The following is a 144179-nucleotide window of genomic DNA, read 5'->3' on the forward strand; positions in this document are numbered from 1 at the left end:
TGTGTGAGTGTATATAGTGTGTGTGTGTATATGTATATATATATATGTATATATATATGTGTGTGTTTATATATATATATATATATATATATATATATATATCTATATATGTGTGTGTGTCAGATAGAACATTGATGACAGACTCAGTGAACCTCATATAACCCCCCCCAGGTGCAAATATATTGGGTTTAATGTGATTGTCAGCTCTATGGGCAAGTGAGTGGATCCCAGAGGGGAGTGAGTGGCTGATATAAGACTCACAGCTGATGGGCAGAAGGAGAAGGAGAATAAAAGTGATGAAGGACAGAGAGGGAGGGACTGACACAGAATAAAGGGAACAGGAGGCGGAGCCGGGGTCGGGGGGACAGGGGCAGCAGGTACAGGAGTCGGTGCAGCGGGGAGAGGAGGCGGGGCGAGAGGGCGGGGCTAGAGAAGGAGAGGGCGGGGCGAGAAGAAGCAGACGAAAATGAGATGAAAGAGTCGCTGCCGCTCGCGGATCTCCGGGGCGAAATGATGAGAGAAGAACAAGAAGCGACGCGACTTCAGCCTGGGGGTGGGGGGGTCGCGGACTTGGTGCCCCGGACTGAGCTCTGATGCCCCCGGGACCAACATGCCCGTCATGAAAGGGTTACTCGCCCCCCAGAACACTTTCCTGGACACAATCGCCACCAGATTCGACGGGACCCGTAAGTCATCGGCCGATCCCCTCTGTCGTCTCCTCCTTTTACTTCTTTTACTCTTATTAGTCTCCTCATTATTAGTCTCCCCTTTATTAGTCTCCTCATTATTAGTCTCCTCATTAATTACCTCTTTATTAGTCTCCTCATTATTAGTCTCCCCTTTATTAGTCTCCTCATTATTAGTCTCCCCTTTATTAGTCTCCTCATTAATTACCTCTTTATTAGTCTCCTGGGAGTCAATATCGGGGGCAGTTGCCTGGGGGGGGGGGGACTTTCCCTCATTGGCTCCTGTCACTTTGTGTCACATTATTATTATTATTATTATTATTATTATTATTATTATTATCTCATATACTGGGGGGCAGTTGTCTTTATAAAGTGACAGTTTACAGGAGGCTCCTTTATCTCTGTGTCTCATATATAATATATCTCTCTCTCTATATATATACTGTGTGACTATATATAAATCTATACACTGTGTGACTATATATAAATCTCTATACACGGTGTCTTGTACAACTATACGTTTTACTTGGAAACAGTTTGTTCATTTTGTCAGTCTGTGAAGCAGAGACAATAAGATTTACATTGAAAATAAAGTCACTGCCCATCAACTGCCAAGTTTCCCCCTGAGTTTTTAGGACCCAGTGGTAACCCAACAACTGCAGCACAACTTCTCATTCCATTTGGAATATTTGGCTTTAAGACACCCGTCCTGCCCTGCTAACAGGCTGCTTGAAGTGTAAGGGTTAATAAAGGACTGGCGGTTGGTATGTGGCAGTCAGTATAGTGTTGGATCATTTTGTCTGGCAGATGATATATGTTCCTCTAACTGCCATATTCTTACTCCGTGTGAGTTTTATCCGCTCCCTACTCACGGTCACAAATCAAAGAATCCCACAAAAACCTGGAGACAAATAAAGGACATCAAATTTGTCTAGAATTTTGTTTAGTTCTACATTGAGCTTTAATGTGACCTCTCACTAACGACTCGCCCAATCCACATCCAGCAAAATGGGCCCAGATTAGTCCCAATCCCCAACTGAACCAGAACCAGTAAATGCCACAGATCAATGTTCTCAACTGATTCGTCCCATTCATTGCGAGTTTGTCCATTGAGCTGTGTTATAAATACGATTATAAAGAATAATCTGCCCTCGCTTGTGTGTGACAGTTACACTGATATACTCGTTGCCTTATAACTAAATCATTGTGCAGACTTGTGATCAATCTGGGTTCCCATGTGCAATATGACATCACATTTATTACATCACAGATATGACATCACAGATATGGCATCACAGATATTGCATCACAAATATGACATCACAGATATGACATCACATACTGTATACTACATCATTGATGTGAAGCAATGGGGTGCATTTGTGGTTGTTTTACGAAATGTCTAAACCACCTGAATAATGTTTCTATTTTTTATTGCACTTGGTCATTTCCCTGCACAATTTTGGTAAAACTTGACCTTGGAACTAGTCCCGCTTTCTGTATGATGACATCACTGACCTTGTCTTCAAGATGAAACACTAGAACTGAACCCCTGAATTCTGTCTCTTGATGTCTGTGTAATGATATAGAGATTCTAGAGATTTCTATATGTGCGGATAAAGACACTACCCATCATACTCATAGTTATAACGTCTTATTTCTGGGAGCAGCCTCCTCTGTCCCCCAACACTTGTCTAATGGGGCCCATTAATGGACACGTGGGAGAGGCAGCCGCTGGTAATAAAGGGGGAGACAAAATAAGCTACATTTTAATTGTAAGTCTTTGGTTGCCCTTTAGAAAGCCCTTAAACCCCACCATAGAGGGGACATTAGAAAGCAATGATGCAGCAAATCAATGGAGCCTGGTAAAAGTGTCACAGTTGTGATGACAGTTGTGAACATTCCCTTTGTATATTATTATTATTATTATTATTATTATTATTATTATTATAATAAAGAGAATCTCCAGCAGGAGAGAGATTGTGATTGTGCCGGAGCTTCTCATACTCTGCCTTTGTTTTCCTCGTCTCCTGGAGCTGCTGCTGCTGCCGCTGCCTTGTTTGTGTCCCAGTCAGATGGGAACACTCCGGGTCGGTACCTGGGGAATTCTCCACTTCTAATCATTCAGCTTCAGTTCTGGGCAAACATGTGAATGAGCCAAAACACATTATGTGCCACGGCCAGTGCCCGACTCGCAGCCGCCACACATGTGCTGAGCACAAAAGCAATGGGACCACATTGTCTATTTATTACGAGATCACAAGGCCTAGCAGAACTGCAGCCCAAATTGTCTGATCTGACCCACTGGCACCCCATGTCATTATAATTAGGTATGTCGCGGACTGTTCGCCCGCGAACTAATTCGCGCGAACATCGACTATTCGCGTTCGGCGAATGTTCGCGAACGTCGCGCGATGTTCGCCAATTTGGGTTCGCCTTAGCTGGCGCTTATTTTTGCCCTCTCACCCCAGACCAGCAGATACATGGCAGCCAATCAGGAAGCTCTCCCTCCTGGACCACCCCCACACCCCCTGGACCACTCCCCTTCCATATAGAAACTGAAGCCCTGCAGCGTTTTTTCATTCTGCCTGTGTGTGCTTGGAAGAGCTAGTGTAGGGAGAGAGCTGTTTAGTGATTTGAGGGACAGTTGATAGTAAGTTTGCTGGCTAGTAATCTACTTGATACTGCTCTGTATTGTAGGGACAGAACTCTGCAGGGATTTGAGGGACATTTTAGGTTAGGTAGCTTTGCTGGCTAGTAATCTACCTTCTACTGCAGTGCTCTGTATGTAGCTGCTGTGGGCAGCTGTCTGTCCTGCTGCTGATCTCTCATCTGCATCTGTTCTTCAAACAACTGCCACCTAGCTGTCTAAATATCAATAATAATACCGTCTCCAGAAACACCACCCGAGTGACGTTTTTCAAGCAGCAATAATATATTCCGTATCCAACGGCTGTAGTGTATACGTTGACCTTGCAGGCATTATTTGCCCAGTCTTTAACCAAGTGCCACCTAGCTGTGTGAGCTTTTTCACATTCCGTGTCCAGAAACATCACCTGAGTGACGTAGTGTGATTTCTGCCCTTTACAGCACAAAACGCAGCGCTGTGTCAACAATGGATTTTTCAGATACATTTTTGCCCTTGATCCCCTCTGGCATGCCACTGTCCAGGTCGTTGCACCCTTTAAACAACTTTAAAATCATTTTTCTGGCCAGAAATGTCTTTTCTAGCTTTTAAAATTCGCCTTCCCATTGAAGTCTATGGGGTTCGCGACGTTCGCGAACTATTCGCATGTTTTGTCGCAAGTTCGCGAATATGTTCGCGAACATTTTTTCCGCCGTTCGCTACATCCCTAATTATAATCACTTCACTGAGAAGCCACGCCGACGCTCCTGTTCCCTGAAAACTGCACTTGCCTTGGGCTACTACTGTAGGAGCAACATACAGCGACTTCTCCGGCTTCTTGAATCCTCTCTGGGTCACATACGCAGTAAAGAGGCACATTTTTTACTTTTGGCTTCAGAATTTCCCTCTACTGCAAATGAGCAACCAGACTGGGTCTTAGTGAGGATCCAGTACCAACAGTACCATCTGGACCAGTGCAGTTATCAGGGAATAGAAGCACCAGCCTGGGTTTCATTATAATCACTGGGGGCCTAACATTTTGGCTGCATAACTTATATATAGAAAATGTGTATATATTATATATATATATATATATATAGTAAAGAATGGACCCGCACTCCAATGTTCTTAGTGAAAAAAATTTTGTGTTTTATTCACAATGCATATCCAACGTTTCGGTCCACGTTGGGACCTTTCTCAAGGATTGAGATTGAGAAAGGTCCCAACGTGGACCGAAACGTTGGATATGCATTGTGAATAAAACACAAAATTTTTTTCACTAAGAACATTGGAGTGCGGGTCCATTCTTTACTACATATGCAAAAAACTTGACCAACGCACCCATCATCTAAGAAATCCGGTAAGAGTGCGCTCACCACAATTGACTTTATATATATATATATATATATATATATATATATCAATGGATAATCTTTTTCTTCATGTGTTTAAAGCTCTCCTTTATTTATGTATCACAATACAGTACGAGATACAGCACAAGCTATGGTAAGAACTACATTTCAGGGATGGGATTGGTTATCTGGAAGCCCATTATCCAGAAAGCTCCGAATTACAGAAAGACCGTCTCCCATAGAATCCATTTAACCAAATAATTCAAACTTTTAAAAAAAAGTATTTCCTTTTTCCGTGTAATAATAAACCAGTCGCCTGTACTTGATCCCAACTAAGATATAGTTAATCCTTATTGGAGGCAAAACCAGCCTATTGGCTTTATTTAATGTTTATATGATTTTCTAGTAGATTTAAGGTATGAAGATCCAAATTACAGAAAGATCTATAATCCGGGAAACCCCAGGTCGCAAGCATTCTGGATAACAGGTCCCATACCTGCACTTGACCTCAAATAAGATATAATTAATCCTTATTGGAGGCAAAACCAGCCTATTGGCTTTATTTCATGTTTATATGATTTTCTAGTAGACTTAAGGTATGAAGACCCAAATTATAGAATGATCTATTATCTGGAAACCCTAAGGTCCCAAGTATTCTGGATAACAGGTCCCATACCTGTACCTTGTACTTGATCCCAACTAAGATATAATTAATCCTTATTGGAGGCAAAACCAGCCTGTTGGCTTTATTTCATGTTTATATGATTTTCTAGTAGACTTAAGGTATGAAGATCCAAATTATGGAACGATTAGTTGCCCAGAAAGACCTAGGTCTCGAACATTCTGGATAACAGATCCCATACCTGTACCTTATACTTGATCCCAACTAAGATCTAATTAATCCTTATTGGAGGCCGGTACTTTACTAATGAGAGGTGCACCTTTAGCAGTGTTGTCCCATGATGATCTACATCCACAAAACCACGGTTATCATTCTCTTCCATGGAAAATATCACTTACATATTCTATTCTACTGATTTAATACATTCTAATTATTTAACAACTATTCCTTGTGTAACTTTAACCTAATAAATATCAGAATGAAACCCATGAACAGGAGGGAGATCTAGACGAGCCGTTTGTTGAGATCTACTGATCCCCAGCTAAAGATCTACCGCTAGATCCCCATGTAACTTTTGGACACCCCTGATTTCATGTTTACATGGTTTTCTAGTAGCCTTAAGGTATGAAGACCCAAATTATGGAAAGATCCCTTATCCAGAAACCCCCAGGTCTTGGGCATTCTGGATAACAGGTCCTATACCTGTACAAGATACAGTGGGAGATACATTAGGAGCTACAGTAGGAGATACAATAGGAGATACAGTCATGGTTTGTGACCGAATTGATGAGCGGTTGTTCTTTACAATAAACCAAATAAACCTCAATAAACGAACCTTTTGCTTGAGTGCAGTGCTAGGTCCCTCTATCTTGATATAGTGTATATATATATATATATATATATATATATATATATATATATATATATATAACACACACACACACAGTATATGACAATATAAGCACAGTGGTATTTCCCTGCTTGTGTCTATTATTATTATTATTATTTCATGAGAATAGTTTGAAGCAATAGCAGCTGTGCACTAATGTCAGTGTATAAATGAGAAGTGAAGTGGTAGCAGTGATTTGGGTTTATTGCAGTGATTTGGGTTTATTGCAGTGATTTGGGTTTATTGCAGTGATTTGGGTTTATTGCAGTGATTTGGGTTTATTGCAGTGATTTGGGTTTATTGCAGTGATTTGGGTTTGGTGCTTGTCCGTTACACTGAGCAGGAGTCACACTAAAGTGCTGCACGTGGGATAAAGCCACAAGGAGTCCCATGAAACAGGCGTTTGGCTAAATAAAGTGCCATATTGCGGCATCCAGGATTTTTTTGGTAAGAGGATTATCCTGGAGGTCAGAGCTCAGGGAGGTAAATTGGGATGTGGAACCCACCTCTCTTTTTCCTGCCCTCCCATTAATCCGGAATATTCTTCTAGTTACTCGGCCTGTTTACCCAGCGCCTTCATTTACTTTCATTTAACCTCTCGGTGATGATCCTGTTTGACCTCCCACTACAGAACTTCAGCTTATTCCTTAGAAATTCAGCTTTCAGTTCAGCACCACGGACGGCTCCCACCAATTCTCCCATGTGCTCTTGCATTCTGGGAAAGCAGCGCTGCAGCAGCAGGGACACCCATTACCCCATAACGTTACGGGACACGTTTATACAGGTTTGGGATCCGTTAACTGGAAAGCTCCAAATTACAGAAAGGCCATAGACTCCAGTTTATCAAAATAAGCCATTTAATTACATTTTTCTCTGTAATAATAAACCAGTACCTTCAGATGATCCAACCATGGGTTGAATTAATCCTTATCAGAAGCAGAACCAGCCGTTTGGGTTTATTTCATACTTTGATTTTCTAGTAGACTTAAAGTATGAAGATCCAAATTACAGAAAGACAATGTCGCTTTGAGTCAGGACATGGAAGCAAAATAGTGACTGCGCAATACTCTGTAATCAGCGAACGCTTCTTCATTTAGACTTTTTTTTAATATACCAATTTTCAATTGTATCAATTAATAACTAGTGTTATTAAAGGAATGTAACCCTAAAATGTAAATAGCTGCTACATGTAACTTGCATTCTTTTTTGTTCCCCTTTAAATTTACGGTTAGTATGATGTACAGAGGGATATTCTGAGTCAATTTGCAGTTGGTTTTCATTTTTCTATTATTTGTAGCTTTTTATTCAGCAGCTCTTCAGTTTGGAATATCAGCCACCTGGTTGCTAGGGTCCAAATGACCTCAGCAACCAGTACCTGGTTTGAATAAGAGACTGGAATATGAATAGGGGAAGCCTGAATAGACAGAAAAGTAACAATAACAATACATTTGTAGCCTTACAGAGCCTTTGTTTTTAGATGGGGTCAGTGACCCCCATTTGAAAGCTGGAGAGATTGAGGAGAAAAAGGCAAATACTGTAAAAACTATAAAAAATTAATTATGACAACCAATTAAAAAGTTGCTTAGAATTCCCCATTCTATAACAAACAAATGTAACTTATTTTTCGGCGAATTTCCACGATTCGCTGCGGCGAATAAATTGACGTAACCGAAAATCGCCGGTGTCAAAAAAATGGATGGCAGTGTCTGTTTTTTTAGAAGCCGGCACATTTTCGCCAGCGGTTGCGCACATTTATCTCGTCAAAAACGAGATGTTGGTGCCATTTCGCTAATTCTTAATTCTTCGGCAAAGCAAAACGCTCCAAATTCACCCATCACTACTTGTTCATTCCTGGTACGGAGTAAAGTTCTAAGGGGGATAAAAGTGCACCCCTTGGGGCCCATAGACCGTACCAATAGCAGTTGCATCACACAGGTTGTTCATTATGCTCCCTAGTTTCCAGTTTCTCAAGGGCATGTAAAAGTGGGGTGTTTGAGGATATGCCCACATGCACCCCTCTTAATGAGCCCTTGTGTTTGTTTATAGCACGTTTCTGTCCAGATCAATAAGAGCAGTTGCAGTGTGTCCGTGTGGGGGTGCGGTGTGTCAGTTTGGGGGGTGCAGTCTCCTAATAACATGTCAGTGCTGATAGTAATGAATTGGCTTTTGCACAAATGTTCTTTCTGCTCCACAAATGGAAAGTTCTGTTACTGGGCCTCGTTGTGACATTGGAGGCTTTGCACTGAATGAACACTATATATTTATTTTATATCTATTTATTTCCTTGTACCAGTCGCTTTCATGTTAATGGCGTTAGTGGAATAGGATTTGGGGAAGGAGAGGGGTCGGCAGCTGCTCAGGTCGGTGAGGCCTCAGTGTATGATATAAATGTACGATGATATAAATGATATAAATGATATTAATGTATGATATAAATGATATAAATGTATGATATCAATGATATAAATGTAGGATATAAATGATATAAATGTAGGATGATATAAATGCAGTTGAGCTCCATGGTTCCATGACTGCGAGTGGATTGTGAAGGTCTCCAGGCAACTATTGAGAGGATTTCTATGTGACTCAAGTGCTGAGGAAAATGCTCTGCCCTGGAACGTTACAGACTCATGACTATATCTTTCCTTTCCTTTACTAAAGGACCACCATGGGGGGATGGGGCAGGCAACACGGGGAACAAATCTCTCCCAATTTGGGTCTGTGGAAGGTCTACAAGATTATTGCATTTATAGTTGCTACAACATTTCATATTTGAACCCCCACTCCCTGCCTGTTGTGTATTGGACTGTAGAAATATAGTGTAATTGACTTAATACTGTGACAGGAGCTCAGTATCAACTGCCTGTTACTTGTGTCCCCCCAAAACCTGTTACAAAGGGGGGCTAGCCAACCCGCATCCCTAGAATGTTTAGGGATTTACAGATGACAAACCAAGGGATATGGGTTGGAAGTTGCAGGGTGGTGGGGGGATACTTGCTATTAGGGTGCAAGGTATGGGTGACCACAAAGTCTGAAAGCATAGTAAGAAATAGTAATATACTAAAGACATACCAGGAAGCCAATCAAACTTTTAAGGAGAAATAAAACCAGAGCCAACTATGCCTATTAACATAATTATATCTATTGTAACTGTTCATATGCCGCCAGCTTAGAGTTACCTGGTACATGAGAACATAAAGGATCCTTTACACCAGGACATTATATTGTAAATACTCAGAAGAGAAGAAAGGCTACAAAAGCCCTAAGGCTAGTAGCCAAGGTTAAATAGAACTTAATTGGGCTGTTGTCTACAAGAGGCAGCACAAACACATTGATACCAGAATACTAATAAAATAAAAGACTCTTTTGATGGCACATTATGTGCTTTTAATATGTGCAGCGTTGATGAGAGACGGTAGGAAGGTTGAGGGATAGGCACAAATAGAAAGTGAATTCCAACAACAATAGAATTAACATTGCAGAAGGGAAAACTCAAGAGCTGGATTACATTTCAGAAAAGCACCAGGTTTATGGCACAACCTTCCTCAGGGAGTAGTAATGAACACTGATCAAAAAGCAACAGATACAAAGCAAACGTATTGTCTTAAAGGAGAAGGAAAGGCTAAAAGTAAGTAAGATTTATCAGAAAGGTCTATATAAATACACCAGTAAACCCTCAAAGCAATGCTGCTCTGAGTCCTCTGTCAAACAGCACATTTCTTTCCTTCTATTGTGTACTCATGGGCTTCTGTATCAGACTAACTGTTTTCAGCTTAAACCTCCAGGGCTAGGGCTTGAGCATGCTCAGTTTGCTCCTCTCCCCCTCCCTCCTCCCATCCCTGCTGTAATCTGAGCTCAGAGCTGTAAATTAGCAGGGAGAGATTCAGGCAGGAAGTGATGTCACACCAAGGTTACATGGCAGCTTCTATCCTAAACAAACAGAGACAGTGTCTAGAGCTGTTACTCAGGTATGGTAAAGCATTCTGCAGAATAAATGTAGTGTTCTAGCTTGCACGACTGTGGCTATTTTATTTGCAATAAACTGTCTTTCCTTCTCCTTTAAGTCATCAAACATCCATTGGCAGACTACACAGCAATGTTTCCCTCACTGCTCTCATATAGTAACATTTTGTTTATCCAAGAATTGACATTGCTTTCTGTCTTCTGGGCCACTTGCCAATGTAACCCAGCGAAACTTGCAGCTAAATAAGATGCCCCCTAATGTCAGTGGGTAGAACAGATGGTGCTAATTATACATGGGGGTGATTGCAAGCTCCGAGACGTGTGTGTGTTTGGGAGCTGAGCTAGAGAGGGGTCTCCCAGGGAGACTGATGAATATCCTCCACGTTTATTCTGCTGCCAGTTCTGCTCATATATCTTCCAGAATGGGCCTGTCAGGAGCTGCTGGTGTGAAGCCGCAGGACATTGAGGAATATAGAGAAGGGTGTCCAGATGTACACATTCAGGCCATCAGCTCTATCACGTGCACATGTTTCTATATATATATATATATGTGTGTGTGTGTTTGTATTCTGTGGTCAGGTTACTTGTCATAACCTTGCTTGGTTGAAATATCAAGGGAAAAGTAGACATTCGCCAGGACAAAGCAAATTTACTAAAATCCGAAGTTGCATCGAGGGCGTCGGAAGCTGGCGAAGTTGCGCTAGAGTTACTGCGCCAATCGAAGCGAAGTTGCGCTAGCGTTGCCAAATTTGCATACAGCTGGAAGTTAAAGTTGAAAGGACCTATTAAGAAACTTTAATAAAATAAAATAGAGTTGTTATATTGCCCTACACATGAGCCCGCAGTATAGTTTATGTTCCATATGTTAGGAACTGTAGGGGGGAAGCCGGTGATCCCAAAAAAAAATTACGCTATTTTTCAGCCTATTACCCTGAAAAAGTAAAAGACGCCAGCGTTTTTGGAGACTTGAAAAAATTTTCAACTATTTTTTTTAGGAAGTCCTATCTACTCTATTGCAAATCGCCTGGTCTGAGGTGGCGAAGGCAAGTCTGGCGCGAGAGGTAACGTTCATTAAAATCCGCATCTTAGTGAATTTGCGTAGTTACGTCCATCCGCCAGTGGCAACTGGCTTCGCTAGAGTCTATCTCCTTCGCTAGCGAATTTACGTCTGCGCCATTAGTAAATCAGCGAAGTACCGAAATTACGTCATTGACGTCGATTTTTCGCCCACATTAGACACTTCGCCCAAACCTCTTGGGATGTGTAAGCCTCTATCACAGTCGCTATACGTTTGCTGTAGAGGTACAATCCATTGGGGAGAATCTTTTGCTTTTGCATACATTACAAATAACCTGTTCTGTTCACTGACTTCTTAAATCAACTATTCTGCCTTGTTTAATCAAACGTCATAACTCAGTACAATAAACAACAAATTGTAAAATGAATGGTTGTGAAGCCGACAACAGAAGTCAAATATCCTGATGTAAATGAAAGGAAAACGTTAATACAAAGGAAGGAGGATTCATGAAGAATGGTGCCACTGCGGTACCCACTGCCAATAATAAACGTCAGCAATCCTATAATATCAGAGACACAGGGCACAATAAACTAACAATTCACTGTATATATAAGAGAAGAGCCTTTTTGTTTTATATGGGGCTGACGCAAGCACATTTATTCCATGGCAGCCTCCTCCATATTTTCTCCATGAATCTTTCAGGTGTGAGGCTTTTTCCTTTCTACATGTGCCTGGAGGTTATGATCAATGAGACAAAGAGCCTCAAGACAAAGTTGATCCAAAACACAATTGGCTTTTCCTGGGGGGATTAGTCTTGTCTTGTCGCTGTGAACCTTGAGGCGAGAGAGGGATAGACATGAGTAATCGCTGCTGAGAAACTCTTCCTCCTTAGTGTCACCTCCTTGTGTCACACTATTATCAATCAGTTCTTTCAGCTCAGTCGGAAGCTCAATGCGTTCAGGCTTAAAATGCCCACAGGGGTATCAAACCAGTGTTGCGCTCCTTGTATATTTTTTTTAATCTCTGTCTGCCTGTAACTTGGAGCAAATCTATTTCCCAGTTCTGAAATGAACAGATATAAGCCAAGTTCTTATTCAGTACAGTAGGCCCAACAGATTATAAACCTCCTTTATGTAGTTACACCTGTGCCGGTGGGCCCCGCAACCGAGACCCCCTCCTAGGACTATGGTTTCATTTCTGGAGATTGTTTTAGTCAAAAGTTATAAAAAATAGTGGGTCCTCCTGTACTGATGGGCAAATGCCCCTTGTTCTTATAGCGGCGCTGTTTGTAAGAATTCCTTTGTGGCTACGGCAGAAAAGTATCTTTGGGTTCCACTTCTTATTTCACATTTGCCTGTTTAGAAGGGGTACCTGGTTCCTTTAGGTCCAGGGCTGTTGGGCAGAAAGCACAAGGCCCCACTAGATTGATGGTTTCAGATGCTCATCTAACTAGGTCAGTACCTGGATTCTCTTCCCGGGAAATCCGCAGCTGCCTGAATCCTGAGAGAATCTGTTTCGGGTCCTGGCACACTCTTTGGTGGACCTTTTTATTTTTAGCTCTTTATCAAGCTTGGGGGGGGGGAGCTGAATAAATTATTTCTAGGTGAAATGAGCTGCATATGATCTAGGTTAGGGTTTCTGTTGGAATATTTCTCCATAGACACTGGAGGCTAGAGCTCCATTTATATAGCAGGGTATAAGCATTATGGGCACTTTGGGATGCGCTGATGGAATAATGATAAAGATGGAAAAGCAACACTGGGAGCGCTCATGGATAAAAGCTCCTAAATGCAATCAAGCCAAGAGCAATAATCTGCCTCCAAATTGTCAGAAGTAAATTGTGCTGATTGTTATCTTTTAGCTTCTCCTTTGCAGCCGGTGCAGTTGCTGATAATAAGCCTTGTCTCGTGGAGACTTCTTTGTGTGCCTTGTCTGTACAATTTGTCGAGTTTATATTGTAATCCAGACAGAAGACAAAAATCTATAATTGTGTCCTTTGAAAGAGCCTCTTCTATACTAAAAGGCCCACCACGGGCTGCCAGCTGCTGCACCAACCCTATAAATCTGAGGGGGGCTGGATTCTTAATTACCTAAAAACACTAGAAAGACAACTTTCTATTCATGAAGAAGATGAATACATTGATACAAAGCATATGCAAAAACATGTGGTGTAAAGTGATTTTGATTTTCTGGACCCTACATGGCATGGGTTGTTCCATTCAATGGGTGCTTGTAATTTGTAATCAAGCTTATATTATCCTGAGGGCTACCTAGGTGGTCATTTGGGGACCCTTCAAAGAGCCTTGTGCAATAGAGAAGGAGTGGAGCTGAGGTCTCTTTTTAGGGACTTCAGGCCTACCTAAGCCTTTATTATGTTTTACCTGTGGCCATATCAAATGAACGAGTTTAGGAGGCTCAAGCATTAATATCAGCCCATAAGTGATAAAAACCAGAGGAAAGTGGATATTTGTCAGCATTACTTTGTAACTGGTGCAAGTGGAAGACATTTTATAGTAATGGAACAGGGAAGAGTTAACAATGGATGAGCAGAAGAACTGATTGAGAAGTCTTTATTGATCAGACCTACAGCTTAAACTGTTTTATCCCCATGGACTCAATGGCAGGGGGAATCATGGGAGCCTGTAATTAAGGAACCGCTCATTAAAGTTCTTGTAGAGAAAACTCGCCAGGCTGTGGGTCCAGTAATAATGTGATTACTGGGTGTTTTATGTTGCAGGTTTGGCCTGACACTTGGACCTCTACTTGTTATCTAGTCAGCGCCATATTCTACATGTTATCTAATGAGCGCCATATTTGCTTCTTTTAGCCCTATGAAAGACAACGTTTTAATTTGAGGAAAGTATAGCAAAAAAAAACCACTGGTGAGATAGGTTAGATAGGGAGCCGGGTATAATATTGGGGTGAAATTAGCTCTGATGAGAAGAACTAGAGGTCAGGGGCTAAGATTGTTGGATTGGTGTTTGCAAATCATCTATGAATTGGTCATTAGATTAAATGTGTATTTACTAATGTAAGAAGAAGAACCAGACAGTGTAGGGTGAGGAGGCTAAAAGAAGAAGTTTGTGTTAAAAACAGTGAAAATCTTAAAAACAAAAAGGTGCTGTACCCCAGGAATAAGTGAACTTACATGGGTCCCAGGCCTGGGAGTGAGGACTAGGAGAAAGCAACTCGGTGGGAGACCAAGGTCATGTCTGTGGGAGGTCAGTGTGCCAGGGGCAGTTGTCAAAACTCAAATATCAGGCTGAGGGCAGGTAAGGAATATTCAAAATGAGAGACTCAGGTCAAAAGAGACATCATTTAGGGTGTCTGGCCTAGATATTCTTGGGAACTATGGCTAAATGACAATATTTCCCTATATCTGTAAGTCATGAACTGGGGGTTCTGACCAAAGCCCCTAAAAAATACCTGTACATTGGCATAAAGAAATACAAGAGAAGTTAGAAAAGCCTTCAAGCTATGGAGAGACAAGAGAAATGAAGAGAAATGAAAATGGATATTGAAAGTTTTGTTCAGAAATCAATGTCTGTCCTTGGTGTTTGAGTGAAAGTTTAGGGATTGAGTTTAGAGCAATGTTATTTAACTAGAAGGCAGAATAGAGGTTCAGAAAGAGCAAACAAAGGGAACGGAGAGCTTTGGCAGCAGGAGGTGACTCCAATAGAAATCATTCCTGACAGTATCAGCTCTCGGATCCACATGAAGCTGCTTTAGAAGTAGCCAACAAAGCCTGGTCATGAGTGGTGCACGGGGGTGACACTCTACAATACAGCAATACAGAGAACATTCACACATGGGAAAAAAAGGCAAATGTGTATTTGCTTTGTGCTTGTCAATAGTACTCAGTATTATATATAGATACTGTATATTATTCTTTTCTTCTACACAAATCAGAAAGGAACATTTTTATAGAGGTGGGAACCCGAGTGGCTACAAGATTTGCTAGCGGTGCCTTGAGCACAGAGCGTGGGTGTGTTGGTGCCTGATAATAGTGGAGCAGCTAAATGGCAAAGCTTTTGTATCTTGACTAAAAATGACATTTTGAACATTCTAGCGGCATTTCAGGGTGAGTGTGGGGCCGGAAGGAGACAACTTAGAGAAGTATAGGAGCAACTCATAATGTAGTGGAAGGGTTTCTACAAAATGAATGGAACATAGGGCTCATATCCCAAATCCCCAAGTCTCCCTTGTTGTACAGTTAGAACTCCCAGAATCCAACAACTGGGTGGTCTCATGAATCTCCCAAAGCTACGACCCCACGAGGCTTTGCTTTAGCTTTCTTTGCAAGGATAGTTCTTCATCCACAATACAGGTCCCCCCCAGAATCCCAAAATAATTGTGGGGGCATGCTTAGTCCCATCCACCACAGTTTCCATGCAATATCCATGCAATATGGACTAGTGATGCAAAGCTGTGTCCAATTCCCATGAGTCATTGGAAGTCAGGGGCATTGCTGTTGCAGGTTTAGGAAGGTGGCAGTTGCAGGTACATTATTATTACTAGACCTGTACAAAGTGGCAGTTGCATTATTATTACTAGACCTGTACAAAGTGTCAGTTGCATTATTATTGCTAGACCTGTACAAAGTGGCAGTTGCATTATTATTGCTAGACCTGTACAAAGTGGCAGTTGCATTATTATTACTAGACCTGTACAAAGTGGCAGTTGCATTATTATTGCTAGACCTGTACAAAGTGGCAGTTGCATTATTATTACTAGACCTGTACAAAGTGGCAGGTGCATTATTATTGCTAGACCTGTACAAAGTGGCAGTTGCATTATTATTGCTAGACCTGTACAAAGTGGCAGTTGCATTATTATTGTAGACCTATACAAAGTGGCAGTTGCATTATTATTGCTAGACCTGTACAAAGTGGCAGTTGCATTATTATTACTAGACCTGTACAAAGTGGCAGTTGCATTATTATTGTAGACCTATACAAAGTGGCAGTTGTATTATTGCTAGACCTGTACAAAGTGGCAGTTGCATTATTATTGCTAGACCTGTACAAAGTGGCAGTTGCATTATTATTGGTAGATCTGTACAAAGTGGCAGTTGCAGGTGCATTATTATTGCTAGACCTGTACAAAATGGCAGTTGCACTATTATTGCTAGACCTGTACAAAGTGGCAGTTGCATTATTATTACTAGACCTGTACAAAGTGGCAGTTGCATTATTATTGTAGACCTATACAAAGTGGCAGTTGTATTATTATTGCTAGACCTATACAAAGTGGCAGTTGTATTATTATTGCTAGACCTGTACAAAGTGGCAGTTGCATTATTATTGCTAGACCTGTACAAAGTGGCAGTTGCAGGTGCATTATTATTGCTAGACCTGTACAAAATGGCAGTTGCACTATTATTGCTAGACCTGTACAAAGTGGTAGTTGCAGGTGAATTATTATTGCTAGACCTGTACAAAGTGGCAGTTGTAGATGCATTATTATTGCTCGACCTGTACAAAATATGGCCCGCCCCCTTGTGTTGCAGATTGGTCAATGATCTATCCTTTTAGCCCAAACAGACACAGTTACCAGTGCAAATCTAAACAAGGAGTGACCTGTCCATATTAGCGACATGACCAGTTATTTCCCTTCTTTAGTCACATTGTGGCTCAGCGGCTGGTGACCTACTGCTGTTCTAGAACTACAACTTGCAGCTGCAAACAGGGAATGCTGGGATTTGTAGTTCAAACGTAGCTGTCAGCCTGTGAATATTGTACAGGACTTTTGACTGGAAGTGATTAGGTTTTCTCCTGCAGTCACTCTGCCTTTAATCCAGTTTGTCTAAAGGCCAATATTACCTAAATGGCTTCCGATATATTTTTCTGATCCCCCCTGCGTGTAGAATGGTATAAATCCACCAGCAGAATCCCACAACACCAAAGCTCTATAGCTGAATCATCATCATCTTTGTGCTACAGCAGCTGCTCTACTTATTGCCAATGGCTTGTGGATCACACTCAGCTCAGCTCCACTGTTCCCTGCTGCAGTCCTGCTCCTTTTATTTAACCCTAACCATTCCGCTCTGCTCCTTCTCTTTAACCCTAAACATTCAGCTCTGCTGCAGTCCTGCTCCTTTTATTTAACCCTAACCATTCAGCTCTGCTGCAGTCCTGCTCCTTTTATTTAACCCTAACCATTCAGCTCTGCTGCAGTCCTGCTCCTTTTATTTAACCCTAACCATTCCGCTCTGCTCCTTTTATTTAACCCTAACCATTCAGCTCTGCTGCAGTCCTGCTCCTTTTATTTAACCCTAACCATTCCGCTCTGCTCCTTTTATTTAACCCTAACCATTCAGCTCTGCTGCAGTCCTGCTCCTTTTATTTAACCCTAACCATTCCGCTCTGCTCCTTCTCTTTAAACCTAACCATTCAGCTCTGCTGCAGTCCTGCTCCTTTTATTTAACCCTAACCATTCCGCTCTGCTGCAGTCCTGCTCCTTTTATTTAACCCTAACCATTCCGCTCTGCTGCAGTCCTGCTCCTTTTATTTAACCCTAACCATTCCGCTCTGCTGCAGTCCTGCTCCTTTTATTTAACCCTAACCATTCAGCTCTGCTGCAGTCCTGCTCCTTTTATTTAACCCTAATCATTCAGCTCTGCTGCAGTCCTGCTCCTTTTATTTAACCCTAACCATTTAGCTTGGCTGTTCAGCTACTTTCATTTAAAATCTGCAGTGGGGATTGAACGTTGGAAACCCTACAACAAACAGTAAAGCTCCTGCACCTCGGCTGCTTTCGAATACATTACAAGTGCAGGTTTGTGTGTAGTTTCCTGCACTTTTCTACTTAATAACATCATAGAAATGCTCCACGTTGTGTGTTGGGTTCTGCTACATTTTGCTCTGTGGTTCTGCTTTGTGGAAAGGCCACCAAGGCCCGGGCCTAGGGCAGCAGAATTTAGGGGGCGGCATGCTGCCCAATCACACCCACATTGGTTCAGAAACATTAGGGATATGCAGGAGATATAAGACATTTAAAAAAATGTTTGTGTGCCAATCCCCATTTCTCTGGTCCAGATGATGAGAATTTGGTGAAATAAAGGGGAGGTTACGGGGTGACAAACGGCAGCAGACCCAGGGGCGCCCGCTATGTAAATCTGACCCTGCTCCCCAACTGGCCCTTTATGGATGTGGCTCTGTCTGACACCAGCTGAGATCTGTTACTGAGGGGTGATCAGGTCTTTGTGTATTCTGGGGTGCAGAAAAGAAAGGGACAGGGTGCAACTTGCATGGCATGTGCATTTCACTTTGTATATTAAATATAAGTAAGCCTGAATAAGGGAGCACCACCCCTAAATCAAAGAGAAACAGACAAATGGTGTGCAGGGTTATATGGATAAATAGTCGCACAAAAGAGAAAAAGATTAACCCTTGAAATTGCACCACCCCATCTTTAAATCCGAGGACTCAAGGAACAATAAAACTTAACTTTTAATAAATAAATTAAAACCGTAAGTCCAGAGGAGCGTTTAAAATAAGGTTAGGGACAGGGAGGCAAAGAACCCGAATTCAAATGGGCAAAAAAAGTACACAGCATACAGTGGGTGTTTGGGATGTCAAAGAGTAACCCACGAGCCTACAAATGTAAATACTGGTAAGTCACATACAATCATTTAACAGCCATAAGTCGGGGTAAACCTTGTATGATGGCTTTTAGGCCTTAAAATATCCACCACCCCTTCACCCTCAAGCACACCCTCCCATAGCCAAAGAGAGAGAAGCCAGTGTATTATGGCTGTATGTCGATTAACCCTGAATTAAATCAGGTAAATTAAATACATAAACTGCCAACCCTGGCATGCGAGTGCTGGTAGGCAGCAGAGTTCAGTTAATAAGCCATAGACTGAGATAGGGATTAACACAAAGCGCAATCAGGTCTGGTGCACCACCCCTTCACCCTCAAGCGCCCCCTCCCCTTTTCCAAAGTAAACAACCAAAGTAGCCGTATTCAATTAGTTTTAGATTTAAACGGAGGTAACGATTCTATCCCAGCCACAAAATCACCGTCGAGAACCCACCCCTTCACCCACAGAGCTTCCCACCCGTTTCTGCTGTAAAGCGGTAGCCCAAAGATTCTTTGTAGATTCAGCCCCCCCGCCTAACAATTCTAAAATGCGCCTGACGCGCGTTTCACCTGCATATCACAGGCTTTGTCAAAGGCATCTCGCTGCTGCCGGTTCACCCCTCTAAATAGACACCCAAACAGCCGTTAGTATTCAAACCGGCCAATGACGTGATGACACGTCAGAAAGGGGGCGGGTCCAAAGTGTCAGATATTCAGTACATACTCAGCAATAGATTCTGCAGTTATCCAAAACTACCTGTAATACCCTTCTCATATTAAGTGAGCGATCGCGTTACCACATCTCCTTACTTGGTGCGGCTGTCAAAATTAGCATGTCATCAGCGCCGCTTAGTCGTTATAATGCGGGATCAAATTGTCACAGCTCCTTGCACCATACAATCAAGGATAGGTGCGGTGATGAGTTTAGCAAGAATGATAATGCTGAGTGATATATAAGACATATGGAACCCCCCTTAATCAAAAATAAAATGAAATAGTGTCTAATCTTTAACAAGTTCGCCGCTTGTCTGGTGAACCTTATATAGACGTATGCGTAGATGTAATCCTAAAAAGATATTGGAAAATAAGCAGTTCGAAACAAAGTTATAGATTAGACCAGAAACGAGGTATCACTTCAGATCCTTTCAATAGCTAATGGCAGCAGTCATAGTAAGTACTGCAACATGGTAGCCATATCAGATAGGGCTGATTGACACAAAGGAATAGTTGATACTTTATATCACCCCATCGCAAATAGGGTAGGATTATTACACGAAGGAATTGGTTGTATATAATTCTCTTTTCCCTAGGGAAATAGCAAATCAGATGAAAATATTCATCGTGACGCTTTCATTGAGCCCCATTGGACCCAATGCATTCATTCTAAAAATCCATTCGCTTTCCTTAGATAATAGTGCCGTCTCAATATCGCCTCCTCTAATCCCAAGAGAAACTCTCTGCAGACCCATAACTCTAAGATTTTTACTGGAGTTATTATGGCGTTCCAGGAAGTGGCGGCTAACCGGTGGCAATTTCCTATGACACTTTAGCCAATCTGGTGCATTTTCAATGCTAGCCACATGTTCCAAAATGCGTTTTTTGAAAGGCCTATTGGTTTTGCCGATATAGATCTTGTTACATGGGCAGATTAACATGTAGATAACATTCTCCGTAGTACAGGTAAATGTCTGTGTGATCCTCGATATCTTGCCAAACCTATCAGTCACCCTATTCTGATTGTGCATAAAGGCACAAGCCCTGCACTTACCGCAGGCAAATGTACCTACCCGTATGGGTTTGCTTACTGGTCTGTTGAAATGACTTTTAACTAATCGATCTGTTAGATTGGGTGCCCTGCGGCAGCAGGTCAAGGGCCTCGGACCTAGTATTTTGTCTAGTACGGGATCGGTGTGTAGGATGTGCCAATGTTTCTGTAATATATTATCAATGGTGGACCATTGTTTACAGTAAGTACTGATAAAACGGACAGGCTGGTCCACATTAGTTGTTGATCTTTTACGACTCTCAAGTAGAGAATTTCTGGGAGTTTTTATGGCAGAGTATGCCCTTCTGATGACTGATGAGGAATAACCCCTTTCTTTTAAGCGCTCAGTCAATTCAGATGCCCTTAGTTTAAAGTTTGATATATCTGAGCAGTTACGTCTAAGACGCAAAAACTCACCAACAGGAATACCCCTTTTAGTGGCTACATAGACGATCTGGTATTTCTGTGGACGGGTGACACAACAACCCTAACTGAATTTTTGAATCTCCTTAACTGTAATAATTTGAATATCAGACTTACCCATACAATTAGTGACAGAAGTTTGGATTTTCTGGACGTAACATTGAATATCCATGAAGATGGAACTATCAATACAGATCTATTCCGCAAAGCTACTGCGACTAATTCAATTCTACACTTTGATAGCCATCACCCAATTTCCACTAAAAGGGGTATTCCTGTTGGTGAGTTTTTGTGTCTTAGACGTAACTGCTCAGATATATCAAACTTTAAACTAAGGGCATCTGAATTGACTGAGCGCTTAAAAGAAAGGGGTTATTCCTCATCAGTCATCAGAAGGGCATACTCTGCCATAAAAACTCCCAGAAATTCTCTACTTGAGAGTCGTAAAAGATCAACAACTAATGTGGACCAGCCTGTCCGTTTTATCAGTACTTACTGTAAACAATGGTCCACCATTGATAATATATTACAGAAACATTGGCACATCCTACACACCGATCCCGTACTAGACAAAATACTAGGTCCGAGGCCCTTGACCTGCTGCCGCAGGGCACCCAATCTAACAGATCGATTAGTTAAAAGTCATTTCAACAGACCAGTAAGCAAACCCATACGGGTAGGTACATTTGCCTGCGGTAAGTGCAGGGCTTGTGCCTTTATGCACAATCAGAATACGGTGACTGATAGGTTTGGCAAGATATCGAGGATCACACAGACATTTACCTGTACTACGGAGAATGTTATCTACATGTTAATCTGCCCATGTAACAAGATCTATATCGGCAAAACCAATAGGCCTTTCAAAAAACGCATTTTGGAACATGTGGCTAGCATTGAAAATGCACCAGATTGGCTAAAGTGTCATAGGAAATTGCCACCGGTTAGCCGCCACTTCCTGGAACGCCATAATAACTCCAGTAAAAATCTTAGAGTTATGGGTCTGCAGAGAGTTTCTCTTGGGATTAGAGGAGGCGATATTGAGACGGCACTATTATCTAAGGAAAGCGAATGTATTTTTAGAATGAATGCATTGGGTCCAATGGGGCTCAATGAAAGCATCACGATGAATATTTTCATCTGATTTGCTATTTCCCTAGGGAAAAGAGAATTCTATACAACCAATTCCTTCGTGTAATAATCCTACCCTATTTGCGATGGGGTGATATAAAGTATCAACTATTCCTTTGTGTCAATCAGCCCTATCTGATATGGGTACCATGTTGCAGTACTTACTATGACTGCTGCCATTAGCTATTGAAAGGATCTGAAGGGATACCTCGTTTCTGGTCTAATCTATAACTTTGTTTCGAACTGCTTATTTTCCAATATCTTTTTAGGATTACATCTACACATACGTCTATATAAGGTTCACCAGACAAGCGGCTAACTTGTTAAAGATTAGACACTATTTCATTTTATTTTTGATTAAGGGGGGTTCCATATGTCTTATATATCACTCAGCATTATCATTCTTGCTAAACTCATCACCGCACCTATCCTTGATTGTATGGTGCAAGGAGCTGTGACAATTTGATCCCGCATTATAACGACTAAGCGGCGCTGATGACATGCTAATTTTGACAGCCGCACCAAGTAAGGAGATGTGGTAACGCGATCGCTCACTTAATATGAGAAGGGTATTACAGGTAGTTTTGGATAACTGCAGAATCTATTGCTGAGTATGTACTGAATATCTGACACTTTGGACCCGCCCCTTTCTGACGTGTCATCACGTCATTGGCCGGTTTGAATACTAACGGCTGTTTGTGTGTCTATTTAGAGGGGTGAACCGGCAGCAGCGAGATGCCTTTGACAAAGCCTGTGATATGCAGGTGAAACGCGCGTCAGGCGCATTTTAGAATTGTTAGGCGGGGGGGCTGAATCTACAAAGAATCTTTGGGCTACCGCTTTACAGCAGAAACGGGTGGGAAGCTCTGTGGGTGAAGGGGTGGGTTCTCGACGGTGATTTTGTGGCTGGGATAGAATCTTTACCTCCATTTAAATCTAAAACTAATTGAATACGGCTACTTTGGTTGTTTACTTTGGAAAAGGGGAGGGGGCGCTTGAGGGTGAAGGGGTGGTGCACCAGACCTGATTGCACTTTGTGTTAATCCCTATCTCAGTCTATGGCTTATTAACTGAACTCTGCTGCCTACCAGCACTCGCATGCCAGGGTTGGCAGTTTATGTATTTAATTTACCTGGTTTAATTCAGGGTTAATCGACATACAGCCATAATACACTGGCTTCTCTCTCTTTGGCTATGGGAGGGTGTGCTTGAGGGTGAAGGGGTGGTGGATATTTTAAGGCCTAAAAGCCATCATACAAGGTTTACCCCGACTTATGGCTGTTAAATGATTGTATGTGACTTACCAGTATTTACATTTGTAGGCTCGTGGGTTACTCTTTGACATCCCAAACACCCACTGTATGCTGTGTACTTTTTTGCCCATTTGAATTCGGGTTCTTTGCCTCCCTGTCCCTAACCTTATTTTAAACGCTCCTCTGGACTTACGGTTTTAATTTATTTATTAAAAGTTAAGTTTTATTGTTCCTTGAGTCCTCGGATTTAAAGATGGGGTGGTGCAATTTCAAGGGTTAATCTTTTTCTCTTTTGTGCTACTGTATATTAAATATATTGTATATCTGGCAGAATTAGCACTAGGACAAGTCCATCATTAGTCATGGGCGAATTTCCATGTTTCGCTGCCAAATTTGTGAAACTGCCGCGAAGATTCGCGTGTGACAAATTCGCCCATCACTATCCATCACATTCCAGTACAAGAGGTAAATACGGCATTTTATATCAAGAATCCTTTGTACCCTTTTCCCATAATCCTGACAAATCCATTTATAATTCCTCCATTTGTCACCTATATCTTTCTATTGATCTCCTCTTATTGCTTTGTATAACATTCCCATTGTTTCTATACGTCCCTATTGTTTCATAAAAATCGCCCCCTAGGGCTTCTCTTATTACTTCATATCAATCTCCTTTCCAGTTCCCTCATATTCTGGCCTGTCCGTAATGCTGCCATTGCTCCACATAAAGCCTCCCAAGAAACATGAATATCAGAATTATTTCATTCCACTTTGGGAAAACATCGAGTGGCTGCAGATCTGCAGGAGAAGCTCAGCCAGGCCCAGGCCTATTCTGTGTCACTTTGTAGAATTAGGGAGGGAATTTGCGGCTGCCAGAAGGAAAAGCAGATTAAAGAGTCACAAAGAGTCACAAAGGCATTTTAGGAATTTAGAGACAGAAGTGTGAGGATTTAAGGAGGATTACGTACAAGAGATTTTTCATTAAGGTACAATATTGAACCATGGAATTCTAGGGAAAGAAGTCTTGTTACCCCACAGTATTGGTAACCCACCCCCTGCAGTATTGTTATTTCCCCCCCAGTTTATGGGCCGTACCCATTAGTCGTATGAATGAGAAATACTTCTCCTGAATAGTTTGCAGAGACAGTGACGATATATAGAACCACTGGAAGATGTTTTACATGATTTGCAGAGCCAGGCCAAGTGATATTGGGTCTAAGACCCCAGAACCCTCACTTAAATTATTGCTCTGTTCCCACACTCCCCCCTGTGTCAGCCAATTGCTCCCCTCCAATTGTGCCCCCCTACCATCCCCAAACAGTTTCCCACAGAATCTCTGTAGGCAGCGACACTTGTGTGGTTTAATCATAGTTACTTTAGGTCAGTGAAGAAATGAAGGAAATTAAATCTTCCATTGCAGTGTTATTAGGCAGAGATTATTGCTGCTATAAGTCCCACTAAGTCACATGTTTTATGCAGCATTATTAAGCCTCTTGCTACTCATTTGAAGATACAAATAGCAATATTGGTGTGTTATTGGGAGACACATTCTGGAGTGCTCTACACTACTGACCTATCCAAGGAGATTTGCCATTGTCACCTTCCACTGTAAACAGTTGACTTTGTGAAGCTTCAAGTCCTCCACAATGTTAATTTTGCGTGTAGACACACAAGTGCCCATCAGAAGCATCTAGACCTCCATGATTGTTTTTTAGGTTGAGGAAAACATCAGGTCCCCCATGATCCATCCAACTTGCTCATTTCACTGGATGAGATGAACAGGAATATGATTCTTCTTGTTAGGATGGTGGGTCCAGGCTGGTCTTAGGACTTTGATATAAATCCCAGTTTGTCAAGATATCCACATAACTAAGATCTTCCATACCTATTAGCTTAAATCAGGGGTCCCCACCAGTGAGCCACATTTCAATGTAAAAAATGTTACAGAGCAACGTAATTATGCAAAAAGTTCCTAGGGGCTTAAAATATGGGATGTGATTGACTTCTGGTAGTCCCTATGTGGATTGGCAGCCTACAGGAGGCTCTGTTTGGCAGAACACCTGGTTTCTATGCAATTTAATTTTGCCTTTAAGCCTGGAATTCCAAAATAAGCCCCTACTTTGAGGCCACTGGGAGCAACATCCAAGGGGTCAGAGAGCAACATGTTACTCACGAGCTACTGGTTGGGGATCACTGGCTTAGATGTTCAATTTCTTCAATAATGTCCATTTTGAGTGCTGGAGACCAAAATTACACCAGTGCTTTGTAAAGGGGAGTATCAGAAACATGGCATTAAAGGATATATATATATATATTAATATACACACACACACATCTATTCAGAAGCTGTTCTTGGGAAATGTTCTGACCCATTGACGCAAACAGACGTATAGAATATTTTACAGGTTTCAGCAAGACCTACATTGACACGGACACTATCAAACTGTATCAGACTTGTGAGAAATAAAAATGACCCCATGAGGGGCTAGAAAGCTGTTTAGATGTGAAAATATATCTCTATATCACTGAAATAGTGGCCAGGACTAGGGCACGGGATACTACTCTGGACATTGGCTTGATTACAGATGTAAGGCTATTTTGAAAACTTGCAACTATCAATCCACTTGATGATATCAAACACATGAACTGTACCTGTAACGCCGTCACTTGATGATGTGGGGTAATAACATTCCTGCTCTTCTTTCTGGAGCCTTTGCTCGCTCAACTAACAAGCCTGACCAGTGGTGTAACTAGATATTACTGGGCCCCAAAGCAAATTATTTTTCAGGCCCCCAAAATGTTTAGAGGTTGACTTGTTTCTCCAATATTTATTGAAATTGTATATGAATTAGGGCCTCATGGGGCCCCTATACCTCCTGGGCCCCCCTGCAGCCGCAGGGTCTGCTTCCTCTATAGTTACGCCCCTGATCCTGACCTTCTCCCTCCTAGAGGAACCAACGATTCTCCCTCTTTCTTACTGAGACCTACCTCTGCCTCAGGTTCTCCCACCAAGAAGTGGGGTCCAGAACACATGGTCACTTCCCTTTTTAAAAACTAGGGAAACCCAACACCCCCGCCATAAGTAAGTTCATAAATACATTTCTCCAAGAGTCATTGGGTTCTTTTGGAAAAGCCACTCACACTTGCCCGAGAATAACTAAAATTGACTGCAGGTCAGTGATTATTGAGTAATAAAGAGCAGGCAACTCCAGTAGTGATATGGAAACTCTTATTGGCAGTTTTATGGCACAGAGTGAAACATTACATTATATGTTCATAGAATATCACCTTTAGTGATCCTTATTTCTGCCTTTCTAAGACAAGCCCTTTTTTTTGCTGATCTGCCATGAATGAAATTTTCCATTTTGCAGCTTTCTCTTTCTTCTTGTAAATCTCTTGATTTCTACAGTAAAAGTGCTTGTCCTGTTGTCAGCATGGAGCAGCTCCTAGATGTCTGACTGTCAGATGGCACCAGAGTGTTGCTTTAAAGAGACAGCCATAAATGAGCAGCGGCGGCGGCAGAACGGTGGAGAACATCAGAGATGCTCATGAGTGTAGTATCTTCTGTACATTGCCTGCTGGTTAGAAGAACCTCCCATACATTTATTAAATGAACTGCGGCTTCTGCTCTTTACAGATGAGTCAATTAAGCTCCAATCCAGTTTGCCATGTTTCTAGCTTCACAGTTAGGAATAAATGGTGAGGGAGCTTCAGTTATTTCAGCCAAGAATCATTTGAGGACTCTCGCAGTGGTAGGGAACATTCTTCTTCTGTGACATCCACATTCCTTCTCCCCACGGGAGCTTCGTTTTTGCTATGGGAATGATATTTATTTCAGTGAGAGGCAGTAATAATTAGCTGATCATCTTGATCCAAGTAAATGGATGGCGAGGTTAGCCAGGCAAAATGTCTCAGGGTAACAGCGTGAAATGCAAAATTAAAGAGATGAAACAGTGATGCCGACATCAGCAAACATGAAAACTTTGAGAACAAGGCTGTTCAGTAGAACATGAATACTGATGGGTTGTATAAAAGTGGAATCATTACAATATAAGGTAGATACGCCTTCCCAAAAGAGTTCAACTGCTATAGATTCTTCTATAATTAGGGTTAGGGTTATATACCAACATGGATCCTTCTTTATTATGGATCTGCCCAATGCAGTCCCATTAAGGCTAGAAGTGCTATCAGCATTGTCTCAATACAACGAGGGGTTATTAGCAAATAATTCCAATAAAAATAATATCCTTGGTTTTTATAAAAGGGCAGGTTGGAAAAAGAACCTATAAGCCATGACTAGTGTGCTGCTAAATGATGTCACAATAAACATTGTGATAATGAGAAATCATTGTTCGCCGCGTACGAAATGACCAATTCAAGCAGAAGAATCCAGGATTCCGCTATTGTCTATTGGACAAATCCTTGGATTGCAAAATTAGGATTTGATTAATGTTGTCCATGAATAGTTCTACTAATATAATCAATCATTTATTGTTGGGGACAACTGCACTCAAACCCTATGGTCATATTTAGCCTTGTATTTGCTTATCAGCTAGAACCTTTGTGGTACAGTCTGAATCTGAGTAAATCGTGGACTTTAGTGAAAATCAATAGAAAAGATGAAGTTGACTCTATAGTCACCTTGGCGCCTCTCTATATGTTTAGGTGTTTGGGGACACTTATAAGGCGTGATAGCAATAAAACTTGTTCTCTTTGTTCCATTGCAACACTGCCCTCTCCTGGATTGGCAGAGTGGATGGGAGGTTACCCCTCTTTCCTAAATTGCCATATGGGTCACACAACTGCCCCTGGAATGTGCCAATCACCATACGGAGGGTGGGCAGGAGTCTGATTCATAGGTCAGCACTGGACCCAAATTCTGCTCTACAAGTAAAAGGATAAAGCCTAACAATAGTGCACCTTTCAATGGTCCTGTTTTTTGTGGGATAGTCCCACCTTGTAGACCCATAAGGGGTAGGCTGAGCAGCATTTGGAAATTATTTGAAAATATCCAATGGTTCTAAATGTATATATAAACCAAATTGCAACAGAACAACTATTTGTTCTATACTGCTTATAATATCCTCCATTATGAATAAAAACAGGTAGAACCCTATGCAGGTGTAAGATAGTTATTTGCACCAAGACCTATGGTTTAAATGAAATCTAAGGAGGTTTAGGACAGATCTCTACCTGGAACATTTTTTTTGCATAATGGATTGGAAGAGATTATTATTCTAAGCAACTTCTAATGCACAACAACATTAGACATTTAGACTGACACGTTTCATTATTGATAGGGTGTAATGAAAAAAAGGAGATATATAAGGGGTGAAGCACCCGTATGTGAGATGAAAGGGACACCGCTTGCCAATCATTACTTGTGAGGAACAAACCCTTTCCAGCTACTCGAGTGACTATTTCTTTTTCCTTTAGATCCCAGTCGCTGTCCCGCAAGACAAATTAGGATCAATTACCCTTTATGTGAAAGGCTCATTAACATTTAAAACGCCGCTGTCTGGAGATAATAAAGGAGCTGCTTGTTAATAACAGAGGTACATGGGCATCTTTTTCCCCATTGCCTTTTCCGACTCAGCTCTCAGATCTCAGGTTAATTTGAGAGCGAAGTCACAGAGTAAAGTCTAAATAGCAGCAACATGTAAAGCAAAATCTCTGTGCTTATCAAATCATGACTCTCTGGGGGGTTGTAGAGTTTATATATGTATATATATATATAAATAGTGTTTTGTTGGATGCGGCCCACGTCAGGCCAGACAGAGATAAGTGTTCCTTTGCTTCTTGTCTGGAACGGTGTCTGAAAATTGGGTCAAGATCAAATGTTCTTCACTCCTCACAGTGTTTGTCTGTCTCTTCGCATTCCCCAAATTGTGTATATATTTAAATTCTTAAAAAAACCCTCATGGGGATCTCACTAAATCATGAGCACTAATGGGGGATGAAGACAAGATTTTGAAAGCTTTACTATATCCCCCTGTTGTTAATGTGTCCTCTACCTGACCCACCATTATCTCACATAGCTCTTACCTTTAATCCCACCTATTAGCTTTATTATTCACTCATTTCCACCCCCACTGCTTTATATAAATCATATCTCTCTCTTACTGCTCCCTAGAACTATCACCAGTGGCATAACTAGAACACCCCACAGCAGAATCATTTCAGAACCCCACCCAATACCCAAGATACTTTTCATAAACCCATTTTCAACATATGAGATGGTTCTGGGTCTACTTGCCTTTACTTACACTCAGAATACAACCATTTCTTTATGTAGCTCCCTAGAACCCTCCACAAGCTCTATATACCATACCTAGTTAAATTGGGTTGAAAAAAGACAAAGTCCATCAAGTTCAACCCTTCCAAATGAAAACCCAGCCCCATACACACACCCCTACCATTCATTTCATCACCACTAATAATACCCAATAGCAAAGAAGTGTGGTTTTTGGCTTTCCTCTCCATTGCTATATTGTATTATGTCCAGTTGTCCAAATTTAGGGATAAGTCAGGGACTGCTGAGCCCAATAAGGAGCAGGTCATAGAGGAAAGTGGGCAGGGCTTGGAGAAGATTTGGGGCATTCTTGGTTTGTTAAGGACAGGGCCTGAGTTGCCAAACTTTTTGAAATTCAGATATTATTAATATTCAATATGTACTACATACTGATGCATGAATTTCTAACAATTGTCTAAGTCAATGGTCCCCAACCAGTAGCTCATGAGTAACATGTTGCTCTCCAACCCCTTGGATGTTGTTCCCAGTGGCCCTTAAATCAGGTGATTATTTTTGAATTCCAGGCTTGGAGGCAAGTTTTTGTTGTATAAAAACCAGGTGTTTAGACTCCTTTAGATTGCCAGTCCATATAGGAGCTGCAATGAGATTGGAACAGCACTACTCCATTTCTTTAAATTAAAAATGTTATTATTGCATTATTCTTTGGCCATTACCGCTATGTTGCAAGCACTTGTTGGCCCTTTATCAATCACCAATAAAGGCATTTTTAATTTAAAGAAATTGAGTAGTGCTGTTCCAATCTCATTGCTGAAGTGGCTACTGGGTAAATCTGCACCACGTTGGAAGTCTGGAACCTGTTGCACCAACTACTTGCTGTTGTCCATATATGGGGGCTACCAAATAGCCAATAAGAGCCCTTATTTGTTCCTTAGAAACTTTATAAATGCTTGTGTTGCTCCCCGACTCTTTCTACAACTGAATGTGACTCACAGTTGAATACGGTTGGGGATCCCTAGGGGCAGATTTCTAAAGAGCGAAGTGACTAATGCTGGAGACGTTTCGCCAACGTTACCGCCCGCAGGGACTTCGCCGATTTACTAACGGGCACAGGTGTCAATTCGCTATCAAAGGAAATAGATGCTAGCGTTGATTCGCACTCTATCGCCAGGCGACTTTTCGCTCTGGTGAATGGACGTTACTCCGCAAATTCACTAAAATGCAGATTTTACTGAACGTCAGAGTCGCCAGCTCAGACCAGGCGAAGTGCAATGGAGTGAATAGATCTTCCTCAATCTTCTGTTACTTACATCATATTTTCTGAGTTCCAAAAACGCTGGCGTCTTTTTTTCAGGGTGATAGGCCGAAATAAAAATATCTTTTCGTATAATCGGTTTCCCCCATACGTTTTCTAACATATGGAACATTATTTTACAGTGGACTCATGTGTAGGACAATATAACAACTCTATTGACTTTATTAAGGTTCCCTGGACTTGTGTAATTATCAGTGTAAATGTAATGTATTAGATGCAGCATGTAACAGAAAGACGTCCATTCCCGCAGTATGCAAATCAGCCTGAGCGTAAGACCTCTAACGAATTTGCGGCAGAATTGAGCGAAAATCAACCAGCGTCCATTGGCCAGGACGAAACTTCACATTTTAGTAAATTAGCATTGTCCCAGTGAATTTTCACTTGGCAAAGTGTTGCGATAGGTGCGAAGCCGTCACTGACGAATTTTGGCAGCTTAGTAAATGGACCCCCTTGTTTTTATGCAGCAGGAAAGTCTCTGCAGTGGAAGCTCTAGCAGCAGAGGTGGAATTAACTGCAGCGGTGCCTGTAACATAGATTTTATTATGATAAAGGTTAAACGGCACTTGTGAAGGGCTTGTACTATACTTAGTTATTAGCCTGACGACTGAGCTCAGATCATGTACCACTTTTCACTGCTCGTCCTCTCCACAAGAGATAATATAAATATATAAATAATTTCTACAGTGCTACTATTTAAATCTACATCATTTTAAAGGTCATTTTCTGGCTAGTTGCTGTAGTGTTGCATGGTGGCTGTGCTGGAAATGAAGCAGTTAATGGTGTCGCATGGAAGAGGCTTTGATAGAGCCCTGGGGACGCCATATGCTCTCGTCTAACCCCGAGCCAATTGCGCTCTCTCCTAACTCTCTATTAAACGTGACCTGATAGTTAGTACAGCGACCTGTCACATAAAGAATCACTCGCAGCAGTACAAGGGGTACAGGGCACATACATAACCGGTACGGGGGGGAGTCACTAACTGGGTGTTCCAGGGGAGCTAATGATTTCTCGGAAACTAGTTATAGAGACATTGCCATGAGAGAAAGTGCAACGGCGCAGTGTTGAGGGGCTCCGGCTGTAACAAGAATATCACAATACTCCTGTACTAGAAGCTCCGTCATTAGGCTTTTGTTCAACATAATGAGAAACCATTAATGGTCAGGAACGTGGCAATTTGTCCTCATTTCAAGGATTGTTATTTCACAGAATGCAGCTCGGTCACCTCGATCTTCCCAAGACACTGAATTATCCATGAAAAAGTGGAAAGAAAACCTAATTGTATCATTAGAAAGTTGTGGCTGTTGAGTTTCCACGCAGGTTATGTAATAAGCCTATTTATTCAATGGGCAAATTGATTTTTTTTCTCTATTGGCCGAGCCCCTAAAGCCACACTGAAAGCTCAGGCTCTTATGGGCCTATTTTAAATATAACCTTGAGCCCTCATGGGCCCCACAACCCAGACCCGCTACCTGCCCAATTGCCTCTCTGGTGCTCCCCCTCACCTCTCCCTAATTCTGAGTACAGGGAAAAGGTATCCGTGGGGTAATGGAGGGGGTCCCCATCATGAGTAGAACTCAAGGACTAATGTAGGGGCCCCAGGGGTATGTGGGGGACCCTGAGGTGGTAACCCTGGAGGGTCCCAGGCCGCCTAGTGCACAGCAGTGGCCCTTGGAGTTTCTCCAGCAACTTTGCAACTTATGTTTACTGTATATGTATGTGTCCCTTTATAGTATGTTTCATTCATATTATCTTGGCAGCTCCTGGCACAGATATTGGGTTCCCTTTAGTGATGGGTGAATTTATTTGCCAGGCATGGATTCACGGCGAAAAATCCGCCACGACAAAAAAAACTGTTGCTCATCAGAATAGTTGCGTGTATAAAAATAATCAAAATTATTTTGACGCCCATTGGCTTCAATGCTTTTTGCTAATTTTTCATCATTTCGCAAACTTTTCAGTAAGTTTGCGAATTTGTTGGCAAAGCGAAACGCCACAGATTCGCCCATCACTAGTTCCCCTGGGAAAGAATAGTGGTTGGTCTGTATTAATGGTCTCTAAAAAGCAATGGCTCCGTCACCCTTACGGCTACTTCCAATCTGTAAACTCTTTGGGGTCCATTTAGCAACACCTCGTAAATAAGCACCGGCGCCCTAACCCAGAGGAGCCAGAGATCTGCTCTCATTGTCATTATTATAACATTTTGTGAAGATGAGCAAAGCTGTTTATCTATTGTACAGATTCCCTCGGCTCTCAGAAGATACAGTAACTGTATTTAGATTTATATGTAAAATAGGCGTGTTGCCTTTAAGAAGATGCGGCACAAAGCGATTATACGGGATATAGTTCCTCTAATTCCGCGTCAGTCCATCACAATGAGATGTTATCCGTCTCCCAGGGCTATTTATAGGGAAGGGGCTGCATTTAAAGCCCAGAAATAGGGTCCGGGTTGGACTTAATATCCAGAGACTGCGCTCGCTCCAATCTAAATGGCTGCGTATAATTCAATTTGTTTTACTATTAAAATATTTATAGAGAAATTGCTGCTCAGTTTATCGGTCTTTAGAGAACATGATGAATTTCCTTCCCCCACCCCCCAAAAAAAAACCTTTCGTCTGCACTTTCCTTCCCTTATTCTTTGCTGACACAGAAGATAAAAACCTGATTTGACCCACATTTATTTCTCATTAAGACAAGACTATTGTTGTTGGTGCAAGTGCCAATATACACGGGATATCTATTTCTATATTTATATAGCGTCAGACTGAATCAATAGAGTGACAGCTCAGCAGCGCAACGGGATCCCTGCTCTCAATCTAAACCCCCTTTAGCTAAGAATGTGCAATATTCTCAGGAATTTTCTCATTACATTACGCTGAATAAATACTCGTGTGAAGTAGAAGCAGCGGCCAAGGACTCCCACATCCCATAGAAAGTTGTGATAAATCCATATTCAAACAGGTGAACCTGAATATGGGATAGGATCCATTATCCAGAAAGCTCTGTATTACAGGAAAGCCACCTCCCAAAGACTCCAAATGATTCACATTTTTAGGAATAATTTCCTTTTTCTCTGTAATAATAAAACAATATCTTGTTCTTACTCCAACGTATTGCTTCCTTGTTGGATATACAGTAAAACAACCCTATTGGCTTCATTCAATGTTTAAATGATTTTCTTTTAGTAGACTTAGAGGTAGGAACATCCAAATTACAGAAAGATCCCTTGTCTGGAAAACCGCTGGCCCAGAGCATTCTGGATAAAAGGTCCCATACCTGTATGGACAGTCAAGGCTGCATTTCTCTCTGTTTCAAAGGACATATCATGCTATATATATATATATATATATATATATATATATATATATATATATATATATATATATATATATATATATATAGTGAATAAAGTAGCCCCTCTTGTGAAATATAAGGATATTATAAGTTACCGAGGAGTTTCATGACCATATAAAAACACGAGGCCGAAGGCCTTGGTCTAGGTAACTTCTAATATCCTCATATTTTGCAACTGGGGGTACTTTATTTATTATAATACACAAGTTTCAGTGAGTCATGTGACAGAAATGACATCAGAACTCACCGTTTATAACTGATGACATCAGAACTCACCATTTATAAGGATATCATTTACAGGATATTCATGGCTTTTGTGTATTATATACATATAATACACAAAATCCATGAATATCTTGTAAATGATATCCTTATAAACAGTGACTAGTGATGTCATCAGTTATAAATGGTGAGTAGTGATGTCATATTTGTCACATGACTCACTATTATAATAAATAAAGTACTACTTGTTGTAAAATATGAGGATATTAGAAGCAACCTCGGAGTTCCATGACCTGAATAATTTTACATGGTCATGGAACTCCTCGTATCCATATACTTTACAATAGGGGCTACTTTATTCACTACATAATTTAATTATATAGAACATGTCCAATGGTTTGGCTACAGACAATGAACAGATTCAATTTTGCGATCAATCCCAAATAGTGCGCATCCTTAGAACATGTATATATTATATATTGTCACATGTCGTCTATATAAGTGAATATAGACGACTGATCTAAATGGGGGAATTAGCAGAGTTGGTGGTGGACACAATGTACTTTATTTTATAATAAGAGGAATAAAGTGAAAGGTGGGAAAGAACGACTCCGACTCTGGTTCCTTATACACATTAAGAGCAAAATAAGTTCTCTATTTAGTCAGTTTCCCCTTTAACCTCTCAATTTCATGATGAAAGTTGCCATAACAACATATTTACCCACATGTTATTTTCTCTCCACTTACTGACTCTTTACAATCATGGTAAGTGGGCGTGGGGCTGATCTAATGTTGCTTTAACCAGTGTATAAGGGTTAGTGTTAATAGCTGGGCCCTTGGGATCTTGGGGCCACACTAGGTGAGTATATTGCAGACATGATATAAAGCCTACGATATGATGAAGGGTCTCGTACATCATGAGAAAAGCATCAGCTTTATAACACGACTATATTTAGAAGGAGGACGACCCAGTGTGACGCACCGACAGCTTGGAAAAGCTCATTTCTAAAGAGAAACAAAGAAAAGCAAATGTAGAAATGACCGGCCATTGAATGGATTCACCCAGGAGCCTTTCTCCCTTCTTGTGATTTGTACATATTGTCGCCTTACACTAATCGCAGGCAGTTGTACAAGCAAGAACAAACGGACGTATCGCATGATTTTCCCAAATATACACTAAGGGGGTTGTTTATGAAAATCTTTCTGTATATACACGATTTGCTGTGTAAGATAAGTGTATAGAGAAACAGACAGTACGTTACACAATGTGTGGGATTTTTTAGTTCAGAGGGTTGGGAGCTGCCAGACTGCTTGGCAAGTTAAATGTCACTCATGGAGTTGGTGCCCAGGAGACTGGACTGGATTTACAATTCGGTTTAAGTGCAGCACTTGGAGGTCCATTTAGTTGGCTCAGCAATTATACAATTATTTTTATTATTATCATTATTAACGTAAGTCTATAAAATATCCCTTTAATGACTTTTCTAAAGAAGACTCGAAGAGGAAGAATTGGAAGCTGTTACAAGGCTAGGGACCATTTCTATCCTCTATATCAGTCATCCCCAACCAGTAGCTCGTGAGTAACATGTTGCTCCCCAACCCCTTGGATGTTGCTCTCAGTGGCCTCAAAGCAGGTGATTATTTTTGAATTCCAGACTTGGAGGCAAGTTTTGGTTGTATAAAAACCAGGTGTACTGCCAAACAGAGCCTCAATGTAGGTTGACAATCCACATAGGGGCTACTAAATGGCCAATCACGGCCCTTATTTGGCACCCCAGGGGCATTTTTCATGGTAGTGTTGCTCCCCAACTCCTTTTACTTCTGAATGTTGCTCACGGGGTTCAAAAGGTTGGGGATCCCTGGTCTATATAATGTATATATTCATATCAAACTAGGAATTGCCTCTGGGCTCTGCCGCTGGGAACAACCAGAATCCTGAGCAGGTGCCGTGGCCGATATTAACTTGATTGAATGGAACAAATATTCTGCTTTTCCCTGAACCTGGGGCTCTGCTGACAGTCCCTGTTCTCTAAGCGACGCATAAACAGAAATAGAGCAATATAAAGAATATAATGTGGCGGAACAGGAGCAGCCAACGACCTCGGGTTCCAATGCTTTTTCTTTAAAGGATAAATATATCCAAGTGTAATTGTTCAGTAGTGTAATATACAGTTATAATAATGCATTGGCACTGGCAATCGATAGAGATAAGATTGTTTAAAAACCATGAAAAACTCTGCGCTGATCCTATTGGACCATTTATAATCAATTCAGACTTTGAGGTTTTTTGGGGGGGTTAGCTAGTAATTGTCTGAAAAATTTGTAGAGGTCATTCGTGTTTTTTATATTCACGTCTTTTAATAGCTTTCATGGCATTCAAGGTTTTAGAGAATTTCTGGTTTTGAAAAACTCTAAAACCCCTCAAATGAGGCTGCTGATAAATGGGCCTCTAAAAGTCAACTCAAAGGGGAACAATCCCTTTATCCCTTATCGGATTAGTATGATGCACACATTCTAGAACATACAAAAGTTGACTTAACTTTGACCAACCTTCTAAGTTTCATTATTAAGTAAAACATCCCTTGAAAAGAATTCTCATGTCTGCCAGTAAGTGACCAAGGTATATTTTTGTGTTCCACAGACAGCAACTTTCTGCTGGCTAATGCCCAGGTGCACCATGGCTGTCCCATTGTTTACTGCTCCGATGGGTTTTGTGATCTCACAGGCTTTGGCCGCACGGAGGTCATGCAGAAGAACTGCACCTGCCGGTTCCTCTATGGGGTGGAGACCAGCGAGAACGTCATTCAAGAAATTGAAAGGGTCCTGGATGAGAAGCAGGAATACCAGGCAGAAGTCTGCCTCTACAAGAAGGATGGTGGGTGCTCATAACCTTCTCATTGGGTGTCAAACTTGACTGTTCACTGGATAAATGGAAATTGTAATGTAACATCATCTGAAGAACCACAGGTCACGTGTTCCTACTTCAACCCAAGCATACTGTATTTGTAGCTAATCTCCTTAATTAAGAGATTCCTTTGCTTTTTTGGGTCTGGAATTGATATCAAATTCTGGGCAATAGATGGTGTAGGGGTTGTGAATGAGGTTACAAGAATAATGTTAAACCCAAGTGCCTCCATGTTCCTCATAACCTCTCTCTCTCTTTATGTAGCAAACCTTTTCTGGTGCCAGTTGGACATTGTGCCCATCAAGAACGAGAAGGGAGAGGTGGTCCTGTTCTTGTTCTCATTTAAAGACACAACGGAGATCAGGATGCGGATGCAATACAGTGACAAGAAGGAAGGTGGGTTTGATAATCACCCCTTAATGTTTCCTGAGCTTTATTTACTCAGTATCATCACTTTCCCTTTAATCGCTAGAGAAGCACAAGAATCGTCGCGCTGGTTCATCTCACTTCAGGGCATCAAGGAGACAAAGCAGGACCATGTTGTGCCACATGACGGGCCAAGTCACTGGGAGAAACAAGAGTGACCTTAAACTCAATAGTGTAAGTAGCAGCCATTGTCTCAGGCCAACATTCATTGTCTGTGTATGTGCATTTATATATATATCTCAAAGCTTTCCTCTGTGTTATCTGTCTCTTATTGGTGAGATGGTAGAGGCCTACGTCGAGTCCTCTAAATTTGCTCGTTAGATTGTCATACATTAGGGTGTCAATCAGGTTGATGCAAAAATAGACCAAATAGGAATAAATAAAATAATAGAATATAAATACATGTAAGAAAATAATGAGATTATTTTGTAATGCTATAGTTATGCGCTGATTGTATTCTCTAGGTAACTATTAGAAGACTGCACAGGTTCTAGGAGGATGGTGTATATATATATATATATAGTGAGGGTGCTCAGGTGCTACAGGGAGGTTATAATGAATAGAATAATAGTTTATATTTGGTAGTTATTCTCAGGAGGTGCTGGAAAAACAACATGCCCATCATTACACTGTCATGTCGGTGCAGGCAAGAAAAACCTCATCAAACTGCAATGCCTTTTTATTGCAACCTCTGCTGGCACAGAGTGGGTTAAACATAGTAATCCTTTAATGCCCCCTGAATGCCTTCAACGTCAAGTGAGGTTGGCACAGAGAGAGATGCAATTTCTAAACACCAGATGTTCTATTTCTGATACCTTCCTAAACAACCTTCCCAGATTGTATCAGACTCTCCATTAACCTCTGTGCTGTAATCCGGTGCCACCGCCGTGCAGATAAGGGGGCCCTGTGCCGTGACACACGGGAAAAGCTTTTGTCTGTTGGATGAAAGAAAGTCCACAAACACACGGGACCCATGGAAAATCTGCAGGAAAAAAAACGGTGCAGCTTTAATCAGATCAGAGGAGAACGTGTAAGAGATAAGCAGGATTATGCTCAGTTACTCGATGGCCGGGATCAAAGGAGCAATCCGATTGGATGCTTGGGAAAGCCACATTCCAGTTTTGCTACAAAATGTAACTGGATTTGATAAACTTTAGAAAGTGTAGTTTGTACATAATTCCAGGGGAACCCAGTCACACAAGTTATTCCGTATATTCTCCGCACAATTGTGCCATAATCTGCCCAACAGATGTGAAACTAGTGTATCGTAGTTCACAAGGGACTGAAAATGCTATTCACAATATTATACGATTAATAGTATCGTCATTATTGTAGTCGTTGCTTCTGGATCGATGTAGGGCAGCGTATCTGTGAATTAGAAGACCCCCAAAGTCACGCCAAAAAATCCCATTGCATTAAAATGAAGCAGCATATGGTTTATTCCTATTGGCATTGGGTATGACTATATGAATTTATAAACAAGCTCTATAGATAGAAATATCGGACAGTGGACAGGGCATTAGACTCCAATCAAAGATCTGGGCCCAGGAGTTAGAAATCTCTGAAAGGCCTCTAATGGCATTTAACATGGATGTGATTATATAACCAGAACATTGGCCCAGTATTAAGTGCATTAAAAGGAGAAGCAGCATAGAGCACAATTCACTCAACTTGACCCCTTTGCTCTCCTCGTTCTTCTCTTTATCTCTGCAGAACCTTTTAGACAACAAGCCCTCCCTGCCGGAATACAAAGTAGCCTCTGCTGAGAAGCCTCGCTTCATTCTCCTCCATTACAGCATCTTCAAAGCCCTGTGGGACTGGCTAATCCTATTGGCCACTTTTTACGTGGCCGTCACTGTCCCTTACAACGTTTGCTTCACCGGTCACGATGACAGCGTTTCTGCAGCTCGGAGCACCATCGTCAGTGACATTGCAGTGGAAATGCTCTTCATTTTAGGTGAGCAACATTTCAATAAACAGCCCAGCACATTTCTTCAACATAACTATTTTGGAAACCTGAGAAATCTACAAACCGATGGCAGAAGTTTGTCTCATGGTACAACCCAGTCTGGGCAAAGTGTGGCTCTCCAGCTGTTGCAAGACTACAACTCCCACCATGCCCTGCTGTAGGAGGCTGATAGCTGTAGGCAGTCTTTGCATGCTGGGACTTGTAGTTCTGCAACAGCTGGAGAGCCGCACTTTGCCCATCACTGGTACAACCGGTCAATCACTCTCTTTCCCCACCTTTTTTTTTTTTGACCAACATCCCAAAAGAGAAACTTCTCCAATGCCTTCAGTTCAAGGTGTTCACCTTAGAAGCCCTTGATTGGGGCTCCTCTTATATCATTTGTCTATCTCTATGTGTTTTGTGAGGGCTCAAATATTTGTGACAAACCTAATATTTATTAGTACAGTAGTAAACTCTACCCAATGTAAGGTTGCTATAGGCTACCTTAACTCTAACAATCTCTTCTGACATTATTCCCCCTTGTTCTTATTGAATAAGCCTACAATACTTGTTCTGTAGGTTCTGTAGTTTAGTATCTACAATATAATCTCTCTTTCCTGGGGGACCTGGATATACTGGAGCTTTGGACAGTGGAAGATGAGATTCAGTTATTTGCGGTTTAGTATTTGTCTGACAATGATGTCTTTGCATTCTTATTGGGCTTCTTACAATTATTTAATATTCCGGGCAAAGTTAAACCAATGGCCTTTCTGGGGAAAGTCTCAAGCAGAGTGAAAGAGCTTTATATGCCCTATGGCAGTGATCCCCAACCAGTAGCTCGCGAGCAACATGTTGCTCTCCAACCCCTTGGATGTTGCTCTCTGTGTCCTCAGAGCAGATGCTTATTTTTGAATTCCAGGCTTGGAAGCAAGTTTTAATTGCATAAAAACTAAGTATAGTACCAAGTAGAGCCTCTTGTAGGTTGCCAGTCCACATAGGGGCAACCAAATAGCCAATCACAGCCCTTATTTGGCACCCCAAGGGACTATTTTATGCTTGTGTTGCTCCCCAACTTTTTTTACATTTGAATTTGGCTCACGGGTAAAAAAAGGTTGGGGACCCCTGCCCTATGGGATGCTCTGCAACAGGAGTGCCATTATGGAAATCTTCTCCTGAGGTTCCCATTTGGTGTCATGGTTCTTAGATGAGTTGGCATCGCCTATTGAGTGGGTTGAATATATAAGGCTATGGCTGATCATAGGGCCCACAAGTAGGGAAGAATATATAAAGAGATGGGAAGGCATGAGAGGGACATAGACATCTAATAGGTGAGTGATGGGAGAGATAATGTATGATATTATATGCCTCCAAAATAGATATTGTGATATATCCTGTCTGTCCATATATCTATCAGCCCAACACACTGTTCATTTTTTCTGCCTCTTTTCCCCTCACCAATCAATGCAGCCATACATGTACAAACTGTCTAAGACATTTCTCTTGGGAAATTAAACTAAATGAATACACAGAATGGTTTATATTTGCTTTTTGAAAACAAAAGAAACCTTTCAGAGTTCCAGACTAATATAAATCTGTTTTTATATGCCCTTGACTTGCTCATTAGTCATGTCTACTGGGAACTCATCCTGTTTGGCAGCGACACACAATTTTAGGCCATGAACTATCAGAATGTCAGTTCAACAGTAAAAATATGTAACTGCCAGTGCCAACATTTATGTTTGAATTGTCATTTTGTGCTTAAAATAAACCCATAATCCCATATTTTAAAAGTACCTAAAGAGTTCGGAGTTTTCAGTGTTTTGTTTTGATCTGAGTAGTTATACAGCATAAATCAAGGAGTCAACTAGAATAGTGGAAAGACCTTAGACCATAAAAATCAGGGCCTTAGATTCTCTGACCTTCTGAAGAAGAAGGGATACTACCATCATCCCTCATCAATTAACTCCATCCTATTTTATTTAAACAGATATCATCTTGAATTTTCGGACCACCTATGTGAGTCATTCTGGGCAGGTGGTGTATGAACCTCGCTCTATCTGCATCCATTATCTGGCCACTTGGTTCTTTGTAGACCTCCTTGCAGCTTTGCCTTTTGATCTTCTCTATGCATTCAATGTCACAGTGGTAAGTGCAGCTACTAACTAATTACATCAGCTATTCGTGATTTCTGTATGATACGTTATTTGTACATTGCAGAAGTAATCTTATTAGAACACCCTGGTGTCTTATGGGGCCAATGTTGTGCATGCATCTCATGAAGGGGTTCAAGTTATGGGTTTAAAATGGATACTTTCATCAAATGCCTACGTTTAGGCTGTCTCTGTTCGGGCAGCACAGTCCAGATGAACCCAAAAGTGGGTCCCATCGTAGAGCCGGAAGAATTGAGAGAACACTGATGGTCTATCTGTTGGAGTGAATTGGCTTTAATGGTTTTGTAGTGTAAAATGTTGAGGGGTATGAAGCTAGCCAGCATTATTACTGGTGCGTGTAATATTAAATGAGAGGAATATAAAAGAGAAATTACTGAATAGGCTGATGGAACCCCGTTACCTTATTACTGTAAAGCGCCTATTTCAGAAAAATGCTCATTGATATTAGTGCTGCTTATTATGCATCATCTGCTGCTGGACCCCAGAGGTCCTTTGAGTAGATAAGAAGAAAAGTTGAAATTTTACTTACCGTAATTTCTCTTTCCTTTTCAGTCCAATTGTCAGCACACAAATGGGATTTAGTCCCATTCCCTGTTAATAGGACAGTAGGAACAATAAAGTTTAGCACACATATAAGGATCACCCCTCCCCTCCAACCCTCATGTTCTTTCCAAGAAAAATATAACAAACACTGAATGCATAGTAATTTAATCGGGAAGGGTAATCTTATTTGTGCTGACAATTGGACTGAAAAGGAAAGAGAAATTACGGTAAGTAAAATTTCAACTTTCCTTAGCGTCCAATTGCAGCACACAAATGGGATATAGCAAGAAAGGGTGGGATTTCAGGAACTCTTCGTCACTGACTGTATAATAGTTCTTCCAAAAGCTGCCTCCTGGGAAGCCTGTATGTCTAGTCTATAGTGCTTGGAGAAAGTGTGAAGATTCGACCAAGAAGCCGCTCTGCATATTTGATCCATTGGGACTAGAAATTTTTCTGCCCAAGATGTAGCTGTAGCTCTGGTTGAATGTGCTTTGACAAATAAAGGAGGAGAACGATTATCTGCGATATAGCATGTCTGAATAGTATCCTTTAACCATCTGGCCAGAGATAATTTTGAAGCTGTCTTCCCTTTGTTCTTCCCAAAGAAAGAAATGAACAAGCTTTCAGATACTCTAAAATCTTGAGTTCTTCTGATGTATTCTTTGAGAATCCTCCCCACATCAAGGGAATGCAACCGAACTTCTTCCGCCGTATTCTGTTCTGGTAAAAAAGTAGGAAGGCAAATCTCTTGATTTATATTAGACCAGGATGCAACCTTCGGTCTGAAGTGGGGAGTTGTTCTTAATAAAACATAATCCTGAAAAAACCTGATGTAAGGTTCTTTGACCGACAATGCTTGTAGCTCACTGACCCTTTTAGCTGATGTTATGGCCGTGAGGAATAGTGCTTTAAAGGATAAGTGTTTTATGTCTGATTTATCCAGTGGTTCAAAAGGAATTCCACACAAACCTTCTAAGACCACGTTTAAGTCCCACTGTGGTATAGGGTGTATTACTGTTGGTCTGAGCTTTACTGCAGCTTTAATAAACCTTCTAAAGAGAGGATTCTCGGAAAATCTAATTCCCAAAAAAGCAGATAACGCCGATACTTGAACCTTGAGGGTATTAGGCTTAAGACCTTTCTCAAGGCCTTTTTGCAAAAATTCCAAAACTTGGTTATTATTCGTATTGGACCAAGAAATTTCTTGAGAAACACACCATTTCTTATAAGCCTTAACAATTCTGGCATAAACTTTAGATGTTGATGGCTTCCTTGACTGAAGTAATGTATTTACAACCTCTTCCGATAGACCCAATTTTTCTAATAGGGGCCTATCAACTTCCACGCTGTCAGTCTCCAGCGTTGTAGGTCCAAGGGAAACTGCTGTCCCTGGCTCAGCAGATCTCTTGTTAATGGAAGAACCCAATATTCTCCCTGACACATCTCCATCAGGCCCGAGAACCAGTTCCTTTTTGGCCAAAAAGGTATTATGGCTATCACTGAAGATTGCTCCCGTCTGATTTTCTTCAGAACTCTGCCGATTAAGGGGATTGGAGGGAAAATATATGCCAGTCTGAACTTCCATTCTATGGAAAAAGCATCCAGAACCCAAGGGTTGTCTTCCCTGTATAGGGAGCAAAATTTGGTTGTCTTTGCATTGTGGCGTGTTGCCATCAAGTCTACCACTGGTCTCCCCCACCTGTGTATGATCTTCTGAAACATTACTTGGTTTAAAGACCACTCTCCTGGGCACACTTTCCCCCTGCTCAGCCTGTCTGCCAGACAATTGTCCTTTCCTCTTATATGAACTGCCTTGAGATCCTGTAAATTGTCCTCTGCCCATCTGAGGATCTTTAGGGACTCTGTTAGGAGAATTCTGGACCTTGTCCCTCCCTGCTTGTTCAGGTAAGCCACTACAGAGATATTGTCTGTCTGAATTTTGACCGCATGTCCCTTGATCCTTGGCTGGAATGCTTTCAAGGCTAGAAATACTGCCCTTAGCTCTCTGAAGTTTGAAGAGAGAGACTTCTCCATCAGATCCCATCTCCCCTGGACCATAAGGGACCCCAAATGCGCACCCCAGCCGATTTTGGAGGCATCTGTTGTGACAAGGAGCCAATTTTGTTCTGTTATTGATCTCCCTTGTCTTAATCTGTCCCTCTGGAGCCACCAATTCATTGCTTCCATTACTCCCACCGGGATGAATATCATTGAATCCAGGGAAGATAATTTTCGATCCCATCTGGATAGTATCTCGTTTTGGAGATACCTCATGTGAAAGCGTGCCCAAGGCACTGCCTCTATGGACGATGTCATAAGGCCCAATACTTTCATCATCTGACGAAGGGATGCCGGGGCATGTGACTGTAATTCCAAGATCTGAACTTGAAGAGCCCTCGTCCTCTGTTCTGTCAGACTTATTTTCATCTTTTCTGTATCTAAGACAAACCCCAGGAATTGTTTTTGTCTTGAAGGTTGGAGAGAGGATTTTTCGTAATTCACTATCCATCCGAGGGTCTTCAGAACTTCGAGTGTCCTTTGAAGATGTTCTGATAGTAAAGAAGCTGTCTTTGCCTTTATTAGCCAGTCGTCCAAATACGGCACAATATGAATTCCTTCTTCCCTGAGACCGGCTACTACGGATACTACCACTTTCGTGAAAACACGGGGGGCTGAGGTTATTCCAAAGGGAAGAGCCTGAAACTGAAAATGTCGAAGCTGATTGTCGACCGTTATTGCCACTCTTAGATATTTCCTGTGTTTTGCAAATATCGGCAGGTGTAGATATGCGTCTTTTAAATCTAGAGTGGCCAAAAAATCTCCCTCTTCTAGAATCTGTATAACTGATTTTATGGATTCCATTCGGAAATGCTTCTTTCTTATAAATCTGTTTAACCTTCTTAGGTCGATAATCATTCGGAATGTTCCATTTGGCTTTGGGACCAAAAAAATTCTGGAATATGTTCCCGAACCTCTTTCTAATTGGGGAACTTCCTCTAGTACATTCATTTGTAAAAATGTTATCACGGACTTCTCTAGTGCTTGCTGTTTTTGAGTTGAAAAATCTGTTTGGGTAACGACAAATTCTTGAGGTGGTTGTCTCAGAAACTCTATTCTGTAACCTTCTTTTATAAGATGCAGAACCCATGAATCGGTGATAAATGATTTCCATTGGGGATAGAAAAATTTTAGTCTGCCTCCCACCTCCAAACTTCTGGCGTCATGAAGAGAATCGATATCCTCCTGAAAAACCCCTCGTTTTACCTCTTGTAGCTCTAGCTCCTTGTCCTCTGAAAGATTGAGGTCTCTCTTTCTCTTTCTCCCTCTCAGGATATTTGGACAACCGCGGTCTGGGTGAAGATCTTCTTTGTTTACGAAAAAAGAAGCTTCTACCTCTTCTTGCTCTATCTTGTGGCAGAGATTTCCCTTTTTCGTCAGACAATTTTTCCATTAAAGTATCTAGTTTGGATCCAAACAAATGTCCAGGCTCGAAATCCATATTACATAAATTTATCTTAGATGTAGAATCCGCTCTCCAAGGTTTTAGCCATATAGCCCGCCTAGCGGCGGTAGCCAGTGCCATATTTCTGGAGGCAAGCTTCAAGGCTTCAATCGATGAATCACAAAGAAATTCAGATGCAGTTTTAATGATCTTTATATCTTTAATCAGGTTCTCTCTAGGAGTTTTTCCCTGTATATCCTCTTCTAACTGGACTACCCAGTTCCTGAGGGCCCTGGAAACCTCTGATGCCGCAATCAGGGGCTTGCATTGATTAGAAGAAGTGGAATAAATGCGTCTGAGGGAACATTCAGCTTTACGGTCCATGACATCTTTAAGACCTGAACCATCTTCCACAGGGATAGTAGTTCTCTTGGATAGGCGACCCACCGCGACATCTACTTTTGGAGGTGATTCTCAAACTTTAGCTTCTTCACTAATAGGAAAAAGTGTTTTAAATCTCTTATTAATTACCGGGGCTTTATCTGGGTTTTTCCATTCAAATTCTATGAGATCTTTAATCACCGGGTGTACAGGAAAAACTTTTTGTTTCTTTTGCATCCAACCTTTTTCAGTTACTGTAGTCAAATCTTTTCCTTCCTGGTCTTCAATAGCCGATCTAACAGCTTTAATCAACTTCGAGACTGATTCCTCATGGAATACTGCCATCTCTGTCTCCTCTCCATCGGAAGACGAATATATTTCGTCAAGTACTGTAAATTCTGCCCCATCCAGGGACTCCGGAGACTTTTCCCTCTCTCCTGAATCTCTCTGTATGAGTGATTGTTTAATCTCTGTAAAAGATTGCTCAAGATAATCTTTAAGCCAGGATAGAGAACTTTCAGGTTGTTGTGGTACACTCTGTACTTTTGCAAGACAATCTTCACAGCGCCCCCTTTCATAATTATCAGGTAATGGAACCTCACATTCTCGGCAAATCAAATGTCTGGTCTTGGATTTTTTCTTCCCAGAGGGAGCTTCCTGACTAGACATCTGTAATACATGGAGAGAAAAAAAAAAAAAAAAAAAAAAAAAAAAACAACCTTAATCCTCATAAGAGAGAGAGAGAGAAGTAGGCATAATGGACCTGAACATACCTTCAGGCTTTTTCTGCAGCACTCAGCAGCCCTAGAACCTGGTCCTTCTGTCAGTGACAAGTGGCAGGCAATCTGCGCTGTAAAGCGCTATTGTTTTATAATTTTCCGCGCTGCTTCGAGCGCCATGACATCATTATAGGGCGCCTCCGGCCCGGACGAGCGTGATGACGTCAGACGCATCGCGTCCACCGCGCTGACGTCACCTGATGCGGCTGGAACGCGGAAGTGCCAGAATAATCGGCAATAAACGCGTCTACTGCTCAAGGGGTAATCGCAGTGCGAACATGTCCTAACCCACAAGGACCACCAGACTCTCTGGCTCCCTGTATGTCCACAGCTCTCTTGGAGCTGAAATCAGAAAAAAAGAAAAGTAAAAATCTTCGCTCCTACTATCCTACCAAAGGTAGGACAGAAAAAAACATGAGGGTTGGAGGGGAGGGGTGATCCTTATATGTGTGCTAAACTTTATTGTTCCTACTGTCCTATTAACAGGGAATGGGACTAAATCCCATTTGTGTGCTGCAATTGGACGCTAAGGAAACATTATATTCCTCACTTGTACCTAACAAACATCAACACTTGACTTGACTCTAACATAATCAGTCATGGTTATTCTTTTAAAATCATAGTGACAAAACTTTTCGTGTGCCATTACCATAAACTTTTTATGCCTTTATAATATCTAAATGTTTTCTCTTGATTGCCTTGGGTTCCTACACCTTAATGCCTTTTATTCCATACGGTTGATGATCGTTCATTCATCAAGCACATTGTCTTTGGGAGCTTGTAAACAATGGAACCGCAAAGGAGCCAAAGCTTTGCTTATGGTTTTTGACAGTAGAAGTAGAAACAATAAGGACAGACTTTAATAAATCATATTGTATTGGATAAATTTCACATCTGATGATAAGCTGGCATATCTCTGAGCTATACAGAATATTATTCCACTAAAACAAATCTCTCTCCTGGTAAAAGGAAAAAAGAATCAAAAGACTCCTCTAGAGGCAAAAGCATAAAGTGTGTTTTCCACACTACCTTCTATTTATAAACATGTCATTTGCCTTCTCAGAAAAGGTGTTGTATCAGTGAGATACAGCTTCAAATCATTCTTCAGAGATACTAGGACTGCTAACGCGTGAGATTTTGCTTTTGTGAAGACAAGATGAGGAAACCTTTACAGGCACAATTGATACTCAGAGGATATATAAGGACATGGCCAATACATTTAGCAAGGAGGTATATTGATCATTGATCAATGATCAAAATGTTAAACTCCTAAATAGGATATCACCAAATTATGGTTTTAGAAAACAGAACATTTGTTTGGAAGGTGCCAAGTTCAGAAATATTAAACAGAAAGTTCACTTAAGTATTTATTTGTGTGCCCTCACTACCCCTTTTTATTTGGCCTGTCCCTTTATGGTATCTTCTACCCCATTTGGTCCCATGTTACAGAATCATTCTCCTTAACACCTTTCATCTCCCCCTCCCTATTTCTGTTCTTCCTATTTTACATTTCCAATGTTTGTCACTTATCTCATGCCCTACTTTCTTCCTCCTTTGTCTTTCAGTGTCCTTCCACTCTTTGCCACCTTATATTTGGGTGACTGGTTCCTTGGGTGCCACATGGGCCATTCCATTCAAGAGAACACAAGTGTATTCAGCTTGCATAATTTACTCTGCTTATTAGCAACCATCAAAGTTTTTGTTTTATGTTGGATGGAAGTTGTTGACTGTGTAGTCAAAGAGCAATTGGTCACCATGTGATGGGTTATAGTTTAGGGCTGGTTATAGTTTAGGGCTGATTGCAGAAGGAGTATATGGTTCAACTGGTGTATACGTGCCTTTGTCATCTCCCATCGTCTTCCTCATAAAAACTTCACGCTAGTATTTGTATAAATGAATCTGGAAATGACTCCATTGTATCCGGAAATTGCCTTAAAATTTAATCAGGCGTAAGAGGTCTGGAAGTCTTTATTTAGCATTTTTCTTCTTGTGTCTTCCTGAGTCTGACATTTTTGTTCTGCTACTTTACTCTATTCATCATGAAAGACGTCCCTCGTCCATCTACTAAAGACCATTAGGCTGTTGAGGCTGCTGAGGCTGCTGCAGAAGCTGGACCGATATTCTCAGTACAGCGCCATGGTGCTAACTCTTCTAATGTCTATGTTTGCCCTCCTCGCTCATTGGATGGCATGCGTCTGGTATGTCATTGGCCGGAAGGAGATGGAAAGTAATGACCCTGTCACCTGGGACATTGGTAAGGTTTGGAAGATTCATTTTAGACATTAGATTCAACTTTAAAGGATACCATGGTCTTGGAATGACTATAGGAAGACAAAGTGCTGAATATTTTTGCTAGATATTATTGGTAGAATCCCACCTTACAAAGACAATTTCTAACTTGTACAAGTTTCATAACATTTACATTGGTAAAGTCAGAGCTAATACTAATCAAAGGACATTGTATTTTTTGAAATGTATGGAAGCTTGAATGTCAATATTTAATAGAGATTATTGTTTTTGCCTCCTGCCTCTTCAAAGGTTGGCTACATGAGCTTGGAAAGAGACTTGAAGCTCCCTATATAAACAACTCTCTGGGAGGACCATCCATACGCAGTGCATATATTGCTTCCCTCTACTTTACCCTCAGCAGCTTGACCAGTGTTGGGTTTGGGAATGTGTGCGCCAATACGGATGCTGAAAAGATTTTCTCCATATGCACCATGCTCATTGGAGGTGAGACTCTCAGTCTTATTTCTCAGTCTTGATCTTATCATCAGTCATATAAGTGCATGAAATACCACCAGTAATGACTATGGTGGAGAGTATTGGGTGAATTTAATACCCTGTTAAGTCTGCGGTACAGGTAAAAGTGTCTAGGTTGACGCCAGCTGGAAGTTTTCACACTTCTAACTCTCTATGCTTCGCTACTTACTTCATGTCAATTTGACCCACCTTCAGGGAAAATAAGATTAAAGATGGTCATGGAGCTGGCTTGTGGACAGTTGTCAGGGCCCAGTAGGGTAGAGGCTCGCCAGGATTTTTCCCAGTATGCCAGCGGGCCAGTTGGACCCTGGATATGTCCTCACTGGGTATCCTCATAGCAGCTGTTTTGGCTTCTCCATAAATTAAAAAGGACTTGCTTGTTACATAGCCCTTTAGTTGAACCCATGCAGCTATTGGTAAACAAATAAACCCATCACACACTAGGAGATAATGTCTGCTACGGTTGTGATTTCTTTTGATTGAACTGAAATGAGATATGTCCCCAAATGTGGGCTTAAAATCATCTGTCTGGTGTCTCACCAAATCGTTCATATAAAATTGATTTTGATTTGACCAGGCTAGAGAAAAGTGGAGGTTGAAGGATGGCAACAGATAGAGCAGTAGACACATGACGGGTAGAAGTATGCCGGGCACGTGCGAGCTCCAGGGATTAACTAGAAGGAATTCTTATCTGCCATTCTGAGCATTTCAGTTCTGCATTGCTCTCATAGTAAAGGGGGGAGCGTTTACTGGCTCTTGATTGGTGGGAACTAGAGGGCGTTGGTTTCAAAGGAAGTAGAATGGGAAGTCAAATCCAAATGAATATTGATAATGATGAAAGTGTGTATCAGGTGCACTTCTTTGCATGGGTGTCCACAGAAAATCTTCCAGCAGGGGGGCAAGTAAGTTAATATGACATAGGGGAGCATCCCACTGAAGATGAAGCTTTTCATGACAATGCTGAAGGCTTGGGCTGAGAAGTATAAAAATGTTTTGTGTTGCTGGGGATTAAAATTGCAAACAATTTCTTGGAATTAACTGGAGAAGTCAGGGTGGGGCAATTGTCCCCTCTTGCCATCCATAAATAATCCATAATACAAAGCAGCCCCTATTATTGATTTCCTTGCTGTCCTGCAGCTCTCATGCACGCCGTGGTATTTGGTAACGTGACGGCCATTATCCAGCGCATGTACTCGCGCCGTTCCCTCTATCACACCCGCATGACGGACCTCAAGGACTTTATCCGTGTTCACCGGCTGCCGCAGCAGCTTAAGCAGCGCATGTTGGAATACTTTCAGACAACCTGGTCTGTCAACAATGGTATTGATGCTAACGAGGTAAGAAGCAATTTAATAATGTTCTCATTCCCCCAAGGAAATTGCATTATAATTGGGTCATGGGCGCACATCTGATTTAATCATCTGGCAACATATTTAATCCAATTCAGAATAATATGCGAATGCATTTGCGCTCATGTGCCAGTGGCAGATACTTCTGGATAATAGGGAGACGGCAGTATCTTATTTTATCCTTTTCTTCTGTTCCAGCTTCTGAAAGACTTCCCAGACGAGTTGCGTGCTGATATTGCTATGCACCTGAACAAGGACATATTGCAGCTTCCCGTGTTTGAGACTGCAAGTCGTGGCTGCCTGCGTGCCCTCTCGCTGCATATAAAGACCTCCTTCTGTGCGCCGGGGGAATACCTTCTCAGGCAGGGAGACGCTCTCCAAGCCAACTACTTTGTCTGCTCAGGGTCCCTAGAGGTCTTGAAGGATGACATGGTGTTGGCCATTCTTGGTAATGTCATACTGCTGATGTGCGAGAAACAGAACCAGTCAAAATGATAAACAATATTCATATGTGAATGTGTTCATTTATCTGTATGGGGCAGCATTGTTTCTTTTGTCCCATTGTCCTTATGGGATGACAGGGGCAAGTTTTCCCCACGTCTAGTACCTACAGCAACAAGTCATTGCTTATTGTTCTGCTCTTACTCGACTTAATACTACTATTACAACAAGTAGTATGTGTTCCACAGGTAGAACTGGGGACGTCATAAGTCATGGGGATCTCCTGCACAGGCTTATTATCCCTCTACCTGCAATGCATCTTACCAACTAGATGGAAAAGTGTGCCAAGTTTTAAAAATGAATGACTTACGTCTTCAATAATTACTCAGCAAGTCCAGTTGTTTTGTAATTACTTATATTAGACTTACGCCCCTGTTACAACCAAACAAGCCTGAGGTGGATTTTACATTTTTGCTACCCTAGGTCAGCCATGACTTTCCTGCTACTCACCTCTGCACACGACCTGCTCAGGAGCCACATTGAGGACATCTGACTATTGGCCCAGATCCTAGCTACCCCTAAAACTTAGCCACCCTAGGCTTGGGTCTTTCTGAACTTCCCACAAGTCCAGTTTATGACCCATCAATTGGGTTTTTGACCCATCAATTGGGTATTGGACCCATCAATTGGGTTTTTGACCCATCAATCGGGTTTTTGACCCATCAATTGGGTATTTGACCCATCAATCGGGTTTTTGTGTCCCCTTCTGCCACTAGACCAATGCCTGGATTCCCACATGCTCCCCCATGATGGCTGCCCTGGGTAGAACACAGAAAAACAACAAATATGAACACGTTAATTGACTTTCTATTAGTATAAAACCATTGACACCAGACATACTGTAACAGCCAATAACTAAAGATCATTATACAGTACAAGCAAAGTACATTTCATTGCCCAAATGACACTTCACTCAATGTATATTTCCAGCTGGTATCATTTTTGTGCCCACTCTGAGATGAGATGACAGACATCCCAAAGGCCTCTCTTTCCAGTTCGTGCTTCATTCTTCTAATGTCACAGATACTTCTCACTAATCAAAAGCCAAAGGGATAATTGCTTATAGCAGCTCCATCAGAGCAGGATAATTACAGGTCCCCGTTGAATGACCCTCTCACAAGAAATGTTGTCAATGTGTATCTGCCAATTATACATATATTCCATGATAACTGTGTGCTGATGTTGCTTTATGAACCAATGAGGGTCACTGTCCCTCTAACTTCCAAGGCTTGGCATTTGTGTGCTTGGGTTATTTCTCATAAACATAAAGGAATCAGATGCCTTTTAAGTGGAAACCAATGCTGTTTGCAAGACTTCTAGCCTGGACTTTGCCTGAACTTTATCATTTCCACATCCAGATGTAATTCTCATCATTATCACTGGTAGCTTGGAATAGAGGTCTTGCTGCATTCAGGTGGAAACTGCATCCAATTAGTTGGCCTGGTGTAGATATTTGCACAAGGAGCAAATGGCTTCTGCCCAAAGGAACTTGATGTTTTCCTGATGAACCTGATCTGATAACGCAAATTCTCTATAGTCCCATTATTCCTTACCTTTAAATGCACTTAGACTATTGCTATTGACTGCATACCTGTATGTGAGATCCAGTTATTAGAGGCTTAACCAGAAGCTTTAGGTCCCCATAAACCCTGGATATAACAGATTTGTCATAAATATGTATCAGTCAGACCACGATACCATCTTTACCTCCAACAGTGGTCTTCATCCTCTTTTGTTAACCCCCATGCCAGTGTTACTAGTTTGTGTTTTTTTCTTTCTGATGCAGGTAAAGGAGATCTAATTGGTGCTGACCTGTCCAACAAGGACCAGGTCATTAAAACAAATGCTGACGTGAAGGCTCTGACATATTGTGACCTGCAGTATCTCAGTCTACGAGGACTTCTGGAAGTTCTGGAACTTTATCCTGAATATTGCAACAAATTCATGGCCGATATCCACCATGACCTGACCTTTAACCTGCGAGAGGGCAGCGAGACAAATGTAAGGTTGTCCTTATTGAATAATAATATTATATATATTAATAACAGTACTAGAAGGGTTATAGCACTTAAAGCTTATGGTCTTTTTAATCTACTTTTGGGAAACAGCAGCAACCAAAATACTTGGAATGACTGTAATTTACTTCCTAAAATCATCTCCTTGAACAATGGTGCTTGTGACAGTGTCCATGACCACCCTGTTTTATCATAAGCAGCTCAATTACCTTCATTTATGATGGAATTCAGCAATTGACCCAGAATGATGGGGCTAACCCCATGCACCCCTTAAACCTGATGTTTAAACCCAGATTGCTATATAAATAGTGTGCTTTACTATGCCCAGGTCCCAATACAAATATTACAACTCATCTTGTTAACATTTTCACCATGGGACATTTAGTAGACAGGTGCCTCCCTCTGAGTTTGGGCCAACCCCTGATCATCTATAAGGGGTATACAGTGAATACAAGCCTATGGGCCCCATTATTACAGGAGCAGAAAAGCAATATGTGACAAAGAGGTACAAAATATCTTCATGCAAAGGCACTGGGTTCCTTAAAGGGATCCTGTCATCGGAAAACATGTTTTTTTCAAAATGCATCAGTTAATAGTGCTGCTCCAGCAGAATTCTGCACTGCAATCCATTTCTCAAAAGAGCAAACTGATTTTTTTATATACAATTTTGAAATCTGACATGGGGCTAGACATTTTGTCAATTTCCCAGCTGCCCCCAGTCATGTGACTTGTGCCTGCACTTTAGGAGATAAATGCTTTCTGGCAGGCTGCTGTTTTTCCTTCTCAATGTAACTGAATGTGTCTCAGTGGGACCTGGATTTTACTATTGAGTGTTGTTCTTAGATCTACCAGGCAGCTGTTATCTTGTGTTAGGGAGCTGCTATCTGGTTACCTTCCCATTGTTCTTTTGTTTGGCTGCTGGGGGGGAAAAGGGAGGGGGGTGATATCACTCTAACTTGCAGTACAGCAGTAAAGAGTGATTGAAGTTTATCAGAGCACAAGTCACATGACTGGGGGCAGCTGGGAAATTGACAATATGTCTAGCCCCATGTCAGATTTCAAAATTGAATATAAAAAAATCTGTTTGCTCTTTTGAGAAATGGATTTCAGTGCAGAATTCTGCTGAAGCAGCACTATTAACTGATTCATTTTGAAAAAAAATGTTTTCCCATGACGGTATCCCTTTAAAGCTGGAGTAAAGGTACTAGTGTCACTCTTTCCTGGAGAAGAGACACCAAAAAACCTCCCATTGCTATAGACATATGTATAAGTACCATTGTTAATATCTTTAGCTTCACAAGAACATGGCAAAGAGCAAGGGATAAACATATCCGTCTAATGAATTGCTAAAGCAATGTGTTTTCTTGTGTTTTTAGGGCTGCTACAGATTCTCTCGATCGCCACGTCTATCCCAGGTATCTGGTGTTTCTTTCTGCTTTTCTACCTTCATGTTAAGACTACATAGCACTATAGGGTTTTTTTTTATAAAGAAAGCCATTTATCCCTGATGCCTCTTGATGCCTGATGACGTCTTAAACATACGATTATTATAATTATTATTCAATAAACAACAAAAACTGAATACTGTACAATAACAGAAAGCGTGAGATTATGGGAAATATCATTCCTCAAGTCAAAGTTATAACAGCCAGGCTTGAAATGGTTAAAGCGACAATAAATGGGTCACAACACAAAGTATTAAGGGAAGAAGACTAGTCGTTACTTTACAAAGAGCAGTTGAGCCAAAAGCTCCGTGTAAACTGCTAATATCTCACAAACTACTAAAACAGAAAATGAATGTAAATTGTGGTGGTGCTAAGAGAAGCACCTTGAGTAAGTTTACATCAATTATTTTGAGTTTAGATCCCCTTTAATGTTCATGTAATTTGCTTAATAACCGTGTAATGCAGAAAACTTTGTATCAATGTCTCGTAGCCTCGTCCAGAATCTGGTGCCACTCCGGACGAGAAACTGGCATCGATCTTGGAAGATAGTGATGAGACCGATGATTTCTTCCGTCATTCACCCGCCACCATGACCCGCAGAAAGCTACTGCTCCCCAACCTTAACAGCCCTGTGCGGCGAGGCTCCCTCAGCAGTCTCCTTGGTGATGACTTGCGACAGTTTCACGCCTTAAGGCGCAACTGCCGCTCACCAGCCCACGGCAACCACGGCCGAAGCCCCTCTCCCCAGTGCCGCAAAGCAGAGAGAGTGACTGATGCCGAGACCTCACGGAAGCCGGTCAACCTTCTCATCCCTGCCCTAAACACATTCCCTCCTCCAAATTTAAGCCCTCGGTGAGTTTCGGACGCCTCACATTGTATTAGCATTGCTGCACTTTGACTGCATCTCTCCGAATATCTTTGTCCCTTTCTGATGATAAAGTGGATATGAATGAAGGTTCCTGATCACCCCTTAAAGCTTTGATAAACACATTATTTTTATTTTTCTCTACCTCCCCAGGGTGGTGGATGGAATAGAAGACAGTGGAGGAGGATCTGAGAGCCAGACTTTTCAGTTTAATGTAGACAACTCCCGAGCGAGGTCTCCCACCAGACAATCATCAGCTGCAGGTAAAAGATATTATAAGAGTATTATAAGATACTGGGGCACATTTACTCTCTAACTCACATTGTGTCCATTTCACTGTTCCATGGTTGTCCTATGTGATCTAAACAACCTTAAAGGAGAGGGAAACCTTGTCGGCGCAAAAACCCTCCCCCCCTCCCGTGTTTTTGCCCCCCCTCCCTCCTCCCCCCTGGCCTACCTGTCCCGCTGGGCAAATGCCCCTAACTTGTTACTTACCCTTCTGCGCAGGTCCAGTCCACAGAGTTCACAGGCGCCATCTTCTTCCACGCAATCTTCTTCCTGCTTTGACCGGCGTTTTGGCGCATGCCTAGTAGGAGCATTTCGCCGGTACGGATCTACTGCGCATGCATCACGAAGTGAAATCGGAAAACTTTGTGACTTTTTGTGCATGCGCAGTAGATCCGTACCGGCGAAATGCTCCTACTAGGCATGCGCCAAAACGCCGTTCACAGCAGGAAGAAGATCGCGTGGAAGAAGATGTTGTCTGTGAACTCCCTGGACTGGACCTGCGTAGAAGGGTAAGTAACAAGTTAGGGGCATTTGCCCAGCGGGACGGGTAGGCCAGGGGGGAGGAGGGAGGGGAAGCAACACACAGTAGGGGGGAGGGTTTTTGCGCCGACTAGGTTTCCTTCTCCTTTAAGGCCCATACTGCATCCTGGGTTTGATGGTGGGGACAGGCCAAGGATTTCTATGAATATAATCTATAAATATATTTAATAAATATTTAATACAGATTAAAGCAGACTTACTGCTCAACAAATATAGTTTTAATATTTTTGACGGCTCCTAAATTTCATTTTCAGCTGCAACCGTGGTCACACTGAGCATGTGCAGTGCATTTTGTAGGCTAAACATGATCCAAGATGGGGAGCTGCTGTGGATAAATTTGAAGGCCATGTATAAAATACATTGGCTTTATGCCTTGGTTTACCTTTAAGTGATAACTAATGTCTCCATGTATTTATATAGTGACAGTCCCCTATGCAGTAATGACATTAAACATTATCATCATCATGGGACCCTTGTTGACATCACATGTCTCTATTGTGACAGTAAAGCTCATCATTATTACGCACCGATTCATTTCTGTTATACTAACAGTTATTAAACCTGCGCACATGAGTGAACTGTAAATTGAAATGAATTCAGAGATAGCAACGTGCATGAGAATCAATGTCTGCCCAGGGGTTGTTTTACTACAACTTCAAGCTGTGAAACAATCATTTCTGGCTGTTAATTTCATATTAATGAATGTGCCGGATCTACAAGACCAGTGTTTTATTAGATTTCTTTTAGTTCCAAATGAATGGTGCTCTGATTGCAGTAAGGTAGAGGCACCTTAAGAATTTCTTTCAGTGGCTGAATTTAATACAATTAGAGTGACAATGGCATATATGACTTTATAGTATTCTAAATTCAATTGCCTCTACAATTCAATGCTCCATTGAACTCCATTGTGAAGAAAAGGAACGACAGACCTGGACAATCCTTGGACAATACTCTAGAAGCCTCAACAAATACCAAAGGAATTCCTCCCATAAACAAAGTATTTATTGAGTCATGTCTCAACTCATGGGGCAGCAGAAGATACAAGGTTCCTACATAATATCACTCAGATTCATGTCGTTGTTTGGAGGGATTGGATTCACTGGCTCAAATGGCAGAAAACATCATTATTTCCATTGGACTTGAGATCCCCCATGCTGTTCCACATAACAGATTGATACACCAAGCAGAACTTGAGGACAGGATTGCTAAGCAGAGTGTCTTCTGGGTCAAATGTTTTCAATGACCTGATTAAGGACATCATATAAAGAATGCAATGGACACAACAGCTGACTAGGCAGGGAAACCGTAGAGATGGCTCAATGTGAATAAATGGAAAGTTATGCATTTAGCAATCAGCGACAACTGAAGACTAATTAGAGTGGAACAAATCGAAGCAAATCAAAGTGCTGGAGAAAAATTTAGGAATAAAAATGGACAACAAACGTATAAAACCTCGGCATGCATAACGACATGAAAACAATGTAAGAATTGTAAACCCCAATCAAGTCTTGTTTCCCTAAGGTTGAGCTGTCTGGAAATGAGATGCCACCAGGTCTTCATGCCCATAGACTGAAGGCTCCATCATGGGCGATAAATCTAGTTAGACCAACTACTAGGGAATACTGGAGAAATGGGATGCAGGAGAAATGGTAGTGAACCTTTGCAGCAGTCGGTATGTAAGGAGAGGGGGAATGATCTGCTCTATGAAGGCATTCTGGCATTCTGTGCACTGCCTTGCCAACAGCGTAGAATTGAGTCTTTCGTTTTCATGTTGAATCTGTAGAAAAGGGGCACATACACTTTGATCACCCACGAGCTGGGAACAAATCGAGCTGGAGGGGCCAAGTCAGCAGTTTTTTACAAGTCCATGTACAGCCGCTGTTAAATGCTTCACAGTGTGCGGCTACATGTTCTGCTTTTTATCCTTTATTAAATTATGAGGTTGGAATTAGTTGGATTTAACCTCTGCACTTAAAAGATCTGCTGGGAAAGAGGCAAGCGCATTAACCATAATGAATTGTTCCACAAGTGACATCACTAAATTACATAATCCCAACGTTTAACATGATGGAATGGCCTCGGCAATGCAGACATATGGATAATATCTACTATACATGACTATGAAGATTTTCATTCATCCAGGTCATGGTATATCTAGTATAGGTCAATCTAAAAACAACTGGACTTGCTGAGTAATCAATGAAGACTTTTCACTACTCATCCGAGCAGCTTCTTCTGTTCAAATGAGGTGTGGGAAGTTCTTGACACATTTTCACAATTCACAATGGCACATTTTTTTTTATTTTAGTTTTTTATTTAGATTTACCTATACTAGATGTCTACTATACATGCCAGGGCCGGGCCAAGGTATTTTGGCACCCTAGGCAAGGGCTTAAATCAGTGCCCCTCCCCCATCCGGATCTGCATTACCATTTCTCACCTTACAATTAATATTGCTCCCTGTACCAGCATCTACAGTATCATTATGCCTCCAATCTGTACCTGTGCCAGCATAAGCCAAAACAATCATATTGTTACCCCAATCTGTACCTGCGCCAGCGACAGCCAAAAAAATCCATCATATTGCCCCAAACATCTGTGTACCTGTGCTAGCAGACACCATATTGCCCCATATACCTGAACCAGCAGCAGCCAATCCCTAATATTGCCCCCAATCTGTACTTGTCTCAGCAGCAGTCAAAAATCTATCATATTGCTCCCAAATATGTATTTGTGCCAGCAGCAGCTAAAAGTCCATCATATTGCCCCTAATCATCTGTTTACCTGTGCAAGCAGAAGCCAAGATATCGCCAAAAATATGTTCCTACGACAGCAGCTGCAAAGAGGTGGGAATTGCTTCTGCCTGCAGTACGAATCACGGGCAAGAGGGGGGGTTGAGATTGAAAAATTATTAAAGGCCATGCAAAAAAGGGTTTAAAAAAATGAAAAAAAAATTCCCCTTAAAAGTGCGCCCCCCCATGATTGCGCCCTAGGCAGGTGCCTACTCTGCCTACCCCTAGTACCGGCCCTGATACATGCACTTTTCATATTTTCTTCTCTATCTCCCCTTGCTGCTGGAAGGTCTAAACCATGAATGGCTAAACTGCCGTTATAGCTAAACTGCCACATCTGGTATCAGGGCATCAGACCAGGCACAGATTGACCAGCATGGGGGGCTGTTTTACGTTGCATATGTGTAATGCAAAAATGCCCATGTCTAGTTGTCCTCATATATTGAGTCCATCTTTATTTACCCAATCAAAGGTCTTGGTGTTCTCTACAAAGACTATTTGGCACTGAGGGCAAATCAGCTCATGAGATTTGGAAATGAGAAAGGGACATAAACACAGGACTGACTGATGGAAACAGGTGGAAAATCAATACCTATAGTATCTGTGTGTAGAGACATTGTTTCTTACCATCTCCCATATGTTCTAATGTATTGCATTTTTCTATTATTTTAGGGATACAGATGGTGAATCCACTGTTGGCTGCAGAAGCAGAGGAAATAAAGCAAAATATCTGCAGTCTGAATCTGGAGGTAAGAGATCCACGTGGGTTAACCTGGTTATTTGGTTTTTCCTTTACAACCAAAATATTATCTGGACATGAAGGTACAAACTTTCAACTCTCTATAACTCCAGTGAGTGGCTGATGTGTGAGCTGTAGTGGGAAACAACATAGTAATGATGTAGGACATAGGTGTCCACTTCAGGTTTAGCAATACTGCATTACCTGCTGCCCATTCCTAGTTCAATGAAAACGGATTATGAAATGGTAAATCTACCCTTAAAGTAAGTCTACACCCCCAACCAGTGGCTCGTGAGTAACATGCCACTCACCAACCCATTGGATGTTGCCCCCAGTGGCCTCAAAGTAGCTGCTTATTTTTGAAGTTTGGTCTTGGAGGCACATTTTGGTTGCCTAAAAACCAGGTGTAATGGCAAACAGAGCCTCCTGTAATGTGCCGGTTCACATATGGTTTACCAATTAGAACCCTTATTTGGCACCCCATGAACTTTTTTAATGCTTGATGTTGCTCCCCAACACTTTTTAAATTTGAATGTGGCTCACAGGTACATTAGGTTGGGGACCCCTGACTTAACCTCTTAAAACAGGGATTCTCAAACTTTGGACATGGCTTCCCCTAATCTTGAAGTTGGGATGAAATTTGAATAGCAATTTCCATTCAATTAAATGGCAGGCAGGCTGGTTTCTTTGTTGCCTGGAGCCTTTGCAGAGACACTTTATTTGTCTAGGATTTTAGCAAACCAATTTCTCATCAGCATACATTATTTTGTTAACAAATAATAATGAATATTCATGAATGATGGGTTGGATTGAAAATAGCGACACAAATAAAAGCACCTTTAAATAACACGAAGATAAAGGATTATGACTTACTAACAGAATACAATGGGGACACTTTAAATCGAACTTAGATTATGGACTTGGTGGTGGCTGTAGAAGGCATGTAATCGTACAATTATTTGGTAATAACTAATGAGTTTGATACTGAACTGGTTTTCTATAAAACATATACAAGTAAAGGTTTGTGTCTGCTCCTTGTAGATAAACAATCTGAACCAAGAAGTGTCCCAGCTGAGCAAGGAGCTTCAGCACATGATGCATTTACTCCAAACCCTTCTGGCTGCCCAGCAGTACAATTGCACCATCGGATGTCCTTACACAGTTCAAGTGTTGTCCACCCCACCATCAGCTCATCTGAGTTGCAATGATCAGCAGGCAAGATCCGGCTACAACGCAGCCCACCCTGTGCATCTCGTACAGGAATCCCCAATGCAGAGAACAGTGGGACATGCAGCGTTTCCTTCTGACATTGGATACACCCAAGTCCATTTCACTCGAGTCTCTCCAGACGCTTGCCCAAGGCCAGTAGACCCAGAAACTTTCCATGCTTCAAGGGACTGGGGCTACATTCCTACTAACACGCTTTGTACTACTGGGACGCCTTTGTCTCATGAAGAGATGGAAAGGGCCAGGTTACTACAGCACGCAGAAGAAGTGACACCCATTCAACAGACTTCTAGTTATAGTTCTCCAGCCTCAGGACCTCCTGTCATTGGTCACTTATCTATGACCTCTATGAGTTCTGTGCATTCCTTCACTGACGGCCCAAATGAAAACAACTCGCCCCAGACATCTTCAAGCAGTGACCCTAGAACTCTGACCTGACTCCACACAACTAATAGCAGGTGCGTCTGAGAGTTCGGGGCTTCCCAGCCTCCATAGTGTAGGAACCTCAGTGGAATTTAGTCTTTATTGAAGCACAAGAAACCAAACTAATATTTCTGTAGATGGTTTCATTTTTAGCTGCATGTTAGAAGATACCTTAGAGTACAAGAACTGTTTTGAAGGCAGGAGGCTCTGAACATTGTGTAAGAAGCTCTGCTAATTTATACAGAAAGAGGAAAGTCATTGTCTCAGCAAAGCCTATTCATGATCAAAAAGGAAACCCCGGCCTTTAGAAAAAATATCTTTCAGTGTGTTTCATATTGAGAGCTTGGGTTGGTATCAAATTCTGGGCAGAGCTTCCTTGCTACCACAATGTTGTTCTTTAGCAAAGTAAGTGTAAATAAGATCTACATATTAACCCACCCTACTCTTCTTGTAGCTTCTATACAGGTCCAATGGGTTCTACAAAGGCCAGACGCATAGCGGAATATACTAAAAGGATTAGGGGCAGATCAGGGACACTTTATTTTATGTGGGACCTACAGAAGTGTAGACAATCTATTGGGTCATCATGCTACAACGTAGCTACAAGGGGAAAACTGTACCGATAAAGTCGGTCATACATATAATGATGCTCTACAATGTGTATTCCGATCCTGTATAGAGAAAAACCCAGTAGCAGGTGCCGTGTGTGGCATTTTGAAAGGCAAAGAGATCAAGCAGCAACACAACAGACTTATTTACTGTAAGACCAATCAACATCATCCTCCAAGTTTAACAATATCACGCTCCTCTGCTATGTTCCACGACATGCAAATGCAGAAATGCGCAGGGTGCAATTTTGTAGCAAGCAGAAGCGCTGCATTCAGCACAAGGTGTTTGGGTGCAATAGTGTCTGCACCGTGTTGCATGAAGTTTATCTTGCGTCTGTGAATGAGCCTTCAAATGAATGTCCGTGCTAATCTTCTTCATTTTCATCCTCATGCCCTGAAACCTGAGAATACAAGGACTGCAGTGTGTGGGGGGTTATTGTTATTTAATTATTATTTTAATTAACTGCTCCATTAGCCACGTCTGCATGAGACATCAAGCGCTCTTAGTCAGCTTGGGAAGAATAAATGAGACCTCGTTCCAAAAAAAAAAAAATTGATGTTAATTTTAGAAAGATTGCTTCAACTTGAATGTCATTCACTTATTATGAGCTATGCATTATGCAGTGCATTTATAAAGGGCAAGTACTCCTTCATTTCTTTCCTATGAGTCTAATGGAAATACTGTATTGAGAAGTGAATGTACTTCCACATTGCCTTTGCTTTGCCTTCTTTCTGTCCCGGCGTTCCTGACTGCGATATTCTAAACTCATCTGCAATTATTCTTCATTTATAAATATTTTGTATTGCAACTGCCAGGCTTGGAATTGGAATAGTCGGGGCTGAATTACCAGAATGGATAATGCACAGGGGGACACTTTGATAATAGATAATAGCTGTCCCTTGTCAATAATATCATTGCATAGGGTACAATAGACTTCCCCATGTTAGAGCAATGGACTAACACAAGCCATTCTCAAGGTGAGACAACACATTGGTACTAAGAGCAAGGAAGGCTTTACCTGCAACCAGTGCCCCCCTATGATCCGACCAACTTGCTGCACATGCGCTGGACGCAAGTTTGAATGCACATATTACGTTTTGTGTTCTAACAGTGGGGTATTACGGCTGTCAGTGGCTCCAAATTAAGACTGAAAACCCAGCTGTCATTTCTAACTGTCATCAGGGCTGGCTGCCATCTCAGCTCCCATCTTGAGTATGGAAAGCCCGTTGGGGCAATGTTTGAAGAATAAGAAGCCCTTTTAGGCATCGTGTGTCAGAGAGAAAACTACGCTGCCCGAACACTACTCCTATTGATGCAAAAAGCTTCTCAACACAACCTTCCGCGTTTCATGCAGGGACGACTTTAATCGGCCATGATTGATTTCATTTGTTCCTAACATACCTCTAAATGGAGATTCTGTTACTTCGTTATCTAGGTCAAGGGCAGATACATTTTTACATCCAACATTTTAGCACATCCGCAAGGAAAAAAATATTCATAGAGAAGCCGTCGCAAATTGACCTGATTATTTCAGGAGCTACGAGAATGTTCGCTGGTTGCTGGCGAGTGTTGGAAAAATAGGGTTTTGTAACCGGCAGTCCATTGACACACAGGACTGGGCTTCACGTTGTGGACATTTATAAGGAGGATTCAGCTTCTTGTTATGCCTTACTGCATGTTTTAGACGGGGTTATGCGCATTTGATGGACTGCATGGGTGATGCATCTTCCAGCCTTGCACATTATGTCTGCTCAATTCCTAGGCTTTCAGTGATCTGTAGAGAATTAACCTTCGTTCTATTTATTCATATTATTATTTAACAATAGTGGTTTCCCCGATTGTTCAAATCACTATCACCCCTAATTTGCATTTTCAAATAGGGCCCTGCTTTTTAACCCTCTCCCTGCTGGACTGTTGCCTTATCATGTGAAGTCAGCAATTCTGCACCTCGGATACAAGGGTTGAAGCCATTCAGTGGGGTCCAGTGTGTAATTAAACCAACGCAGAGCATTTCTAGTCTTGTCCAACCCTAAGGGCTCTTACAGACGAGTGTTTTTACCTGCGCTCCCCTGCGTTCCGTTTTTCTGCATTCAGCCGCAGGGGAGCGCAGGAATAGACGCATTACATTTTTTCCAATGGGGCTGTAATCACACAGGCGCGTGTAGGCGCCGAACGCGGGTTGAGACGCAACATGCTGCATTTTTCCTGCGTTCGGCGCCTACACGCACCTGTGTGAGTACAGCCCCATTGGAAAAAATGTAATGCGTCTATTCCTGCGCTTCCCTGCGGCTGAACGCAGAAAAATGGAACGCAGGGGAGCGCAGGTAAAAACGCTCGTCTGTAAGAGCCCTAATGCAGAAACTAACTAAGGGCTCTTACAGACGAGCGTTTTTACCTGCGCTCCCCTGCTTTCCGTTTTTCTGTGTTCAGCCGCAGGGGAGCACAGGGATAGACGCATTCCATTTTTTCCAATGGGGCTGTACTCACACAGGCGCGTGTAGGCGCCGCACGCAGGTTGAGACGCAACATGCTGCATTTTTCCTGCGTTTGGCGCCTACATGCGCTTGTGTGAGTACAGCCCCATTGGAAAAAATTTAATGCGTCTATCCCTGCGCTCCCCTGCGACTGAACGCAGAAAAACGGAACGCAGGGGAGCGCAGTTAAAAACGCTCGTCTGTAAGAGCCCTAATGCAGAAACTAACTAAGGGCTCTTACAGACGAGCGTTTTTACCTGCGCTCCCCTGCTTTCCGTTTTTCTGTGTTCAGCCGCAGGGGAGCACAGGGATAGACGCATTCCATTTTTTCCAATGGGGCTGTACTCACACAGGCGCGTGTAGGCGCCGCACGCAGGTTGAGACGCAACATGCTGCATTTTTCCTGCGTTTGGCGCCTACATGCGCTTGTGTGAGTACAGCCCCATTGGAAAAAATGTAATGCGTCTATCCCTGCGCTCCCCTGCGACTGAACGCAGAAAAACGGAACGCAGGGGAGTGCAATTAAAAACGCTCGTCTGTAAGAGCCCTAATGCAGAAACTAACTAAGGGCTCTTACAGATGAACGTTTTTACCTGCGCTCCCCTGCGTTCCGTTTTTCTGCATTCAGCCGCAGGGGAGCGCAGGAATTACATTTTTTCCAATGGGGCAGGAATTACATTTTTTCCAATGGGGCTGTACTCACACAGGCGCGTGTAGGCGCCGAACGCGGGTTGAGACGCAACATGCTGCATTTTTCCTGTTTTTGGTGCCTACACGTGTTAAAAATGTAATGCGTCTATCCCTGCGCTCCCCTGCGGCTGAACGCAGAAAAATGGAACGCAGGGGAGCGCAGGTAAAAACGCTCGTCTGTAAGAGCCCTTACTAACCCAAAGCACACAAGCTGCACCTCCTTTGCCCCATTAGAGCTAATTGTGTGCAAATAAATCACCTTGTGGGAATGTGAGGAGCTGCGGATACTTTAGGGCTTCCGTCATTATTAGTTGGATTATAATATATATAATATTGCAGAATCTGCTCACTTTGTTGGGTGGGGCTCTATCTGGGATCCTTGCTGCAATCCTTGTGATCCTTAGTCCATATATTCATAGATAATCAGATGGCACAAACAAAAGCATTCGTGCTAATTAGTTGTAGTTTTATTGAGATCCCCACAACATTTCGGAGGCGCAGCCTCCTTTCTCAAGTGCTCTATCAGTTGGATTATAAACTGGGCACCATTACACCATGAAACCACATTCACTTATATGAGCTTGATATTTTCTTCTTCTTCTTCGTCTTCTTCTTCATCTTCTTCTTCGTCTTCTTCTTCGTCTTCTTCTTCGTCTTCTTCTTCTTCTTGCATGTGATTGTATATGAAACAAGGCAACTAGTTTAGGAATCTGCCAGTTAGATCTCAGTAAATCTCATGTGTCAATTAATAATATTATATATAAATGAACTATTTAGACTGATATGTGAGACATAACTATGTAACCCTGTTGAATGCTAAACAAAGGAAGAGTTAATATTGCCTGGATTTCAGCAGGCGATGAAGAATGTAACATTTATGACGTGCCTCTTATTCATTCGCACGTGCTTTTATATCAGCAGCCTGACGCTGTGTATCTCAAATAAATTCTATTTTTACACTAAAAACAGAGGAGTGATTTTTTTTTTATACCTGTCGGCAAATGGATGACGCAGGATTAGTTGCAATTAGTCACTGCAGAGTTCTGGGTATCGAGCTGCAATATAGTGGGGGAAGGGACGGACTACACGCAAGTCAATGGGAAAAGTTCTGTATGAGAATAAACCATTGTGTTCAAGCACCTGGAAATACAGGGAATTCTTACCACTGGGTCAATGTGTTGTATGGGACTGGGTGGGACTGTAGTGTGAGCAGACCCCAACATGGGAATACTACATTCTGCCAACTGGCAATTAAATAGGTTCTTCAGCTTTAAGGGCTCTTACTCTTACTTAGCTTTTTATTCAGCAGCTCTCCAGTTTTTAAATTTCATCCATCTGGTTGCTAGGGTCCAAATTCCCCTAGCAACCATGCATTTATTTGGATAAGAGACTGGAATATGAATAGGAGAGTAATAAAAAATCGTAAGAAGAATAATTTGTAGCTTCTCATAGACACTGAGGTTATTTATGCCGGGGGGGATCTCTCTATAATATACTGTGGGGGTGCATTTTACTGCCACTAATGTTTTATTGCCCATTCACTGGCCCTTTTCACTTTTCCCTTAACAGTCACTAATAAATATTTGTTTTGAGAATAAAAAAAGAGAGAGAGACTGATTGATGGAAAGTCCTGGTTATATAATAGGAGGGTTATTGGGCTGTAATGTATAAGAATGGGAGGCAATGGTGCAGTTGGTGTTATACAGAGGGATGAATTCAACGTTGACTTAAATGTATAATGTAACTGTATAACTTCATGGAGCTTCTCTCCGCCGGTCTGTGAATAACAAGTGGAATGTTCCAGAAACACATTATTGTGCTCCTGCAATTTCACCTCTAATTTTAATGCTAATTTCAAGGATCTCTAAGTCACTTGAAAACAGGAGCTGAAATCGGAACGGAATAGGTTCCCTTTGTTCCTCTCTCTGCCGCAGAAACGCAGGATATTAACCCCCACCAGAATTACAGCTGCGCAGAGGACTGCCAGATACCAGAGACAGGGGGTGTTCACCTTTAAATTAACTCTTAGTATGATGTAGAGAGGGATATTCTGAGACTATTTGCAATTGGTTTTCATTTTTTATTATTTGTGGTTTTTGACTTATTTAGCTTTTTATTCAGCAGCTCTCCAGTTTTCATGTTAAGCAATCCAAATGACCCTAACAACCATGCATTGATTTGAATAATAGACTGCAGTATGAATTACATAGGCCTGCACAGAAAGAGGAGTAATAAAAAGTATTAATAACAATATTTATGTAAATATATGTTTGTAGCCTTACAGAGCATTTATTTTTTAAATGGGGTCACTGACCCCCCCCATTTGAAAGCTGGAAAGAGTCAGAAGAAAAAAGGCAAATAAACTATTAAAAATAAATAATGAAGACCAATTGGAATTGATATTAGAATATTAGATGAGGCGCGATTTTAAAGGGCAACGTCCAACATGACATTTGCATTCAAGAGAATCGTGATGAAAAGGTTTGAAGCCACATCAGATACATCAGTCCCCCCAATCCCACTATTACATGTTCTCCACGTTCTCCCGCAGGCACCAGCCCATTGCAAGTTTGAAGCTGTCCTTGCTGTGATAGAGAAGCTTTGTGCTGAATTATATTAATAACCATATGTCTCACTGTATTAAAGTACTTGGATGGTTCCTATGGGGAGGTGTATGATGTGCTAATGCTCCATAAACTCTACCCACAATTTCTCCTCTTTACTGGAGACGTCACAAATATAATGGAAGTGGTGAGTATAGAGTGTGAGCTCCTACCCCATGATCAGACTCTTGAGCCAAGTGATCCATTCCATAAAGAAGATACTAAGGGGCCGATTCACTAAGCTCGAGTGAAGGATTCGAATGAAAAATACTTCGAATTTCGAAGTATTTTTTGGGTACTTCGACCATCGAATTGGTTAAATTCGATCGAATTCGATCGAAATCGAACGATTCGAAGTAAAAATCGTTCGACTATTCGACCATCCGATAGTCGAAGTACTTTCCCTTTAAAAAAAACTTCGACCCCCTACTTCGGCAGATAAAAGCTACCGAAGTCAATGTTAGCCTATGGGGAAGGTCCCCATAGGCTTGCCTGTGATTTTTTGATCGAAGGATTTTCCTTCGATCGTTGGATTAAAATCCTTCGAATCGTTCGATTCGAAGGATAATCCTTCGATCGATCGAACGAACGTTTAGCGCTAAATCCTTCGACTTCGATATTCGAAGTCGAAGGATTTCAATTCAAGGGTCGAATTTCGAAGTATTTATTACTTCGAAATTCGACCCTTAGTGAATCGGCCCCCTAAATATCCATTTGTATCCTACTGGGATATTCCTTCCTTCAACATGGAAACCCCTGACTTCAATGCTGACTTCAGGCCGAATCCTGATCACCCCCATGTGGAATCCATTATGGATATTAGACAAATAGAAGGTGTGAGAGGCCAAGAAGAGAACAGGACTATAAGATTTAGTATAATGGGGACATTAAGGGCTGAGAATTCTTTTCAATGGGGCTGTTCTCACACAGTATTATATTTATCTTTATTCCCTATTAATAACATTGGGATCACTGACCTTCCTATATATTTATCTTTATTCCCTATTAATAACATTGGGATCACTGACCTTCCTATATATTTATCTTTATTCCCTATTAATAACATTGGGATCACTGGCCTTCCTATATATTTATCTTTATTCCCTATTAATAACATTGGGATCACTGACCTTCCTATATATTTATCTTTATTCCCTATTAATAACATTGGGATCACTGACCTTCCTAAATATTTATCTTTATTCCCTATTAATAACATTGGGATCACTGACCTTCCTATATATTTATCTTTATTCCCTATTAATAACATTGGGATCACTGACCTTCCTATATATTTATCTTTATTCCCTATTAATAACATTGGGATCACTGACCTTCCTATATATTTATCTTTATTCCTTATTAATAACATTGGGATCCCTGACCTTCCTATATATTTATCTTTATTCCCTATTAATAACATTGGGATCACTGACCTTCCTATATATTTATCTTTATTCCCTATTAATAACATTGGGATCACTGACCTTCCTATATATTTATCTTTATTCCCTATTAATAACATTGGGATCACTGACCTTCCTATATATTTATCTTTATTCCCTATTAATAACATTGGGATCACTGACCTTCCTATATATTTATCTTTATTCCCTATTAATAACATTGGGATCACTGACCTTCCTATAGATTTATCTTTATTCCCTATTAATAACATTGGGATCACTGACCTTCCTATATATTTATCTTTATTCCCTATTAATAACATTGGGATCACTGACCTTCCTATATATTTATCTTTATTCCCTATTAATAACATTGGGATCACTGACCTTCCTATATATTTATCTTTATTCCCTATTAATAACATTGGGATCACTGACCTTCCTATATATTTATCTTTATTCCCTATTAATAACATTGGGATGAAGGATCATTTTTACCAGCGAGGTCTGTAAAATACCGGCCAGGTGGCCCCCCATGTTGCAGCCAAATAATGTGCCATTTTACACAAGGTAGAAAAAAAACCCCTCAATTGCAGCTTTCAGTGGAGCCAGGTAATCCTATAGGAGAATATTGTTTCTGCCTGAATAATCTCCTTAATGCCATGAAAATCATTTCCAGAGAAGGTGATGAAGACGGGCGTCCCCTGTGGCTGAGGACTAATAATATAAAGCCAATAAATGAGAATTTCTTATCATTGTAGAAACCCAGACTGGTTAGTGCAATTATCTCAAGTACCTTCTCATGGATCCTCAAGAGACAAAGGATTTACCTATAAGAATGAAACTGATGCTTTGCTGGAATAATGAACTAAATGAATGGCTTTTAAGGATACTGTGAACATTCTGAGGCATTTTCCAGTATAGATTAATAAATGCAAGTGGTTTTAAAATGATGTGGAAGTGGAATTGGTGTAGAAAGCAGTATGTGTCTATGCACTGCAGGTTCTGACTCCTCAAACATTGTAGCAGAGGGCAGCTGATTACCAATAGACTTCTGCTACATTGTTTCAAGAGTTGGAACCTGAGAGGAGAAAGGGAGAAAGAAATACTGTATTTAGTCTGACTCCATACTCCACTGTGTATGATTATCAGTCAGATTAGTGGCCCGTAGGAAAGGATTTGTTTTCTCAGGGCTGATTTAGAGGCTGAAGTCAATTGTTTGCTGCTGCCAAGTTAGACTCAATAGATTTGGAAGTCTTGGGGTGTCTCCATGGAGGCCCCAATAAAACCTAGACACGTGTAGGAGTATTTGTTCTGACACATTTCCACTCTCCATTCAATTTATCATGAAAATGTATTTGAGCCCAGACTTGGGATCCCAGTCCAAACCAGTGCCGGCCGTGCTTTATACTGTACTTGTAGAACTGTGGCAGCAACTGCCAGCTGAGTATGTCTCACAAACTGTCAGCACTTCAGCATGAATTAGACACCTCGCCACTGCTAGTGTTTGCTTTGGCCTTTAAATCAGAGTCGTCTGTTTGATTTGTGTATGTGATCCGACTGAAAACACACAAGTTGTGTCAAACTCAGGCCTTTACCGACCCACGGAAACACACTGGGGGCTCATTTATCAACACTGGGCAAATTTGCCCATGGGCAGTTACCTATAGCAACCAATCGGTGATTAGCTTTTTAATGCCAGCTGCAAGTAGAACAATGAATGCAGCAATCTGATTGGTTGCCATGGGTTACTGCCCATGGGCAAATTTGCCCAGTGTTGATAATTGACCCCCACTGAGTTGTGCCCACCATAAACTGGATTCATTACCATTTAAATATATAAATTACTCAATAGGAGTAAAACTTCCATCTGCTGAAAATGAACTTCACAGAATTCTTTCTGGCAGGTGCCATAGGAACTGCTGAGGGATCCAGGAATGCAGAGAATCTGATAAAGAAATTTGGGGTCCAATAAAGCATTAGGCTCTATAAAAGAAACTCTCTTTTCCTTCCAGTTATTGTCACTATTACTACTCTGCCCGATACACTGAAGGCAGCGGCATTAAGAATAGTAGGAATTCCACGTGCCAATACATTTTTACTTTCTAAAGCATCACAATATTCATCTAAACAGGATTTGCTGGGGTCGCTGTACCTTTAAATCATTTTAGGGTCACGTTGGGGTAACAGGTGGATCTGTGGGTGGGGCTTCATTTTTACAGCATTGCATTACTCCAACATTTTTACCCACTTCAGCCCTTGATTGGTGAACTAAATAGTAGTAGAAATAGATTGCAAGCTCTTGCAAACAGGACCCTATTGGGTCCTGATAATATGCCATGTTTGTGTTTAACTGTAATGTCTATATCTGTATCCCCTTACTCTGTACAGCACCGTCTGTGTGTGGGGGGGGGGACGATGGTTCTATATAAATAATATTATAATAAGAATAATAACAATAATAATAGTAATAAGGGGAGACAGTAATTCTTCTACTGCCAAGGTCCCTCGTTTGCTTCTAATAAAGACTGAGCTAAAATTGCCGTAACCTGAAACATATTGACCCTTTTATATATTTGATATTGACCCTTTCCTATATTTCATATGGACACTTTCCTATATTGTATCTCTATGAAGTATCCAATGCCCGGGCGCTTGTGTGACTGATGGGGGAAAGTAATCCGAGAGCAGGATCTAGTGGTGAAACACAGAAGCACATGGGAAGGAGAAGGAATAATCAGACATTCTGTTCCCTTCTTATTATATAAATCAATTCACAGAACATTGTAATTAACAGTATCCAGTGTGGGAGACTGGATCAATATTGGGGTGCAGCAGATGTTGTTTGAATAACATGTATAGATATGGGACCTGTTATCTTTCTGTACATTAAGGGGGTTATTTACTAAACTGCGGTTGGGCTTTTAGAGGCACAACTTTAATTTTTCAGGCTTCTTTATAAAACTTTTCCAGATTTATTAAAGCCCTTTGCAGCAAAAAGCCAAAATCCGGCATCTCAAACCTGCCAAGCTTGTGTATAAGTCAATGGCAGAGGTCCCTAACCTATTTTCAAGCTTCTGTGGTCTGCGCTGAAATCAACCCTAAAATCCGACATTTTCGGGCAAAAATTTCTGAAAATTCTGTCTTTTCAGGTAAAATCTCTAAAAAAAAGTATTTTGGGGTTAAAAACTTATGATTCAGGTTTTTGCTCGATTTTTTTTACCCGAAACCGATTCAATTGAGCTTTTTTTTTAATAATAAATAAGGTATTGTGGATTCTAGTTTGGTCTGACTTTTTTTTTTATTTAAAAAATATCAGAAAAATGTTGACTTTGATAAATAAACCCTAAGTCTACTAAAAATCATTCAAACATGAATTAAACCCAACAGGATTGTTTGGTCTCCAATAAGGATTAATTATGTCTTAGTTGGGATCAAGTAGAAGCTAATGTTTCAGTATCACACAGAAAAGGGAAATCGTTTATTTAAATAAATGTAATTATTTGATTATAATACACAAAAGCCATGAATATCCTGTAAATTATATCCTTATAAACGGTGAGTTCTGATGTCATCAGTTTTAAACGGTGAGTTCTGATGTCATTTCTGTCACATGACTCACTGAAACTTGTGTATTATAATAAATAAAGTACCCCCAGTTGCAAAATATGAGGATATTAGAAGTTACCTCGGAGTTCCATGACCTGTATAAAAACACTCAGCCTTCGGCCTCGTACTTTTATATGGTAATGAAACTCCTCGGTAACTTATAATATCCTTATATTTTACAAGAGGGGGTACTTTATTCACTATATAATGTACTCTATAGGAGATTCTCTTCTTGTAATTTGGATCTTTTTGGATAACACATCCGATGCCTGTACAAGAAGCTTCTAAAATAAAGGAAACACAAGAACAATGTGGTTTAAAATTCGGAACGGGCAAAATTCCTTGAGGGGATGAACTGTACTCTGATCTCAAATTGAAATGTCTAATGAGGTGCAGTGACAAAGGGAGAGTTGCAGGCAGCTCCCCTCAGTTTTCTTGGCTTCAACTAGACAACATGGCTTAAAATGGCCTTTTTAGTTGATGGACAAATCGTACATTTAAACGATCGTTTCAAGATAAGCTTGGTCTAACGATAACGAAAAGATCTTCTCAAAATCCTGGCATCTATGACCAGCTTTAAGACTACTGAAAAGAGTTCAAATGTGATTGGTTAGCAGCAGAAATGTCAGCTCTTTTAGGTAATGGAGTTGTATTACTCTATTTGTTGTATAATAGATGCCACACATGTCCACAATTACACAATGATCTGTACAAGCCACGGCAAAGTGCTTGCTGGGAACACTGGTCTTTATGTTAAGCCAAGAAGCAAAAAAGGCAGCCACTAAGCTGAACACTAAGCTAAATATTAAGCTGAACACGTTCTAGAGGAAAAGGAAAAACATGTGACAAAGGAAGCCGTGTGCATGTTGAGTCTATTGTGGCCATTTACTGGTAGGTGATAATTATCTTAGCCTATGATTTTGTGCTCACACTAGCCACCAAAGCTTTCACTTTAATTACACCTTTTGTTCTGCATCTTCAACTAGGTCTGGCTTGGAGCTTGTCTGTTTCTGTTCCTGGTCTGATATCCATTCCTAAATATGCTAAAGAAAAGGTCTGGGGTGTGAGCAGGTCTTGATACTGTCCCACCAGTAGATGACAGACTTGAATAAAAAGCTGACTGACCCCCATTTCATCCACAGCTTCAACCCAGGACACAACACATGGAGTTCCATAAAGCAGGTGACAACAATGGCAGCTACAATCACACTTATTGGCTAACACAATAACATTGGGCTCTTCAAAGTCCATCAAATTCAACCCCCAGTGCACATATACAGTATATATATATAAATGTACTCCCGCCATGTTTGTGACCTCCTTGTTATGTGTCATGGGCTGGACCATGAATGACAGAAGCAGCAACAAGAGGGAAGAGACTGGACTTGTGAATGAGGAATATGAATTGTATGTTCTGGACTGGCCGTCTGCTCCAGTATCTATTACTGACTCTGACTCACTCCCTGTCATTCCAGTGGCAAATTACTGGCACCTCCAGGCTATAAATGCTTTGCTCTTGTCACAATTTCAACATTTGGAGGTCAATGTAATAAAAGGCGCAACGTTTGCTACATTTCTAGTCATTAATAGGAAGCACTGGGTCACCTGTTAAAAATGCATCAGTTGCCATTGGTTACTACACCGATGCCTTTTATTGCATACGGGGACAGTTACCAAACACAGACTGCCAATATTTTACCCCTCCTCACATCCCTCCAGCATGGGCTTATACTGGAGGCTAAAGATCTCCCTATTATTGAATGTTTACAGTGTGCCATAAGCAGAGGCTCAGTGGGAGGAGCCAGTGACATTGAACTCCAAATTCCAATATGGCGGCCATGATCATTCTTGCCAATGGAAACAAGTGAAAGCCCTCTACTCTTCCCATGGGGGTTTATGTAACTTTTCAACATGCTGATTAGGGAGGGACTTCAGTTAGGCAAAAGGGGTTGTTCTTTTAGTTGCCCTTGAATTTTTTTTAATTTAAGGAAATATAAACCAATTATATCTATGATTAATGTTTTTATACAGCATTTATATAGCAGCAGCATATCAGTCCCTAAAAGATCGGATTTACTAATTACCCCACAGACTAGGGTCATTGTATTTATTACCAGTGGTGCCTGGGGGAGTGTTCTACATTGCTGGGTGATACCTGCCAGACAGCACTAGCAGTATTATTAATATTATTATTATTATTATAGGAAACACATTTCCGCCCCCCCCCCCGGAGAGGATCTCAGTAATGAAATGGCCAGTGTCACCATGGACCTGATATATTAGTGAGAAAGTAGAGGAAAGGGGGACAGACATTCATAAGGTAAAATGACAGATTTGGCATGAGAAGATAATCATAGTAACACAATGTTCCTTTAAAAGATATGATGGGTGAAATGATTTTGCAGTAGCTGTAGGTGGCTGAATAACCCTTCTCCCTATAATTTGCATCTCACTGAGACATGACATTTGCCTGACTGCCATAAAAAGAGAATTTGTCATTTGTACGAGTCCCTAACCCTATACTTAATTCCACTGACTCATGCAGAAGCAGCAGCAGATGCTGAGTACAAGTACAATTACATTTATGCCTACACACTTTGTGTTATAAGGTTAAATCTAGGGTATGGTAGGCTTAACTCGAATCATCAGGACCAGCCTTATCAATTGCAGGGCCAATTTGGACTATTTTGGATGGTGGGGCCTCAGTACACTAAAGGGGACACTGTAGTTAATTAATTACCAGTTGGAACCTACAGTAGCTTAGTAGATCTGCTCCCCAGGACCCCCACTCCTGGCAAAAAATTCACTGTTAGACTGTCATCGTTACAATCAGACAGGCGTGATTTTCCTGTCCAATTAGGACCAAAATGGACCATAGGCCCCTCTGATTGATCCTATGATTTCCCCAGACCAATAATGAAATGAGGCTAATTTGGCCCAGCATGTGGGTTGCCAAGTAGGAGGATCTGGCAGTTTTCCTGGCTGGGTCTTTTTTATTCCGCTTCTTCTCAATGATTTCATGTCCAGCCACCAGGACCGCCATCAGAAATCGCAGGGCCCCATACGACAAAATTTCCTGGGCCCCCTGGGCTGCACCCACCGCAAGCCCCACCTAGAGGTCCGCCATTCCCACCCACAGGTCCGCCCCACCACACAGTAAAGAACAAAAAAAATATTGGTGGCTCAGGTTCCCACATATTAATAAAAAATAAAAAGATATTAGTGGTCAGGGCCCCCCATAAAAAAACATTTGTGGCCAGGGCCCCCCCCCCATTAAAAAACTTTGGTGTCTAAGACCCCACATGAGAAAAAAAAAATTGGTGGCCTAAATTGGTGGCCAGGGCCCCTTAAACGTCCATGCCTTTCCGAAGTCAGCAGCTCTCAAGTAAGTGTGGCGTGTCAGGGCCCCCCTTACCCTCGGGCCCCCTACAACTCTCCCCCCTGTCCCCCCCTGATGGCGGCCCTGCCAGCCACTAACTTAAATATTCATTGTGCCACTTTGTAATTTTTTTCTACAATTTCCTAAAACTAGATGAGTCTACACCGCGTTCGAAGCAGTTTTCTGCCAAAGAGTAAGAGAATTGCTCAATAAGACTGCTCCCAGAGCTGTGGATCAGGATCAAGTCCACGCTGCAAGTGCCACAAGGTGTAGAGGCTCAAGATGTACTTCCAGTTCTAGTCCAACAAAAACTTGGATTCCTTTGTCTAACAACGATATTCTTTATTTGAAAACAACGTGTACATAGTTGCTACAATTACTAAGCAGAATTAACTGCACTGTTTAACATGGCATTGCATTTAAATGGGTCCTGGCTTAAGTAAGAAGTAAGAAAAGGAAAGTTTCCTTCACTGGTAAATGAATTCACAATGAACTCATCATCAGACTAGGATTCTGCACCGTGTACTATTTTAGAGACTGTGATTTCAGGAGAAGGTGAAGAGGAAATCTGCAGAGTCAAGTAGAAAAACCTGAAGTACTTACAAAGCTTTTGTGTTAATAAACTGATGCCAAAAAATCCATTGAGAAACTCTCCGTGCCTAATTAGTGATTTGGAGATGAAAACCAATGTTCTGAGGTTTTATTCTTCTCGACCTTTGAGACAAGAGTTATGTGCATAGGAAACCAGTAATAAATGGTAATGGGATACCTCTTTTGAAAATGACTCCCTAGCGGTTCATGCTGTTTTGCTGCTGAGTGACATCACGGTGATATTTTGGGTTGGCAGCTCGTGGTATAAACTATGTTATGTCAGCATGCCAGGCGCCTGGGGAGTCTTTAGCTCTGACTCATTATGTATTGTGAGCTTTACCAACACTTAAACATGCAAGGCAGGCTCTGGAAATCCCTGCAACTATTAGGATGGGTATAAAAGCCTCTCCATTTGGCTCCTCTTGAACAAATCTTGAAAGCAGATTGTATAATTCCAAAAAAAGACCTCTCCCAGACCAATATGCTGTGTCTTCATCTCCAGAGGAGACCCTCTCCAAGCTTCATCAACTCATTCTTACAGCCACTGTGGCCAGTGTCCAGAGATGTCTTTTCAGACTTGGAACAGGACATGATCCAGACTGTAGAGAAGATCAAATCAAGCTTTAATCTCATGGAACAATTCCACCAGAAGCTGCTACAGGAGCTGACAGTTGAGCAGAACAAAACCCTGCCGGTGCTCAACAGCAGCAATCCAAAGGCCGCCGATAAAGGGTTCACGCTGTGCCTGGGAGTTGAAGATTTCTCCCCAGAAGAGCTCACTGTCAAACTGCTGGGAAGAAAGCTGTTGGTGACTGGGGCAAAGGAGTCAAAGTGTGACGATGGGAAAGGCTCCTTTTCCTACAAATGTCAGATATTCAGAAAGGAGGCAGATCTTCCTGTGAGTGTGAGAGAAGACAAGTTGAGCTGCACCATAACTCCAGAGGGCAAGTTGCTTATAGAAGCCCCAGAGGGACTGACCCCGGCTGAGGAGGGGCGTAATGTGCCCATCCAGCTTACAGGAAGCCCGGCTACAGTTCAGACTACAGAGGAGGGTTCTGAAGGGAGAAAAGAATCAGACACTCAAAATCCAAAGTAAATGGACAAAATAATTATTAAGTAAAGAGACTCAATTTTAACAGTTGTTTATCTGCCTACTATTAAGGGAGGCTGGTTTGAATTTAATATTTGTGTTAAATGGGTAACTTATTGCTGCATTCAGCAAATAGCTGTATTAAATAAAGGATATCTTTTTAAGTAACTATATATTCTTTTCTATATTGCAAATTGTTGTATCTGTATCCTCTTAATGGGGTTGGCGTATCTGTCGCCCGAAGGTCAATGCACAGGCTCTGTGAGCCCAAATGATTTCACTGGCACTCAGGGCAGATGCAATTAGGGACCAGCCCTTGCTAAGTTTATTATAAAGCATTTTACAATTCCTCAGTGGGCCAACATCACTAAACATCTAAGGGTAGAAACCAAGGTAGAGAGCTTAAAACCTCGAACACATACCTTTGCGGTACCAGGTGCTGTACTGAAGGACCCACGCCTGTTACAGGGCCAAATTATCCAATCAGAGCAGATATCAGCAGCACACCGTAGATATGAATAAACGTTGTTTGAAATGATTTGATGCAATAAAATTCACGTTTATGCATATCTACGGTGTGCTGCTGATATCTGCTCTGATTAAACATCTAAGGGTGGCATAGGGTTGCCACCTTTTCTGGAAAAAAATACCAGCCTTCCTATATGTTTATCTTTTTTACATTGGGATCAACCATCATTTTTACTGGCCAGGTGGCAACCCTAGGTGGTGTCAATATCACTCGAAGGTCTATGTCACTCAGTATGTTTTTATTAGTGTGTAATCAGGCCAACAATCCTAAAGAGGCTGGTGATGGTGGGGTATGGGGACATGGCAGTGACAAAACAGAGCTGGGCTTTCATTAAGTCTTTTGGGTGATGGATGGCTACTGTGCATTGGGGTGGGCCAGGGGCAAAACCAGGTCCAGACTGACATTCAAAATAGTTTGTGACATTCAGAATATACAGAAACCTAATCAGCCCCCCACAAGCCCAATACATAGTGAGTGTCTGAGGAATCTTATAGCAGTTCCTCTGCCAGAGCCGCTTATTGCCAGTCCCATCATGGGGGAATTATACATTTACTGGTAAATGAGTGATAATGACCCTGGCTGGTGATTGAAGGAGGGCAACCCTACACCATATTCCCCTTGCCACAACTCTAAGGCTAATGCCATGCACAAGAATTCCTAGCCTATAGATTCCAGTCAGTGGTAGGGTTGCCACCTGGTCGGTACCAGTAGAACTGGCCTGACCAGTAAAAACGATGGTTGATCCCAATGTTATTAATATATAGCAAGGCCGGTATTGTTTTCCAGAAAAGGCGGCAACCCTAGTCAGTGGAGACATGGCCGATAGCCCTTTCCTGCGGTTCATTCTCACAACTGGAATGTGCTTGCAAATGTTTTGCATTTGGGTGCAGGTCAGTGTCTATTGGGGGTATTGGTAAGGTTGAGATGAAACCCAATATCCGGCGCTGATCCAAATATCGAGGAGAATCGCTTTTTGAAAATGTAGCTTTATTCAGAAACACAGTGCGAGGTACATGGCAGTGGGTATGTGCAGAAACTAACGCGTTTCGTGCCCGTGTGGCACTTCCTCAGAGTTCCTTCCGCACGAGCACGAAAAGCGTTAGTTTCTGCACATACCCACGGCCATGTACCTCGCACTGTGTTTCTGAATAAAGCCACATTTTCAAAAAGCGATTCTCCTTGATATTTGGATCAGCGCCGGATATCGGGTTTCATCTCAATCCAGGTATACCGGACGGAAGTGGCCGGGTCCCGCGAGAGCTGCGATCCACATGGAGAGACTGCACGGCTAATGGTGAGCTCCGCTATACTCATACATCCTGAATATTTGTTCGCCAAAGGTATTGGTAAGGTTGCCATCTTTTCTGGAAAAAAATACCAGCCTTCCTATATATTAATAACATTGGGATCAACCATCATTGTTACTGGTCAGCAGTGTCGGCCGGGAACACCAGGGGCCCACCAATTAATTTTAGACAAGTGGCCCAGCTCTTATACTTTTATTCCTCCTCTCCTATTCCCCCAGTCTCTTTTCTTTACAGACTATAATCTGTTATTCCATCTATTTAGCCACTTTGTTCTCACAGAAATAGGGAACAGCCATGAAATAGGCCAAATATTTAGCAGCATGAGGGGCCACTGACACCTGGGCCCAGCGGGACTTTTCCTGGTATCCCTGTGGGCCAGTCCGACCCTGCATCCAGTCAGGCCAGTAGTAAAACACACGCCGGCCAGGTGGCAACTCTACTCACTGGCCACTGAGCCTTCAGCCAAAGGTAAAGGACATATATGACTAATGCCCTTATACAACATTGTCTGTACACACATAGTACAATCATGTAAGAAACAGAACAAGCTGCCTGGCTGTTTATGACTAGAAACAAACACAGACACAGAGGAAAATGACACCTCAGTAGAATGTGCCTAACGCAAAGCATTGTGGGCCGGGCCAATGCATTTCCCTTGTATGTTACTTGGTACCTAATCGGTAATGCGGAGGAAAACTACACTACCCACAATTCCCCGCGACCAGACGCTTGCGCAGTGGTGTGTGAGAGGCGGCGGCGGCGCTTGAAGCTTCTAGCTTTATTGCTACGGAAGGTGGCGACCGCGTTGCTATGGCTGAACTGGTGCAGCAGGCCTCGCAGTCCCGCGGTAGCTCACAGGCTCCGGCTGCCGGACAGACTAGCGCTGCTGCTGGGACGGGCGGAGGGAGCGGCTCCAGCACTAGTAGTGACCCAGCCAGGCCCGGCCTGAGCCAGCAGCAAAGAGCGAGCCAGAGAAAGGCGCAAGTACGGGCCCTCCCTCGGGCCAAAAAGCTGGAAAAGCTCGGGGTATTCTCCGCTTGTAAGGTACGGACACTGCACTCTGCCCCCTAGTGGCCAAGGGAGACAATGTCTTCAGCTGCTGCTCCTCCTCCTCCTTGTGTCTTTATTATAGGGCCAATATATTATTATAGGGGCAAGATATAATTATAGGGGCAAGATATAATTATAGGGGCAATATATTATTATAGGGGCAATATATTATTATAGGGGGGAATATATTATTACAGGGACAATATATTATTATAGGGGCAATATATTATTATAAGGGCAATATATTATTATAGGGGCAGTATATTATTATAGGGGGATATATTATTTCAGGGGCGATATATTATTATAGGGGCAATATATTATTATAGGGGCAAGATATAATTATAGGGGGGATATATTATTACAGGGGCAATATATTATTATAGGGGCGATATATTATTGCAGGGGGAATATATTATTATAGGGGGAAAATATTATTATAGTGGCAATATATTATTATAGGGGGAATATATTATTATAGGCGCAATATATCATTATAGGGGCAATATATTATTATAGGGGGAATATATTATTATAGGGGCGATATATTATTATAGGGGGAATATATTATTATAGGGGGAATATATTATTATAGGGGGAATATATCATTATAGGCGCAATATATCATTATAGGGGCAATATATTATTATAGGGGGAATATATTATTATAGGGGGAATATATTATTATAGGGGGAATATATTATTATAGGGGAAATGCGTGAGAGCAGCAGAAATGATTTGTTTGTCAGTCAGAATTGAAGTGAATGTGTTCAGCAGCCCCTAGTTTTACCCTTTGCTCTAGTGATGCACTGGGAGGGGCAGTTCTGTATAAAAACCTCTGGATTTAGCTCCCGGGTATCAAAGCCCAAGCTCTCCTCTTGCCCACAAGCTCCATCCCCTCGCCCCTCTGACGATTGTTATTTATTGCCCTAAATAAACTGAAAGCGCTTTCACTGTTTCACTTGCTGCAGAGTCACTGCTTACAGAAGAGAAGGTAGTAGCAGAATTCTATAAACTGTACTGTATTGTACCTGGATGAATAACCAGCTAAATAGACATTCATGCTAAATGACTTGTAATTTGGGGCTCCAGATTTGATCAACGCCCGCTGTCATGGGAATATTCCAGTAATAAAGAAGCAGATCTGTGTAGTTGTACTTGATTAAGATGAAAGCGACCAATAGAAACATAGATGAGCTGTGGGATTACAGACTGAATCATGCTGGCGTCACATTATCACAGATCTGCTCGTTCTCTATGTGGGGCCCAACAGTGACCCTTTTTCAGTCTGAGCTGGGCCGGCATTGCAGCACCACAATGATCTATCCCAGTTTAGTTTCCTGCGCTTTACCTTTTAGGCCAACGACTTGTGTAAGTGCAATGGCTGGAAGAACCCCAACCCACAGACTGCACCAAGAATGGATCTGCAACAGCCCGCAGCCAGTCTCACGGAACCGTGTCGCAGCTGCGCCCACGCCTTGGGTTTGTAGGAGCCGTACACTTTGGGGCTACTTTTACTCTCTCTCTTTTTTATACTGATATTATACATGCGTATATATAATATTTATTATAACAAATGATGGCCTTTGAGCCTGCAGTCGGCCCATACATTCCCCTTCATTTTGCATTTTTAATTGGATGCATTTCACAGATCTGCCATTATGATAACGGTTCTTTTCTGTTTGTTCTTGCAGCCGACCATGTGTCTCATCTGGAGAATGTTTCCGAAGATGAAATCAACCGGCTGCTGGGGATGGTGGTCGATGTTGAAAACCTCTTCATGTCCGTTCACAAAGAAGAAGACACGGACACCAAGCAAGTTTACTTTTACTTGTTTAAGGTGAGGCTTGGAAGGTTACCCATTGCCATGTCTTAGTGATTTGTGTCTGTATCTTCCTTTAACCCTAATGCCATTGTTATTCCTACAGCTGCTAAGAAAGTGTATCCTTCAGATGATTCGACCCGTGGTAGAGGGATCTTTGGGAAGCCCACCGTTTGAAAAGCCAAATATCGAACAGGTAATGTTAGAATTTCATTGTCTAAATTAAATATTGAAGACCAGTGATTTTTTTTTCAAGTTCCCCTTTGAGGTTCAGTCCCCTTCTTTAACACTATGTAGCCATAGCTCCAAAACATGAAATAGGGTTTCAACCCAATATTTATCCTAATAAACCTACAGGGTGCAAATGGGAATTATATCCAGATTGTTAACTGTTAATCATTTATATTTCTAAAGGCTAAAAGTAAGTAAACATTATCAGAAAGGTTTATATAAATACACCAGTAACCCCTCAAAGTAATGCTGCTCTGAGTCCTCTGTCAAACAGCACATTTCTTTCCTTCTATTGTGTACTCATGGGCTTCTGTATCAGACTAACTGTTTTCAGCTTAAACCTCCAGGGCTAGGGCTTGAGCATGCTCAGTTTGCTCCTCTCTCCCTGTTGTAATCTGAGCCCAGAGCTATGAGTGAGCAGGAAGAGACTCAGGCAGGAAGTGATGTCACAACAAGCTAATATGGCAGCTGCTACCCTAAACAAACAGAGAGTTTCTAGAGCTGGTTACTCAGGTATGGTAAAGCATTCCATAAAATAAATATAGTCGTATAGCTTGCAGTATTGTGGCTAATCTATTGGCAATATACTGCTTCAGAAGCTTTCCTTCTCCTTTAAATCTTAAATACAAAAATCTGTTTATTTGCCAAGTCAGTTACAAGAATTGTGTGAAGGAATGTAAGTTATTTTGTTTTTAAACAGACTCTTGTATTTAAATACAGGGAGTCCTGAATTTCGTCCAGTACAAGTTCAGCCATTTGCAGCCCAAGGAACGTCAGACAATGTACGAGCTCTCCAAAATGTTCCTCCTTTGCTTAAATTACTGGAAGCTTGAAACTCCGTCACAGTTCCGGCAGAGATCTCAGAATGAAGATGGAGCAACGTACAAAGTTAATTATACCAGGTCATTCTTATATACTATCTGTTGTGGTTTAGCTTTTGCTATAACTTTGGGGTTCATTCTCTTCCATATTTACACTGAGAATGATTTTTCAGAAGTCTTTGTGAGTACTTGTGCATCTGCAAGAAAAATGAATGGTGGTTGGTTCTGAGTCGTGTCCTTTTGCAGGTGGCTCTGTTACTGTCACGTACCACAGAGCTGTGACAGTCTTCCACGCTATGAAACTACACACGTGTTTGGGAGGAGTCTGCTTCGTTCTATCTTCACCGTTACTCGCCGACAACTGCTGGAGAAATTCAGGGTAGAGAAGGACAAGCTTGTTCCTGAAAAGCGGACTCTGATCCTTACACACTTCCCAAAGTGAGCCAGTGTCAATAAGTCTCGTCTTGGAGAAAATTGCCACTTACAGTCATTGGTAGAACTAAAATTGCCATCCATTTTTAACTAGGTTCCTTTCCATGCTGGAAGAAGAAATCTATGGGGAAACCTCTCCCATATGGGAGGCTGATTTTACTCTTCCCACCACAGAAGGTCCCCAACTAGTGTCTCGTCCAGGTACGATCTTGTAGAGATCCAAGCGATGATAATTTATCCCTACATCTAACAAAAATCCGTTTATCCATCTCCCAGGATTTATCTTTATGGGCAAATCTGAATTCTATAAGTAATACTTTAAGGTACAAAATGTGCTACAAGTATAGTCTCCTATAGCAACCAATCAGCAACTGTGTTTGCTGGTTACCATGCCATTCTACGGTAGGCTGAGCTTGAGCATTCTTTTTGGCTGAAATCGGGCTGTTTCTGTCTGTTTTGCAGCTGCTAAAGGAGTCTGAGCCCAAATAGTTTGAAAGCTCTCTCCTTTAGAGTTACAGTTTAGGTACAGTGTCGGTAGGCGTTTTGCCTGACTTCTCTTCATTCTGCTTTTTAGCTGCAGTGAACACCACTTCAGTTCCCTCCACTCCTCTCTTCAACAACAATCTAAACAACAGTTCTTCCCTGACGTCCAGTGGGGACTCCAGCAGTTCAGAACCAATGGCAGGTAAGTGTTGCCCTCAGCAGCGTTCCTAGAGGGGGGCGGGCCCTGGTGCGTGACGCACAGCCGGGCCCCGCCCCCCTCTATACGGCGCACTGACAGGCTTATTACAGTGGCGTGCGGCACTGCCGGGGGGCCCTGAGGGGGTGCGGACCCTGACAAGGAAGAAAGGCAGTCCTTTAGGTTTAAATGTTACCTTGTGGAGGATCGGAGGCGTGAATTACTGTTCCCAATTATTCAAAAGAAAAGAAAAAGATAGTAAGAGCCCCCGTACTCTCAAATGAATTAACTAACTTATCTAAATTATATAGTGAACCAATGAGTTGATAATTATAAAGTGCTTGTGCTAATAAAAAAGATTTGCTTGATTGATTAAAGCCTTTTGATAGGCTTTAAATAAATAATTAACAAAACAACAAGTTCAGAGAAGCATAAAGTTGCTTTTTCTGTGTATTAAAAATAGCCAGTGCCAACTTGTTGATTTATGTACTTAATCTATAAGCGATAGATTCAAGATTCCAATAAGTTATAAAGTGCAAGTGCTCAATTGTTATTCAGTTGCCGACTGGGTGTGGTTCAAAATGATTAATTTGTGCAAGTGCTAGTGCATTATAAAATCACAAGGCAATTCATTAATAATATAGTTTAACGAAAAAGGAACCAGGACCAACATTCAAGGAAATTTGAGTAGGAAAAGAAAAATAGTGTAGAGGTGGAGAAGTCCCAAAGAAACTGCTGCCTATTATTTTCTAAGCCCTGGGACCCCACACGGGGAGAAAGTAGTACACTGAGGACTGTGGTCTCGTATATTACAGGCCCTATCTCTTAAAGGAACAGTAACACCAAAAAATTTAAGTGTTTTAAAGTAATGAAAATATCACGTAGTGTTGCCCTGCATGGGTAAAACTGATGTGTTTGCTTCAGAAACACTACTATAGTTCATATAAACAAGCTGCTGTGGAGCAATGGCGGAAATTGAAAAACGGCTATATGGCACAGGTTAACTAATGGATAACAGATAACACCATTAGACAGACAGAGCTTATCTTCAATCTGCTATGTAACTTGAGCTTTTTCTCCTTTGAATGGCTGCCCCCATTGCTACACAGCAGCTTATTTATATAAACTATAGTAGTGTTTTTGAAGCAAACACACCAGTTTTACCAGTGCAGGGCAACACTGCATTATATTTTCATTACTTTAAAACACATTTATTTTTTGATGTTACTGTTCCTTTAAAGAGCTAAAATCTAAAAAACCACAAATCCACCAGTGCCATATGAACAACAGAGAATGAATGCGGTTCCCTGGACCAGACTATGAGTACCCAAATTCAGTTAAAAAAAGATTATTTTAAAAAACTTTCAAGGTGATTGAAATGGTATTAGAATCTAAGCAACCATTAAATAAAATAAAAATATTATTGTGAAGAGAGGCTCTTGCCTCCCCCTGGCCCGCTCACACCCGCTGCTCCCCCGGTAGTTCCGCCACTGGTTGCCCTAACAACAGTAACCCAAGGATTTGGCAAAAAAATGGAAAATCATGGAATGTTGTTTCTGTGTGTCGATAGGCTTCTGGATGAGGCAGCTTACAATAGTTATTTCATATATAGATATGCATATCTTTAGAATAAAATCCCGTTGATAATAATAATGATAATAATGTACTTCTTTTCTGGTGCGGTGGAAAAGTATTGTTACCCGTGTGCTATTGCATGGACTAACGTGGATACGTTTCATTTATTAATGTGACATGGATTCTCTTTTTTTTACACAGGTGAGAAAAGGAAACTATCCGATAGCCTGACCTTAGAGGATGCCAAAAGAATACGAGTGATGGGCGACATCCCTTTGGAGCTTGTTAATGAGGTCATGCTCACTGTAGCGGATCCTGCTGCCATGCTTGGTCCTGATGTAAGTAACCGCTAAACGTTGCTCTAGTGCCAGGCAAGATAGTGCTACTGGTATGCAGTGTGGCTGTAGCCAAAACAGTAACAAAGCAGGATTTACACTTTTATTTAGACATGATATATTCTGAGACAATTTGCAAAGTCTTTCTTTCCACCTGACACTGTTCCCAGGCTTATTAAAGGGGAAGGAAACCTTGTCGGCGCAAACCCCCCACCCCCCCTCCCGTGTGTTGCCCTCCCTCCCTCCTCCCCCCTGGCCTACCCGTCCCGCTGGGCAAATGCCCCTAACTTGTTACTTACCCTTCTGCGCAGGTCCAGTCCAGGGAGTTCACAGGCGACATCTTCTTCCACGCGATCTTCTTCCTGCATTGAACGGTGCATGCGTAGTAGGAGCATTTCGCCGGTACGATCTACTGCGCATGCGCGTGACTTTTGGCGCATGTGCAGTAGATACGTACCGGCGAAATGCGCCAAAACGCCGTTCACAGCAGGAAGAAGATCGCGTGGAAGAAGATGACGTCTGTGAACTCCCTGGACTGGACCTGCGCAGAAGGGTAAGTAACAAGTTAGGGGCATTTGCCCAGCGGGACGGGTAGGCCAGGGGGGAGGAGGGAGGGTGGGCAACAAACGGGAGGGTGGGTGGGGGGTTTGCGCTGACTAGGTTTCCTTCCCCTTTAAGGGTAATAAGTGCAAAGGATTCCAGGGAATAGGCCATAAAGTTTACACAATTTTCCCTCCATGTCTCGCTCTCATAAACCTTCTTATTAGTTATTTCTTTTGTACTTCTGTGTCCACAGACGAGTTTGCTGTCGGCTAATGCGGCCCGAGATGAGACGGCTCGCTTGGAAGAAAGAAGGGGCATAATAGAATTTCATGTCATTGGAAATTCTCTGTCTCAAAAGTCAAACAAAAAGATCCTTATGTGGCTTGTGGGTCTGCAAAATGTGTTCTCTCATCAGCTGCCACGGATGCCAAAGGAGTACATAACCCGCCTTGTGTTTGACTCGTGAGTGATTAGAAGTTTCACTGAATGTTTTGGTAATACAGGAACTTCAACTCAAAATGGGTCGTATATATTAAAATGGTGATGTATCCAAAAAGCTGCTGTTAGTCTCACTTGTAAATGTCCATGTGTGCTTTCCTCTAATGATTTAGAGAGTGTGTCATTTATAAAGCACGGAATGGAATAATGGTCGATGCAGCCAAATCTGCCATGGCTAAAAAGCTACCATCTGAATGCTTGTTTAGCACAGTATAATAGAAGGGTGTATATATAGCTCTGTATCAATACATATTGCATGCATTTACTGATTGATACAAGAGCTGTTTGTCTTTATGATGGTAATGTTTGCATTTACACTCTAACCCGTGTAGAAAACACAAAACCTTGGCTCTTATTAAAGATGGCCGTGTGATTGGGGGCATCTGTTTCCGAATGTTCCCCACTCAAGGATTCACTGAGATTGTATTCTGTGCGGTGACTTCCAATGAACAAGTGAAGGTGAGTGTGTTCGAATGTAGATTCTATTCAGTGTTTATGGCACCTGTAAACACAGATTGGATTATTTTAATATATTTAAATCTTTGGCACCAGCAAGAAATCAGGTGCCGCTTGAAGTTTTTTTGCCATTCCAAAATGTTTATTCCATGTTTAACCTCTGTAAATAGACAGTGATGTGTAGTAGAACCTCTGCTTCCAGAATCTAATTGATCTGCATATTTGGATTTATTCAACACCACGTATTTGTACATATACTGAGCATTGGCCAGACTCACTAGACTCCGTTCTACAGAGGTTTATGTGGATCAGCTTACTGGAAACGGTCAGGCCCGAAGGCTCAGTTTGATGTAGCCGACCAAGGAGGAAGCTTGAAGGTTTCCAAACACAATTCGCAGTACAAGATGGGGTCAAGAGTAAGAGTAGTCAGACGGGCAGAAGATCAGTTCAGGCAGCAAGGAGTCGTAAACGGGAACAGGCAGAGGTCGAGATCAAGAGTTCAAAACACAATAGTCGCACCCAGGAACACTATGGGGGGAATTCACAAAAGTTTCGGTAAAATAAGTAACCCAGAAGTGGTGGTCGACAAATTTGTAAAAAATGTCGTACGAACAGCAAATTCACAAAGGCAGATGTTACCGTCTCTGAATGTCTCGTGAGTCTGTCAATTTTCTAAAATCTCGTATATCTTTTCATCGTACAAAGACATTTACCAAGACTTTTTAAACGACAATTTGTCTGACATTTTCATTTTGGAGAGCCTAAAGTGTCTGAAAAATTGTCAGTAAAAAAAAGTTTGCGAGTAATTCATAAAAATGTTGGGAAAAGTGGCGCCGGAAAAAACCACGCCCACTTTTAATGACACTAATTCTAAAGTGTCGTACATGTCGGAAAATTGGCGGAGAAATGCTCTGTGAATCTGTCGGCTGTTGCTATGACACTTTCTACGACATTTTTTTCGTTCCCGACACTTTTGTGAATTCCCCCTATGAAGTAGAACCTATTCGCGGGCAAAGGCAGTAGGTCTCAAACGTCCTTTTGAACTAGTTTTTGGCGCCAAAACGTGCGTAGTGACGTCATGCGTCACACGCTGACGTTGCGCGTTGACGCACGTTTTGATGCTGGCAATAATTCACTGCGTCCAGACAAGGCGCCATTTCTGACTTCCCATGTGGACCGCCCTGGGCGCTGCCATTTTGGACGGAACGCCGGCGGGAAGGGATACGCTGGACTGCGCCAACAAGCCAAATGGTGAAATTTCCTCAACTAAGCATTTTTGTTAATTGAATATATTTGGAAATATTATTATCTGTCTATCTGTGCAATTTGGTTCTTACTATAGATCCCCTTTAAAGAATATACAGCCCAAAAGTGACTAGTTAACGCTAGTAATCATTTAGTTTATTCTGCTGTTGTTTGTATAATCGCACACAGTGTGTGAATAAATGGTGGAGAGCAACATCCTTCCTGTAATAATCGGCTGCTGGGAAATGGCCCCAGAAATGGGAAAATTGGCCAATGACTTCTCTCTGCTTTCTGCTAATAATATTAACTTCCCCCCCCCCTGAAGGGTTACGGCACTCACCTCATGAACCATTTGAAGGAATATCATATCAAGCACAACATTCTGTACTTCCTGACGTACGCAGATGAATATGCCATCGGTTATTTTAAGAAACAGGTGGGTTATTCTCTGATATCCTTGTATAATTATGAATTTCAATACAAAGTGTTGCCTCCTTTTCTAGGGAAGAGCTAAACTGCCAATTAATACTCTTCCACTGTCTCAAATTGGGATGGTTTGGCCTATCACAGATCAGGATGTGTAACTTAATCTGGGGTAACCACATTTTAGTGGGGTGCAAGTGACTGGGGGCTGGAACACAGCAGTGGGAGATCCACAAAGTGAAAGTGCAAGTAATTCCTGAGTAGAGGGGAAGCCAGGTGTCACGGTCGGCACCCAACACCAGAACAAACACCAGGCACCCTGGTCTCGGCTCGTGCTTCACCAGTAGTGTGACCGCCTTTAGGTCTCGGGAGGAGCCCTCGGCTTACTTGGATGCCACCTGGACTTAAACGAGAGGTGCAAGATGGGAGTTCTGGATAGGCAGAGGGGCACGACTGTAGAGCAAAGTCTTTGGACAGAAGGTCGTAGTGCAAGGCGTGAAGGAGTAGAATAGTCAGATCAGGCTGGGTCGAGGCAGGCAGAAAGTCAGCGTAAACAAGTCAGGCCGGGTCTGGGCAGGCAGCGTTCAAAGCGAGGTCAGGCAGGCAAGGGTCAAAACCGGGAGATCAATCAGATGGGATGAGGCAGAATCGGAGTCAAATAAGCAAGAGATCAGAGTAGTAAAACAGCCAGGCAGGGTCAAACACAGGAAACAAACAGACTAGAAGCTTAACAGCACAAAGTACAAGGCACCAGGAACAAACCTATCACGGGCAACCATAAAACAACAAATGCCCCTTTAAATATTTTGAATTTGGCGCCATTGCGCACTGACGTCATACGTCAGCGCGCCTGCACCTTTAAATAGCGATAATGCACGTGGCACGCGCACTAGGGAGAAAGCCGGCAAGAGGAGCAGTGTGGCAGGCGTCCCCGTCGCACCACTAGACCACCAGGGTAAGTGTTCTTCACACCAGGTTAAAACTTGCTGTAGCAGCCATCTTGATCAAGTACAATTTCTCCTTTATAGTCAATAAGCTCTTTCTTTTGCTTGTTTTGTTGCCTGCTTTCAATTCTCCATATTCTCCCTGCCTTCTGCTGCATATGTCTATAAATCCCCTCCTCGACACCCTTTTGGTTTCCTTATTTGTTTTTTTGGTTTTTTTTTTGTCCTTTCAGGGATTTTCCAAGGACATCAAAGTTCCAAAAAGTCGTTACTTGGGGTACATCAAGGATTACGAGGGAGCCACTTTAATGGAATGTGAGCTGAACCCTAGAATACCTTATACAGAACTCTCCCACATAATAAAAAAGCAAAAGGAGGTAAATGGGTGTTGTTTTTTGGCTGATTTTTGTTTGTTATTGTCATTTTTTAAATAAATCTTAACTATATTGGCATAGGATATTCTGCCTGGTGTTTCTGTGAATGACGGCAAAGCTAGTAGTTGCTCAAACGAACACTTATTTGGCCTCGTCTATAGACTAATGTCAATCATTGGTCTCCAGTCTCAACATGAAGAGAAGTAACATTGAGACATTGAAACTAAACATCTCGCAGACATGGGCCACCCCATTGTACTCAGCAGGAACAACCACACAAAACATTCATTTTTTTCTGAAGCCATAATTGGCTGATGTAATATCCCTTTACCTTCACACGTCTGCATCTGACTTCATATTCATTTCCATCACATCCGATGTTTTTGCAGATAATTAAGAAGCTGATTGAACGGAGGCAGGTTCAGATCCGCAAGGTCTATCCTGGACTGACATGTTTTAAAGAAGGCCTGCGCCAGATCCCAGTAGAGTGTATTCCTGGAATACGTAAGTGTGTCAGTGTAAAGCAATAGCCTCATCATCATAATGCAGTAATAATAATAATAATAATAATACGAGTAATAAGGTTAAGTCAAATATGTATTTATACAGGAGAGACTGGCTGGAAACCAACATGTAAAGAGAAAGGGTGAGTATTACAGCATTACCCCATAACGCTTTCTAACTAAAGAGCCGTTTATTTAAACAAAACAATACAAACTATATTGAGACACTGAAATTGTGAATCAATTGTAATAGAAATGATTATATATGCAGAGCAGGATGAAATTTGGATTAGCCAAATGGCTCTGGCGCATTGTACCAAACAGCTAAGAAATCAGTAGAGATGTTGCTAATGCGCCTCTGGATATTTTAGGTTCACTTTCAGGTTTCATTACTTAAAGGGATACTGTCACGGGAAAAAAATATTTTTTCAAAATGAATCAGTTAATAGTGCTGCTCCAGCAGAATTCTGTACTGAAATCCATTTCTCAAAAGAACAAACAGATTTTTTTATATTCAATTTTGAAATCTGACATGGGGCTAGACATATTGTCAATTTCCCAGCTGCCCCTGGTCATGTGACTTGTGCTCTGATAAACTTCAATCACTCTTTACTGCTGTACTGCAAGTTGGAGTGATATCACCCCCTCCCTTTTTCCCCCCCGCAGCCAAACAACAGAACAATGGGAAGGTAACCAGATAGCAGCTCCCTAACACAAGATAACAGCTGCCTGGTAGATCTAAGAACAGCACTCAATAGTAAAATCCAGGTCCCACTGAGACACATTCAGTTACATTGAGAAGGAAAAACAACAGCCTGCCAGAAAGCATTTCTCTCCTAAAGTGCAGGCACAAGTCACATGACCAGGGGCAGCTGGGAAATTGACAAAATGTCTAGCCCCATGTCAGATTTCAGAATTGAATATAAAAAAATCTGTTTGCTCTTTTCAGGAATGGATTTCAGTGCAGAATTCTGCTGGAGTAGCACTTTTAACTGATGTGTTTTGAAAAAAACATTTTTTCAGATGACAGTATCCCTTTAAGATAGGTGGTTTAAATTACTGGGGAAGGTCAGTATCCATAAAAAAACCTGCTACCTTGGCTCTTATATGCACCTTGACTTTACTGTATTTCAGAATTTGAATGCATTGCTACTGCTGTAACTCTGTTTAACTTTAAATTAATGTGTCCTGTATGTGTAATTAGGAAAGACATTAAAGACCCAGACCAGCTGTATAACATCCTAAAGAACCTGCTAGCACAAATCAAGGTACGGGACTGCATTTGAAATATGTTTTCTGACTCTTGATCCACTTGCAAAGCCATACAAGATCCATACATGCCCAGATCTGGATGGGTAGATTGACATACATACCAAGACATGGGCAGGATTCAGCAGACTAAAGGTGGCCATACACGGGCCGATAAAAGCTGCCGATAGACCGTGTCGGCAGCTTATTGGCCCGTGTATGGGGCCCCACAACGGGCTTCACCGATCGAGATCTGGCCGAAAGTTGGCCAGATCTCAATCGGATGGGACAGAAAATCCCGTCGGATCGCGGCCGCATGTATTCGTTGATGCTGTCCCGCGATCCGACCGCCCGTTTGGGCATCGTTCGGATCCGATCGTTGGGCCCTATCGGATCAGCCACCTCAAGGTGGGCATATCGGAGGGAGATCCGCTCGTTTGGCAACATCGCCAAACGAGCGGATCTATCCATGTATGGCCACCTTAACCTACAGTCCTGTCAGATAGCAGTGTATCTGCCCAAACTCATCTGGATGAGCGCCTTGTCTGTGAGTGCTGACCAGAGCTTCATAAACAGAAAAAAAGAAACTTCTGCCCCACTCAGAATATTAATATGAAAAAAGTTCTGATAACTTGAATGAACCGGGGTTGCTCTGGCTAAAAACTAGTTTCATCCAATATGATACGGCAGAACATGTAGATCGTATTAGCAGTGTATCTTTGCACGAATTTCCTAATATCAGCTAAAGGAAGGCAACTCACTTCAAATTAAAAAAAAACAAACTTCAATGCTTATTTTATATTAATGTTTTTCTTGTATTATTTTCTTTTCAGACTCACCCAAATGCTTGGCCCTTCATGGAGCCTGTGAAAAAATCAGAGGCCCCGGATTACTACGAAGTGATCCGATTCCCAATAGGTATGCCAGTTGTGTATTCTTCTAAATGAGTCTAATGATTGCTCGTGGTTCATGTCGATGTCGCATTAGATTGAGTGTCTGTGAAATGAAGTTCATATACCTTGGTTTTGTTAGTTTTATATGAATAAGGAAGAGCAGCCAACATTGTTACACTAATATTAATACCCTGGGTCGTCTTTCTTGTCAGATTTGAAAACCATGACGGAGAGGCTGAAGAACAGGTATTACGTAACAAAGAAGATCTTCATCGCTGATCTGCAGAGGATCACTAGCAATTGCCGAGAGTATAACCCGGCAGACAGCGATTACTGCAAGTGTGCCAACACGCTGGAGAAATTCTTCTACTTCAAGCTCAAAGAAGCGGGGCTCATAGACAAATGACACATGTTTGATGGCTGGAAAACCCCATTAATGGTGGAACGTTTGTGGCAGTGTTTTATTTACAGCATTAGATTTGGCCTTGCTCCAAGGCTTTGGTTTCCATCCCATGCCATGCAGTTTGCAGGAAAGGCCTTCCCTCTCTGAAAGCAATGAGAACTGCCCGATGAGGAAGAGCTCATTCTTCATTTTCATTGAGTTGTTGCCACAATTACTGGGCCTGAGGCAAGCTCATGTGTTTACATTTACTCCAATTACCAAACTTTATATACATGAACAGCTTTTGTCTACATGTTTACTGGCTTGAAGAATAGTCCGTATAGATGTTGTTTGGTAAGCAACCACGAGATCCTGAGATTACAGCGGCCATGCCTTATAAACTGCTCATATTTAGCGTCTGCACTGGCCGGCTGCTTTGTTTCTGTGTGCAGCCCTGTTTAAATCGGGAGTCACACTGGCTGTGGCCACCCGTTACCCGTTTTCAGCCACATTTGACATGGTAACGGATGATTTTGGACGGTATATGGTCTCACAGTGGTGGGCATTCAGAATCGCTATATAAAAAAGGGGCCAACAGTACAGTTAAACTATTTATCGTGTTTGACTGTCTCTAGGAAGGATGCTTAGGGAAGAACACATTTTCTTTCTATTTATTAAGGGAACAATATAAAAGTATTATGTACTGCTGTAATTTGACCAGTGATGCTCGTTTACACCTTTACACATGTTCCTGCCATGTGTAAGTCCATAAGGAAACCCTTTACTCTACACTTGCACTTTGTCTGTACAGATCCTTGTGTTTCCCTCAACTTTGTAGGACCTGCGCCATTTTCCCACCCCGTTCTATAGACTCACCTCCTGTATGTGCCATGCCTTACACCTCTTGCTTATTGTACAAGTGAGCTCATTGTGTATTAAAATGGAGAAACGTGAATTTATTAAATTAACATTTATTGGACTGGTCAATTTTTTTGTACAACGGTGGGTGAATTGGGGTCAGTGATACACACAGCAAAATGTCCAGATTGTTAAATATTTATAAATAAAACGGGGATCTCTCTGAAGGAACAGTTCCTGCATCAGTAAGTTCTATGGATTTGCTTTACACATTAAATCTGAAAAGACTAGGACAGTAATGAAAGGCAAATGTGATTAGTAACCAGTGTCTGAATGATGCTATTAATGTGTCTGTGGAAAGGAGCAATATTTTTGGTATAAAATGATACAGGCTTTTACTAGAGCTTTTTTAAACAACTCTCCAGGCCCCATGTACAGTATGGAGCACAGACTCGGTCCCAGTACATAAAATGCAAGCGCCTAGTCGAGTATGGGGTGACAACTGGTATGGAGGTTCTCAGATAAGGTTGGTCAAAATTAGATTATAAACTGTCTGGGGATTAATTACAACTTTTCAGAAGCTTTGAGAGCATCCCTTGTGTTTGGCAAATAAAAACATGGAAACTGTTTTGCTGAAAAAATGGTGTAGTTGTGCATTCCTTCCCTAAAGCAATTGTTCTGGCATGTTCTGCATTAGAGTTGGGGTTACTATTATTCTTCTATTATTATTACTGTTGCTGTTATTAATACTTCAGCCCATGGTACATTCAAGCACAGAAAAAGAGTTGGGAGGCAACCACCCGTCACATACAATGGTAGGCAAATTTCAAATTGAAAACGTGCATTTGAGGATATTTGGGCAGAAATCTGCTCATCATCACTGGGGAGAGGTGCCTGTCATACAAGTCTATGGCAGCCAAAAAGGTGATGACCAACTGCTGGTGTTCCATGGACCTTTAAAAGGCAATGGTGGTCCAGGGATTGGAGACTTCAGACTATGATCGAGACTGAGGTTACCAGATAATCTCGAAACAATTACAGATGGTTTTTTTTTCCATCTAAATTATTCTTGCTCTGCTGTTCCCCAACAAGAGACTTAATGGTCTGAAAACCAAAAGGGCAGAAACCTACTTGTGACAATCTATCATCTAATGTTTCAAAGTGAACAGAAGAAATTTCAACTGAGAATCGTCATGCAATGCAGTTCTGCTCAAATTCTGCTCAAATTCTCATCTCCTCAAATCACGTAAGGGTTCAGCTTCAAACGTCAGTGCTACACACAAACTGCTACCCACAATGATACTTGTAGCTACAATGCTGTTTATTCCACGTGCATTCCAACACTGAAAGGGCTTAAAGAGAAAACCAGAAAATGTTCCCTTTCTATTTGTGCTTTGCTCTTCTGTGAATGGGAAAATTATCTTTTTCGGTTTCGTTTCGTGACACAGCAGGAGAGGGGCCCCTTGGAGGGTTTATTTACACTCACAGCAGTGACGGCTCAGGTGATTTCTTTAACCTGCTGCTTTGTGAAGTGTTTCTATCAATGGGAATCATGTAATTATTTCAGAAAGAAAGAATCCAGGGCTACAGACTATACAAACATGGACAGAAAAATGTAAATGCTCTGTCAAGCACTTCAGAATATGTTGGTGCTATATTAATATCACACAATCATTTACATGAGACCAGAATGCTGTTGTTTCAAAGACGTCACTGCAAATGAAAGGCACTGAATAAAATACATAGGTCAGTAAGGAAATTTCCATGTAGGATATTGGATGTCACAAACTCCTTCCCGGGGGCCCTTGTAGTTTCTTTTCAGCTTTAGGAAGAAGGAAATCAAACAAGGTAGAAGATCCTATAAATGCCACAAAGGCAGAAGGAAGGCTGAGAGAGCTGAAAGAGAGCATCACATACGGACGGACGGAGAAAAACAGCAAAACAAGTGAGTGGGTGTTGAGGGGCTTCCAGATTCATTCCACCATTTTCCACCTTTTCTTGTGCACTTTTGCCTTCCAATTGGTGCCTGTGTCTTATGTAAGCCCTACATAGCTAGTCAGTGACTAGTACAGAACTTAATCAATGGTTTTTGCTTCCCCCACCCTCAGATGGAACTGCATGACTACCAGTGGGAGGTGATTGCCCCAGCTTTACAGGGCAAGAACATAATAATCTGGCTTCCAACTGGTGCTGGCAAGACAAGGGCGGCACTGTATGTGGCAATGAGGCACCTGGAGATGAAGCAAAATACAAAAGTGGTTCTTATAGTTAACAAGGTGGGTTTATTCTTGGTGGATATAAGAGTTAGAGGGGCTGCTCTTCCTCATTATATGATCATCGCAAACATTTGCTGGTGTTGAATCTTTGAACATGCAAGGTTGATGTATGTATAAGTCAGGATTTCATGTTTATCTGTGTAAACTGAGCTTTTATTGTATGAAATAATGACCATTTGTGTTTCGGTGAATCAGGCGCAAGTTGAGGTTACCAGAGTGGAGATGTCATGTAGTTGGAAAGTCAGACATACAACCTAATTGGCATTTCCATCAACTGTAAACAGTAGAAAGAATGGATATGTGGCACCACTGGATTCAATTGAAGCTTTACTCCTTCTTCAACAGGTCCATCTTGTAGATCAGCACTATAGCAATGAGTTTCATCCCCATCTCAAAGACAAGCACAAGGTTGTTGCCATCAGCGGGGACACTGAGCACAAATGCTTCTTTGCACAACTTGTGCAGAATAATGATGTCATCATCTGTACAGCCCAAATTTTGCACAATGCGCTGAGCAGTACCAGTGAGGAAATGCACATAGAGCTGACAGGTGGGGCTGCGAGTAAAGGTAGTTCTCATAACCCCGAGAAACCAATCAGATATTTGCTTTCAACCAGCAGACCAATAAATATGACCTTGTGATGATTATCTTGGGGTTACTAGCATGGATGGACAAGTTGTAGCTGTTGGACCAGTGTTTTGGTTCTGTGTGGCTTTGCTGAATGATTTTGTCTTTTGCAGATTTCACCTTGTTGATCATTGATGAGTGCCACCACACGCACAAAGATGGGGTTTATAATAAACTAATGGAAGGTTATCTTGAGAGAAAAATTCATCAGAAGGGTAAATTGCCTCAAATCCTGGGACTCACAGCTTCCCCTGGCACAGGGCGAGCAACCTCCTTTGAAAAAGCCGTAGAACACATATTACAGGTGACATTTCCAAGAGGGAAATTCGGATATGGATATGATATTTCTTAGCATCAGCTCCTCTTCACTTCCTGCTGCTTCCATCTTATGTGCACTCAACTGGCCACCATGATGTGCTCTCCTTCCATTCAGGCCAAAAGTGTCATGGCCAGTGCATGGGTGCATTAAACCCTAGACTGTTGTTAATCTACCAAACATTTTTAAGGTTACTTTAATGTAATCTAATATATATATATTTCCAGATCTGTGCTAACCTTGATACTTGGAGAATAATGTCAGCAGAAGTCCACCGTGAAGACCTGGAAGCCAAAGCCAAACAACCCAATAAGCAGTATGATCTTGTAACAGAAAGGCCTAGGGTAATAATACGCTCTGTTAAGGGCATCGTCATCGATCAAGGTTCCTTGTCTTGGGCTTTAGTGTAACCACAATTTATTTTTCACCCTAGGACCCCTTTGGAGACAAGCTGAAGGAGATCATGAAAACCATCCATGAGTATCTGCGTATAGAAGATTTCTGTGAAAGTGACTATGGAACTCAGACGTATGAGCAGAAAGTGGTTGAACTGGAGAAAGAAGGTGAAAACAGCTTAAAATTCCAGCACACTTGGCTAATATTTACATACACAATACATGTGTATCCCAAATGCATTTGTTCTGCTGGTTTAAGTCAGGTTTGTTACGCATTCATACCCTCTGTGAACCCTTTTGTGAATTCTATTGCACAGACATTTCTATAATACATATGATACTGGTAATAGTTATGTCTAATAGTTTTGTCAGGTTTACTAAGGACTTGTGGCAGAATTATCAACACACAATGCCAAAATAGTCTCCAATTTATAGCACCACCTAGAGAGTGTCATTATGTGAATATGAACACCATCATTCTGATTTAATAAGACCACTGCATGATTGCTATGCTATGGGGTCGGTAAGTGTGCAAGAAGTGCTGTAACTATACCTGTATGGGGTAACAGGAGCTGTGGAGGCCAACAGGATGAAGCAGACGTGTGCCTTGCACTTACGCAAGTACAACGATTCCCTACTCGTACATGACACAGTGAGAATGATGGACGCGTATGAACTTCTGGATAACTTCTACCAGACAGAGAAAGTCATTAGAAAACAAAACGACCCAACTGATGCTTTCCTCATCCAATTATTTGACAGTAAGGAAATATGGCTAGTTTCAAAACTAAGCAACCTTAATGTTTAGGCTAACTTTTTTGCTATAACTTCTGAATCTCCCTAATGTAGGTAACCAAGCAAGGCTGTTAGAGCTGGCCGAAGACATAAGATTTGAAAACCCCAAGCTTACAAAGCTAGAAGAAATATTGGAAGATCAATTCCAGATCTCCTCTGGCTCACGTGGGATCATCTTTACTCGCACACGGCAGAGTACTCACTCTCTGCACAAGTGGATTTCTAGCAAACATTCTTTCCAGATCATGGGAGTAAAAACAGCACCTTTAACTGGAGCAGGGTACAGCAACCAGAGCAAGCACATGACACAGGTACAAAGCCCTCTGATATCAATAGATCATCTCATGGAAAGAGTGATTGAATAACAAGGGTCTTGGTTATTGTGCGGTCACAATTTTATCTTCCTTGGGTAACAGATGCCAGATGGCATTTACTAAGTGTATGACACTCAGATGTGTGGAACTGCCTTAAAGCTATATTTGTATTAGGGTTTTATTAGGTTTTACTACTTTAGAATTACTATGATCTAACCTAGTCTTTCAGGATCTTTGCCTTGACCCAACCTCTGTGTCTCAGAGATGTGAGATGTGGCTCAAGAGTTGGCCAACGAGTAAGGACATTTTTAAAGAGTTAAGTCAGTAGTAAGGATATTTTAAACTGACACTGACATGTACCTGCATGTACCTGGAACCTGTTAGTTTCACTTTAACCAGTTATCTATTGCCCATATGGCCCCATTAATTAAAAGAGCAGCTTGTATCCATTCACTAAACTGTAGACTTGCAAGCTTGACATCAATATTAGAAATCTATTCAAAGGGATAAGCTGCTTTCATGATATTACAACATTATAATTGTGAACAAGTATAGTTATATTGGAAAAAATGTCAACATTGAGTTCCATGAACACGAGCAAAGCATGAGGCAGAAGGTTACAATGACTTCTAATATGCTCATATTTTACAATAGTGGGTACATTATTTGTTAGAATGTGGAATAAGTGACAAAACAAAGCACTGATTATAACTGATGCCATCACTAAGGACTGTTTATAAGGATATATTTTACAGTATATTCATGGATCTGGTTTATTACATTAAGATATTTACAGATCTTAAAGCTTTGTGATCGCTTGAACCATCACCCTTAATGAATTTGTATCTTTTTATGGAGATAAAAAAATGTAAACATACTTTGACTTCTTAACTCATAGAAGTTTTTCCTTCTCTCAGAATGAACAACGTGAAACTATTGAGATGTTCCGCAAAGGGCAGCTCAACCTGCTTATCTCTACTAGTGTTGCTGAAGAGGGCCTCGATATCCCACAGTGCAATATTGTTGTGCGTTATGGCCTAATGACCAATGAGATTGCCATGGTCCAGGTAAAGAAACAAGGTCCTTGTGCAAAGGAACTTTATATTCCCTTAAGTTGTCATAGACGTTTTGGATTAAATGTTCTTTTAAGGCAAGAAAAGATTAAGGTAAAACACCGTGGAATAAATAAGGAATTTACTGTGGGCTTAAGAATCATAATGAATGCAACATCCATCAGAAAATAAGCATTTCATGTGTTGTATTGTCTTTCCCTTTATTCCAAGGCCAGGGGAAGAGCAAGGCGTGAGGACAGCTGCTATTCTTTTCTGGCAAAAATGGGTGGAAAAGAGGTTCGAAGGGAAGAAACCAATGAGACTCTTGAGGGTCTAATGAAAAGGGCCATTGAGGCTGTGCAAAGAATGCCAGAACAAGAGTATGAGAAAAAGGTGCAAGTAACATTTTTTCTTTAATCCTCTGCTTAATGGACAGCTAGATCCAATATATCTTATATGGGGGGGGGGGGCTCATTTTGCCTAGAAGAGATAATGGAGCTCACTTTATTAAAATCACTAGACATCATGTCTCTCTACATGCAGAATTTGTGCAAAAGGCAGTTATTTTGTAACTTACATCAAGTACTAAGTGGTGGTATGTATGAAGTGCAGGAGAGTTTGATAAAGCAATGGCATGTGCCAGACATAAAATATAGAGAGAACTTGTACCTTTATACTTATATCACTTACTGACATGGTGCATTGATTAAAGTGGGGTACTGTATACTTAGCTAAGGTACTAACTAATGAGCTGTAGGAAGAATTAGTTTAATATGTATGTGATCCATGGTATTGGTAATAATACAGGCCAGTGTAGCCCTATATATGGTTAGGAATATATTAAGATGCTATGGGGAACATCAGTATATGAGCTAAATAACTTCTCTTCCATTACCTTTAGTTTAACCTGTGCTGTATATATATATATATATATGTGTGTGTGTTGCTATACAGAAAGAAGAGCTGCAGAAGGAGTCTCTTATCACACGCAAGGCTAAGCAAGCAAAGATAGATGAAAAAAAGAATAAATTCTACCCTGAGCAAGTGCGAGTCTACTGTAGGTACTGTAGTCAAGCTGTTGCCCATGGAGATGATTTTCGTACAATTAAAGGAGTCCATCATGTCAACATCAACCCTGATTTTCGGTGAGTAGTTTAATTATGCCATATATGGTTGGTAAAATAAATGTGTTCATTGTTTGGGGCTGATGTAGTATTTGGGGCAATATATTCCTTAGTTACACAGAAAACTCTCTTAATATTTTTAATAAATAATTATTGTTGTTGTTGTTCATTACTAGACTTGGACCCAATATTGTTCTTTGGTGATATGTTTTACCTTATAGACACATTAAGACACAAAGCTAGGGGATCTTGAAAAACATTTGTTGGGTCGAGATCCTCTTTAACGTCCAATAGAGGAAGCAGGCATACGTGAAAAAACGAAATAATAAGATTATCAAGGGGTCAAGTTGTGGGACTGAAGAAGAGAGGAAAAATGGTTTTGCTAAGGTGATAAGTGGCAGAGGCCCAAGGAAACTCCTGAAGAGGCACAGATGGAAAACAAAAATGCCCTGTTTTGGCACAAACCCAAACCAGGAAAAGCAAATGAAATTTCAATTTTCCTTTCCTCTTTGTAACAGTGTATACTATGAAGTCTGCTCTCCGCCTATTGACTTTGGAAAAAAGATGGTGGACTGGATTCCAGGAGGAAATATCAGATGTCACTGTGGACAGGTAGGGTATAACTGCAGCCAATTATGTTTATTTAAAGGAGAACTAAAGCCTAACTAAAGAAGTAGGTTAGAAATGTTGCAATTATGTTTTGGGGTTCTGTATCAGCCCAAAGCAACCACAGTCTGTGTCTCCAAAGATGCCCCAGTAGCTCCCCATCTTCTTTTCTGCTGATTCACTGATTCACATGCTCTGTGCTGCTGTCACTTACTGAGCTTAGGGAGCCACTCACAATATACAGTACACATAGAATAGAAATGTCACAATATAAGGCTGATTAGTAATTAATACACATAATTACTACATGGCAGCACAGAAACCAGTGCAATTAGCATCAGAATTGAATAATCAGCAAACCTGTAGCATCAGCTTATATTACAGCCAGGGAAGGTCATTTTCTGCTGGATAATTAGTGACGAGCCCTAAGTTTAGCTTCTCAACAGCCAATCAGAGCCCACTGAGCATGTGAGTGTCACAGACACTTTCCAAGATGGTGACCCCCTGTGACAAGTTTGAAGTCCTGGATCATTGCTGCTATTGACAAGCTCAAACTTTAGCCTCGTGCAATAAGTTCACTATAGAAAATAGGACATTTTTAGCCATATTCAATTTTAGGGTTTAGTTCTCCTTTGGCACACCCAAATTAGACTAGTAGTTTCCGCTGACCCCCCCGACCCCTTCCCGATCCCCCCCCCCAGTCCTTGCACAAAAAAAAAAATGTCATTAACATCGGTCCCTGGACCATAAAAGGTTGGGGACCGCAGGTTTAAACCATGTTACCTACTTTCTTATGAACATACGTTGACATATGGAAATTAGAAGGTTAGCAATAGAGCGCTTGTAAATCTATCCACGATTGGTTGAAATGATGGAAAGATTTGAGCATTACAATTCATTATCTTGGGCACCTTTTCATTTGCTGTATTATTCATGCTGTATTTATGCTTTTCTATATATATCTATATATCATCTTGGAAATGTATTTATATAATGGGCTTCTATTTTGTATTTATTTTGAGTTTCAGTGTAAGGCTGAGACCTTTAGCTGGGGCTGCCCTCCATCACATTTTCAGCTTTGGTCTTAAGGCCTTGCCATAGGGAACAAATTAGACTATTTGGCCTGTGATTTCCAGGTTGGCAAGTGTTTGAATTTTCCTCTTTATAGACTTCCCCCAGTGATCTTATTGCCCATGCTGGTTTAACTGCGGGTCATTTAAAATGATAAAAACGCGTACAATTACTGCTTGGTAACTGTCTACCTTCATATAACTTTCCTACAGGAATGGGGTTTTGAAATGATTTACAAACATGTGAATTTTCCTTCTGTCTCCATCGACAACTTTGTGGTTGAAACACCAGAGAGCAAGAGACACTACGGTCAGTGGAAGAAAGTTCCTTTCCCAGTGGGCGAGTTGAACTACAGTCTGTACATAGAGATGCACCCTGAACTGCTTCTGTTAGATGACTGAGACCTCAAACACCTTTCCTCTTCTTGAGAACCTGAGCAAATAGGGGACTTAAGCCAGTCAAACCATTTGGTAGGGTCTTCTATTTCCATTACTATTATTAAAGGAAAACTATACCCCCAAAATGAATACTTAAGCAACAGATAGTTTATATCAAATTGAATGACATATTAAAGAATCTTACCAAACTGGAATCTATATTTACATAAATATTGCCCTTTTACATCTCTTGCCTTGAACCACCATTTCGTGACTCTATCTGTGCTGCCTCAGAGATCACCTGACCAGAAATACTACAACACTAAGGGGCCGATTCACTAAGGGTCGAATGTCGAAGTTAAAAATACTTCGAAATTCGACCCTCGGATTGAAATCCTTCGACTTCGAATATCGAAGTCGAAGGATTTAGCGCTAATCCTGCGATCGATCGATCGAAGGATTTTCCGTTCGATCGAACGATTAAATCCTTCGAATCGAACGATTCGAAGGATTTTAATCCAACGATCGAAGGAAAATCCTTCGATCAAAAAATCACAGGCAAGCCTATGGGGACCTTCCCCATAGGCTAACATTGACTTCGGTAGCTTTTAGCTGCCGAAGTAGGGGGTCGAAGTTTTTTTTAAAGGGGAAGTACTTCGACTATCGAATGGTCGAATAGTCGAACGATTTTTCGTTCGATTCGTTCGATTTCGTTCGAATTCGAACGAATTTAACCAATTCGATGGTCGAAGTACCCAAAAAATACTTCGAAATTCGAAGTATTTTTCATTCGAATCCTTCACTCGAGCTTAGTGAATCAGCCCCTAACTGTAACAGGAAGAAGTGAGGAAGCAAAAGGCAGAACTCTGTCTGTTAATTGGCTCATGTGACCTTACATGTGGTCTGTATGTGTGCACAGTGAATCTTACGATCTCAGGGGGTGGTCCTTATTTTTTAAAATGGCAATTTTCTATTTATGATTACCCAATGGGACATACTACTTAAAAAGTATATTATTATGAAAATGGTTTATTTACATGAAGCAGGGTTTTACATATGAGCTGTTTTACTCAGTATCTTTTAATAGAGACCTACATTGTTTGGGGGGTATAGTTTTCCTTTAACACATTAAGGGGCCCATTTACTAAGTTCGAGTGAAGGAATAGAGGAAAAAAAGTTCGAATTTCGAATGGTCGAATATGGCTACTTCGACCATCGACTACGAACTTCGACTTCGAATCAAACGATTCGACTATTCGACCATTCGATTGTTGAAGTACTGTCTTTGACCCCCTAGTTCGCCACCTACCGAGGCCAATGTTAGCCAATGTTAGGCTTCCTAACAATTTCCTGATCGAAGGAATATTCTTCGATCGATGATTTAAAATCCTTCGATTCGAAGGATTTAATCATTTGATCGAAGGATTATTCCTTCTATCGTAGGAATAGCGCAAAATCCTTCAACTTCGATATTCGAAATCGAAGGATTTTACTTCGACGGTCGAATATCGAGGGTTAATTAACCCTCGATATTCAACCCTAGGTAAATGTGCCCCTGGGTGCATACCCAGAACATGCAGATTACATACAACCGATAAATGATAGAAGAGGTAAAGAGGACCCTGCCTGAGAGCTTACAGTCTAAAGAAGGGGTCTGAGACACAAAATATGTGGATGGGGAAGATCAGGGGTAAGCAAAGTGGAAGATGTGGCACTAAGCACTGCAATAAGCAGGTGGTAGTAGTATATACAGTACAGGTATGGGATCTGTTATCCAGAATGCTCGGGACCTGGGGTTTTCTGGATAACAGATCTTTCCATAATTTAGATCTTCATACTAGAAAATCTTGTAATCATTTAATAAACTCAATAGGCTGGGTTTGCTTCCAAGAATGAATTACCGGTCTATCTTAGTTGGGTTCAAGTACAAGCTACTGTTATTATTGTACTATTATTACACAGAAAAAGGAAACCATTTTTAAAAATTTGGATTATTTGGATAAAATGGATAACGGGTCTCATACCTGTAGTACTGTATATACTGAAGGATCCAACAACTTGTGCCATAAAGATCAGGTATGACAGGACACTTAGCCATGGGCAGAAAGATTAGGAGAAACACTGAAACTGATTTTTATATATATATATACAGTATATATGGCTGTAACAGCTCTATATATATATATATATATGTTTGCTGCTATAACCAATCGTGGTGTCGATCACTAGAGCAATGCACAGCCCAGCCAGTATCCCAATACTACACTCTCACTGTAATCAGTCAGGCCCGGAAGATCCTAGTTACATTACTGATTGTATTGCTCCTTTTCACAGCACTAAGCTTAGAACTTGAAAAGATATTGGTTGTGATTAAATCTCATTATTTTCTTTGAAGAAACACTAGGAAATGCCACTTTCTTAATTGCGGTTCATTCCATTATGCAATGTATATTTGTGTGAAAGACATTCATTTGGCATCTCTAACCATCAACTGCCGGAACAACAGAGGGAGAGACACCGAAAACAACCCTGCAACCACTTCTTCACTTCTTACTGCACCTAATGGCAGTACAACTTAGAGATCGGTTCATCTTTGTTTGGGCTTGTATTTGTGTTCCTGTGAGTTACTATTGTGATTGCTTGTTGTGTGTGCGACTGTAAAGCAGGCTGGGCTAGAAACCATCTATAGTCAGTTTGGGGCAAAAGAATGCTCACATGGGGCAGAACAAACTGTAGGGACATAACATTTAAATGGTAACAATTAATGTGTGAAATGATGTCTTTTTCTCAATAAAGTACAAATATACATTCAATTTATTTATACAGTTTCTCACTAGAGGGCAGCAAGTGATGATGAAAAAAAATCTTCCATTATACATGCATGTAATAGAGCTTAGGCAAAATATATGCACTTACTAATCATAAACAGGCTGTCCTCTTGTGTCCAGAGCTGCTCCATTGTCCCATGCAATGTTGGAATAAGGTTAACCATGGTTCGTAGGTACTGGACAACCATTATCTAAAAAGAAAACCACATTTTATGTAATAATAAAAATAATAACGATGGAGAATTAATGTCATACTGCATTAATGGCTAGATCAAGTGAAGTTAGAGGCCCTGCAAGGCGATGCTCCTGAAATCACTTTTAAATTATGGTACCAAGGAATGAAATGAAAATACCTTTTAAAAGAGCAATAACCATGTTATAGTTTGTCTGTTCACAGCAAAAGAATTCTTTGTCAGCTCCTTCAGCTAAGCTACTCGATGGTTGTGGGAGCAATATAAGCTTCTTAAAGTATAGCAAAATTGCAGTGGAATTGCTGTGGTTGTGGACAAATTGCTGGAAACCATTTCACAGGCCCCTGTTTTAGCAGCAATTAATTCTCTGTAAGAGGCAGAGATAGCAGAGGAGTTAGGCAGAGACATACAGCAGAGATAAAACTTCCCAGCGCATTTCATGCATGTCTAGCACATAAGCATAGACATAAAGGATTATACACCTTCTGACTGTGCAAATCCACACTCTTCTCTTCTATCAGTCATTTAGTCTATGCCAATACACTAATTAATCCGCACCATAGGCTAGGCCCATCCACATTCCTATTCTATACACAGCACTGATCTAATTATCACATGCTGTATAAAACGAAACATCAAACTCACAGCAACATGACTAAATAGTGGAAACATGGTGTTTACTGTGTTTTTTTTTAAATTAGTGTATTAAAAAAGATAAGGACAGCCCGACTTGAATTTCTAAGGCTATTAGTAGTCACTCTGAGTTTTGCACCCCAAATAAGTTTACAGCTACAAATGGAAATCAAACACTATTTTTTCTCTTCTTCCCCTAGACTTTCCTATAATCTGTATGTGTCTTTTGCAGTACAGCAGATATAACATACTTGATGTCAATATATCTCAGGTTGCATACTGGCCCCTTAATATATATGATTAACCACTGTGTTCCAGGCTGATCTCTAACTGGATAGGATGGTTATCGCTGCCCACACTATCAATGCCCTAGGCAAACTCATCTGCCCCTTTTTTGCTTCTGGATGCTTTGCAAGGTGCACACTACCTGAACCCCAGCTCCAATGCCCACTGATTTTGACTTTGGTAAGTGACGAAAGAGCATTTGGGAGGTGAGTGCTTGGGAATAATTTTCTCCAGCAAGCCATTCCTCAAAGCTCCAGCACTAGGCACCAGCCCTAGTAGAGTTCTACTATTCAAATACAGCACTGGTTATGGTGTTGGGTTTGCCTGTCAATGTGCAGGTTTCCTCTGGGAACTCCAGTTTCCTCCCACTTTCCTGAAAATTTACAAGCAAGTCAACTGGTATAATACTGACCGTTGTATGTGTGTGTGAATGTGACCATTGATTATAAAATCCACTGAGCTGGGCCAGTGTACTATACAGACTTAGTGCAAGGCTGATTGGAGAGAGAGGCCAGAGCCATTATGGCTCAAGGCCAGTATGTTCCAGGCCCCGACTGGTAATCTGTGGGTTCTGGCAAATGCCAGAGGGGCTGCTGTGAGGTGCCATAGAAAGTCAGTATTTAGGGGGCTGTTTGGGCCTCTATGTGGGTTTATTGGGCCTCCATGTACCTGTAGTGCCAGGGCCTATTTTAATTCTGGACCTGGTATGTTCCACTCTACAAACCACTGATAGCTTGTCTGTGCTGACCATCATTGTATCTATGTCTCTGGCTTATATTAAACAATTTTATGGGGCGTTTTATTGCATTCACTACACCTCTCACTGAGCCTGTTGCCCTCCAGCTTTGGCTCCTGACCTCTAATATATCCACTTTCCCCAGCATGGAACGCTCTTGCCTTTTGTCCCCTGTGGAATCCATACAAGGCGGCACATTTTGGGAATGAATGTAGTTGCAATAATAACAAAGTGGCGAGAGGGTTATTCTGCCCTGTGTCTGCTGACAAAAGCTGCTCCCCACAGGCTCCCTTTCTGACAGCTTAGTTGAGAAGGCAATCAACGAACTGTCTCCAGACCAGGCAAAAATTCACAGCTTTGCTTCTGATTTTTCTGCGATTCGATTTCAGATTACCGCAGTCTATTTTCAGATGCTTATGAGGCATCTCTGCCAAGAACAGCAAAAGAGAGATGACAGCTAATCCCAGGTCACCTTTACAATTTGGGACTTTCTCTAAGAAATGTGTGCACCGTTTTCCCCCTTTGTACAAGTAACAAAGTAAGTCGGGTTGTGCCATGTAACTATGACTGCCATCCCCTTATGATTATAAATACAGCAGGTTTGCATACATGCGCATGTTTTGATGCATTGTCCACAATTGTAGCATAAAATTGGCAGTAACCAGGGCAAAATATATTGGCGTCCAAGGCAAGCCCCCAGCCCTTATATTACCGTAAATAACTAACATGTCATTAAAAAATATTGGTTTTCTCCAGAGCTGAAAAATTCCAAAATATGTCAACAGAGCAATCAACAGCAAAGCCATTATAATACAGAACTGTCTATTTATGTGTACTGTTTGTACATGTGACAATAGTCTAGGCCTGATAAATACATGGTGTTCAGACATGTAATTCATTCACCATATGCCCAGTCTCTTATACCTAGCACCATAGGGATTAGCACATGGATAAACCCAAACAGGATTTTGCCTAAAATGAATCTGTTGTTTAATTATATCAAGTGCAATCTGACATCTGTAGGGAAACGTGGCCTTATCCAATAAATGGAAGCAAAGAAGCTTCAAGATGCAGAATGTATCAATCCCTAGTGTAGGCCTGCACCTTAATAAAGAATCACTATCTAAACCAGTCATCATCTGTTGTGTACAGTAAATCCATGCTAGCAATTACACTTATTCTCTTCTCATCAAACATTTATTAATCCTCAGAACCAAGCTATGGAAGCAGAATAGCTCTAGGTTTGACCAACTGAAGTAAAGAGATGGAGCAGGTTGAGAAATCGTCAGCTTTGAAGGCAGACAAAGAAAGACCAGCAGTACAAACGGTGGAAAACCCTTGTATTTATACAGTAGTTACCACAGCTAATCTACCCGTATATAAATATATATATATATATACAAAATCACTATACAATGATAACACTCAATACAAATAAGCTCAATGTATAGTTCATGTTCTAGAGAGGTTCAGACCCCTCATTTGTTATTTTTGAACAGATCTGTGTTCCTCAAAACTTATATCACCCTTCAGTCATCAGGCATAACAGAAACAATAAAAGTAACAGCTTTAAATCTCTTGGCTTAGTTTTTATCACAACTAAGGTAGCCGTACACAGGCAGACATTGCGTATTGATTTAGACCAACCTAACAAACATAGAAAATTATACTGGAATGTGTATGAGACCAACATGTAGAAGTCTCAGAAGTTATCTACTCAGGTACCAGTCAAGTAAGGACTACATCAGGGGATTGCTGTCATCAGTGGGTCTGCACAGGACCCCTATGTGATCCAACTCTTGTTCCAGCTTCCAATCACAATCACAGCGTCCAATTTGTCCTTCCACCTAGATGGCAACAATTGGATAAAGATATACTCATGTGATGACTTTGACAAATGAGTGAATCTTCCCATTTATGGTGAGGGTTAGCCAGTCACTGATTATTTGCTAGATTAGTAGTTCCTTAATTACACAGCTTCTAGCAAAGCAGCCTCCATCAGTATCAAATCCACAGGAACTGCCATCAGGGTGTCATTACGTCAAAAAGCCAAGGGAATTAAAAAGAGATTTAAAGAAGTAATTTGAACCAGTTTAAAATAAATCTGAATACGGTAGTCACATGGAATCGTGTCCTTTGCTAAGTTCAGTTAATGTTGCGGCAATGTCAGTTGATTTTTGTTCACTTGAAGAACATTAGACACTTAAATCACAATTTGCCTAAAATAATCATTTCCAAGTGCAATCATGTGTGAAATGTAATTTGATTTACAATTGGTTAGACTTTAATAAATACTTATATTTATATAATAAAGAAGCGCATGTGTAGCAGTAATAGTACAGCAAGTATAAAGTTATCCCGTAGCTGTCATTTGGGGTAAGTAAGGAATCTCATTCTTTTATCAGCCTGACTTTGCAGAGGATCATCTTGTAAAGGGTTCTGGAAGGGTAGAATGAAATGGACAATCTCTATTTCTAAGAACTATAGACTAAAACTGCACTGCATATTGTATCTGGCCCATACTAGTGTTAACCTCATGAATATATACCTTATTTAATGCAATACATGATGATGTTTCCTGCTGCTGACTGGCATTGACAGTTACTGCTACAGTATGTTTATTATCCAAAAAATACTCCAAGGTCCTCTACCATCAAGGATACAACTATTTTTGTCACAATAAGGATATAAATAGCTTGTGTATGTATAAATTCCAAGTGCATTGCCTTACATTTATTAAGAATGAATCTCATTTGCCTTTAGCTGCTCAGATCAAGACTTGTCAGGATTCCGCACACGTGATAACACATGGGTTCTGCCATAGATTTTGATGCCTTCGCTTGTGAATGAATAGATTAAATAAATGTGGCCCTAATGGACCTGAAGCCTGGTTCACAATTACTTTGTCCAAATGTTTGAGCCTTCTGTACTACCGCAATGTAACAATTTGATGATACTGGTTGGAAATCAAGCACATGGGCAAATGTTGCAACTAATTTTATGTGCAATTCTTATATAGGGTCACCCGAGTGTGAAAGCCCCGTCTAAACGCATGATGTGACTGGCAGGGGTTAGGCAGCAGTGTAACGAAAGGTTATTGGGCCAATAGCAAAATTATTTCAGGGCCCCCTAAACTTATAATGTAAAACATTGTCTATAAAACTGGTAGTGCCCCTTTTACACCTCTTAGGCCCCCTAACAGTTCTGCTTCCTCTATAGTTACACACCTGGGACAAAGCCAATTAGAAAGAGGAAGCTCAACCAAATGGAAGACCCTCATCAATCAAAACCCTATAATACAAAGCTAATGTTATATTATATTCTTTTAATAACATAGAAACTTTATGACGCAAAAATGATTCCATTGTGAATCTACTGTTTACATTGTATCATTTTCTATAGAAAACACAATTATTTTATTCAATTGCTCCATCTGTCTGCATGTATATTTTATTTGGTTAAACTGTTATCATAGTTTAAACTATCAGTAATGATTGTATTAATAGTACAATGAGCTTGTCTGAGCTCTGAGTTTATTTATGGTGATGCCCTCATAGCTATGAAGGATGAACTTGTCACCTATATTATTGGCCAGTGACTGCTCAGAAGACTGGCATTATAGGAATATCAGTGGAAATATATAGGCTTAATCTTTATGTTATTACCTCATCTTCAGGGAATTCATTGTATATACTCCAGCTTTCTACGCTGGATGGGAGCAGACGTTTTTAAGAGTTTATGAATAATGATAATAGCATTAACATTGCTCAAAGTCCATACAGAATATAATTCATTTTGAGGCCAGATTAAGTAGGGTCCTACTTAACTGTATTTTTCTGAAAAAGGATTTCCACAAGATATTGGTGCACTATTTATGGGATTTGCTTCCATTCAGCCTGAACTACATCACTGATCATTAGCAATCAGACCTGGCTAGCATAAAGTATTCCAGTTTATTTGAATGGTGTTCATTTGGACTGACGTCTTCTGTTCCGACCAGTCAGGTTTAGCATTTTTTTACAGACCATGCATTGTGCACAGGGACGTAATGATGCAAAAACAGGAAACTGTTGGTACAAATCAAATTCTCCAACCAGGTTTGTGCCTGAGATCCTTTTGAGTACATGATTTGTTTTCATGCTTCGGAGTCAAGCATGGTCTCACCACTTCATAACAATAACTCCTAGGGCACATAGTAAGATTTGTTGTCCACAGTAAAATTTGCATTACTGTGGGCCACAAATGTCCTGAAAATCACTTGCCATAAGTAATAGTTATTCCTCATGGTGATCCGGCTTAATAGTGGGAAATTGTGAATCCAAGTGAGTGTGCAAATTGCAATTTATTCACTGTGTTCTTATGCAGAATGCTTCGTTTTTTCCCAATAATTCCAGTGCAGATAGCAGATGCGCTTGATCCAAATGTGCTTAACCCAATTGCACACAATGCATCCATGTTTGGGTTTTGACATAAATCACACACACACAATTTTGTTGAAAATGGCAGCAAAACAGCATTTGATTTTTAAAGCACAAGTCTGCTTTATACATTGAAGCAGCTCAGTTAGCCCTCTAGTGTTCTATAGTCCTAGTGGTCACTTGCCAATACAAAGCATTCCCCATCTGCATCAGGCACCCTAGATCTAGTCTAATGGCACATACATTTGCAATAATCATTTTCAGAAAACTTGTGAGACTATTCTTTTGCTCTCTCCACATCCACTGAATCTTGTGCTTGTTTGCCATGTGCTACAATCACATCAGAGGAGGGATGTTCTCTTTGCAAGTAAATTGAATGCTGGTATCATTTCTGATATCAGGTCTGTTCAGCGGCACTCTTTGCCAGCATCAGGGATGCAGATTAGCATCTGAAAGGGTCAATCAAGATGCAGAGATTGAGAATGCGCTGATTGCAATCACAGTCTAACAAGGCTTAGGATGGGATGATGCCAATGTCTTGCAGGTGCTCCGATAGCACTTGACAAGAGTGACCTAATTATTCACCTCTTTGTACATGAAGACGGCCAACTCCAATAGGAAGATGTTGATGAGCTTGCTTGCGGTTTTCTTCAAAGATATTTTTATTAGATAGCAGATCCTGCAATAAAATCTAACGATTTAAGAATTTTAGTGGCATGGCCCATCATATCACTTTGTTCCAGAGATTCCTTGAAGAACAAACTAGAGAAAGAAATGTGAAGTAGTAAAATATAAACACTAACTGATTATGCCTAGCCTTCCTCAGACTTAAACCAGGTGCTATGATTCCCTTGTGATGACTATGTCAGAGAAACTGAAATAATTATAAGTAGTTCTTGACGCATATTAGTGGTACTCTGTGGAGTGATTTGTTGGATGAAAAAAAGAAAGAGAGTTTTCCAAATGTACACAAATTCAGTCTTTTCTGATTTTTCACCAGAAATTTTTTTTCTATTGCTTTCCATCTTTTTTTTTTACCATTTTCCCATAATTTGGATCAACATAATGGATCAACGAATGCATCGATTTAGTTACAGGGAAGCTGACCCCCCCTCCCACTCCCAGAGCTGCTTCAGAAACACATAAGAAGGGGGGGGGGGATTCAAATTTAAAGTTCAATATTAGAAAAACAAATAGAATGTCACTGGAAGTCATCTAAAAACAACTGAACTAAAAAAAAAAGTGTTGGAAGGTGAACAGCCCCTTTAACGCTGTGTGTAGGCCATTGGGCACCTTGTATGACGTAAACAAACATAAATACTGTATATTCTCTTTAATTGCCGGGCCTGATGAGGGAGACAAAGTAAGTTTGTATAACATTAACATCTCTGATGAAGCTGCTCAGCCCTTTCCTTTCATTACATGACAGAGCCTTCTGTCTGCCTGTGAGTGTCTCTGCCCCTGGGAATGAAGGGCTGGGGATGAAGGAAGTTCACTCCTATTTCCTCATCAAACTCAAGCCTGACCCACAATTACCCATTAACATATGGACTGGGATCTACTGCACCGTACACATGCACTGGCGTCTTGGCAGCAACATTTCAACAATATGGGTTTTCATTTTAATCATGCAGCTCAGAGCTTCTACCCACCACAACTCAAATACACCCTTGTATTAGGGTATATTATCAACATGACATAAATGTAACCGTTACCTTTACAGCAAGGCTTATTCCTTACATTTGATGTGAAAAGAGCAGTCCTATTTAACCAAATATATATATGCATATATGTGTACGGGGAGGGGGGATATGTGTCCCAATATAAAGTAATTAGTGTGGGGAGTTTATAACCCAATGTGTTTTCTGTAAATGTATTGCTATTATTCTATATACTCCATTGCCCCATATGAATGACACACAGTGATATTTTGTTACTAGGGATGTAGCGAACTGCCGTTTATGTGTTCGCGAACGCCGTTTGCGAACACCGGCAAAAAAATGCGAACAGTTCGCGAACTTCGAACACCCGCAAACGATCGAAGGATTTTAATCGTTCGATCGAACGATTTTCATTCGAATCGAACGATCGAAGCCATTCTATCGAATGATTTCATTCAATCGAATGGCTTCGATCGTTCGATTCGAACGAAAATCCTTTGATTTTAGCGGTCGAAGGAATCGAATGGTCGAACGATTTTTGTTCGAATCGAACGCGAACTCATATTGGCGAACGTCGCGCGACGTTCGCGAACATTCGGCGGACGCGAACAGTCGAAGTTCGCCGGCGAACAGTTCGCTACATCCCTATTTGTTACCTATAATTATGGTTCTAGGAGGGAGTAGAATAGAAAGTATGGGTTGTATGGGGATGTGCTGCTTTAACTTGTGAGAAGAGGTACAAAATAAAAGGTGGCCATACACATGCCATACACGGCAGCTTATTGGCCCGTTTGTGGGGCCCTCTGACAGGTTTCCCCGATCGATATCTGGCCAAGAGCCGGCCAGATGATGATCAGGCAGGGGTAAAAATTCCATTGGATCACAGACCGCATCTGTTTGTTGATGCGGTCCCGCGATCCAACTGCCCGTATTGCTGGGCCCTAAGGCCCGCCATCAGATCAGCCGTTATCGCCCACCTTGAAGGTCTATGGGGAATATTTATCAAAGAGTGAAGTTAATAGTGAAGTTCCGTCACCAGACTGAAATTCCGCCACTCTCCATTCATTTCTATGGGATTTTTATAGCCGTATTTATCGAAGGGTGAACTTTCACTTTCACCCATTGATAAATATGCCTTTCAAAATCCCATAGAAATGAATTGAGAGCTGCGGAATTTCACTCTAGTGGCGGAACTTCACTCTTTGATAAATTTACCCCTATGTGTATGGCCACCTTAAGAGCTATTGTAGTGTGATAAATAGGTTCTCACTGAGGGGGAAACAAGATACTAATCCTTTATCTCTCCCACACAATACACAGCTCTGTCTGCCAAGGTGGCTCCACTGGCTACAATGTAGGTCCTTGTAGGTCATGTTGATAACCCTTCTCAATTTCAGCAGTCTCAGTGCAGACCCAAGCTAAATACTGCACCCAGGACCGTTCCCCCATGGGCCTGCTGGGCAGGGCCGGCCTTAGGCCAATTGGACCAATTGGGCCCAATTGGGCCCGCACCTCTGGGGGGCCCCGCACCACAGGGCAGCACAGATAATATTTCCCTCAGCACATGATGCTGCCTGGCCTGCCCCCAACTTTGAGAGTCCAGCCCATCCCCAAATCCATAGGTCTAGCCGCCCCCAACTCTCATAGGCCCAGCTTTCCTCCAACCTTGATAGGCCCTGCCTGCCCCCAATCCAACCAAGCCTGCTCCCAAGCTGAATCGGCCCAGCCCCAAACTAATTGGCCCAGTCCACTCTCCTATTTCCTCCCTCTCTCTCTTACCCTGTGTGCCCCTATTATGTTACCTTGTCTGCCCCTTTCCTTTCTATTTTGTGCCTGTATGCCCTTATTTTCCTAAATACTTGGTGTGTCAGTAGCCAGCAACACTTTGTCTAGGGGCCCCGCCAACATGGTCCCAATTGGGCCCCACATTTGATAGGACCAGCCCTGCTGCTGGGGATACCTGGCAGGGGAGCAGAACAGGTTTTATCAATTAGTATTTGTGTAAGTGAAATAGAAGCAGAAGTAAACATTTCCAATAACTCTATTATTGGCTGTTCCTCGCCTTCCATTTGACCCTCTTGGGTGTGCAGGTGAAGGGCAGGCAGGTAAGCTTGATAACTTCTGAACTTCATTTGTCTTTCTCTTGTAGCTGTAAACACTGCTCTCACATGTATTTCAAAAGAATTAAGCTGCAGTCCACCACACAGAGCCACAATGGTTGGGATAGGGGTACAAGCTCAAATATACCAGAGCCTGTGAGACCTACATAGGGGTTTTGGTAAGTACTGCAAGATCCCAGAGATACGTCAAAGATACCTCAAATTGTGCATTATTTTCTGCATGCCTGTGTATTTTTCTTTGGAAATATGTATGTCAATAAATAGCCAGTCTTTACGTATGACAGCTTGGGTGACATGCATGAGAATTCTGCTGATATTGCATCTGGAATTGCTGTGATTTGCACTTGTGTCATACTGGAGACATAAGAGACACTTGGAACTTGTCCCCAGACAACTTGATTTATTAAGCCTGCAGCTATTAACCAATTAAATTAAAGGCTTCACTCCACTACCATGATCGTGTCATATAAAACTCACTGCATTGAAAAATGGCAAAAGCAATTCAACCTATTTTAAAGAGTTTCCAAGCCTCCCAATAAGTCAAGTCATAATGTCAGGGGAAATGTTTATTTGTATATATTCAAAACAGCACCAGAGGATCCTTTAATGTTTGTAATACATGTATTACTCTTTGTACTCTCTGGCCACACACAGTCCACTTTTTGACAAAATACCCTTGGAATGAGTTAATTTGGCAGATGTACCCCATAATATGCAATAATGCAAATGGTTGTTATCAGTCAACAAAGTCAGAGTAGATCACCAGGGGCTTTGGAAATATCTATGTAGGTTCTAGTTCTTGTGGGCCCCACTGCAGATTAGGTGTGCCCTTCTCCTGGCTGCCAACAGTAATGGTGGCATGGGAAAGAGGCGTCATGGACTTGGGTGTACAGTGGCCAGGGTGTGTGTGGGAAGAGCAAGGATGGGCCCTTGAGGTCAGGGTCTTTGTTCTTTGCTGGGTGCCAGGTACCCCAGTCCAACACTGTTAACCAACAAGATTTTTTTGTTTCAAGTATGGGATGACACACAAAATGCTCATTTCTCCCCAGAGTAAGGGACATCCCTTCTGAATAGTTTGTGGATTGTATCAAATATGTTCCTCCACAAAAAATGGAAGTAGAGTAAAGTTTTTGTTGTTCCTGTATAAACACTGTAGTTTAACAACGTATCTTCTCCCCCCAGGGCTGGCACAGTTAGGGTGAAGAACCCTTCCAAAGCAATTCTCCGTAACCCTTGTAGCAGATGGAGCGTGTAGATGTGAAGGTTACGTCTGCCTCCAGGCCTCACAAAATGTCAGTGGCAAGTTCTGAAATAAATTACATTTCTCCTAGCAGGGTAAACCCATATGTATAGACAAGGTGTATGTTTTTGGAATAATCATCATTCGGAGAGAGAATTTAAACGCTATTCTAAAAGACAAATATTTAAAATATATTAACATTTTGTCAGTCAGTGTGACCAGCATCACGATTAGCAATAAATGATTGAAATCCATTCTTTGGAGGCAGCAATTGAAACCCACAAAGGAATATGTCTGTTATAATTATTTCGTGAAACTGTTTTACATATACAGTCTGTGAATTTTCAACTGGACAAAGTAACTATGGAGAATTTTTTACATCACCCTAAATTTGAAAATGATTCTATACAGACAAGGACTCTATACATTAAACTTAGCAAGATTTTGGATTTAAGGGGCAGACGTTTTCTGAGCAGACTGAAAGGGGACAGAAGGACAAGTTTGTTGTAATAAGGAGGTAACCCAACAAAATGCCCCTGACGTCTCCTAACAAGCTAGGCCATTTTAGGGGAATTTAAAATTGTCTGACATCATAGGAGAAATTGCTCCACCGAGTAAGAACAGAGCTCTGGTTGTTACAAATGAGCACGTGCAGCATAAAGAGGCCTTTATTATAACAAGCAAATATATGTATAAGAAAATGCCCAGTTCTATCCAAAGAAACACAGAATTGTAACTTGCATTCTAGAGAGATGAAATTCAGGTATTACCTTTTTGATCTGAAGCCAATGGCTAAACCATAGCTGAATCAGTAAAACCAAATCTCTGAACCCTCACAGCTGATCTGTTCTTGCCTCCCGGGGGTCAGTGACCCCCAACAACCAGATAGCAATTCCATTTGCAGACTATGAATAGCTGCTTAGAATCATCCATCTGTACAACAAATGTAAAAGAAAAATATGAATATTCATTTTTCTTCGTTGTGGGCAGGGAAAGGGTTAATCAGTTTATCCCATATATGCCTCAGCAAGCATTTATAAAAAGTCCATAAGACAAATTCACTTGCCTTTATACAATGCTTGCCTCATCTATAAAACACTTATGTCTGCTTTCTCTGAGATGTCAGCCCCTTTTTGCATTCATTTGATATTTAAGAAAAACGTGAAAGTAGGAGCCTAAACTACATCCAGAATAACTGCCATTTAAAACGAACAGAAGCTGCACAGACAAGTTTTGGCAATAGGGGGCAATATTAAAGCTTGTAATATTATAAGTTGTATCATGAATGCATCCACAGAATAAAATCACAAAGTCGGCTGTTTTTCCAATACAAATTGAGCTCAAGGAAACAGGTACGAGGTAGTAAAATGGCTGATTAAATACTGGTAAGGCTGTTGCCAATTAAATGTACTGTTCAGTTTATACTCAGAAGGGTTCATTTACTAGTATGAAACTGCACTTGTATCAAGATGACTGCTCTATGCATAGGGTTGCCACCTTTTCTGGAAATACATACCGGCCTTCCTATATATTTATCCTTTTTCCCTATTAATAACATTGGGATCAGCTATAATTTTTAAAATACCAGCCAGGTGGCAACCCTATCTATGCACCATATGTGGATTTATGTTCAACGTGCAAAGACCAGCACTGTAGGGTGCAAGGCAGCCCAATGGCTGCAACAACAATGTAGTGGATTTGGCTCATGCCTATTAATGACAGACTTGGCTTTTACTGGGCAACTGCATCCAGATCCACATATTTTCTTTACAGTGGCTGTGTATGAATTCAGATATTTCTTGTACAAAGACATTTGCATTTGTAGGTGACTTTATCTTACTACAGCTCATCTTCTAGACATGAGTGGGACAATATTCAGTGAGAAGCAAGAAAGGATTTAATCTATGTTGTGTTAGAGGCTGGAAACAAGCAAATTCCCTGTATCAGAGGCCTGGTACGTGTGAAATGTGTTGCTTATCTCTCTGCACTCTATAAGGAAAAAGAACCGGCAGCTTGTAGCATTTAAATAACTAAGCACACACTTATAGGTTATCAGTGCCACCCCGAGCTATAATCATTCTAGGCTCAGCTAAGGCACAGGAATTGGAATTTGACTTTTGAGCTAAGTTTAATGTATACAGTATATTCCATGCATATATACACTGCATTCACATATGTGATCCCCAGTAAAGTTGGCCATAGATGTTGAGAGTTTTAAAAGATCAGATCCTGATCGTGAGACCACGATCTTCTCAGAACGATCGTACGATCGTACGAATTTACCATCAACTTAAAAGACCAATTTGCCAGGAAAACAAAGGGGAGCTGCCTGCTTGGCCCTGCAAACATAGATACATTGCACTGGGACCCACAAACTGGGACCTGGCCGATCAATTTCCTGACAGATGTCGGCCGAAAAATCATAAAATGAACAATCGTTCAAATCCCACTAACCGCACGATAATTTTGAAGGATTGGTTGGGCTTCCCTAAAATCGGTCGTTCGGCAAGAAGAATCCTTGCGTCTATGGGGAGCTTAAGTCTCAGGAGTCTCAGGAGTAAATTACATCTATTAAATAGATAGAAAATAAAATTATATTTCCAATAGACTTGTTTAAGCAACAGCATATTCAGCATATGTCAGGAAGAATGTTTATTGTAAAAGGGAAAATCTATAGTTACAGGGCTTGCAGTAGAAATGGATAGAAGGGAAGATTTTTACATACACAGGGTAATGTTAATGCGTAGAGTAGAAAGATGCAGCTGATTTAGGATTGTTGCTGATCATTTACAAATGTAGGTGGAAGGTAATTTGTGTGTTTAGGGAGGCCGATCTAGACTTTTTATTTACACAAATTCTGTATCGCAGGGCCACTGCAGGATAAATGTAGTGCTAGTTTAATATATAATACTAATAATAATATCATACCTCTCACAATATATAAAAGAATAAATACAGTGCCAGCTCCATATCTCTTAATCCTATAACACATGGTAGTATCAATATATTGTCAATTCCTTGTATAAAATCCAACTTCATGTATAACACATCCATTCTGTTTTTGTAGGAAATACATTGCTGTTGGTTTGGGTGGTTTACACTGAAACCTTTTTCACTAGCCTTTCTATTCAATTTCATTTTGCCATGACCCAAACAAAGCCAGTGGATTTCTCCAGCGCATTGCTAGTTCCTTTCCTTTTGCAAAAAAATGCATATTGCTATGCTTGGGATGCAGTCCTACTTGTTAGATTATTAATTCAGCAAATCCAATTTATATGAATGTCACTGCTTTTATTAATATATGTATTATTGTGACTGGGCTTTACAAAGAAATGCAGACGGTTCATAAAAGGTAAGGAGGATTCAAGGACCACTTGCTAAAACGAAAATAGGAATAGATATCATTATTGACCAAATCCCTATAAAAATTAACCTAAATAGGGCTAAAGGCAGGATTGTTAGTAGGAGCCTCTATAAGGGGCAGATTTATCAATGGTCGAAGTGAAAATTCTAATTTTGAAATTCGAATTTTCAAGTTTTTTTAAGTGAAATTCAACTAGGGAATAGTTAAAATTCAATTTGAGTTTTTATGGAGGGAGAAAGTAAAAAATTAGGGGCATTTGCCCGGGGGGGGGGGGCAGTTAGGCTGTAGGGGAGGAAGGAGGTTGGTCTACGCAGGGTAGGGGTTTTTTCTAGTACGGGTTTGTTTTTCCTTTAAACCTGCCGAATTGCTGTTTTAGCCTATGGGGGACGTCCTGGGTTAGGGCTGGAGTTGTTTGCAGGCTTCCTAAAATTGAGTTTTATTCAGAGAAAAAACCTGAGCCGATTAAAATTCAGTTTCAGTTTGCGGGTCGATTCCATTCACCCGAGTTTTAAAAATTCAAATTAAACTATAATTTTCGATTGGTGGAATTTTGGTAGAATTTCAAGTTCATGGGAGTTTATGGAAGTTTAAAAAAACTCCCATGAACTTTAAATTTGACCCTTGCTAAATCTGCCCTTAATGTACAGTATACCACTAAATACAAATATGTGACGAATAAATATAAAGCAGATAATGAATATACAGTGTTAAAATATTTTATAAAGAACACTTCATATGAGATGTCAGTAAAGTAGATCAGGTAAGCAAATCAACAATTGATAATAATAACAATTACTCATCTCCTACTTATTTCTATGCTAGCTCAATGATTAATACAGACAAGCTTCACAATGGATGGTATGCTTGCAATGAAGGGACCGTGGCTTTCATAACAAAACAATGTTGTATAAAGTTTGTGGTTTTTTTGGGGGTTAGGAATGAGGGATGTGGTGGAGTGGGAAAGACACAGGATAATAGGGGGGATTGGTGGCCATGGACATTGGTAAACGGGGGCCTATGTTGTCATTACTAAATTGAAACCAGTTCTATAACTCTTAACACCTACAGTGTGTCTTTACTTGCAGAGTGTATCTCCACCATGGATATATTTAGCAGAAAGATGGATACCAAGGATAATCCAGGAATGAGAGGATATAACAGTTAAAGCAGCTGTAATCCAAAGAGGTTCAACTTTGAAAAGCCCTTCCTTTTGTCTCTTGGTCAATGAAATGGTTTTATTTAATGCCACAAAATTGGTGTGTTCCTTCTAAACATGTCTCGGATTTAATTTTTTAGGTTTAACATTATGTCACGCTTAAGCAGATCGGAATGATATTAACACACAAGCTTCTGCTAAATCTGATTGCTCTCCGTTGTCAGAATCCTTTTCATAAGCTTTATCCTCACATTAGTCCCCAAAGTGGTTCCTGTAGTCCCTTTTATCAAGTTCCAGGAATAAGACCTTCTAGCACCTATTTCACCCATAAAAATAAAGTTGATTATCTGTTCCTTAAGATAATATTATCCTGCTCCCAGCAAAGCACCAGGAGATTTTGCTTTATGGCTTTATTTGAACCAAGTTATACTACCAGTGCAGCTGAAACTCCAATAAGACTGATAACATATGTACCATAACATTTTCCCTGATACATTTACAAATAAATATTGGTCAGTAGCAAGTGCTACACTTTTACAAATACGTATTGGTCAATAGCAGGTGCAAAGTTCTAGGCTCCACTACACACTGCAAGATGTTTCTTTAAAGACAAACTGTCTTATCAACAGAAAAAAAACACCTACTAACCTGTAATAGATCTTTAATAGTCTTATTTATGAGATTTCTAACCTAATATATTCTACCTGCTGCAGAAAAGTCACTCCTAGTCAAGTATATTGATACTACAATGTGGGACTTTACAAAAAGTGTTTCAATGTAGATCAAAAGGCTTAATACCAAGCAATGAGTATTGTTTTTAGTAGCGAATATCAGATTATATATGTCCCCTAGGGTCACTATCTGGTATTTCTACCCTTGAGTAGATAGCAAAATATCTGCACACTAAAAGAAACATTTCCAGTAATACTGAGGCAGTGATTATGCAGAATGCTATATAATGCTAGATCCTTAACACATCTAAAGAACATATTACTCTCTGTACTCTAATGGGGTTGTAATCACTTATGATCTTGGTGTCAAATGATAGAAACTCTCTTGAGACCTCTTAACAAGTCGTTGATGACTCTGAGCAAACTGCAATAGAAGGAATTTGCCATGTATCTGTATACTGACAGCCATTTATGTAATACTATGTAATTTTTTAAAATCTCTTTTCCTGGAGAAATAGTACATCACTATTCACACTGGGGCACAATATCCTGTTTAGTTGCCCCAGCCTTGTATTGACTACTTGCTGGCAAGCCAAGAAGCCCTTGTAGAATTTGCCTTTCAGTGCCTAATGAAAACTGTGTACTGTGAAAAAGTAAATCAGGAGCTCCTTCCAAGCTCACATAACAATGGGGCATCTGTTCCATCTTGTTGTATATTATTATTAAAGAGTAGCACTTCAGAAGAAATAAAAATCAGGGTGTACAGACAGTATATAGAATATCAGCATTCAAGGGAATTCTCTTGGGCTCAGGTCACGGCTTTTTCCCATAAATACACAAGAGGCTGGTAGCAGTATTGAATGTGTGTTCACTAATTCAAGAAGCTGTGTTCCCAAATTCAAAACTATTATTCATCCTCTCCTCCTCTTTATTCTCCTAGTCTTTTATATCTACTTACTATGCTCTGTTCTTCCATGATTAAGCCTCTATGTTTCCCATAAAGACATAGGGAATGACCATGAAATGGGCCAAATGTTTAGAAGCCAGAGGCCTACAGACACCTGAGCCCACTGGGAGTTTTCCTGGTGTCCCTGTGGGTCTGTCCGACACTGATGAGAAGCATTTGGGTCTCATGATTCACCTATTCCCATCCCTGACAGAGCTGACCCAGAAGGACTAATGGCTGCAACATATTAGTGGCCCTGTCTCTCTTCTGACACTTCATACTTTGCATTCTGCTGGAATTGACACCAGTTGCAGCCAAACTGATGTTGTGAAGCATAAATAGAATTAGTGTCGGATTTAGCAGCAGCAAACGTGACCATTTGTGTGGCAGTTGTATGTGGCCTGTAGTTGGCAGGAGGTTGTTGTAGCAGTGGAATTCTGGGAAAAACAATGTTGCATTCTGGGTAAAACAGGTATGGCAGGTTTGCTTGGAAATGACAGGAGGGGCTTCTGTGACTGGAATACCCTCCCCAACTGCCCCAAACACTTCCCTCTGACACAGGAGGGGCTTCTGTGACTGGAATACTCTTCCCACCTGCCCCAAACACTTCTCTCTGACACAGGAGGGGCTTTAAGTGACTGGAATACCCTCCCCAACTGCCCCAAACTCTCTGGCCAGAGTTGTGAGAGTGGCCAGCAGCAGAGAGGAGAAGCCATGACACGTATAGGTGGTGGTGCCTCACACTCTCTTACACACAGTGGCTACTTTAAGAGAAGGTGGAAAGTGAGTAAAAGGCCACACAGTATTGGCAGCCACCCTGCTGCTTCTCCCCTCACAGACACCCAACAGCCAATGAATGAAGCGCTTCGCGCTCAGGTACCTCAGGATGCCGCCACCGCCCCTCCCAGTCCCCGCCCCCTGGCCCTGCCCATTGGCTGCCGGTGCTGCTGAGGGAGAGAGAGCGCAGAGCTGCGGGTGTCCCAGTTCAGAGAGTGCGTTTGGGGTGCGGAGTTTTGCCCGTGGGATCAGACACAGACACCGCTGACACTGAGAGACTGACACTGAGAGACAGAGACTGAGAGAGAGAGCGGCGGGAAGCGGGTGAGGATTATTACAGTAACTTCTATATCTGCTGCACTTGTGTCACTGACTTCCACTGAATTCTGTGTGTGAGACTATCTATATCTATATCTATATATATATGTGTGTGTGAGGGGACACAGGTACATTACACACAGTGACATGTGAGTGACAGGTGGAACCTTCCATTTCTTCTCATTCTCCTGCCCGGACTTCTCCATCTGCTCCACAACGTGGGGGGCTCCCAAGTTACTCGGAGAACTTTCTGTGCCACCCCCTGATACTATGAGCAATGGTGTATTCCTCTGTCTGTGCTGACACCTCTTACACGTGTCTGTGTGTCTGCGCTCATATAGAGTGTCAGCAGGGAAGCGAGTGTGTGTGTGTGTGTGTGTGCCCTCCAGCCAACATCACTAGTTCCCTCCAGCCAACATCACTAGTTCCCTCCAGCCAACATCACTAGTTCCCTCCAGCCAACATCACTAGTTCCCTCCAGCCAACATCACTAGTTCCCTCCAGCCAACATCACTAGTTCCCTCCAGCCAACATCACTAGTTCCCTCCAGCCAACATCACTAGTGCCCTCCAGCCAACATCACTAGTGCCCTCCAGCCAACATCACTAGTTCCCTCCAGCCAACATCACTAGTTCCCTCCAGCCAACATCACTAGTGCCCTCCAGCCAACATCACTAGTTCCCTCCAGCCAACATCACTAGTTCCCTCCAGCCAACATCACTAGTTCCCTCCAGCCAACATCACTAGTTCCCTCCAGCCAACATCACTAGTTCCCTCCAGCCAACATCACTAGTTCCCTCCAGCCAACATCACTAGTTCCCTCCAGCCAACATCACTAGTTCCCTCCAGCCAACATCACTAGTTCCCTCCAGCCAACATCACTAGTGCCCTCCAGCCAACATCACTAGTGCCCTCCAGCCAACATCACTAGTGCCCTCCAGCCAACATCACTAGTTCCCTCCAGCCAACATCACTAGTTCCCTCCAGCCAACATCACTAGTTCCCTCCAGCCAACATCACTAGTTCCCTCCAGCCAACATCACTAGTGCCCTCCAGCCAACATCACTAGTTCCCTCCAGCCAACATCACTAGTTCCCTCCAGCCAACATCACTAGTTCCCTCCAGCCAACATCACTAGTTCCCTCCAGCCAACATCACTAGTTCCCTCCAGCCAACATCACTAGTTCCCTCCAGCCAACATCACTAGTTCCCTCCAGCCAACATCACTAGTGCCCTCCAGCCAACATCACTAGTTTAGCATTTGCTGGACCTGTGAGGAAACTGTAATTACTGTAAATTACTGTAAAGCAAAGCTGTGATTGGCTAAAGTTTCAATGCTGTCATAGAATTAACATTAGGACACACCCACTGCTTATTTATAAAGCTGCCACTAACTGCAGAGGGACTGCGGGGAGCTCCATGGAAAGTGTCAGTTTTATTCACTAATTTGCACCAAATATTTTTAACTTCCGTTCTCCTTTCTGTGCTCTATCTATACCATTCACTTCCATTGGGGATTTTAAATGATGCTCTATGTTCCATTTAAATAACTGCTTCTTACTTTTACCCAAAAAGCTATGGTTCCTTTTGCTCCTGGTGTGGCTCTCAGACATGTGAGTGCTGCCCCCCTGCTTACCTCACTGACCCTATGTACAGAGGAGCCTTGATTTGGAGTTAGCACCCCTGATCTGACTCTAGAAACAATGTAGCAGAAGCCAACTCTCCTCTATTTCTCTTAATCAGCTACATTCTTCATTGCTTCTGTTACATAGTTACCAGTGCAGGGACTATAAACAGTCAGACAGATAATGCTCCCAGTAGCACTCACATTGGCCAACATCAAACCTTTTTACTACATGTGTTATTAGGGTTAAACCTTTTAAATATAATTTAATATTCTTTCTTTGCAAAGCTGACTCTCAAATGCCCTTGTGCACATTACCCTGCTATTACACAGGCTGCTATTAGGAAGGGGGTCACCACTAGACTGACCATTATTTTATTAAAACACCTACAAATACACAAATTACAGTAATATATATGTGTCTGTGTGTGTGTTTACATCACCATCTAAGGATACACTAAAAACTAAGGAACACTTATTTCAAAGTGATTAATGCTGCAAATATATTTTCCTAGAAACAGGGGCTTTATTTAGAGGACCCCATAAAGTTACAGCAGTCGCCCAGAAAAAACCCTTTCTTTGTCATGAGAGTATAATTGGTCAGTAGTGTGGCTCACTTATTAGCACTTCTGCCTTTCACAGCTGAGATCTGACTAGGGCTCTCCCCATGTGGAGTCTGCATGTTCTCCCCTTGTCACCATGGATTTCATCCTCATTGCAAAAACATACAGGCAGGTTAATTGACTTCTGAGGATCTGACCAAAGTGTGTGTCTGCATGGGATGGAGACCTTAGAGTGTAAGCTCTCTGGGGCATGGATTGATAGGAGTGTGACAGGGACCTTAGAGAGAAACCTTTCTTGGGCATGGATTGATAGGAGTGTGATAGGGACCTTAAAGTGTAAGTTCAATACCTATCAATTGATAGGAGTGTGATTGGGACCTTAGAGTGTAAGCTCTCTGGGGCATGAATTAATAGTAGAGTGATAAGGACCTTAAAGTGTAAACTCTCTGGGACAGGGACTGATAGGAATGTCATAGGGACCTTAAAATGTAAGCTCACTAGGGCAGAAACTGATAGGAATGTGATGGGGACCTTAGATTGTAAGATCTCTGGGGTATGGATTGATTGGAGTGTGATAGGGACCTTAGAGTGTAAGCTCACTGGGACAGAGACTGATAGGAATGTGATAGGGACCTTAGAGTGTAAACTCACTGAGGCAGGGACTGATGGGAATTGGATAGGGACCTTAGATTGTAAGCTCTATGGGGCATGGATTGATAGGAGTGTGATAGGGAGCTTAGAGCGTAAGCTCACTGGGGCAGAGATTGATAGATTGTAAGCTTTCTGGGGCATGGATTGATAGAAGAATCATTGGGACCTTAGAGTGTAAACTCACTGAGGCAGTGACTGATGAGAATGTGATAGGGACCTTAGATTGTAAGGTCTATGGGGCATGGATTGATAGGAGTGTGATAGGGATCTTAGAGTGTAAGCTCACTGGTGCATGGACTGATAGGAATGTGATATGGACCTTAGATTGTAAGCTCTCTGGGGCATGGGTTAATAGGAGTGTGATAGGGACCTTAGAGTGTAAGCTCACTGGTGCAGGGACTGATAGGAATGTGATGGGGGCCTTAGATTGAAAGCTCTCTGGGGCATGGATTGATAGGAGTGTGATAGGGACCTTAGAGTGTAAGCTCTCTGGGGCAGGGACTGATAAGAATGTGATAGGGACCTTAGATTGTAAACTTTCTGGGGGCATGGATTGATAGAAGTGTGATAGGGACCTTAGAGTGTAAGCTCGCTGAGACAGAGACTGATGGTAATAGGATAGGGACCTTAGAGTGTAAGCTCACTGGGGCAGGAACAGATGAGAATGGTGTATAATCTCTATAGAGTTCTGCCTGCCAGCTCTATATATGTAAAGAATGATAATTTACTTTTTTGTAAAGTTGTCCCCAGCAAGTTTTCTGGTAGCAAGCTTAGTAACATCATCTTGCGGCTAGATTAAACCACAAGAAGCACCGGCATTTCTGCATCTGTCCCTGCCCCAGCAGAGCTTACAATCTAAGCTCCCTGTCATGCACACACACAAAACAACCTGTTTTATCAGGAACCAATTAACCCGACTGTATGTATTTGGAATGTGGGAGGAAACCCACACAGGGGGACCTGATTGCAGATAGTGCCCTGGCTGGATCCATCCTAAGACTCCATTTCTGTAGGGCAAATGAGTACATGTTCTGTTTTCTTATTAATTTGATCTAAAGAAAGTAATGGGACGACGGAGTATGCTCTCCAACTAATAGTCCATGGGCAGATTGGACACAGAAAGTACAAGAGACCATATACAGTATCACCTCTTTCCTTTCCTTGCTCTGATTGTGGAGAAGTGGCAGTAAGTGATGCAGGTACAGAGAGGGGTAGCAAGCTTCAACTTTCAGCTGCCTACAGCCGGCAGTGGGAATGTGGAACCATATTTTACACCCATACGAAATATGTTCTGTTAATGCAGGTGATCCATTACACACTGAGACAAATTACAGCCAGAGGCTCTTTCTCTGCGATGGAATGAATTAGCCTCAATTTAGGAAAGCTGTTTCACACTCGGCAAAAAGGCCTCTCTGCCGAAATGGTTTTGTTCATTTGACTAATGGACACTGGCAGGGATTCAGCACTATCAGAGCTGCCTCTATCAGAACTTTGGGATTATCCTGAATTGGGATAACTTTTCTCTTTTTATTTTACTCTCATAAACATAATTTGTTACAATGAAAACAGATTTCCCCTTTAATGACTTTCCCTTTGTGAATAAATGAGAGGAGACTAACTGCAGACAAATGGTGACTGCTGCTGTAATGAGGCCGGCGTTGCTTCTGTGGTTCCTGAGTGCTGGAAAATTCATTTTACCTATTCGTACAGAACAAGTGCATTCTCTTTATAAGAGTTATGCACATTTAATTCAGGAGTGAAAGACAGACACATACATTTATAGGGTTTCCAGTTTGATGTGTTTTTTTATTGTCAGTTAAAGTTTAATGTTTATAATTTAATGGATAACCAGCCTCTCTCCTCATATATTTCCTTGTAATCTGATTATACATTCCTTTATCTGTCCATCGCTTATTGAATGTGGTCAGTACTAACCTCCTTGCATTTCCCCATCTGCCAAAGTAGTAAATAAAATAGTGTCAGGAAGCAGCTGCGCAAGCTGATAAAGCTATTCTTGCAGAAGTGCTAGAGATGTTCATGAGATTATGGATTCTGCATGATTCCTAATACCTTAATTAATCACAGTGGGTACATTACTTTTATATCAGCGTCGTCCAAGATTTCCCATGCCAATAGCCTGATACTTCATATGTCCGAGGGCTGGATTGTTATAAAACAATGCTACAAAGAAGTCTAAGGAGGGCTGATCTTGCCTGCAAGTGATATCACATGTGGCTTATTGAAAGTTGTGTATATAAGAAACTATGTACCTTCTGCATTATAATATGGAAAGATAAGAAGTTACTTTGTTGTTAAGGGGCATCTGCAACCCTTTTAAAAGATCGCCAAGGCCTTCCCAGGCCTTCATTAAAGTAAGCCTGTGCATTAGAGACTGAGTTGATAAGTAGAGCAACCCCTAAATAAGGGCAGCTACTGACCTGCCAATATTTCATCCAGAGCTGCCAGCTGATCCAGTCTGGGCTCTTATTGGGAGGAATGCTAATGACGTTTTAATGTTGAACTTTCATGTGCCATGCTTTTATATTGAGTGGCAGGGGTGCGTATCATATGAGCTGAATACCCCAGTTGGTGCTTGGTATGCTGTCATTTTCCACTTCTAGGGCACCCGACACATGTATACAATTGCACATTGTACATTGCTACTCTCTCTCTATAAAATATAGCCCCAGCCAAGAGACACACAAACATGTCCAAATTCTAATGCAAACTGGTATTTCCCACATCTCCAGTGAGAAATGTAGGGGTCCTTCATTTATACACACCTCTTGTGCCCAAATCTACAACCCTTATATACTCGTGCCTGCCCTGGAATAGCCTGAAAACAACTGGCCTATCAAGTTCAGCTTATTGCAACAACGATTCAAAGTTGGTTGAATTATGTATACTTGTCAACATCATTTATTTATATAGCAGATGTATTGAATGTTTAGCAGCCTCAGAGGGACCCTAGGCATCTGCTAAACCCCACCCTGTGAGTTTTATGACTGTATTTCCTAATGTGTTTATTACTTTGCATTTAAAACTTACAAATGGTGGAGGTAGCAGCGAGGCTAATGTTTCTGTCACCGCCCACTTTACGACCATCACTTCCTGTTTGATGGTGGTCGGCGGGTTGCGGGCCAAGTTGCAGATAAGGCAGTTGCAGGTCCGGGTCGGGTAGCGGTTCAAAGTGGGTAAATATGCGAGTTGCGGTTCGGATCGCGGGGTCGGGTCTGGGTCTTAGAAATTGGTTCCTCACAGGACTCTAGTTTATGAAATTGCACTTACCAGGTCCACTTTATTATTATTATTGTTATTATTAATAAAATAGTTTTGAATTGGAGTCTATTTGTGTAAAAAGTGGCCTTATATTTATATTGGCTGCCCATAGGATATTATATTGACGGTGTATGAAGGTTTTGATTAGAAAATGATAAAGCTGACATTTTAATGGAAAAATGCAGATGTCTAAGCAGTAAAAATTTGATTGGAGAGAAATAAGGTGTCTTGAAATGACATAGGCCTGCAGAGAAACGTTTCAACTGATTACACTTAAACAGAAAAAAATATACTTCGGGGCTCATTAAACATTTTCTTAAATGAGAAGAATGGTGTTTTTAAAATGTAATTGCTCCGTCAGATTTGTTTCTTTAGATTCAAATATTGAGGTTTACCATGGTTCTGAATAATTCACTACTAGCATGTTTTTGGGCTTTTTCATATGCAGAGCGCCTCACAGGGCTATCCCAAAGAACTGGCTTCTGTTGTTAGCACTAGTGGAACATAAAACCCCTTAAAAGGACTGCAGTGAGTTTCATGTAGGAAAGCTACAAGGATACCAGGTCAGGAAAGCCAAAGGCAACGTGTGCTGGGATACGGGTCCAATCGCAAAATTATTTCTGGAATCTTAAACTCCTGGACATTTATCAAAGGTTGAGATTATTGTTGTAGACATGCCAGAGATGTTTTGAGGAGTCTGTAAAACAAGGTTGTGTATGTCCAAACATACAGGCCTCACTGTGCGTCCCTTGTGCTAAGCTAAGATCATGAATTGATGATTTTCCTGAGAGGTGGAAAAAGTGGTCAATTAACCTTATTTACTTCTAGAAGGGTGAAAGTGTCAAGATTTTATGGTGTCTCGCTGCCCGTTTCCCAAATTATGTTTCACCTATGCTGTGCTAGTGAATGCCAGGAATAATTTAGCTTGTCTTGGCCCAGATCATAAAAAATATCTTCTAGTGTTCATTCTTTGAACAGTCATCATGGCTAAGGTCAACTTTTGAGGGGAATATATAGAAAAAAACAATGTAACATTAACAACTGTATGAGGCTAATGGCAAATAGAAAATAAAATAATTATATGACATACCTTAATAATACTTTTAAACGTGGGAACATGTCAAGGTCTTTAAAGCTTTGTGTTTGAAGGAAATTCAGGACCCTACCATGGTCCAGAAGATGTGCCACCTATTGAACTCCCAATTATTGTTTTCAGCCACTTGCCTAAAGTTCTCTCTCCCTGGCTTGTGTTCTCTGCTGCAAAGATTTGTTCCAACTTGCTGATACCCCTTATTTCAGAGTAAGAGGCTCACTAAAAGTACCTACAACCCTTGCTAAAAACAAGGGGCTATGGATAAAACTGGGAGCTGAAGACCTTTAAGGTGGTCATATACATACATATACACTGCCAGTTATCCATTGAATAATCTAATATGGTACAAATGGCAATATATGGCCACTTTCCACTACTTTGTTAATTTAGGCCAATGGGCCAAATGTTCAGAACTGCAGGGAGTAAAGAGGTGCTCATCTGCCAATGCCCCATGCACCCGTCGCCATATTGAGACAAACTCTCGACCTGGGATGACATGTTCCCTTTGTGTGCTTAATGATTTCTAATGACTGAGTGAATAGGGTGTAAGAGGCAATGGAATCTAAGACTCTACCATGTGCCATTTATAAATCTGTACAGTAGTTTTTGAGTGACTTTGTAGTTGTTGACTAAAATGTTGGCCGGTTCCTTTCCAGTGCACTTTCAGCTGAAGTTTATAAATACACACAGATTTCACTCACCTTGTCCCAAAAAGCATTTCAAAACACTGAAACTTCAAAGGTCTACATGTGTCGTGAATGTCTCTGGCGATGTTGTTTTATGCTCAACAGCCAACAGAAGTGGTAGCTATCATCTCCTCGTAGGTGGTAGGAGAAATGTATGTTAATTATGGAAGCTTCTCTTGGGCCTCTGCAGTTAATGCAACTGCAACTCCACTTCTGTTCACAATATAGAGAGCAGTTTGTATAGAAAAGGAGTTGTGTAAATGTCTCCAGTCTGATCATGATACGGCTGCTAGAGGCTAGGTTTGGGGTGGAAGGAGAGATGACCACCTTCTATTAAAGGACATACTTTTAACGTATAGACTAATGTATAGATTTATTTGAAGTCTTTATTCTTTCATTACAAATTCATTCATTCAAATTTCATACCCTGAATTTTATCACCCTCCAATTTAGAGAGCATAATTCTGCGTATGAGTGAGTTTGTAAAGACGCTCATTTTAATTGAGTGGATTATTGATTGGAAACTCTTGGGATTTTGACTGGAACCGAAAAGTGTGATGCATTCAGCTCAGCAGACTTGTGTTTTTTTTTTCTTTTTCGTGCGCGCCATTTATCATCTCATTTCCAGCCTTTCAAACCTGTCTCTCGTATATATCCTGCTTATTATGCACTCTGAAGGTGTATCAAACGCCGCACATTCTTATCAATAAAACATGTAGATTAGTCAACTGTTTTCTTCTGGGCTTGGCAGAGCCATGAATAAAGTCTAACTGAATTGTTCTCCGGAAAGGATAGAGCCACAGAAATATGCAGCACATCAAAAATCAACAGAACAACTGCCAAGATCCAGTAAGAAACTCTAGAGTCCTTGATGTAAAGTCTCAATAGTTAAGGAGATTCTTTTTTTTTACCCTTTTGTTTGCATCATAGTTACACTAGCCAGACCTTTATATATGATTCTAAATGTCTTAATTGCATTTACATGATGAGAAATAAATTATAATTTAAGCCCTAGCCCCACTGGGAATGTCCAGCTATAGCCAAAGTAATACAGGAGGGTAGCATGTCACTTAGTAATATTTAATTGAAGAAATGTGGGAAATATCTGTGGCCTACCTAGATGTCCCGAGCAGGCTGTCGCCATCTTGCCCCATTGCTCTTCCCTTCATGGGTTCAGACTGTTTGCATGCACAGAACTTTTATAAACTGGATCCTAAGGCAAGATGGCAGTAGCCAGCTCTGGATAAAAGTACCATAGCCAAATCTATTTTTTAAAGAAGAGGAGAAGATTGGTGTCACTGTGATTTTATGTTTCTTTTATGCCTTTTTTTATGTTTTCTTTAAGTAATATAGTTTAGAGCCACTACAGTCCTAAATCTTTTTGATACTGTTTATATGCAGTTCAGTTTTTTATTCAATTGGATAAACATTAGTCCATGATTTATTTTCATAATTTATCAATTGTAAAATCCATACAATCCATGAGTACAAAGGTTAAAAGTTGCAATGGTTATAAAGAAGTCAATGAGAGTTGTCCTTCTTTTCTTGAAAAATCTCTTCATGATTTTGAAGGTTTCGGGGATCCGAATAGTCGTTTCAAAACCAACGTTCCTTCCTTGACAACATTTTTTTGTTGGTGTTTCTTATAATCTGATCTTTTAGTAACTTTCATGTCATTTATGGTTTTAGAGCTCTAATGCCACTAAATGGGCCTCAAACAGTATTCTTAGTAAATGACCCACCTTCCCAGAATTGTGTCTACGGAACATTCTGAAGTTATATTTTCCAAAAGGAAATGTTCTCACCACTAAAAGGTAAAATTGTACTGCGAGGGTGTGCCTAAGTAAGTCAAAGAGACTGTAAAATAGATCCTCTGCTCTTGTATTATTTATACTGATGCCACCAATGTAGATGTAAGTCCATATCAGGCACAATTGTATAGGAATATTTCATATTAAGCTGCTGAGTAAAAAGCCTGTGTATAATGAGATGTGTTTGATGGTTGTACTCATTGCCTAGATATCCTCCTCTTTCTGCTCCCAGCAAGGTGCTGTTGACTTACATTACAAATGAGCAGAGTAGTCCCCATGTGGCTAATGTGCTCACCATACGTTATATGGAAATACAGTAGTGGTATGTGTCTGTTGGTACCAAAGGGGAGGAAGATGGATTTGAGAAGAAGGAATCAGGGTGTTTATGGCTGATTATACAAGCTAATGACCTCTGCATCTTGCTCAGGGTCATGATGTGTGCAGTGACCAGGGCAAACAAAGTGAAATTATCCAGAAGGCCGCAAACCACACACATTTGAAGTGTTATAGAGAAGCAGTGAGTCCTGTTTAATTCTGAGCCAAGCAGTTGACCAGTTTCCCATCTTTGCATCTGATGCTACTTCTTGACACAGAAGGTCCACTGTGGACATGAAGGTTATAAGTTCTTGGATGATTTCCTGAAGCCAAATATTTCTGTTTGGTAACGGAAGAAGGGAGACTTTTTTTTTCCTTAGCCTTCAAAATGTGCGTTTGTATACCGGCCTCAGTATATGACTTAAGCAAACAACTTCTCAAACAGGTAAATACTGGGAAGAAAGCAGACATTATACATGATAAAGGATTTTGCAATGTGTACTGAAGGATTTACACAGAGTAAAGCGCAGTGCTTATTAATTAATCTCATGTAAAACCCATCAAATGAATTCTGAATAAATCTTTGTATCGTCCTCAGATGTTTGCCAAGTTTTGATCTTGTGACGTTTGAAATAGGGAGAGCTGTGTTTTTTTTGTGTGGTATATGTTTAATATGTGTGCTACATGTTTCATTATGTGCTTGTTATGAATTGTGAGACATTAGAATTATAAGCGCATAAGAAGGATGTGAATAACAGCTGGAAAACATACATATGCATAAATAATAATGTGATTTTGTATTGAAATAATTCTATAAATGGAGTATATGTGTATGAGCAAGGGCCATGTGGTCTTTTTGCTTGTTGAATTAATTACTGGTGTGTGGCTAGGCTCATACCTATATCCCCAATATTTGACTTTGTGTAACAATACATATGTATAATATTTATGTGAATTCGTATTGATATAATTTTATACATGGGGCATATGTGTATGGACGTAAGCACCCCATTGAGTGCGTGCAACTATACAAGTTGAAATTGGAAATTAGTCTTTAGCCTGTAGGAGAGTATTGTATCATGTATGTATGACAGAATCCTCCCTGACTGGTAGAATGGCCCTGTCACCAATATATTTAAACCAATAGAAACACAGATATGATTTTTTGACTGGTCAGCAGCCAACCCAGCTGGTTTATGTTAGTAAATGTGTGATTGGGGAATATTAGCAAGAAGCTGTGAGTGTAAGGGAGAGGCAACGTGCAAAGAATTCCGCTGGCTGTTTAGTATAGCATTGTTATCTTAATCAGCCTGCATGTCATTCTGGGTAGTTCTGTAATAGAATCAATTGGGCAAATAATTGAATCAAGTGTATAAATGGAGTTAAAAATGATACATTATGAAATTATGGCAGCCTGATTGATTATGTCAGTAACATACAGACACTGGCATTCCTAGAACTCCCTTGGTTTATTCTCTGGTGTATTCCTCACATATTTTCAATTAATATATATGTAACAAATATAACATCCAGACTAATTGACTGGCAACTCACTCAGCCCTAATCCTTTGATGCCTCTTCTACATCTTCTCAAAGCATCCTGTTGCATTGACTAGTCAGTTCTGAGTTGGCTTTATCTGAGCTGATACTGTAATTGGAAACATTCAATAGGTTCCAAAATTCAGCCCAAAGTGCTGTTTATTATTTATTTATAAAAGTGACATCTTGAGTGACTTGAAAAGCCTGCGGGCGGGATAGATACTCTGTAAGAAAGAGAGAGAGGTGGGTAGGTGGCCAGCTGCAGTTATGTAGTCAAAATAAGTGCCACAGTGGTGGGAATGGGTGCCGGCAGATTGAAGCCCTTGATTTAAGGTGGCCATAGACGCACAGATAATATCATACAAAACTAATTTTCGTACAATATTCAGTGCGTGTATGGTGGAAAAAGAGCCGACCGATATTGGCAGAAGACTTGGATATCGGTTGGCTCGTTGATCGGGCTGGACGGAAAAATTTGATCGGGTGCCTTTATAAGCACCCAAACATCGCCCATTGTTAATGCTGATACAGGTAGAATTCTATTGTTTCTACCTGTAATCTACCTGTATATCTGACGATTCAGCTCTACACTTGAAACGAATGTATTGAAATGAACGATCTTTCTTGGAAAGATCTTTTCCAAGAAAGATTGTAATTGTTCCGTCTACGGCCACCTTTAGGTGTCAAAGCTCCTTGGCCAAACTCTGTTCTTAAGGTTTTACAGTGCTGCTTGTAAGGTGTTGTATGGTTAGATAGGGTCAAGCAGATGGATGGCACCCCAGAGATCTGAGGTGTATGAGAAGGTCCAGGGGACTCAACTGATCCAGTAACTCTTACTGGATCAGTTGAGTCCCTTGGACCTTCCCATACACCTCAGATCTCTGGGGCAAATATTTTTCAGTTGTACAAACACTCCTTTTTTCATTTGTGTATCACAACATCAGTTTTGTATTGCAGGTCTTTTTTTGCACAATAGAAAAAGAACAAAAATCACTGTAGTTATCAAGCGGATATTGCTGGATGTTGTAGACAACTAAGGCAATGTTGATTTGTCTAATACTGGCATGAATATTCAGTGGCCCTCCAGCTTTGCTTGAGTTGCAACTGTGAGGATATTGCTGGGAGTTACAGTGAGACCGTAGTGAGACAGTTACAGATTTCATATCCCCAAACCAATCAACTGATTTAGGGTAGTAGCACATCAATATCAGACAGCAAAACCTGAGTTCACTAGCACTTGCACAAGCTCTTTTAAATGAATAGGTACTCTCTACATGCTTCCAGGTAGCTCTCACCTGACAGGTGCTTGCAGGTAATTGAACTTTACTTGGGAGATACATTAGCCTTAAACTGGCCATAGACGGGCTGAAATAAGCTGACCAGACATGCCCAGCTTTAAAGTGCTTACAAAAGAATTGAACAGTAATTTTTGGGTATTAAATGACCTGCTGCCTTTTTTCTGGAGCACCGTGTGTGTATGTGGCACATGTCATACCCATTAACATAGTGAAAATCCCGGTGTCATGTAGTGTCCAGTTTGTACATCATTGTGTATGTTAGCACCTCCTAAAATAAGCCTGAAAGCAAACGACGTGATGATGTGACGAGAAGCCATCCCTTGTAGGCTTGGACAGGCTGTTTATTATCAGACTGTTTTCTACATTACCACTGAGGAGAAAGAAAATAAAATTAAAAAATGAATTCCTGATTAGTTGTGCACCAATTGAACTTAAGACAGGGATACCTTTCTGATCAGAAGCTCAATATTTGGATGTGGCTATAAATAATGTTGATGGAATAATAAAACAAGTATGGGATCCGTTATCCAGAAAGCTCTGAATTACAGAATGTATAGACCCCATTTTATCCAAATAATCCAGAATTTTAAAAATGATGTCCTTTTTCTGTGTAATAATAAAACAGTCGCTTGTACTTGATCCCAACTAAGATATAATTAATCCTGATTGGAGGCAAAACCAGCCTATTGGCTTTATTTCATGTTTATATGATTTTCTAGTAGACTTATGGTATGAAGATCCAAATTACGGAAAGATCCATTATCTGGAAAACTACAGGTCCTGAGCATTCTGCATAACAGGTCCCATACCTGTACTATTGAGTAGCATTAAAGGGCAAGTCACCTCCAAAACAAAAATTTTCACATAAAAGAAAACATAATTCTAAGCAACTTTTCTAATATACATTCATTACGAATTTTCGGTGCTATTAAAGTTATTTGTAACAACAATTGATTTTAAAAGCAGCATTGGCTTTACTCCCAGTTGTTACTTTTTATTCAATGTTGCAAAAGTCTTGGTTCCCCAGCAGCAAACACAAGTCTTTTAATCAGCTGCCTTGTCTTACATTGTATCAACAGTCTTAGACATCAGGGCAGAGCATAAAAAGGGACAGACAAACACTGCTTTCAATATACAAATAACTTAAAAAACCATAGTAAATTTGTAATGAATGTAGATTGCAAAGTTGCTTAGAATAATGAATTCTTTTATTATGCAAACTTGCCCTTTAAGGTATGGCACTCCACATTACATAAAGACCCCTTTTCTGGAAACTACCTAGTCCCCCGACGTGACCCCTACACCCGCCATTCTTAGATTTTTTTATACCATCTATTCTTTTTAATTTCCATGGTATCAAATATAAAAAATACATAAAAGGGTTAAAAAGTCTGCTTCCACCCCTCCACCCCTTATTTCATGTAAAGTGAAAAAGGAACATGATTTGAGTTTGATTTGCATGGAACAGACAAGCAGGCAAGGAGCGGAGCAGGACAGAGGCCTTATGTAAAAGCTGTTTATCCAACCCTCGTCCCGAGCACTTCCCAGCACAGAAGATCTTTTATACGTAGGAGCCAGAGTCGGTAGGACTGCGAGCGGTTCAGCAATTGCCACGACAGCCCTGAAAACATCCAAACAGAGGGAACCTTTGTGATCCTCCTGCACCCCTCCCAGCCAGCTCCTCTTTGATGGCCGGGCTTAAAAAGGCAGGAACACACGTGCGCCCAATGTAAATCGCACCTTTTATGAACAACACTAAAATGTGTTTAGAAGTTCTAAGAGCCTAATTCAGTGACTCCCAGCACCGCAGCACATGAATGCCAAACCTTGGCTTTATATAAACGCACACAACCCCAGGCAGTTTTATCCTCTGGTCATGGGGAAAAGCTGCAGCATCTGCCCCTTAACAGTGTCCCAAAAATCCAAACTGTACAGACTCATATACATTGAGACAATGTCCCCAGGACTGTATTAACAATGAACGTTTTCATTTGAGGATAATTACATTTCTTTACTCCAAAAGTAAGAGTGAGTGCTCCCATGAAACATTAGGACAGTGCTTGGCTAAAGATAACGGGAGTAGTTACTCATTACAGTGCGGAAGCCTCAGATGTGCCTCTTGTTAAAATGGGACACAGAGTAAAGCACAGCTTTCCCCAGGGATTGTCAGTAAGCCAGATGGAACCATTGGGTAGCCAGTTATACAGTCCAGACAGAGGTTTATGGCAGTCCATAATGCTTCCTCTCTCATTAACGTGCGTTAACACAACTCTTCATAGCCATGATAGCAGCAGTGTCAGCTAAGCCTGACCATGAGCAGGTCCATAACTGAGCTGGCATCCAGAATAGTCCTCATACTGGTAGAATTCTATTGCATGGGCTCCTTTGGTTCAGTGCCTATAGAGCAGTGATCCCCAACCAGAAGCTCGTGAGCAACATGTTGCTCCCCAACCCCTTAGATGTTGCTCTCAGTGGCCTCAAAGCAGGGGCTTATTTTTGAATTCCGGGCTTGGAAGTAAGTTTGGGTTGTATAAAAACCAGGTGTAATGCCAAACAGAGCCTCATGTAGGCTGACAGTCCACATAGTGGCTATCAATAGCCAATCACAGCCCTTATTTGGCACCACCAGGAACTTATTTCATGCTTGTGTTGCTCCTCAATTCATTTTACATCTGAATGTTGCTTACGGGTGAAAAAGGTTGGGGACCCCTGCTATAGAGAATACAAGGGGTGTTCAACTTGATACAGAAATACCTGTAGGTGGTGTCAGCCTGGAGGCTATGGGGGGGTCAGTGACCCCTCTGTGAGAAGTTGCTTTAATCCCATGAGCGTTATGGGTCAGGCTGGGGCATTACTTTAATGCACGTTACAAATATTGTTTAAATAATGATTTAATATCAATAAGGCTACTTTTGACCATGAAAACGGACTCCAGAGCAACGATGAAAGCTTGATTTGCAAGTATATTCCAGGCAGTTTTTGGGATGCGCTCTCTGCCTTTGCTAAGTCTGGTTAACAGCTAGATGGTTATTAGTTTATTACCTTAATTAAATAAGACCCCTTGTACTGGCTGCAACTCCAGCTTCTAGATATTATTTTTTAGAAGAAGCAATGTGATGCATAAACAGTTGCCCAGCTCAGTAACACTGCTGTTGTCAAGCTGCAAGTGATTTTTTTGGAAGAATAAAGTAGCAGATTATGGCCATAGTGAGACACTTGTCATTCAGAAGACTCGGAGGACACATTAATGCTGCTATGTGTCATTCTCACAAGTGGAATCAGAGTAGGTCTAGTCGCTGCGTTTGTCCTATATATAAATTTCATTGAGTCATGAATTTGTCCCTAAGCTCTTTTTATGGCAGAGAATGGGTTTGGGTTACTGTGTAAATCTGCTGTGTAACAAGGCAGTGGTGCAGCTCTAATAAAGGTTTGTCAGCGGAGTTCCTCAAAGGACCCCTTTCTTACAAGTGGTACTGCCTAGAATTGAAGTCAACTCCTAGTGTGGCCACTGTGTGTGTAAAATCACAGATTTTGTCATTGTGCAATGAAAGACACTGCAAGTAGATGAGACAATTTAATTGTTCATCTGCTTTATTAAGGTCCAGTGGTGTAACATAACTCAGCCAGGCGCCCAGCTTAAAACTTTACCCCATCTGCACCCACAGCTGTACCCTCCATCCCCGCCGATGTGATCTTGCAAATGAGGAGGCAAAATGAAGCCATACAGTAGCCCCATAGTCACAAATATGAAGCGCTCACCTCCCAGAATAGACCACTGTTGTTGTGTCAGGTGCTGAACCGGAAGACCCTATCCTGTCCTAGGGTCACATCAGTATATCGAAAAATCACCAGCAGCACACTGTTAGATTTGCAAAAAGTGCTCAAGTGTAAAATCTATTTAGCCCACAGCATACAAAAAGGCAACGTTTCGGGCCTCCCAGGCCCTTTATCAAGCAAGCTTGGGAGGCCCGAAACGTTGCCTTTTTGTATGCTATGGGCTAAATACATTTTACACTTGAGCACTTTTTGCAAATCTAACAGTGTGCTGCTGGTGATTTTTCGATATACAGTAGACCCATGACTTCATGCTCACCTTGGCCCCTCCATCGCTCATGGGGTTCCTCTGTTTGGTAGTTACGCTACTGTTTCATGGGATACTGTCATGGGAAAAAATGTTTTTTTCAAAAAACATCAGTTAATAGTGCTGCTCCAGCAGAATTCTGCACTGAAATCCATTTCTCAAGAGAGCAAACAGATTTTTTAATATTCAATTTCGAAATTTGACATGGGGCTAGACATAATCTAGATATAGTGGTATAGTGGATCTAAGAACAGCACTCATTAGAAAAATCCAGGTCCCATTGCGACACATTCAGTTACATTGAGTAGGAAGCAGAAAGCAGTTCCATCCTAAAGTGCTGGCTCTTTCTGAAAGCACATGACCAGGCAAAATTACCTGAGATGCACCTACACACCAATATGACAACTAAATACACTTGCAGGTTCGGGAATTTATATTGTAAAGTGAATTATTTGCAGTGTAAACAGTGAAATAAAAACAACATCATAAAAATAATGACAGAATTCCTATAAGTACTTTTGAAACAGTAATCATAGGGCCCAATACTTAGTTAGCAGGGCCCTCCTCCCATGAGATGCACTATGCTTTGTGTATTAGGGTTGTGTACTTTTGGGAGAAATATACCTTCCCTGGAGGACTTTCCCCAATGACTGTCTTATATAAAGCCTTGGTCTCTGCTCAACTGGACACAATTATTATCAAGTGATGTGAAATAGCTCTCATGTCTTTTATCTTTCATCTCCTGTTCCACACAGTCCATGAAGCCTGTAATTCATCTGTAGCTTCCTGTAGCCTTAATGCTTTGTTTTGCACTTTAAAGTTCTGCATGTTTGATCCTATATAATCATATTTTCCTGTAATCTAATGCATTTTTGTCCATTTGGTTTTGTGCGACGGCCTTTCGGGATCAACCGAGCTTCAATGTGTTTGTGTTGTCAAGAGACAGACATATTTTTCATTCTGTAACAAGTCAATAAGTATAACCATCATTTACTGCAATTGACTCTGTATAGTTTTAGCAAGTTGCACAGCTCTTTACTGGAATGCTCATCAGGAGACTATAAATTAGACCACAAGGTAACAGGACATTGAAAGGGCCTTGTTCACAAGAGCTTACATTCTATCCCATTGCTGGTTCTTATATCAGTCTTCAGATAGGATTTTCCTTGATAGGAACACATGGCTGTTCTCTTCTAGACAATACCTGGTGCCCATGGATGTACCACGGAGCCCAGTTCTATTGCTTTCCTTAGGTTTCTTGAGATTGAAGCTGTGTCCCCACTTGGGGGAAATAGACTTCTTTATTTCCAAAAAGAGAGAAATTTTTTGGATACACCCTTGGAGCCTAAGGGT

At 41.3% G+C, this 144179-nt stretch overlaps 4 protein-coding genes and 1 long non-coding RNA gene across 6 annotated transcripts; 4 read left to right on the forward strand and 1 right to left on the reverse strand.

The window, feature by feature from the left end:
* Nucleotides 1-220: 220 nt before the first annotated feature.
* Nucleotides 221-63893, forward strand: kcnh4.S (potassium channel, voltage gated eag related subfamily H, member 4 S homeolog). The gene is made up of 16 exons (XM_041578302.1): nucleotides 221-686; nucleotides 37089-37322; nucleotides 37617-37748; nucleotides 37825-37952; nucleotides 39492-39735; nucleotides 41714-41871; nucleotides 49089-49296; nucleotides 49581-49775; nucleotides 50943-51142; nucleotides 51353-51602; nucleotides 53442-53656; nucleotides 55047-55085; nucleotides 55606-55967; nucleotides 56134-56243; nucleotides 60273-60349; nucleotides 61381-63893. The coding sequence occupies exons 1-16, from the start codon at nucleotides 611-613 to the stop codon at nucleotides 62002-62004; spliced, it is 3252 nt and encodes a 1083-aa protein (XP_041434236.1). The 5' UTR covers nucleotides 221-610; the 3' UTR covers nucleotides 62005-63893.
* Nucleotides 17215-18548, reverse strand: LOC121398855. Its single transcript, XR_005964549.1, has 2 exons — nucleotides 17541-18548; nucleotides 17215-17507 (listed from the first exon to the last, which is right to left on the reverse strand). It is a non-coding gene; the product is annotated as an uncharacterized LOC121398855 (long non-coding RNA).
* Nucleotides 63894-77702: 13809 nt separating the features above from the next.
* On the forward strand, nucleotides 77703-78608 carry LOC108702357 (heat shock protein beta-11). The gene has a single exon (XM_018237828.2). It carries the CDS (start codon nucleotides 77832-77834, stop codon nucleotides 78444-78446), a length of 615 nt encoding a protein of 204 aa, XP_018093317.1. The 5' UTR covers nucleotides 77703-77831; the 3' UTR covers nucleotides 78447-78608.
* Nucleotides 78609-80999: 2391 nt separating this feature from the next.
* On the forward strand, nucleotides 81000-95698 carry kat2a.S (K(lysine) acetyltransferase 2A S homeolog). 2 transcript variants are annotated; one of them, XM_018237931.2, is made up of 18 exons: nucleotides 81000-81320; nucleotides 82685-82808; nucleotides 83021-83166; nucleotides 83255-83344; nucleotides 84100-84281; nucleotides 84447-84638; nucleotides 84727-84833; nucleotides 85207-85317; nucleotides 87088-87224; nucleotides 88018-88226; nucleotides 88595-88721; nucleotides 90289-90399; nucleotides 91564-91707; nucleotides 92094-92208; nucleotides 92314-92350; nucleotides 93412-93475; nucleotides 94289-94373; nucleotides 94561-95698. In XM_018237931.2, exons 1-18 carry the CDS (start codon nucleotides 81087-81089, stop codon nucleotides 94752-94754), a joined length of 2409 nt encoding a protein of 802 aa, XP_018093420.1. In that variant the 5' UTR covers nucleotides 81000-81086; the 3' UTR covers nucleotides 94755-95698. The 2 variants fall into 2 exon arrangements, with proteins under 2 accessions (XP_018093420.1, XP_018093422.1); XM_018237933.2 differs by lacking the exon at nucleotides 82685-82808 and having other exon boundaries at nucleotides 81183-81320.
* Nucleotides 95699-96656: 958 nt separating this feature from the next.
* Nucleotides 96657-104732, forward strand: dhx58.S (DEXH-box helicase 58 S homeolog). Its single transcript, XM_018237934.2, has 13 exons — nucleotides 96657-97533; nucleotides 97697-97864; nucleotides 98210-98414; nucleotides 98606-98796; nucleotides 99036-99152; nucleotides 99242-99371; nucleotides 99773-99964; nucleotides 100053-100309; nucleotides 101230-101379; nucleotides 101596-101757; nucleotides 102319-102509; nucleotides 103007-103100; nucleotides 104378-104732. Exons 2-13 carry the CDS (start codon nucleotides 97697-97699, stop codon nucleotides 104564-104566), a joined length of 2046 nt encoding a protein of 681 aa, XP_018093423.1. The 5' UTR covers nucleotides 96657-97533; the 3' UTR covers nucleotides 104567-104732.
* The last annotated feature ends 39447 nt before the right edge of the window (nucleotides 104733-144179 follow it).

The sequence above is a fragment of the Xenopus laevis genome, chromosome 9_10S (genome assembly GCF_017654675.1).
Source record: "Xenopus laevis strain J_2021 chromosome 9_10S, Xenopus_laevis_v10.1, whole genome shotgun sequence".
Lineage (NCBI taxonomy): Eukaryota > Metazoa > Chordata > Amphibia > Anura > Pipidae > Xenopus > Xenopus laevis.

Bases quoted from the DNA above. Each gene is read 5' to 3' on its own strand.
- LOC108702357 (XM_018237828.2), top strand. From the start codon at position 77,832: ATGCTGTGTCTTCATCTCCAGAGGAGACCCTCTCCAAGCTTCATCAAC.
- dhx58.S (XM_018237934.2), top strand. From the start codon at position 97,697: ATGGAACTGCATGACTACCAGTGGGAGGTGATTGCCCCAGCTTTACAG. The intron at 100,310-101,229 runs GTACAAAGCCCT...TCCTTCTCTCAG, and splicing joins AGAGCAAGCACATGACACAG to AATGAACAACGTGAAACTAT. The intron at 101,380-101,595 runs GTAAAGAAACAA...CTTTATTCCAAG, and splicing joins ATGAGATTGCCATGGTCCAG to GCCAGGGGAAGAGCAAGGCG.
- kat2a.S (XM_018237931.2), top strand. From the start codon at position 81,087: ATGGCTGAACTGGTGCAGCAGGCCTCGCAGTCCCGCGGTAGCTCACAG. The intron at 81,321-82,684 runs GTACGGACACTG...TTTACCTTTTAG, and splicing joins GGGTATTCTCCGCTTGTAAG to GCCAACGACTTGTGTAAGTG. The intron at 91,708-92,093 runs GTAAATGGGTGT...ATGTTTTTGCAG, and splicing joins TAATAAAAAAGCAAAAGGAG to ATAATTAAGAAGCTGATTGA.
- kcnh4.S (XM_041578302.1), top strand. From the start codon at position 611: ATGCCCGTCATGAAAGGGTTACTCGCCCCCCAGAACACTTTCCTGGAC. The intron at 49,297-49,580 runs GTAAGGTTTGGA...GCCTCTTCAAAG, and splicing joins CCCTGTCACCTGGGACATTG to GTTGGCTACATGAGCTTGGA. The intron at 51,143-51,352 runs GTAAGAAGCAAT...CTTCTGTTCCAG, and splicing joins ATGGTATTGATGCTAACGAG to CTTCTGAAAGACTTCCCAGA.